The sequence below is a fragment of the Procambarus clarkii genome, chromosome 4 (assembly GCF_040958095.1).
Source record: "Procambarus clarkii isolate CNS0578487 chromosome 4, FALCON_Pclarkii_2.0, whole genome shotgun sequence".
Classification (NCBI taxonomy): Eukaryota; Metazoa; Arthropoda; class Malacostraca; order Decapoda; family Cambaridae; genus Procambarus; species Procambarus clarkii.
Genome location: NC_091153.1, coordinates 21,046,787 through 21,190,965, shown reverse-complemented (window position 1 = coordinate 21,190,965; position 144,179 = coordinate 21,046,787). Strand labels below are relative to the sequence as shown.

The window sequence follows — 144,179 nt, the reverse complement described above, 5'->3', positions numbered from 1 at the left end:
CAGATATGTAGAGCAGGAGACCTGGTGACTGATGACAGGTGTGTGGGGCAGAAGACATGGTGACTGATTTTAAGTGTGTGTGGAGCAGGAGACCTGGTGACTGATGACAGGTGTGTGGGGCAGAAGACATGGTGACTGATTTTAAGTGTGTGTGGAGCTGGAGACATGGTGGCTGATGACAGGTGTGTGGCGCAGGAGACATGGTGACTGATTTTAAGTGTGTGTGGAGCTGGAGACGTGGTGGCTGATGGTTGGTGTGTGGAGCGGGAGACATGGTGACTGATGACAGGTGTGTGGCGCAGGAGACATGGTGACTGATGACAGGTGTGTGGGGCAGGAGACATGGTGACTGATGACAGGTGTGTGAAGGAGAAAAGACAACTCACGTCCATCAACTCAAGTCCATCACCTCTCCTCCATCTCCTCACGTCCATCACCTCAATTCGATCACCTCTCCTCCCTCACCTCTCCTCCGTCACCTCACATCTATGACTTCACATCCATCACTTCTCCTCCCTCATCTCACGTCCATAATTTCTCCTCCCTCACCTCACGTCCATCACTTCTCCTCTCTCACCTCACGTCCATCAGTTTTCCTCCCTCACCTCACGTCCATTACTTCTCCTCCCTCACCTCACGTCCATCACTTCTTCTCCCTCACCTCACGTCCCTTACTTCTCCACCCTCACGTCACGTCCATCAGCTCTCCTCTCTCACATTACGTCCACCACCTCTCCTCCATCATTTTTCCTCCATAGTTTCACGTCCATCACCTCTTCTGTTTCACCTCACGTCCATCACCTCACGTCCATCACCTCACATCGAACACCTCACATCGAACACCTCACATCCATCACCTCACTTCCGTGGAGTTGAAGGTCTCGACCCCAAGCTTACCTGAGGTTGTCGTGCCATCTGCTGCTGCGCGTCTTACTCTGTGCTCATCACCCTCCATGTGTCCTGCTGGGTCCCCTTCCTGCCCATAGTAGTATCTAGGGATGGACACTTATACGTCCATCACTTGCCTTGCTCACTCACAAATACAAAGTATGTCTTCAGTTTGTCAATCAGTGACCGTTGTGTGGGACATAATTCGTACACGTCTTGAGGAGAAGCCATACCGTGTTCCTCTTTGAGTGCAGAGTTGTGAATTCCTTTGGAGTTCCAACGTGACGCGGAAAAAAGTAATTGTTTCAGGTTCACAAAGTCTAAATTAAGAACAGGTTACAGAATGGACTTTTCTACACATGGGGTTTAAATCTAATGAAACACATAACCGCCGATATCTAAAAGCCACGAAAGAGGTATTTGTTGAATTCGCCTTGCCAGCGAATTCAATGGGTTCGAACTCTAGAGAGGGAGGTTCAACAGAGCACCGAACTTCAACTGCTTGTCCAGTAGTAATAGTAACAAGGTGTCTGGTTTTCAGCTGTTCGCAGCTTGTGTTTTGACGAAAAGTAATACAGCAAAGTTAATTATGTAAACAGAAAATTCTAAGCCTGCTCGAGGTAACGGGGGGGGGGGGTCTAAACCCTCTGGTTATGGGTTAGGATAAGGAAAATTGGGTAAATGGTAATTAAATAGTTTGTGAGTTATATCCCTTTCTAACTAAGGTTAGGTTAAGGATGGTTAAGTTGAACTGATGTAGAGAAAATTCCCGTTATTATCATATTTTCCATTAACCTCCCTCCCCAGGAAATAGAGGTTAGGTTGAAGATGGTTGTATTGATGTGAAAAAAATGCTACGAATATGATGCAATATTGAACCAAGATCCGTGTATCAGAGGTTAGGTCCAGGGTGGTTGGGTTGATGTATAAACAACACTTTCTTCCCATAAATACAATAAATTTGAAGTTAGATAAAGGGAGGTTAGGTCCAGGGCGGTTGGGTTGATGGACAACCAACACGTTCCTCCCATATTTACGATAAATTTGAAGTTAGATAAAGGGAGGTTAGATCCAGGACGGTTGGGTTGATGTGTAAAAACATAAAACACCTACCCAACAATATAGCTGCAATATTGAACACAATTCCAAGTTTTAAAGGAGAGGGGACTGTTAGGACTGTGTCCAAAACAACATTTTTCTATGAATATGGTTACAATGTTCAACAAAGAACCTAGTAGGTTAGGCACAGTGTGGATAGGTTCATATCCAAAACTTCAGTTTTCGAAGAAAATAGATAAAATATTCAAAGCTCCAAGACTCATGCAGGTTAGGCACGGGCATTTAGGTTCATATCGAAAAAACATCACTTCTCTGAGTATATGTCGTATCAGAGGTTAGGTCCAGGTTTAGATGGAATTAGATTAGATGGAATGTGGGTAAAATGGGCTTTGACTGTGCTATGTTACACATCATTTAGGCATATTTGGTGGAAATTGTCTCCAATTTGGTGGCGATAGCTTAAATTTCCCCAACTTTAATCAAATCTGCTAGGTCAGGGTTAGGTAAGGGTAGGTTGGAATATGTGAAAGCCTATGTAGGGTAGGTTGGAATATGTGAAAACTTGGCTAAAATGGTCTTTGGCTGTGTTATGTAACAAAACATTTTTGGTAGAAATTGTCTAAAATTAGGTTGAATTTAGGCGACTAAGCATAAATTTCATGAACTTTAATCAAATCTAGCTTGAGATATGCTAGGACAGGTTAGGTAAGGTTGTTTAGGGTAAGATGGAATCGGTGAAAACTTGGGCGAAATGAACTTTGGTTATGTTAAGATACAGAACATTTGGGTATATTCGGTGGAAATTGGCTTAAATTAGGTTGAATTTAGGTGGGAAAGGCATAAATTTTGCCAACTTTAATCAAATCTAACTTTGGATATGACAGGTGAGGCTAGGTAGGGTTCTCTAGGGCAGGTTGGAATAGGTGAAAACTCGGCTAAAATGAGCTTTGGCTGTGCTATGTTACAAAACATTTTTGGGTATATATGGTGGAAATTGTCTTAAATTAGGTCAAATTTATGTGGAATAACTTAAATTTCGCCGACTTTAACCAAATCTAGGTTTGGATATGCTAGGATAGGTTAGGTAAGGTTGCGTAGGGTAGGATGGAATAGGAAAAATGTAGGTAAAAATGGGCTTTGGCGATGCTATGATACACAACATTTGGATATATTTGGTGGGAATTGTCTTAAATTAGGTCGAATTTATGTGGGATAGCTTACATTTCGCTGACGTTCACAAAATCAAGGTTTGGATATACTAGGTTAGGTTAGGTGAGGTTGTGTAGGGTAGTATGGAACACAAGAAAATGTGGGTAAAAATGGGCTTTGGCAGTGCTATGCTACAAAACATTTGGGTATATTTGGTGGAAATTGCCTTAAATTAGCTCGAATTTAAGTGGCATAGCTCAAATTTCACCAACTTGAACTAAATCTAGATTTGGATATGCTAGGTCAGGTTAGGTGAGGTCGTGTAGGGAAAGACATATATAATATCTTAGGGGTAATGAACTAGCATGTTTATGAAAGTGTAAATTGTCCTATTTGGGAGGTTTGAGCTATATGACCAACTCGCGTAATGTTTGGACAGAGGTGACATAGGCTTGTATGTGAGGATATGGGATGCTCATATTAGTCAGTTTAGGTTTTGCTAGGTTGAATTTAGTCAAATTTGAGTAGTATAAGATATTTTTTGATAGATTTAGATGAATTTAGGTTTTAATGGGATGCATTTTGATAAGATATAGCAAATTTTCTTAAAATTATCATAGAAAATACTGACTTCACCTAACCCCACCTGCCCTAACATAACTAAGGCTAGAACAAATAAGTCTGTTAGATGGTTTGCATAAATAAATATGGGTGGCCTGATTGTAGAGGATGTAACAAGGAAGGTATTAATAAGACATTAAAAACAATGGACATATGTTAAATGAATAGTTTAGCACTAATAATGTTGAAATATTAATGGAAAATGAATGTGTTTTATATTGAGCTCATCGGAAGTTATATGCACCATTTTTATATGTGAAATTCTAACTTTTGGGGAGTTGGTTAAACTCGGCATATTATAATTAATGTCCTAAATATATCTAGAAAAATATCATGCAAATTGTATATTGTTTGACCTAGTTGGTTGTGTTTGTATTTGTACATATATAGCACAATTAATATACTTGTGTATTAAACTGTTTTTAAAGAGCGCTGTTTGTCGACAGAATTGTATTTGTGCTGCTTTTTCAGCTATGTTTTCATTCCATGTTTTCATTTTATTCTTTATGCTCAATTAGTATTAAGCTTTAGTCATTTAAGTGTTTCATGCCCGAAACGATTTGCGTAATAGTGGCTTTAGGCATTGTATGTACTAGCCCTAACTATAAATCTATCACTCTTTGTAAAATCTCTTATGTATGTACCTTACCTAAATATACATTTTGATTTTGATTTTTTGAATTTTAATTGTGCAGATTATGTATTTTGCATAAGTTGTATGATTATGTGTTGATTATATTTCTATAAGTTGTGTAATGTGTTGTGCAAGTTGTATGTATTAATTGTATGTTTTTGTATGTGTTTGTGGAAATTGTGTAGTTGAGTATTAATGAATATGTGCAAGTTATGTATTGTTCATATTTTGGTAAGTTGTGTATTGATTATATTTTTGAGCAAGTTGTGTAAATGTCGCAATTGTATTTGTGTAAATCGTGTATCTATGCTAGTTGTGTATTTCATATTTGGGGTTATCTTGAGGTTATCTTGAGATGATTTCGGGGCTTTAGTGTCCCCGCGGCCCAGTCCTCGACCAGGCCTCCACCCCCAGGAAGCAGCCCGTGACAGCTGACTAACTCCTAGGTACCTATTTACTGCTAGGTAACAGGGGCATTCAGGGTGAAAGAAACTTTGCCCATTTGTTTCTGCCTCGTGCGGGAATCGAATCCGCGCCACAGAATTACGAGTCCTGCGCGCTATCCACCAGGCTACGAGGGGTAGTTATGTATTGTGCGTATTTGTGCTAGATATATATTTGTTCAAGTTGTGTAATAATTATGAAACGTGTGTAATATTTGTGAAAGTTGTGTATTAATTGCGCATGTTGTGTAATTGCATATGGACGAATGATTTATTTATACCTTTGTGTATTTATTGTCATTGCGCAAGTTGAATAATTATATAGCAAGTTTTCTTGTATTAATTGAGCAAAGATGTATAATAATTACACAAATTGTGTAATAATTGCCCATGTTTTATAATAACTTTTGTGCTAATAGTGAATTTATGCAAGTTGTGTTTTTAATTTGTTGAAGTGGAACTGGTGAAACTGTATTTTTGTGTGCAAATTGAGTATTTTGTGTAAGCTCTGTAATCTGAAAAATAGATCCTAGTGGTGTAAATGTATTTTGGTTTATGAGACAATGTGTGGGTATTTTGTGAAAATTGTGTATGTGAAATTGTGTAATTAGTGAAAGCGCATTTTTGATTGTCTAAATGCATAAGCATTTTGATATATTTGTGTAAATACCATACTTTGTGTAAATGTCATACTCTGAGTGTACATGCAATATTGTGTAAATGGTATATTTTTGTGTGCAACTGACATATTTTGTATATAAATGTTATATTTTTGTGTGATGGTATATTTTGAGTGTAATATATTTTGTGCATAAATGTTATATTTGTTGTGTAAATGTTGTATTTTCTGTGTATGGCATAAATTACATCTTATTAATGGGGAAATGGTGGCAAAAAACTAGGCTATTCTCTGTGAATGTATAGGTTGTGTAGTATGTGTATGTATGTACGTATGTATTTGCGAGGGTGGGTTTAGAAACAAGTTACCTGATTTGCGTAGCAAGACTAGGATATTTTTGAGGTGTGGAAATGATTAGCCTATGAATATAGTAGCTAGCATCTAGCTGAGATGCTAGATGGATGAATTGAGGTGCGACATTTGGATAGCTATTTGATGGATGTGAGGACAGTTGATTATCCAATGAACACAGCTACTAGTCCGCTGTGCTGCCAGATGTGTGGTAACTACTTGTGGATTATAGTACGATATCTAGTTATAGATTTTCATAATTGCCGTTGTGGATAAAACTAGAATGAGAGCTATTTATTAAAATTATTATTGTAAACCATTACTTTAAGTGCGATCCCTAGGTTGTTTTATGCATAGGGTGGACATGAATATGAATGAGATTGGGTGGAGATATATAGGAGCTGCCTCGTATGGGCCAATAGGACTTCTGTAGTTACCTTCATTCTTATGTTCAGCTCACATACAATGCTGCCAGATGTGCGATTTTGCAAAAAAATTGTGGTATGACATTTGGGCTGCTGTTATACTTTTGAACTTATCACTGAATAATGATTACAGTTGTGGTTGACTAAAATGCATATTCTTAAACCTCTGATTAGGTGGGGATGGTTAGTCTAGCCATTTTTAATAATAACATCAAATACAATAAATATGCAAGTAGGGCGCTAAAGGTCGCATTGGTCATCTGGTGATGTCACACATAGTTGACCAGTCAGGTGCTGTGATACCTTAACACTTATATGCTAATGGCCAACAATACCTTATCCCTATACCTGAGGTTGCTTTTCATGTCACTAAACATCAACAACTGATCTGTAGAATTTGTATTTGTATTTGTATTTGTTTGTTATATAATAAATTAGGTTTGGATGGTTTGATAGGATTTATGAAATGAATAACAGAAAATATAAGCAATGCGCGAAAATACGAGCTATTGTAGCTGAATATCGACCCTGGTGAAGCACAAAGTACAGTTGAGGTATTAAGCCTGATTAAGAGTTCACACTTATGTGTGAACCTCCTGGGATCCGCATTTAGCACGTTGGCGCCTCGCACCGCATTAGGGATGATGACGTCAGAAAAGAAGGTAACTGCAGAAGGCCTTATTTCAAAACATGAGAGGCTTGCTTTTACTGAATGAGTTTTTGATTTGTTATATGCTACAGTAAGGTGTGGGAGGTATTGTTTGAGAGAATGTGAGATGTGTATACGGTTAGGGACAATATTGGATTACTACTGAACTCGCATTGAGATTGCCAATGCAAAGGGCCCTGTTTTTTTCATATAAATGACTGATAGCGGTTTTCATTTTTATTTGCCCTATGAGAAATAAACGATCCTTCAAGGAAGATTGTCAAAGCTTAAATTACATTCTCTAGAAAGACGAAGAACAAGAAATAGGGGTGACATGATAGAGGTGTGACTGAATGGTCATAGTAAAGGGGGATAATAATAACCTATTAAACGTATCAACATGAAACAGAACAGGAATAATTTGGATAAGTTTTACATTTAGGAAAAAAGACCTGGGTAAATACTGGTTCAGTTACAGGGATGAACGCTGAGATACATGGTAGTTCATGCTCTGTGTTGCTCCCCCTTTTGCAATGGACGATAGTTGGAAGTAAATAGGACATTTAAAATTGACTAGGGTTGATGGTATTTAACATAGGTTTCAGGACCACTGTTGTAACGCAAAACACACGACTCACAGGCCGGCTTTTTAATCCCCTTGAACGTGCCTCTGCAGGAACGCTGCGCGGCTAGCTGGTGACGTCATTGACCATTGGCGATGCCTGTGCAAGGTCGCCGGGGTAACGGAATTTGGATCCGCGAGGGGCCGGCATTTTAATCCTCCCCCAGGCAAATTGAAGACTGGCTACCCGATGACGTCATTGACCATTGGCTATGCCTGTGCATGGGACCAGCCATGAAAGAAAATTCGAGAAAACCCTGGGGCCAATGACCGGCTTTTTGATCCCCTTTAACATACCTGTGCAGAGTCACTAAGCCAACGAAATTTTGGGATGACTGGAGGCGGCCGTTTAATCCCCTTGAGCGAAAATGGCAGGGGCCAAAGACCGGCATGGGGAAAAGTTTGTAAATCCCATGTGCCAATGACCATCTTGGAGAAAAAATTCGAGAAAACCCCTGCGCCAATGACCGGGTTGGAGAAAAAATCGAGAAAACCCATGTGCCAATGACCGGCTTGGAGAAAAAATTCGAGAAAACCCCTGCGCCAATGACCGGCTTGGAGAAAAAGGTTCGTAAAACCCCTGTGCCAATGACCGGTTTGGGGAAAAAGCAAAATGGCCGGTCATTGGGGCCTTTCCCACTACTACCTTGGCGCCTGCTCCACACAAACCTGTCATCAGTCACCAGGTTTCCTGCCCCACACACCTTTTATCAGTCACCTTGTCTCCTGCCCCCACACACCTGTCATCAGTCACCATGTCTCCTGTTCCTCATACCTGTCATCAGTCACCATGTCTCCGGCCCCCACACACCTGTCATCAATCACCATGTCGCCTGCCCCACACACCTGTCATCAGTCAACATGTCTCCTGCTCCCAACACCTGTCATCAGCTATCATGTATCATGCTCCACACACCTGTCATCAATCACCATGTCGCCTGCCCCACACACCTGTCATCAGTCACCATGTCTCCAGCTCCATACACCTGTCATCAGTCACCATGTCTCCAGCTCCCCACGCCTGTCATCAGTCACCTTGGCGCCTGCCCCACACACCTTTCGTCAGTCACCTTGTCTCCTGCCCCCACACACCTGTTATCAGTCACCATGTCTCCTACTCCACACACCTGTCACCAGTCGCCATGTATCATGCTCCACATACCTGTCATCAGTCACCATGTCTCCTGCCCCCACACACCTGTCATCAATCACCATGTCTCCTGCCCCACACACCTGTCATCAGTCACAATGTCTCCTGCTTCACACACCTGTCATCAGTCACTATGTCTCCTGCTCCCCACACCTGTTATCTGTTACCATGTCTCCAGCTCCGCACACCTGTCATCAGTTATCTTGTCTCTAGCTGCCCACACCTGTCATCAGCTATCATGTATCATGCTCCACACACCTGTCATCAGTCATCTTGTATCCAGCTCCATACCTGTCATCAGTCACCATGTCTCCTGCTCAACACACCTGTCATCAGTTATCTTTTCTCCAGCTCCCCACACCTGTCATAAGCTACCATATCTCCTGCTCCACACACCTGTCATCAGTCCTCTTGTCTCCAGCTCCACACACCTGTCATCAGTCACCATGTCTACTGCTCCACACACCTGTTATCAGTCACCATGTTTCTTGCTCCACACACCTGTCATTAGTTGTCTCCAGCTCCCCCACACCTGCCATCAGCTATCATGACTCCTGCTCCACATACCTGTCCTCAGTAACCATGTTTCCTGCTCAACAAACCTGTCATCAGTCACCATGTCTCCTCCTCCACACACCTGTCGTCAGTCACCATGTCTCCAGCCCCACACACCTGTCATCAGTCACCATGTCTCCAGCCCCACACACCTGTCATGAGTCACCATGTCCCCTGCTCCAAACACCTGTCATCAGTCACCATGTTTCCTGCTCAACACACCTTTCACCAGTCGCCATGTATCATGCTCCACACACCTGTCATCAGTCACTATGTCTCCTGCTCCCCACACCTGTTATCTGTTACCATGTCTCTAGCTCCACATACCTGTCATCAGCCTCCTTGTCTTCCATGATTAAGTTGAGGTGCAGCAGTGTGGTGATGGGCGGCGGGAGACTGTGTGGAGAGTGTCCAACACGGGTGCCGGTGCGGGTGTGGTTATAAACATGTTTGTTGTTTGATATAACAATATCTGTAATGTGGCCGTGACTCAAGATAAGAGGTGACAGAAGGTAGGTGATGGAGAGTAGGTCAGAGGGAGGAGAAGTGAGTAAGCATAGGTGATGGAGGAGAGGTGATGGAGGAGAGGTGATGGAGGAGAGGTGATGTAGGAGAGGTGATGGAGGAGAGGTGATGGAGGAGAGGTGATGGAGGAGAGGTGATGGAAGAGAGGTGATGGAGGAGAGGTGAGGGAGGAGAGGTGAGGGAGGAGAGGTGAGGAAGGAGAGGTGAGGGAGGAGAGGTGAGGGAGGAGAGGTGAGGGAGGAGAGGTGAGGGAGGAGATGTGAGGGGGGAGATGTGAGCGAGGAGATGTGAGGGAGGAGAGGTGAGGGAGGAGAGGCGAGTAGGGAGAGGTGAGGGAGGAGAGGCGAGTGGGGAGAGGTGAGTGATCTAAGGTTATGGAGGAGAGGTGAGGAAGGAGAGCTGAGTGATCAGAGGTGATGGAGGAGAGGTGAGGAAGGAGAGCTGAGTGATCAGAGGTGATGGAGGAGAGGTGAGGAAGGAGAGCTGAGTGATCAGAGGTGAGGAAGGAGAGCTGAGGGATCAAAGATGATGGAGGAGAGGTGATGGAGGAGACGTTAGGGAGCATCGGTACTCATTTAATTGTACTCACCTAGTTGTGTTTGCGGATTTGGCTTCGGTCAAATCCGCAATCCTTCGGTCATTGGTCTTGCCTCCTAACAGGTTCTCGAACCTATTAGGCTCTATCACATCTACATATGAAACTGTATAGAGTCTGCCCTCACCAATTCACTTCCTAACACATTCCATCTGTTAACAACCCTGACACTGAAAGAGTTCTTTCTAATGTCACTGGGTCTGATTTGGGAATTAGCTTTCCATCTGTGTCCTCTTATTCACATACTACCCTGTGCTAAATAGTTTGTCTTTAGCTTCCAAGTCAATTCCTCTGGTGATCGAGGAGACGTGATCGAAGTGAGACCACTCACTGAGACTCGCCCAGGTGTGTCATCTCACCTGAGTTTGTCATATAAATAAAATTACCATATTTTTTCAATGCCTAAGTGCCATATTATGTTAATACATAATAATATAATAATAATAGAGTGTGGCAGCTTTGTATTTTATATTCCATTGCACGAGAGAGGAAAGTGGTATTGGCATCACTCGAGGGACACACGTATAATACCTGTTGAGTGTGGGGGGGGACTGGAAATTTCCAACATTTAATTATTACTCTCTAGTACAATAGGATGTATTTCCTGTACTAGGCGTCAGAATCTACTAGTGCTTAATTACTAACATTTAGTACTTTGATAGATAATCCTTGTACTAACCATTATATTTTCTTAACACTACTAATCAGTGGAGTAATAATATCAATTCATTTCCTACTGCGTAATAACCACGCCAAAAGTTTCTTACTATTCCATGACGACGTTATATCCGCCAACCCGACCAAGGGAAAATACTTCTACACTTCAGAGAATTGTATTAAATTCTCCTCTCCTTTCAGCATTCTTCCATAAGAATTATTCGCTGATAATATATTTATCATTGACAGAGTGATATAGCATTATTTGCTGAGATCACTATATATAGTTGAAAACTTATCAACGAGATTCACGGAGAAAGGAATTTCTCCTCTAACTTTTTCATCTATATGAACTTCGTTTCATATTCCATGTTATATGATGAGAATTTATTTAATATTATCTCTCTTATTATAAACTTGTCCTTATCATCTCGCATAGTTGAGTAGATTATATGAGTTAAATTTTCTGTCCCAACACTCCGTGTTATGGGCATGCGCGAGCGAGATGAGAGGAGAAGCAGCCATTATTCTCACAGAGAAAGCAGTGTCTGGAAGCGTGCAAAATTTACCAACTGTAATTACGTCATCCTAGCAGCAGCGGATGTCAGAGTGCTGGAGCAGCTTCGTTATTACTCATACACAAGGCTCGGTAAACGATAAGTTCCTAATTACTGTTATTTTTTGTGATCACAATATTTAGCAGGTAGGATGTTTGTCGTCAAGCTGCATGACCACTAAAAATCAACAAGTGAGTTTTGTTTAAGCCAGGTTCCACATTTTCACCTAGAAATATGTGTAAGATAATATCGATTTAGGCAAATTTTACAATCTTCTCGTATTTCAGCTTGAGGCCTAGTGACAAGGAAGGAGATTATAGCGTCTGCCTCAATCCCGTGTTCTGGATTTTCTGACCCAACAAGTTTTCGTGGCGATACTACCCGGAAGCATACTACTATTTCTAAACACAGCTAAGCTGTTGTCTAGTTTCGTAATTTAGTAGAATACTAATTATTATTTATTTGATGATCTTCAATATAAGGTCATATGTTTCACATATATTCTATAAATTATCATTTATTAATGATCGTCAATATAAGATCGTTTATTTCACATATATTCTATAATTTATGATTTATATTCATGTTGTAGTAATTTGTAGTTGAATTATCTACAACTAATTGTAGAGACCCAGCTGTCAGGGGTGCCTGACAGCTGGATGGGCAGCACTTCGGATTCGTAGTCCTGAGGTTCCGGATTTGATTCCTGGTGGAGGAGGAGACAAATGGGCAAAATGTTTCTTTCACCCTGATGCCCCTGTTACCTAGCAGTAAATAGGTACCTAGGAGTTAGACAACTGCTATGGGCTGCTTCCTGGGGGTGTTTAACAAAAAGGCATGGTCGAGGACCAGGTCGCGGGGACGCTAAGCCCCGAAATCATCTCAAGATAATCTCAAGATAACTATTATGTTCATTAACTCTCCAAATTGTGTGGTGTGAGTCGGCTCAATATTTAATTTCAATCTACAGTTCACTTAATGCTTTAATATTTGCTATTGACAAAGTATCTAAATTGTATTACCTTTACAGCCTTCTCAAAGGGGAAGCCAAGAATGTAATAACCAATTTATCTCTCACTGAGATAATTATGATGTAGCTATTCAATTGTTGGAGGTCAATTACTGCAACAAAGAATTAAGTGTAGCTAACATATATTATCAATTATTAGATATGAATTCACCCTGTAACAGACCAGACTCCCTTCAGAACTTCAGGTTGGAAGTAGAGTCTATTGTGAAGGCCTTAGGTACTAAAGTTATTGTATCAGCTTCCGAATGGTTGCTTAAGATACTTATACAAAGGAAACTTCCTCATAATATTTTAGCAGAAATCTGCTCTCGTTAAAAAACCGAGATTCTCTCTCTCTAGATCAAATATTTTAGGGACTAAGAATCACGGTTAATAGGCTAAAGACTCATGATAGTTAAACAGTTAAACCAGAGTCCAAGCATCCTAATACTGAGAATGAATATACTATATATATATATATATATATATATATATGTCGTACCTAGTAGCCAGAACGCACTTCTAAGCCTACTATGCAAGGCCCAATTTGCCTAATAAGCCAAGTTTTCATGAATTAATTGTTTTTCGACTACCTAACCTACCTAACCTAACCTAACCTAACATTTTCGGCTACCTAACCTAACATAACCTATGAAGATAGGTTAGGTTAGGTTAGGTAGGGTTGGTTAGGTTCGGTCATATATCTACGTTAATTTTAACTCCAATAAAAAAAAGTGACCTCATACATAATGAAATGCGTAGCTTTATCATTTCATAAGAAAAAAATTAGAGAAAATATATTAATTCAGGAAAACTTGGCTTATTAGGCAAATCGGGTCTTGAATAGTAGGCCGAGAAGTGCATTCTGGCTACTAGGTACGACATATATATATATATATATATATATATATATATATATATATATATATATATATATATATATATATATATATATATATATATATATATATATATTAGTATATTTTGGTAGCAGTCTTTCCTGTAGACATATATTATTAAATATGACCGAAAAAGTAAGATTAATAATTCTAACACGAATTTTCTCAATCTTTCGTACATTTCTTTTCACTGTTGGAGGTAAATCAAAAATCAATTCTCCAAAATTCCTTTTTATTTCTAGTCTGACGCGACACGAGCGCGTTTCGTAAAACTTATTACATTTTCAAAGACTTTAGTTTACAAATACACAACTGAATAGAACTTACGCATCTCCGATTTTATATCTACATTTGAGTGAGGTGGAAGGGTGATAGGGTGATGTGGCATTAATCAACACAAGACAGAACAAGAGGTGGCATTAATAGGGTATTAATTTCATCAACACAAGACAGAACAAGGGGTAGCATTAATAGGGTATTAATTTCATCAACACAAGACAGAACACGAAACAATGGGTATTGAATAGAAGTGTTTGTAGAAAGCCTATTGGTCCATATTTCTTGATGCTTCTATATTGGAGCGGAGTCTTGAGGTGGGTAGAATATAGTTGTGCAATAATTGGCTGTTGATTGCTGGTGTTGACTTCTTGATGTGTAGTGCCTCGCAAACGTCAAGCCGCCTGCTATCGCTGTATCTATCGATGATTTCTGTGTTGTTTACTAGGATTTCTCTGGCGATGGTTTGGTTGTGGGATGAGATTATATGTTCCTTAATGGAGCCCTGTTGCTTATGCATCGTTAAACGCCTAGAAAGAGATGTTGTTGTCTTGCCTATATACTGGGTTTTTTGGAGCCAAGAGGGCATTTGAAGGCATAGACGACGTTAGTCTCTTTTAAAGCGTTCTGTTTTGTGTCTGGAGAGTTTCTCATGAGTAGGCTGGCCGTTTTTCTGGTTTTATAGTAAATCGTCAGTTGTATCCTCTGATTTTTGTCTGTAGGGATAACGTTTCTATTAACAATATCTTTCAGGACCCTTTCCTCCGTTTTATGAGCTGTGGAAAAGAAGTTTCTGTAAAATAGTCTAATAGGGGGTATAGGTGTTGTGTTAGTTGTCTCTTCAGAGGTTGCATGGCGTTTCACCATGCAACGCCATTCTATTCCCCAGGTGGACACGTTTACTCGTCCCCCTCGTGGTAGTCGCCGTCAACCCCTCCGGGTTGTGATGATTACCTTTGATGGTAGGACCCTTCCACCCTCTGTCATTCTTGCTGGTGCCAGGTGCTCTGTCCAGGAGTACATTCCTTCTCGGCTCTGCAACAAGTGCTGGAGGTTTGGGCATGGTGCCCTCCGCTGCTCCGGGACTGTCTCTCTCTGTCCTTTGCGTGGTGGCGAAGGTCACTCTAAGTCGGAGTGCACTTCTCCCCAGGCTCGTTGCCTCAACTGCGGTGAGGCCCATCCTACCTTCTCCCGTGCGTGTGTCCATTACAAGCTTGAGGCAGCCGTCCTCAACTTGAAGCACCAGGAGCGTTTATCTTTTCCTGAGGCGAGACGCCAGGTTCGCCGGCTCCCGCCTTATGCTAATATCTCTTATGCTCGCGTGTTGCGCTCTTCCTCTCCTCGTCCTTCCCGCCTTCCTCAGACTCACAACCGTTTCCGGGCCTTGGACCCTGATACGCCCACTGCCCCCTCCTCTGTTCCTTTGGGTTCTCTCCCGACGGATCCACCTCCTGGTCCTCTGTCTGGGGTTCCCCTTCTTTCTACCCGGTCTGTCGTGTCTCCTGTGTCTTCTTCCTCGTCTCCCTCCGTTCCTCCTTCCCATCCTTCTCCTCCGTCTCTTGACTCTCCCCGCCGCCTGTCGGTGCGGGCTGATGTCCATCGCTCTCCAAACGGCCGTCATGTGTGCTCTCGTTCAGCTTCTCCTGTTGAGACGCTAGAATCCGTTGCCCAGTACGTGGTTGCTGGGACACCTGTCTCTTTAAGTCAGAAGCGTAAACCTGCCTCCTCTCCTTCCTCCTCCCCGGCGGGTAAGAAGGTTTCGCTTTCTTCCTCGGTCCCTACTTCTGCCTCTCTCGCTCCTTCCCCTCCCATTTCGGTGGTTGCGCCCCCTGTTCCTGCTATGGAGGTTTCTTTAGCCCCCGCTTCCCTCTCGGTTGCGGCCCTTGCTGAGGTACGCTCCCCTCTTTCTACCCCTCTTCTTCCTGCTGCTGTCCTTGACTGCTCCTCTCTGTTGTCTCCTCCTCTTCCTCCTCCTCCTCGTCCTCCGGACCCCGCCCGCCCACCTCTGATCTGTTCTCCCGTTTCCTTCCCTCCGTCTTTGCTCAGTTTACCTATGCCCCCTAACCCTGACTTTGCTGACCCTGATCCCGACCCTGATATTCTTTAACGTGCTCTATTGCCCTTTCGCCTTTGTTTCTTCCTTGTTCTCTGTTTTTGTCCTTTCTCATCTTGTCGTTGTCCATTCTTCAATGGAACGTTCGAGGTTATTACGCCAATTTCCTCTAACTCCAACTTCTGATTTCGCGGTTTTCGTCCCTTTGTGTCTGTCTCCAGGAGCCGATGCTTGGTGCTCGTCCTGGTCGTTTTCGTGGCTATTCCTTTCTCTCCCCCCCCCCCCCAGCCGTTGCTGGGGCTTCTAATTCTTCTGCTCTTTTGATTCGTGCTGATGTTCCCTTTGTTCCTGTACTTTTTCCTTCGCCTCTCCATTATTCTGCTGCTCGTATCTTTGTGGGGAAATGGTACACAGTTTGTTCCATTTATCTCCCCCCGAGTGTCCCGCTTTCTCTTCCTGATTTGAAACACCTCCTAGACTCCTTGCCGGAGCCTGTGCTCCTGCTGGGTGACTTCAATTGTCGTCATTCTCTTTGGGGTGACGTTCTGACGAATACCCGGGGTCGCCTTCTTGAGCCGTTTCTCCTCTCTTCTTCCCTGTCTCTTCTGATTTCTGGTGAGCCCATTCATTTGGACTCTCGGACTCGCACCCTTTCTTGTCTTGATCTTTCTCTCTGCTCTTCTTCTCTTTACTTAGATTTCACGTGGCAGGTTCTTGATGACCTCCATGGAAGTGATCATTTCCCCATCCTTGTTTCCTTTTTCTCTTTTCGCCCTTCCCTCTCTTTCCCTAGGTGGCAGTTTGCTAAGGCGGACTGGACCCTATTTACCCTCAGTGCTACTCTCTCTGACCTCTCCCTTCTGCCTCTCTCAGCGCTCTCCTCCTTTTTCATGACACTGTTTTCAACGCTGCCCTCCGCTCTATCCCTCACTCTTCCTCTCGGGGTCCACGGAAGTGCGTTCCCTGGTGGAATGCGGACTGTGCTCGGGCTGTCCGCTGTAAGCGTGCAGTCTGGAAGAGGCACCGCCGTAGGCAGACGACCGATTCTTTTTTTTTCTTTCGGAAAGCGAGTGCGGTGGCCCGTAGGGCCATCCGTACAGCTAAACGTGAATGTTGGTCATCTTATATCTCATCAATTACGTCCGAAACTCCTCCGGCCCAGATCTGGAAGCGTATCCGCAAGATAGCGGGTAAATTCGTTCCCGATGTTTCACCGGTCCTTCACCTCCATGATACTCTTGTGGCGGACCCTTTGCAGGTCGCTTCCGTACTGGGTTCCCACTTTTCTTCTGTTAGCTCTGGTCTTCATCTTCCCCAATCTTTTCTTCTTCGTAGACCTGTCCTTGAGTCTCGTCCTTAAGATTACTGCACTCGTCTTCAACTTCCCTATAATGATCCCTTCTCTCTCTCTGAACTTCGTTCTGCCCTGGCCCTCTGCGGTTCTACGGCGGCGGGCTCCGATGGTATTCATTATGAGATGCTTCGCCATCTCCCTCCGTGCACGTCTCAGTATTTATTGAGTCTGTATAATCGGATCTGGGAGTCGTCGTCAGTCCCTGAGGACTGGCTCGGTGCCGTTGTCCTCCCTGTTCGCAAACCGGGGTCTCTGGGTACTTCCCCTAAGGACTTTCGCCCTATTGCTCTCACAAGTTGTGTCTGCAAACTCTTTGAACGTATGGTTAACGTTCGTCTGATGTGGTTCCTGGAACACCATCACCTCCTCTCCCCTTCTCAATTTGGTTTCCGCAAGTGCCGCAGCACGACAGATGTCCTGGTGAACTTGGAGGTCTATATTCGTACTGCTTTTGCTGCGAAGACCTCCGTTGTTGCCGTCCTTTTTGACCTGGAAAAGGCTTACGACACCACTTGGCGATATCATATTCTATCTCAACTTCATTCTTTTGGCCTTCGTGGTCATCTCCCTCTCTTTCTCCACAGCTTCCTCTCCCGTCGTTCCTTTCGGGTGCGCCTTGGTACCGCGCTCTCTGCCTCTTTTCAGCAACACGAAGGTGTGCCCCAGGGTAGTGTTCTGAGAACTATTCTTTTTCTGGTTGCCCTCAATGGTCTTCTTTCCTCTCTTCCTTCTGGTGTCTTCTCCGCTCTCTATGTCGATGATCTTACCCTTGCTGTCAGGGTGATGATTCGCCTCTCCTTCAGCGCCGGCTTCAACTCTCAATTGATGCTGTGTCGTCTTGGGCCACCGATCATGGCTTCAAGTTCTCTACTTCTAAGACTTGTGCCATGACTTTTACGCGGAAACGGGTTGTTCTTCGTCCCTCTTTGTCACTTTATGGTCATCCCCTTGAATACAAAGATTCCGCGAAGCTTTTGGGGTTATTCCTTGACACTTGTTTGTCTTGGTCTCCCCATATCTCTTACCTTCGTGTTGAGTGCTCTAAGGCCCTTACCCTCCTTCGGGTCTTGTCCCATACTTCTTGGGGGGCAGATAGGCGCACTCTCCTTGCTTTACATTCCTCTCTCGTCCTGTCTAAGCTCGATTATGGTTGCCCTGCTTACTCGTCTGCTTCTCCTTCTACTCTTCGCCGTCTTGATGCTTTGCACCATACTGGGTTGCGCCTCAGTTCTGGTGCCTTTCGTTCGACTCCCATCGTTAGCTTGTATGTTGACACTGGCTTCCTGTCTCTCCAGGACCGCCGTGATCGCTACTGTCTTTGCTATCTTGCGCGGTCCTTGCAACATCCGTCCTCTCGCCTCTGTCGTGCTTTAACTTTTACCCCTTCTGCGGTTCCTGTTCCTCTTCACCACCTCCCTCTTTCTGTCCGGTTATCTCGCCTACAGGATTCTCTTTCCGTTCGTATTTCTGATGTTTCTCCTCGTGTTGTTCCTTCTTTGCCCCCGTGGAGAGTCCCTCTTCCGCGGTTTTGTGCATCCTTGACCCGTATCACTAAAGCTTTTACCCCTCCTACGGTTCTAAAACGCCTTTTCCTCGAGCACTTTTCTTCTCACTCCCGCTCCGTTTCTGTCTTCACCGATGGGTCTAAGTCAGCGGACGGTGTTGGCTACTCTGTTGTTTTTCCTGATCGCACTTATATGTGTCGCTTACCTCCGGAGACTAGCATCTTTACAGCAGAGCTTTATGCTATTCTCTATGCTCTTCGTCTCCTGCTTTCTCGTTGTCAGTCTTCCTTTGTAGTTGTTGTTGACTCTCGTAGTGCCTTCATGGCTCTCGGGTCCTTTAATCCGGTTCATCCAGTAGTTGTCGAGATCCAGCATTGGCTGTTTCTTGTTCACTGTAAATTTAAGTCGGTTGAGTTTTGTTGGGTTCCCAGCTATATTGGTGTGTCTTTAAATGAGCGTGCGGATGCTGCCGCCAAGGAAGCTGTCCGCTCTTGTCCCATCTCTCGTAAAGGCATTCCGTATTCCGACTTTTACCCGGTTATCCATTCCTCAGTCCTTACCCGTTGGCAGGCTTCTTGGTTGTCTGTTACTGGTAACAAGGTACGTACTCTTAAATGTTGTGTTTCCTCGTGGCCGTCCTCCTTCCACCGTAACTGGCGGTGGGAAACAGCTCTGGCGAGGTTGCGTATTGGCCATACTCGCTTAACCCATGGTCACTTGATGGAGCGCCGCCCTGCTCCTTATTGTCCTAGTTGCATTGTCCCTCTTACGGTCGTGCATGTCCTTCTTGAATGTCCTGACTTCCAGGACGAGCGTGTGTCTTGCTTTCCAACCGCCCCTCGCGGTCCCCTGTCCCTCAATAGAATTCTTGGTGACTCGGATACTTTTGATATCGTTCGCCTTATGCGTTTTTGTTCTCGTATTGGCATCCTTGGTGATATTTAGCGCCCTCTGATTATTTTGCGCATTTGATGGTGCTACATAGCCTTCCCAGTTTGGTGCCTTCTTTTGATAATTACTTACTTCCACCTGGTAGCAATATAGCAGCTATTCCGGAAAATGCAAGAGCTAGGCTATGCCATTTTGGGACCGAATTGCTGCCATAATCAATGTAATTAGGTTTGTTTCACCAGTTCCTCCTGGCGCATCTAAGAAGAGTTCTCCAAGCCCAATATTGACAGTTTTAATTATTTGATCGTAAATGGCTTTTTGCTAACCCTTTAGCTTAGGAATATTTGATTGCACATACGACAACAGATCACCCGTGTTATAATTTTGTCCACGGCGCAATTCTGCATTCGAACTAAGCAGTAGCAGATCGATTCGATGATGGCATTCCCAATTGAGAACTTTGTTTGCGATTTCTAAGCACAAATCTTCAATCATTATCAACGCTTCATTGTAGATTTCTGCTGTGAAATCCATGTTCATATTTGAATTTTCCTTGCGTATTCGACAAACAATATCTTCAGCCATGTGCGATTAATATTTCTCCCATAACTGTTGGAGATCAAGGAGAGCAGGCGGTCAATATGATTGCAAACAATGCACGAATTTGATTTGGATGTGACGTGTTAGACACGTCAATAATGCATACATCCCAGTGTCGGTCGTTCTAAAATAAATTCAGAGCATGACATGCACTACGGAAAGTGGCATGTGTAACGCCGTTGACAAATCTCAGTTGCTGGAAAGCCGTTGGACCGGGCACATTTACTAACAACATGTGAAGAAAGAAGCATTTACCTTGATTGGGATGCACGGTCTACAGTTTGCCTATCGTAGTTTGTTTGAATATGTCAAGTTGCCCGTCGACTCACTCTCCTCGTTTGCGTCGATCAAATTATTTTCTACTGGCATTGCATGTGTAATATGTAGACACTTCTGAATACAGCAGTGTTTTTTCAAATGCGTCATTATGAAATAACGTGAAAAACGCAGTTAACGCTGTAGCCAGTGGATTCATGGCTATTTGTGTCACATATGCAGCTATGAAATAAATGCGTTGTACATTTTCTTGTTTTCAAAACAAAAAATACTAATGAAATAATTCATTTCAAACGCAGATCAATCAACACAGCTCAATTTCACTGCCAAATGCACTGAAAAATAAGAACAATTAAAAAACGAAATGAAAAAATAAAAAATAAACTATGCTCATGAAATGAACGGAATAGTAAAGAACATAGCTCAATTCCAACGTAATGTCAGGCAAAATAATTTAATTAAAATGAAAATCAATCAAAATTTATGAAAATTCAGAGATGGCGTAAGCTGTATCTTATGGCCATTATTGACCAGCCAGTTGATAGTGCAGTTGCTCCTGAGCTACCGTGCAGTGAGGACGTGTCGCCTGCTGCTCCAGTGATTTGAGTCGGTTCTCACTACGTGAAGAGAGCCATGGGGAAGGCTCAGCGCAAGAGGGAATGGAAGCAGCTTTCGGACGAGGAGGGACGGTGGACCGATGTGCAGCAGGCACCAAAGAAAACTGCTATCGAGGCTTTACCACTTGCTTCTACCAGCAAGTCAGCGGTCGTAATGGACCTAGAGAGGACAGCGTCAGTCACACACCAGCCTGTGTCAGTCAATGCTTCTCTGTCCGCAACGCTGCCGCGGGACGGCAGTATGAGTCAGGAGAGGACACCACCGGTTTCACGCCAGCCAGTGTCAGCCATTGTTCCTCTCTCCACAGCCCAGCCGCAGGACAGCAGTATGGGACAGGGGAGGACACCACCAGTCTCACACCAGACATCGCCAGCCTCTGCACATCTTCCAAAATTCAAGATCATGCAGACAGACCACTTTCCTACAGCATATGGAGTAGTAACGGCGTTGGAAAAAGAACAACCAGAGCTCAAACTTTCCATTACGGTCAACCTGAAGGGGGAAATAATAATGACACCTCAAGACCAACAGACTGCACATTACTTAGAGAAGGTAAGAGTCCTGCAGGGGAAACCTGTGTGCTTGGTAAAGCTGGACCCTTCAGAAAGACGCACACGAGTCGTGCTTTTGGGATACCCACTCGACTTTCCCCTGGATCCGGTTCTAGAACACAAGCAAATCCTGAATGCGGAACGTTGCCGCACAAAAGTAGACAAGGCGGCGACGCGTCAGGTTCTGGTGACCGTCTTGGGACATGTGCCAGAAACTTTCGGTCTTGGAAATTGGGGGACATACCGACAGAGGCCATACGTCCCGGAACCCCTACGCTGCTTCAGGTGTCAGAAATACGGCCACCATCAGTCACGCTGCACAGGACAGGAGAGATGCGGAGTGTGCAGCCTGAGACATCCAACCAAAGACTGTATTGCCAAGCACAAGGCAAACCAGACCACAACAGCCAAATGTCCAAATTGTGGAGGCAAACATCATGCCTGGAGCACAACCTGCTCTGCACAGAAACAGAAAGTGCAGACAGCTCAGGCCAGGATCAACACACTGACCAGCAGTACATCCACCAACACCAACGTCTGGAACACTCGTGCACAGCCACAACAGCCACCCACTCTCACAGAGCAAAATTTCCCGAATCTGTTAATTCCGAATCAGACATTACACGAAAGTGTTGCAGAAGTACAGCAAGTGCAAAAGAGCAGCAAACACTTACTTTCGGAATCTCCTCACCAGCTATACAGTTTTACCGAGGTCCAGCTGAAAACCATCGTGAAGATCATGGCAGAGTCCATTATCAATTGCCTACAGATGACGCAGAACGCCTCACAGCAACAGACTCAAGACATCACTTGTGTGATAATGGACAAGATCGTGCAGCAGACCACAGTTACACGAGAAATAGACAGTCTCCGACGGGATGGAGCACGAGTGGATAACCAACGCAACTTGGACATACTGACTACCGACACCAGTCGGATAGTCAAGACACCGGAACATCAACATTCACAAACGCAACTGCAAGAAGCTGTGACCACCCACGATCGTCAGACTCTTCCGACACGGGAGACAGACAACACCAGCCAATGCAGTCTGATATGCAGCAATGCCAACAAAGACGTATTGGCCAGCAGAGATGCACAGGTTCCACCAACACAAGAAACTGCCACGAGCATTCAATGCAGTCCGACTTGCAGCAATACCACCAACAAAGTGATGGACCACAGTTATGCACAGATTCCAACAATGCCGGGGATGACCACGGACAATCCATGCGGTCCGACCTGCAGCACTTCCAACAACATAGCGATGGACCACAGTTATGCACAGATTCCAACAACGTCGGGGTTGACCACGAACTGTCAATGCAGTCCGATTTGCAGCGATACGACTTGCGAGGCGGAGAATATAGAGGTCGATTCCGAGGAGGAGTTCTAGTAGAACAAGCAACACCAACCGAACCCGTCGTCTGGCCATTACGAATTCTGCAGTGGAACATACAGGGTCTTGGAAATAAAAGACACACACTTCAGGAGGCTGCAATCAGCACGAAAGCAGATTTAATCGTTTTGGAGGAAACTCTTTTCCCTGCCACGAAATCCTTCAAATTGGCTGGATATCGGCACTATGTTCTACCGTATGAGCAGGGGAGACAAAGAGGATTAATGACCCTAGTCAGAAACACTATACCCAGCAAGAAAATAGACTCAGTTTCATGTGGGGATGGAGTAGAGGTATTAGCAGTTACAGTGAATATGGCTAATTTTGAGCTCCTCATATACAACGTCTACAAGCCCCCTAGACGTAAACTAGAAGCAGAGGCAGTGCTTGCCTTGGCCACGCAGGAAAATGTAATTATTGCTGGAGATTTTAATGCTCATCATCCAGAGTTAGGTGCAACTGGGCCAGCCAATGCAGATGGGCGCCATTTAGCTGCAGCTCTGCGTGAAGTATCTGAAATTACGCTTCTCAACACTGGGGAACCCACTCACATTCTAGGAGGTTCCCTTGATCTTACATTCGTCTCCACAGCACTCCAGCAACAGGCGAAGTGGGAAGTAGACCCGGTGATCACCAGTGACCACTATGCTACTGTCACGACACTAAACCTGGCACGACCTCATCCACCACCTGCGCAGCCTCGGTGGAATTTAGGAAAGGCCAATTGGAATGTATACCAAGCAGTACTTGACAAATGGTATGCAACGTACACGCCACCTGAGGATTTGAACATACACGAGACCGATCTGCAGGAGGCCGTTGCAGCTGCTGCAAACAAAGCAATTCCAATCATTATCACGGGTAACACAAAACGAAAGAACTATTGGTTCTATAGTAATGAAGTTAAAGAACAGAACCACAGAGTCAACATCTTCCGAAAACATCTAAAGAGAAACCCCACACCAGAAGGAAGAACTCTGCTACGAGCGGTGATATCTGAAGCAAGACGAGTTTCTAGAGAAGTAAAGGAGGCAAGATGGTTTGAGTGGTGTCAAACTCTAAATGAGCATAGTAGTCTTGGCAAGATATGGGGTCAGATTAAAACTATATCAGGTCGTCCAGCCCGGCCACAGGCATGTATTCAACCATTGCAGGAGGCTGAGAGACTTGCTCTCCATTTTGCAGAAAGAACAGCTTCATATCAGCTTCCTGCAATGGTCCGAAGGCAGCAAGTACACTTAAAACAAGAGAGGATGACAGTCATTCGTGAGGGCATAGCTATGCATGACGAGTGTGACTGTCCCTTCACCGAACAGGAACTAAGCAGAGCCAAAAAAGGTGGTAAGGACACTGCACCAGGTGCTGATAACATTACATACTCAATGATCGCACATGCAGGTCCTGCTGGAGAACGAGGAATCTTGGACGTCATCAATGCTTCTTGGCAGCAAGGCAAACTACCAACCTCTTGGAAGAAAACAGACATCATACCGATTCCTAAGCCGAAAGAACCTGGCAATTACAGACCCATTTCATTAACATCATGCATTAGTAAAACTGCAGAACGGATGGTCTTAAATAGGCTCCTGTGGAAGACTGGAGACCTTCATAAACACATATTTGGCTTCACTAGAGGTGTAGGTACTGCCAACTGCATAGCAACATTACTAGGAACAGTTAACTCGGGTCCAGCTATAGTGGTCTTCCTTGATCTGGAAAAAGCATTTGAACTTGCAAGCCCGCAAGCAATACTACACACCTTAGTTAAAAAAGGTGTGAAGGGGAAGATGCTAGCATGGATTCAAGATTACCTGAGTCACAGGTATGCCAGAGTAAAGTTGCAAGGACAAGTGTCGGACTACCACTTGCACGAGAATGGGACTCCACAAGGAGGAGTCCTCAGTCCTAGTCTTTTTAACATCCTTATGGAAAACCTTGTTACCATGACCTTTACAGAAGGGGTTAAATTGCTAAGCTATGCTGATGATATAGCATTAGTCATTACAGGTCCTTCACTTCTAAATAAAGCTCAAGGTGCTTTAGATAAAGTGACATCTGAATGCAGTGTTTTAGGGCTAAAAATATCTGCACAGAAGTCTAAGGCGATGAGACTAGGTGGCAACACTCCAGACAGGCACCTACGCATTCAAGACATTAACCTTCAGTGGGTTACACAATATCGATATCTCGGAGTGTGGATTGATTTTAAAATGACATTCAATAAGCAAATTCAATATCTAAAGGAGAGAGCAAAGTCACGAATGAATATAATGAGAGCAATCACAGGACCCCGTCTAGGAGCGGGACACAGAGTGTTGAGAATGTTTTACATACACGCCGTTCGTTCCCTGGTTGATTATGCAGCACCTGCCTTACTCAATCTTTCTCCTGGTCAGTGGGCAAACGTTGAGGTTCTTCAAAATGATGCATTGCGAATCATAACAGGTGCTCCTAGATGGACTAAAATACTGAACCTAAGACTCGAAACAAAGCTAACGTCGCTTGAAATAAGGGTAAAGGGGATTGCTGCGTGCATGCTGACCGAGATATTGACTGGACCTAGAATCAGTTCACTTAAAGATATAATTACTGGAGCACTAACTCTGGACAGCAGAGACTCCAATGGCAACAGGTGGACCCATTGTGCGATAAACGCCATCGATACATTCGATATGGCAAACACAGTCACTGAGAGGGGTGTCGACGACATACATGCAGACTTTGTTATACAAGCCCCTTGGGAATCTCTGCCAGCAGACTTTACGATTATGGCTCTTGAAGGAAAGAAGAACCAGACACATCCTCATCTGCTACATAACATTGCACAGATGCATATAGAAGCAACCATGGCATCCGACAGCTTCACTTACTTCACAGATGGATCAGTAGACCAGCAGGGACAGGAAACCGGAGCTGCAGTTAAAGCGGGAAACTCTGTATATAGTTGGAGGCTCTCAAATGGGTGTTCGACTTTACAGACTGAGATGCTAGCTATTCAAAAGGCTTTGGAACATGCTCTTGCTGAACACCGACAACATGTTATCATCCATACAGATTCGAAAACCGCCATTGAAACCTTGCAACAAGAACACATATGTGATAACATCCATCTGATCACAAATGTCTTGTCATTCATGCACACACTCAAACGACAAGGCCGACGGGTGCTTATCAACTGGGTGCCAAGTCATGTGGGACTATTAGGTAATGACATTGCAGACGAAGCTGCAAAACTTGCTACTAAGAGGAGGAATGTAGACATTTACATACCACAGAGTCTCTCCCAGATGAAGAAAGTGATTCGAAACAGAGCAATGCGAAAGATGTACAGTGACCACAACACAGCAGTTGCAACATCAGGATCTGCGGGTTGGTACAAGAATTCAACCAACTACGAACCACTTAGTTTGATGAACGGGGGCAGTAGGACAACAGAAGTGCACTTACATCGCATCAGGCTTGGATACCCATGTGCATGGGAAATAGGCTTACAGGTTCCGAAAGGTGAGAGGAAATGTCAACACTGTGGAGAAATGCCCGACAGACCACTGGAACATTATCTAACACAGTGCACAGTTACAAACCCGTTAAGATTTCACCTTCGATTCAACAGAGCAGAGGAAGTTGTTAAACACATATGGCAAAATCTTACTGAAGCGACCATACGAGTCATACATACTCATCCTCTGCCCAGGTAAAACAGAAACAAGCATCACTTAGTGGGCCAGCCAGAGGCTTAGGGCCCGCGCAGGATTATCCCTGCTAAAAAGAAAAAAAAAAAAAAAAAGTCACCTATTTAGTATAACGTGCATGTTGCCATCATGTGCAACAGATGGCGCTGTTTTTCAAACACGCATGTTTTTACCTGTCACAGGGGTGGCATCTATATAGTAGGTATATAAAAAGATGCGCCTATTCAAATGCAACATTGTCAAATGTTGTTGTCAAATGCAAATGTTGTCAAAATTTCAAAGCAATTAGTGAAGATCTTTCGGAGATTACAGAGTGTGTTGCCCTTATGCCCATCAGATGGTGCTGTTTTTAAAAAAAAACATGTTTTTTCCTGTCACAGGTGAGGCGTGTATATAGTAGATATAGAAAAAGACGCGCCTATTCGAATGCCTATTCAATCCCACTCATATACTTGTCCAACCCGCGCTTGAAACAATCGAGAGACCCCACCTCCACAATGTTACGCGGCAATTGGTTCCACAAATCAACAACCCTGTTACTGAACCAGTATTTACCCAAGTCTTTCCTAAATCTAAACTTATCCAATTTATACCCATTGTTTCGTGTTCTGTCCTGTGTTGATACTTTTAATACCCTATTAATATCCCCCCGGTATTGTCCATTCATCCACTTGTAAACCTCTATCATGTCACCCCTAACTCTTCGCCTTTCCAGTGAATGCAACTTAAGCTTTGTTAATCTTTCTTCATATGAAAGATTTCTAATTTGGGGAATTAACTTAGTCATCCTACGCTGGACACGTTCAAGTGAATTTATATCCATTCTATAATATGGCGACCAAAACTAAACTGCATAATCTAAATGGGGCCTAACTAGAGCAAGATATAGCTTGAGAACCACACCAGGTGTCTTGTTACTAACGCTGCGATTAATAAATCCAAGTGTCCGATTTGCCTTATTACGAACATTTATGCATTGATCCTTTTGTTTTAAATTCTTACTAATCATAACTCCCAGATCCCTTTCGCAATCCGACTTCGCAATCACAACACCATCTAGCTCGTATCTTGTAACTCTATCATCATTACCTAACCTCAGAACTTTACATTTACCAGCATTAAACTGCATCTGCCAATCCTTTGACCATTTCAAAACCCTATCTAGATCAACTTGAAGTGATAGTGAGTCCTCCTCCGAATTAATTTCCCTACCGATTTTCGTATCATCGGCAAATTTGCAAATGTTGCTACTCAAACCTGAATCTAAATCATTTATATATATTATAAACAACAGAGGTCCCAGGACAGAGCCTTGAGGCACTCCACTTACAACATTTTCCCACTCTGACTTGATTCCATTTATACTAACTCTCTGTTTCCTTTGGTATAGCCATGCCCTAATCCAGCTTAATATAGCACCCCCAATACCATGAGACTCTATCTTTTTAATCAGTCTTTCATGTGGCACTGTATCAAAAGCTTTGCTAAAGTCAAGGTATACAACATCGCAATCCTTACCACTATCAACTGCCTCAACAATGCTAGAATAAAAAGATAACAAATTTGTTAAACATGAACGGCCATTTATAAAACCATGTTGCGACTCAATTATTAATTTATGTTTTTCAAGATGAAGACGAATTTTATTTGCTATTATAGATTCGAGTAACTTTCCCACAATAGACGTTAGGCTAATTGGTCGATAGTTAGACGCAAGTGATCTATCTCCTTTCTTAAAAACTGGTATCACATTAGCAACTTTCCAAAACTCTGGCACTCTGCCTGACTCTATTGATTTATTAAATATGGTTGACAGTGGGTCACAAAGCTCCTCTTTGCATTCTTTAAGCACCCTGGCAAACACTTCATCCGGCCCTGGGGATTTGTTTGGTTTGAGTTTTACTATTTGTTTAAGAACCTTATCTGGGAATCTCCCACAACTAAGGTTTGCTTAGGTACTGCCTTTACTCTCTGAGGGGCCTGCGCTTCCTTGCTCTTCGTTGCTTTCCCTAGTGCGCGATCCGCAGTCTCACCACAGCACTCGTCCTCCAAAACGTCAAATGAATTAGAAGTTGCTATGGAGTTTGAAGGCGGCTTTATCAAAGTCTTAACCGTATCCTCGAAGAATTAGGGGTGACATAATAGAGGTTTACAAGTGGATGAATGGACATAACAAAGGTGATATTAATAGGGTATTAAAAGTATCAACACAAGACAGAACACGAAACAATGGGTATAAATTGGATAAGTTTAGATTTAGGAAAGACTTGGGTAAATACTGGTTCAGTAACAGGGTTGTTGATTTGTGGATCCAATTGCCGCGTAACATTGTGGAGGTGGGGTCCCTCAATTGTTTCAAGCATGGGTTGGACAAGTATATGAGTGGGATTGGGTGGTTATAAATAGGAGCTGCCTCGTATGGGCCAATAGGCCTTCTGCAGTTGCCTTTGTTCTTATGTTCCTCCGTTTTATGTGCTGTGGAAAAGAAGTTCCTGTAAAATAGTCTAATAAGGGGTATATGTGTTGTGTTAGTTGTCTCTTCAGAGGTTGCATGGCGTTTCACTTTCCTTCTTATGATGTCTTCCACGAAACCATTGGAGAAGCCGCTGTTGACTAGGACCTGCTTGTACTAAAGAGGCACCCTTCTTGAGCCCTGATGGACACATGTATAAGCGAGTAGATGGGGTCGCCATGGGTTCTCCCCTAGGTGTCGTGTTTGCAAACTTCTACATGGGTACCATCGAGCAAAAAGTCTTAGTCGACATGAACTTGAAACCGGCCATATACTGCAGGTATGTTAACAACATTTTTACACAGGTACCTGATGTCAGACATCTGCAGGAGCTGAAGGAGGCATTTGAGCAGAATTCTGTGTTGCGTTTCACTTACGAGATGGAGAAGGATGGGAAGCAGCCCTTTCTAGATGTAACAGTCAAGGAAAGGAGCGGAGTTTTCCACACTGCAATCTACACTAAGGAAACAATCATAGGAATGTGCCTCCATGCTAACAGTGACTGCGCAGACAGATACAAGAAGAGTGTTGTTAACGCTTATGTCGACCGTGCTCTCAGCCACAGCTGAGAATGGAAGCAAGTCGACGAAGAACTTTGTAGGGTAAGGCAGGTCCTAGTCAACAACGGCTTCTCCAATGGTTTCGTGGAAGACATCATAAGAAGGAAAGTGAAACGCCATGCAACCTCTGAAGAGACAACTAACACAACACATATACCCCTCCCTTATTAGACTATTTTACAGGAACTTCTTTTCCACAGCACATAAAACGGAGGAAAGGGTCCTGAAAGATATTGTTAGTAGAAACGTTATCCCTACAGACAAAAATCAGAAGATACAACTGACAATTTACTATAAAACCAAAAAAACGGCCAGCCTACTCATGAGACACTCTCCAGACACAAAACAGAACGCTTTAAAAGAGACTAACGTCGTCTATGCCTACAAATGCCCTCTTGGGGACTGTAAGCTCCAAAAAACCCAGTATGTAGGCAAGACAACAACATCTCTTTCTAGGCGTTTAACGATGCATAAGCAACAGGGCTCCATTAAGGAACATATAATCTCTTCCCACAACCAAACCATCGCCAGAGAAATCCTAGTAAACAACACAGAAATCATCGATAGATACAGTGATAGCAGGCGGCTTGACGTTTGCGAGGCACTACACATCAAGAAGTCAACACCAGCAATCAACAGCCAATTATTGCACAACTATATTCTACCCACCTCAAGACTCCGCTCCAATATAGAAGCATCAAGAAATATGGACCAATAGGCTTTCTACAAACACTTCTATTCAATATCCATTGTTTCGTGTTCTGTCTTGTGTTGATGAAATTAATACCCTATTAATACTCTTGTTCTGTCTTGTGTTGATGAAATTAATACCCTATTAATGCCACATCTTGTTCTGTCTTGTGTTAATGCCACATCACCCCTTCCACCTCACTCAAATGTAGATATAAAATCGGAGATGCGTAAGTTCTATTCAGTTGTGTATTTGTGAACTAAAGTCTTTGAAAATGTAATAAGTTTTAGGAAACGCGCTCATATATATATATATATATATATATATATATATATATATATATATATATATATATATATATATATATATATATATATATATACATATATATATATATATATATATATATATATATATATATATATATATATATATATATATATATATATATACATATATATATATATATATATATATATATATATATATATATATGTTTTTTCCCCCATGTTTTCACCTTCATTGTATTATCACCTGACCTAATGCGGGTATAAAATCAACTAGTATTGTAAGATCTGTTCACTTGAGAATGAACCATGGAGGTTCGAAACGTCGTGCAAATTATACAAATAAGTGTAATACACTCTATAGTAAATCACTTCTTTTCTTCACCTTAAAAGTACGAAAATGAGTTTTGGAGAACTCCTATTTCAATTAAGCCCTGATGCTAAGAAAATAGTTAGAGGGATAGAAGCCCTAAACCAGAAAATAATAAATACAGAATATGCGGTCATATTCAATGAAACATGTTTGAAAGAAAACCTGCTGCCAGTATACACCAATATATATATATATATATATATATATATATATATATATATATATATATATATATATATATATATATATATATATATATATATATATATATATATATATATATATATATATATATATATATATATATATATATATATATATTTATATATATATATATATATATATATATATATATATATATATATATATATATATATATATATATATATATATATATTAGTATATTTTGGTAGCAGTCTTTCCTGTAGACATATATTATTAAATATGACCGAAAAAGTAAGATTAATAATTCTAACACGAATTTTCTCAATCTTTCGTACATTACGCTTCACTGTTGGAGGTAAATCAAAAATCAATTCTCCAAAATTAATTTTTATTTCTAGTCTGAAGCGACACGGGCGCGTTCCGTAAAACTTATTACATTTTCAAAGACTTTAGTTCACAAATACACAACTGAATAGAACTTACGTATCTCCGATTTTATATCTACATTTGAGTGAGGTGGAAGGGGTGATGTGGCATTAACACAAGACAGAACAAAATGTGGTATTAATAGGGTATTAATTTCATCAACACAAGACAGAACAAGAGTATTAATAGGGTATTAATTTCATCAACACAAGACAGAACACGAAACAATGGATATTGAATAGAAGTGTTTGTAGAAAGCCTATTGGTCCATATTTCTTGATGCTTCTATATTGGAGCGGAGTCTTGAGGTGGGTAGAATATAGTTGTGCAATAATTGGCTGTTGATTGCTGGTGTTGACTTCTTGATGTGTAGTGCCTCGCAAACGTCAAGCCGCCTGCTATCGCTGTATCTATCGATGATTTCTGTGTTGTTTACTAGGATTTCTCTGACGATGGTTTGGTTGTGGGAAGAGATTATATGTTCCTTAATGGAGCCCTGTTGCTTATGCATCGTTAAACGCCTAGAAAGAGATGTTGTTGTCTTGCCTATATACTGGGTTTTTTGGAGCTTACAGTCCCCAAGTGGGCATTTGAAGGCATAGACGACGTTAGTCTCTTTTAAAGCGTTCTGTTTTGTGTCTGGAGAGTTTCTCATGAGTAGGCTGGCCGTTTTTCTGGTTTTATAGTAAATCGTCAGTTGTATCCTCTGATTTTTGTCTGTAGGGATAACGTTTCTATTAACAATATCTTTCAGGACCCTTTCCTCCGTTTTATGAGCTGTGGAAAAGAAGTTCCTGTAAAATAGTCTAATAGGGGGTATAGGTGTTGTGTTAGTTGTCTCTTCAAAGGTTGCATGGCTTTTCACTTTCCTTCTTATGATGTCTTCGACGAAACCATTGGAGAAGCCGTTATTGACTAGGACCTGCCTTACCCTACAGAGTTCTTCGTCGACTTGCTTCCATTCTGAGCTGTGGCTGAGAGCACGGTCGACATATGCGTTAACAACACTCCTCTTGTACCTGTCTGGGCAGTCGCTGTTGGCATTTAGGCACATTCCTATGTTTGTTTCCTTAGTGTAGACTGCAGTGTGGAAACCTCCGCCCTTTTCCATGACTGTTACATATAGAAAGGGCAGCTTCCCATCCTTTTCCATCTCGTAAGTGAAACGCAGCACGGAACTCTGCTCAAATGCCTCCTTCAGCTCCTGCAGATGTCTGACATCAGGTACCTGTGTAAAAATGTCGTCAACATACCTGCAGTATATGGCCGGTTTCAAGTTCATGTCGACTAAGACTTTTTGCTCGATGGTACCCATGTAGAAGTTTGCAAACAGGACACCTAGGGGAGAACCCATGGCGACCCCATCTACTTGCTTATACATGTGCCCATCCGGGCTCAAGAAGGGTGCCTCTTTAGTACAAGCTTGGAGTAGTTTCCTCAGAATATTTTCTGGTATGTCAAGAGGAGTACAGGCTGGATCACGATACACTCTGTCGGCTATCATTCCGATTGTCTCGTCCACAGGTACGTTGGTAAACAGCGATTCTACGTCCAACGAGGCTCTTATCCCTGTGGCCCGTGTGCCCCGCAGTAAGTCAACAAATTCCTTTGGAGACTTCAGGCTGAAGGCGCAAGGAACATAAGGAGTCAGCAGGCCGTTGAGTCGCTTCGCCAGTCTGTACGTGGGTGTGGGTATCTGGCTAATGATTGGCCGAAGTGGGTTTCCAGGCTTGTGCGTCTTGACATTTCCATACGCATATCCAGGTTTATATTCCCCAATGATCTTTGGCAGGTGGAGTCCGGATTTCTTGGCGTTCACAGTTTCGATCAGTTTGTTGACCTTTGCTTTTAATTCGGCTGTAGTGTCCTTCGTTACCCTTTGGAACTTAGTTTGGTCAGAGAGTATGATGTTCATTTTCGCCAGATATTCGTCTTTTTTAAGAATGACATATATTGGCGACTTGTCACCTCTCCTGACAACTATCTCCTTGTTCTCACGAAGGCTTTTAGCTGCCGCTTTAAGCTCGGGGGACAGTATGGTGCTTCTGTAGTTGCCTCGATTCTTTCCTCCTTCTGCAATAAGTTCTGCTTGTAAGGTATCTTTGGTAGTGACCTTCTTTTGTGTCTCGAGGTCGAATATGTCGTCCAACAGAATTTCCAACTCTACTTTCCGGGCCATCTCACTCGGTCTGGACATAACATGACAGTTTATGCCCAGATTTAGGAGAGTGACTTGGTCCTCAGTGAGGTTAATTCCTGCAAGGTTCAGGAAGCCATCTCTTGGTCGTGGAATTGCCATAGGTCCTCCATATAATGTTGTTAGTTTCTTGATAATCCTTGTTTCAGTGCTGAGGTGATGTTGGTCTGTGAGGATGTCGAGGTGTTGTTCAATGCGGGTACGGATACTATCGTCGATGTTGCTATTTCTCCACTCGTTTGTAGTATGAAGTAGTTGCGTTTTGTTGTCTTTGATTTCATTCTCTGCCTTGTATATCTGATCACGAATCAGATCCTGGCGATATTTTATCGTGAAGGCTTGATTCCTTGCTGCTGGGTCGTGCGCTTTAATATTAGTATATTTTGGTAGCAGTCTTTCCTGTAGACATATATTATTAAATATGACCGAAAAAGTAAGATTAATAATTCTAACACGAATTTTCTCAATCTTTCGTACATTACGCTTCACTGTTGGAGGTAAATCAAAAATCAATTCTCCAAAATTAATTTTTATTTCTAGTCTGACGCGACACGGGCGCGTTTCGTAAAACTTATTACATTTTCAAAGACTTTAGTTCACAAATACACAACTTAATAGAACTTACGTATCTCCGATTTTATATCTACATTTGAGTGAGGTGGAAGGGGTGATGTGGCATTAACACAAGACAGAACAAAATGTGGTATTAATAGGGTATTAATTTCATCAACACAAGACAGAACAAGAGTATTAATAGGGTATTAATTTCATCAACACAAGACAGAACACGAAACAATGGATATTGAATAGAAGTGTTTGTAGAAAGCCTATTGGTCCATATTTCTTGATGCTTCTATATTGGAGCGGAGTCTTGAGGTGGGTAGAATATAGTTGTGCAATAATTGGCTGTTGATTGCTGGTGTTGACTTCTTGATGTGTAGTGCCTCGCAAACGTCAAGCCGCCTGCTATCGCTGTATCTATCGATGATTTCTGTGTTGTTTACTAGGATTTCTCTGACGATGGTTTGGTTGTGGGAAGAGATTATATGTTCCTTAATGGAGCCCTGTTGCTTATGCATCGTTAAACGCCTAGAAAGAGATGTTGTTGTCTTGCCTATATACTGGGTTTTTTGGAGCTTACAGTCCCCAAGTGGGCATTTGAAGGCATAGACGATGTTAGTCTCTTTTAAAGCGTTCTGTTTTGTGTCTGGAGAGTTTCTCATGAGTAGGCTGGCCGTTTTTCTGGTTTTATAGTAAATCGTCAGTTGTATCCTCTGATTTTTGTCTGTAGGGATAACGTTTCTATTAACAATATCTTTCAGGACCCTTTCCTCCGTTTTATGAGCTGTGGAAAAGAAGTTCCTGTAAAATAGTCTAATAGGGGGTATAGGTGTTGTGTTAGTTGTCTCTTCAGAGGTTGCATGGCTTTTCACTTTCCTTCTTATGATGTCTTCGACGAAACCATTGGAGAAGCCGTTATTGACTAGGACCTGCCTTACCCTACAGAGTTCTTCGTCGACTTGCTTCCATTCTGAGCTGTGGCTGAGAGCACGGTCGACATATGCGTTAACAACACTCCTCTTGTACCTGTCTGGGCAGTCGCTGTTGGCATTTAGGCACATTCCTATGTTTGTTTCCTTAGTGTAGACTGCAGACTATATTCTACCCACCTCAAGACTCCGCTCCAATATAGAAGCACCAAGAAATATGGACCAATTGGCTTTCTACAAACACTTCTATTCAATATCCATTGTTTCGTGTTCTGTCTTGTGTTGATGAAATTAATACCCTATTAATACTCTTGTTCTGTCTTGTGTTGATGAAATTAATACCCTATTAATACCACATTTTGTTCTGTCTTGTGTTAATGCCACATCACCCCTTCCACCTCACTCAAATGTAGATATAAAATCGGAGATACGCAAGTTCTATTCAGTTGTGTATTTGTGAACTAAAGTCTTTGAAAATGTAATAAGTTCAACGAAACGCGCCCGTGTCGCGTCAGACTAGAAATAAAAATGAATTTTGGAGAATTGATTTTTGATTTACCTCCAACAGTGAAGCGTAATGTACGAAAGATTGAGAAAATTCGTGTTAGAATTATTAATCTTACTTTTTCGGTCATATTTAATAATATATATATATATATATATATATATATATATTATTTATTTAATATATATATATATATATATATATATATATATATATATATATATATATATATATATACACACATATATATATATATATATATATATATATATATATATATATATATATATATATATATATATATATATATGTATATATATATATATATATATATATATATATATATATATATATTATATATATAATATATATATATATATATATATATATATATATATATATATATATATATATATATATATATACAGTGTTTTGTGTTTTTCTTTTTTGAAAGTTTTGCGGAACAAGTTACGTTGTCAGCGATAATTGGCGCAACATATCTATCATATTGTGAGTACATCACACGTGCAGTGAGTCAGATTACAAGTGTGTGATTCATTCATTATTGTGCAGTGATATACGGGGAAATTATACCAGTGTTAGTGTCGCCCTGACCCCCGCCCCCACCCAGCGCCCAGGCCGGGAAGTACCTGCTCTTCCCCCTCCTACCCACCCCACCACGTCGCCTCCCCACCCACGAGGCCACCTTGCCACCCGCCCATAGAAGCCGGGAGGCTCCCATGTGTGTCTACGCTACCCACCCACCCAATGTATACCCACATATTGTGTAGTGGGTGTATACCCACATATTGTGTAGTGGGTGTATACCCCACACTTTGTATAGAGGTGGTATATGTATTACCACTCACCTGAGTAGTAAGTGCCACGGCCAGCTGATCACCCCCCCAGCCTCCAACCGTCGCCCACCCTCCAGTCTCCACCCGCCGTCCACCTTCCCGCCCAGCGCCCGCCCAGCGCCAGCCCAGCGCCCGCCCATGTCGCAGCTCCCAACAGATAGCCAGGCTTCTCCAAGCCAAGATGAGCCATCAAACAGGGGTAGACAAGGTAGATGTCAGACGTGTGACCGGGTATGCTATATCCGGTTGAGTGACGATAATGTGCGCATTCATTACCACAACGGAGCCAGGTGTTTGGGTTCTGGGCGCCCTCCCAGGGAGAACACCAATCAACAGCCCACACCGCCCGTAAGGCAAAACACCTCCCAGACCTTCATTCCCACAGAAAATTTATTAGAAGCTATCAAAGCAACATCGGCCAGAACCTTGCAACACATCCCTAAAGCAGCCCGCCCCCATGCAGCAGCCAAATTATCTGCCCTCCTGAGAAAGGTCAACGACTCTCCTGGAACGACCCAAGCATGGCACAACCTCCTAATGTTTGGCAACATATGTCTAGCCACCCCTGCAAGGAGAGACAAAACCTTAGCTGCCTCAGTCATCAAAGCTATAAATGATTTTCCCAGGGAGGACAACCAGGTGCGCCTTCCCACTCGCGCGAGAAACACCCACGGCAGGAAGAGCAACAGTGGCATATCCGAGACATCAAAAATCAGAACATCCGTCACCAAGAAAATAGAAGAAGGAAACACTATTGGCGCAATACGAGTCATCACCAGTGAGGACTCAATTGCCGACAGAGATGCCGCAACAGCTCAAGCCCTAAGGGAGAAACACCCACCCAGGGCTCTGCGTGAGGACGACATTGTACAAGTGGGGGCTACCGGAGCAGAACCTCTCTGGGTGGCTGAATCTGTGGTCCATAAAGCAGCCATGTCCTTCCCTACAGGATCAGCAGGTGGGTTCACAGGACTAAAACCCAACCACCTCAAGCAAATGCTCAACCCTGCACTGGGTGACATTGCAAAGAACCTCTTGGTGGAACTAACCAGATTCACCAACACATGTCTAGCTGGCAACATACCAGCGTCCATAAGACCTATCTTTTTTGGAGCATCTCTCTGTGCTCTAAAGAAAAAGGATGGAGGGATCAGGCCAATAGCTGTGGGCAATTCTCTCCGGCGTCTCGTCGCAAAGGCAGCTGCAAGAACAGTTAGTGATGCAGCGGCCAACATGCTGAAGCCAAAACAGCTCGGGTTTGGCATTCCACAAGGGTGTGAGGCGGCAGCCCATGCAGCTCGAGCCTTCATCGCCAACATCACAGACGAAAAAGCCCTTATCAAGCTAGATTTCAAAAATGCCTTCAATTTGGTGCGGAGGGATGCTGTACTCCGTGCGGTTCATAGTCATTTCCCTTCCCTCTACCCTTTTGTACATTCATGCTACAGTATGGATCTTAAGCTACTTTTTGGCGAACATGAAATTGACTCGCGAGAAGGCGTCCAACAGGGTGACCCCCTCGCTCCTCTCCTTTTCTGCTTAGTCATCAAACAAGTCACAGAGGTCCTGTCCAGCGAGCTTAACATCTGGTTCTTGGATGATGGTACCCTAGCTGGTTCCCAAGACTCCCTCCTGGAGGACATCAGAAAAATCCAGGAGCAAGGTGCAGTTTTAAGCCTCACCCTGAACCCTTCTAAATGTGAAATAATATGTTCCAACCAGGGCATCGTAGAGAGAATAGAGGGTCTTCTGCCAAATATCCATAAAACTAAACCTGAAGACAGCACACTCCTAGGAGCTCCCCTGGGGTTGAAAGCCATCGATGAGGTCCTTGATAAGAAAATCGCCGACCTTAAGAGGATGGATGGGAGGATTGAGGATATTGATGCTCATGATGCACTCTACCTCATCACCAGATGTCTGTCCCTCCCCAGGTTAACCTACTTTCTGAGGTGTTCACCATCTTACAGTAGCCAAAAACTAAGTGAGTATGACCAGTTACTGAAATCAATGCTAGAAAAAGCCCTTAACCTCTCTCTCGATGACCTACAGTGGAAACAAGCCTCTCTTCCCGTAAGACTTGGGGGCCTCGGAGTTCGTACAGCAACGCAAATCGCTGTTCCAGCCTTCCTGTCCTCCTTATCAGCATCCGACGACCTTGTGAAGGAAATTCTACCTGCCCACTTACATCAGCTGGCAGGTGTACATGATCCCAATTTTACACGCTGTGCCACAGAGTGGGCCTCTCGTGCAGGCCAATCACCTCAACCACCATCCCCAAAATCCCACAAGCAATGCAGCTGGGATGGTCCCATTGTAGACCAAGTTGCTGCAGAGTGCCTGGGTGCTGCAACAACACAACACGACATTGCTCGCCTCACAGCAGTAGCAGCACCACATGCAGGGGATTTCCTGTTAGCAACCCCAATGTCGGCAACTGGCACGCGTCTCACACCACACGCTCTCCGAATTGCTGTGGCCCTCCGCCTTGCTGCCCCAATCCACACCAGATATAGGTGTATTTGCGGCGAGGTGGTGGCTGACAGGTACGGCCACCATGGCCTACTCTGCCAAAGCACAGGGGGATGGCACTCGAGGCACAGTGAAGTTAACGACATCATCAAGAGGAGCCTCACCACAGCTGGATGCCCAGCTGAAAGAGAGCCCCGTTACCTAACGCCCCGTAACTCTGATGCTCTTATTGGTCGCCCGGATGGTATCACAGTGAACCCCTGGAAGAATGGCAAGCAGTTGGTATGGGACTACACGTGCGTATCAACCCTGGCTAACACCTACATTAACCTCAGTGTTGCACAACCAGGTGGCGCTGCCACCCACAGGGAAGCAGCCAAATCCCGTAAATATAGAGAACTGGATCACCACTACAATTTTGTCCCCATTGCTTCTGAGACGCTCGGCGCCTGGGGTAAAAGTGCTACCAGTTTTTTGAAGGAACTGGGTTCTAGGCTCATTGAAACAACAAGGGACCCGAGAGCTACAAGCTTTCTTTTCCAGCGCCTCAGTGTGGCGATACAGAGGGGAAATGCGCACTGCATCCAGGGTTCCTGCCCGCCATCTGAGGAGCTGGAGGAACTCGACAACCTATGACAACCATCTTTGTAACCCATATGTAACTCCCTTTTTTGTAACAAAGTTCAAATAAAGTAAATATATATGTGTACATACAAAAGAATGGGGGTGGTAGGAGAAGATAATATTAGTGTTCAGTGAGAAACCACAAGGTCTCCTCTGAATACTTTTTATTTTCTTCTCCGAGGCTATGGGTCCCCACATTGGCACCAGAGGTGGTACCCTCACAAACTTTTATAAAAAAAAAAAAAAAAAAATATATATATATATATATATATATATATATATATATATATATATATATATATATATATATATATATATATATATATATATATATATATATATATATATGCAATTGACGATCACAAAACACTGATCATTTTATGCGGAAAATCCACATCTTTCTCTTTATTCACTAAAGTTCCTGTTGATGATCTGTTAGAATTTCTACGTGAGGAACTGCCTAAATATAATTTGAGCTTGCAGACCAATAAAGTATTGGAACTTATTAAATTGTGTATAAAAGACAATTATTTTAGTTTTAATGGAAAATTTTTCAAACAAACATTTGGTATGGCGATGGGCAATCCCCTGTCCCCAGTTTTAAGCAATTTGTATATGGAATTCTTTGAAACAAAAATCTTATCCAGGATTATCCCGGCTAATGTGGTTTGGTATAGGTATGTTGATGATATTTTGTGCTTATGGCCGTGCAACAAAGACCAGGTAGTTTTTCGTAATGAACTCAATTCTTTGGTACCTTCAATAAAATTCACTTGTGAGACTGAGGAGAATGGTACTCTTCCGTTTTTGGACATTATGATTCATAGAGTCACTAGAAAGTTCAAATTTAATGTGTATAGGAAACCTACCAACGTGGGGTCGTATGTTCATTTTTATTCGAATCATCATAGTAAAGTTAAACAGGCAGTATTTTCAGGAATGTTTCTACGAGCTTTGAGGGTTTGCAGCCCTGAGTTTTTTGATGAAGAGATTGCTAAAATATATGAAATTGGGAAGAGTTTACAATATCCTAAGAGGTTTTTGGATTTCTCATTTGTACAAGCCAAGCGTACGTTTTATAATCACGTCCCTAAGGCGAAACCAAAAATTATTAACTCATTGGTGGTACCTTATGCGAGTGGACTTGAAAAATTGTCTCTGATTTTTAAGAAACTTAATATAAATTTGGTGTTCACTAATAGTACGATCAAATCCAATTTAATAAAAAACTCCCCTGATACAGCAGGTTGTGTGTATTCGATTCCCTGCAATGATTGTGATTCTGTGTACCTTGGACAAACAGGAAAGTCCTTACAATTGCGGTTGTCACAACATGCTTATAGTATTAGAACTGCCCAAACGTCTAATGCATTGTATCTACATACGAGTTTATGCGATCACAATATTAACTGGAATGGGGCAAAAAGCATTACCAATTGTGGGGATTTCGTGGAACGTAATTTGATTGAGTCTGCTCTAATCAGTCAGTGTCCAAATCTTCTTAATGTTAGTACTGGAATGTACAAACTTGATCCATTTTTAAGTTATAATATTGCATAACAGTTTAAGAAACAACTCTGATAGAGAGGCTTACAATGTCTCATTATAATTGTATATTCATATATTGTGTGTTCATGAGGCTTTTCTTTGATCTTTCATCCTTATTCTCTGACCGCTTAATCCTCTTTGACCATTCTAAGCTAAGCTATACCTGTTTTTGGTTAATTACACCTGACCAACCCTAGGGATGGGTTGGTCAGGTGTCGGCCTATATATCCTCCCCTTCTCCCTTCTCCTTAGTCAGTCTGGTGTTGACAAAGGCTTTAACAGAGCCGAAACGTTCACCTCATTTTATATTTCTCTGTGGATTTTCCGTATATATATATATATATATATATATATATATATATATATATATATATATATATATATATATATATATATATATATATATATATATATATATATATATATATTTGTTGTTGAATATGACCGAAAGGGCAAGATTAACGATTGTAACACGAATCTTCTCAATATTTCTTATCTTTTTCTTCACTGTCAGAGGAAGTTGAAAAATTAACTCTCCAAAGTTCTTTTTCACACGTTTATTTATGGTTTGACGCCAAGAAGCGTTTTGCAAGAACACATCTTACATTTTCAAAGACAATTTTATATACTCAGATCGTGCTTATATTATTTTGTGGGTGATTGTATGCTCCTTGATGGAGCCCTGTTGTTTGTGCATTGTTAATCGCCTAGAAAGAGACGTTGATGTTTTGCCTATATACTGAGGTCTTTGGAGTTGACAGTCCCCAAGTGAGCATGTGAAGGCAACTTGCTTTCACATGCCCAATTTATATACTACAGTAATAAATACTACAGTAGTGTAAAATACAGTAAAATAAGCTACAGTAATATTAACGACAGTAATTTAAACTACAGTCACATATACAGTAGTACATACAACAGTAATGTTAATGACAGTTTCATAAACTACAATTATATAAACTGCAGTAACATTAACTACAGTCAAATAAAATGGTTATATAAACAACAGTAATATTAACTATGAAAATATAAACTACTGTAAAATAGACTACAGTAAGATAAACTACAGCAATATAAAATAGAGTAAAATAAAATGTTTTATAAACTACAGCAATATAAAATAGAGTAAAATAAAATGTTTTATAAACTACACCAATACAAAATAAAGTAAAATAAAATGAATTTGTATAAACTACAGCACTATAAAATAGAGTAAAATAAAAGGAAGTTATATAAACTACAGAAACATAAACTACAGTAATATTAACTACGGTAGTGTAAACCACTTAAAAATGTGCAACCCAAACAAGCAACACTGGAGTCAATGTAGGTGTTAGCCAGGGTTGATACACACGTGTAGTCCCACACCAATTGCTTGCCATTCTTCCAGGGGTTCACTATGATACAATCTGGGTGACCATTAGGAGCATCAGAGTTACGGGGCATTAGGTAACGGGGCTCTCTCTCAGCTGGGCATCCAGCTGTGGTGAGGCTCCTCTTGATGATGTCGTTATCCTCACTGTGCCTTGAGTGCCACCCCCCCCTGTGCTATGGCCAAGCAGGTATACATCCATATATATGTATATATGTCTTCCACTCAAGCGAGTTCTAGGCTCCGATGGTGCAAGTGAGGTAAAGAGAACTATCAGGAGAAAGCGTCAAGCTATCGCGACTATATCGCACTTGTAAGGGGCCAGGATAAGGATTTGGAATGAGACGGGGGGAAGGAATGGTGCCCAACCACGTGGACGGTCGGGAATTGAACGCACACTTGTCTGAAGCAGGGCAGTCGCTCTACCGTCCAACTCAAGTGGCTGGCCATGGTTCAAGTGAATGAAATGTTATTATCCTTGGTTTTATGTAAACAAAAACTTCAGGTTTCAATTACAGTTTTTTTTGACAAAGAGGCACAGCATCAGTGTAGGTACAGTGAACATCATGCAAGTAGTACTTGTCAGGATGCCAGAGGATGCCACAGTTCCCGGCACGACCATTACCTGGCTCTGGCTTGTACCTGCAACACAAGCATTATGTTAAGACACTAGTGACACCACACACCGTCCATTACTCTTACAAACACATTTTTCCGTATGTTTGGTGCGTAATTATCAAGTTCTAAAAAACTAGACTATACAAAGTTAATATAACGTTATATACTTCAGAAACATGAACTACTATAATATAAACTATACTAAAATTAACTACAGCAATGTTAAATGCAGCAATAAAAACAACGGAAATATAACCTACAGTAATATAGACTACAATAATATAAAATATCATTAAAGATAATAACGTAATATAAAATACGGTTATAGATAATACAGTAATATAAACTACAGTAATATAAACATATAAAGTAACATATACTACAGTAATAAATACTACAGTAGTAATGTACTACAGTAATGTTAACGACAGTTACATAAACTACAATTATATAAACAACTGTAACATAAATTACAGTAAAGTAAAATGGTTATATAAACTATAGTAATATAAACTACGAAAATATAAACTGAGGTAAAACAAACCAAGGTAAGATAAAACACAGCAATATAAACTTGGATAAATATAAAATGAAGTTATTAACTATAATAACAATATAGATTACAGTAATATGAACTACCGTAATTCAAACCACTTGACAATAAACTACGTAACATAACAAAAGATGGGAAGTGTTATAAAGAAGTTATATCACGTGTAGACAAACAGAGCATGAACAATTAAGAACAAGAAGCATCATCATAATATAAAAAGAGAACACAAATTCAGTTATAAATAACAATGTTTTCCCCCATGTATGAATAATGTATACCATATGGAACACTGTGTTTAGAGATGGTAAACACCAGACATGTACTCACCTAGTATGGGTGAGTACACCCACACTAGGTGAGTACACCCATACTAGGTGAGTACACCCATACTCACCCATACTAGGTGAGTACACCCATACTATGTGAGTACACCCATACTAGGTGAGTACATACATACTCACCCATAGTAGGTGAGTACACACATGCTCACCCATATTAGGTGAGTACACCCATACTAGGTGAGTACACACATACTCACACATATTAGGTGAGTACACACATGCTCACCCATACTAGGTGAGTACACCCATACTAGGTGAGTACACCCATACTCAACCCGTACTAGGTGAGTACACCCATACTCACCCATTCTAGGTGAGTACACCCATACTAGGTGAGTACACCCATACTAGGTAAGCACACCCATACTAGGTGAGTACACCCATACAAGATGAGTACACCCATACTAGGTGAGTACACCCATACTAAGTGGGTACACCCATACTAGTTGGGTACACCCATACTAGGTGAGTACACACATACTAGGTGAGTACACCCATACTAGGTGAGCACACCCATACTAGGCGAGTACACCCATACTAGGTGAGTACACCCAAACTAGGTGAGTACACCCATACTAGGTGAGTACACCCATACTAGGTGGGTACACTCATACTAGGTGAGTACACCCATACTAGGTGAGTACACCTATACTAGGTGAGTACACCCATACTAGGTGAGGACAACCATGCTAGGTGAGAACACCCATACTAGGTGAGTACACCCATACTAGGTGAGTACACACATACTAGGTGAACACACCCATACTAGGTGAGTACACCCAAACTAGGTGAGTACACCCAAACTAGGTGAGTACACCTAAGCTAGATGAGTACACCCAAACTAGGTGAGTACACCCATACTAGGTGAGTACACCCATACTAGGTGAGTACACCCATACTAGGCGAGTACACCCATACTAGGTGAGTACACCCATAATCACCTATACCAGGTGATGTTACGGGGAGTGGCTGGGGCTCCGCTAGCAAGGGGGGTTGCTATGGGCTCAGAAGACAGAGTACTCAATCTCTTCGATTCACGTGACTCACCAGAGTCATATTGTCCCACAGGAGAGGACCAGTAATACCCACCACCGCAGGTCTTCGGTCCCGTCCTTGGGGGTGCCGCTGATTCACCCAGGGAGCCCTTCAGTCAACCACGGGGAAATTGCATGTATCAATTGCGGCCTAGACCCACGGAGAAGTGAAGGAAGACTCAGGCTTTCCTTTTTAACTACACGTACCCTGAGTCTTGCCTGCCTGACAAAAAGGTGCAGGAATTCCTTTCCCACCTGCATTTCTCTGTCTTAACAAGGTCGCCAGCTGGGTTGATATTTCTGCACCCCAGCAGTACAGTTCAATGGGTTTATATTTTATTGCCTGTTGCCAAAGTGTTGCTACTCCCACAGCGTTAATACTGGACGGATAGCCTAGGGTAACTTTTATATATGTCTGTGCTGCGTTACCATTCTCCAGCCACTAAGAACTTCTATAGAAAACGTGATGTTCACTAGGTGGGACTATGATATTCATCGTGAATGCTCATATAGATCATTATGGAGGCGCACTTAAATGCAATGATAAAATATGTGATATTTACTAACATAAGCTGCATGATCACATATACAAGTAATAATATAAATGGATATATAAAATAAATAATCTTGAGATCGTCGGTAACTTTCCTCTCACGACCTCATGCAACTCCTTCAGCTGGGCAGATTTAAAATGGAACCTCACACCTTCTCACAGCACAGCACCGCTCCTGTTCCAAGTAAGTCCACTACGGGCTCAACATAGCCCGTGCTACTTGCCCCGCTCCTGTGCCAGGTAAGTTACGGGCTCACCATAGCCCGTGCTACTTGGAACTTGTTCCAAGTAGCTGAATCTGTAACAACAAACAACAACCTCTCACAGGGTCCGCTTCGTCAACGTCGGCCATCTCCTCTCCACCTGCTTCGTCGTCCTTCGTTGTCCACTGTCCTCTTCAACAGTCCTAGATACAAGCTGCCCTGCAGCCTATCCTTCTACTAATGTATCAATGTTATACTGAAACATACATAGATAAAATCGTGGCCTATCAAGCCTACTCAACAAAGGGGTAATGGGAGGGAAATTGATCTATCTTTACATTCCTAGCTCACGACGCCTGTCCCTCGATAGTGTGAGGTTCCCACGCTTCCCGAGTCGGTCCTTGACGATCCAGGAACGTTCCACAAGTCCCCAGGAGTCGTGAAGCCTTCGTGTCGTCGCCGAACCACACCCAGAGTTTCAGATATTCCAATCCTGGCTCATCCAGTGGGCACTGAGCTATTCACTGTATACATACACTCGTTCCTTCCACAAGGTGTTGTTCCTTGTTCTAGGATCGGTGTCGTCCCTCCAACGCTCTCAGTGGGTGTGACCCGGTCACAGCAGGCCTGCTCGCCACACCACCCAGACCCTCAAGCATCATGCGGCGTCCACCAGCGTCGTCGCCGACCGATTCTTCAAATTTTGGCACTTCTCTGCTCAATAAACTTGGTTTCTTCTTCCTTCCCGGAAGCACAGGGTCTCCAATAACAATGGTGGGCTGCGATGGCTAGCTTTAATCCACTGAGTAAGGCTCCCAGAGTCTCCAATTCACGAGAGCTTACCGAGAAACGTCCTTCCACTCTCACAGTCAGATCAACGCTGACGTTACCACCGCAGGCGCCGCCAGGGGCACTCGGTGGCGTCACGGCGGGCTCTGGTTGGTCGCCCGTGACCTAAGTAAGCCAATCCACACTCGGCTGGCGCCGTCCACAAAATGGTGGATCTGCATGTAGGGGGTACCATTTTGTTTGGATCAAGGGAGCCACTTCCCCCTTTACCTACAACTTATAAATGTTAATTTCTCCCTTATCAGGCGGCCAATCTGGTCGCCCCATATATCAACAGACTCCCTGCATCTCAGAAAATCAGTAGGTCTAGTAGATATTACTCTTAATAATAGATCTGGGGAGAAATTAGAGGGGGGGCTCCGTAACAGTGAGTACACACATACTAGGTGAGTACACCCATACTAGGTGAGTACACCCATACTAGGTGAGTACACCCATACTAGGTGAGTACATCCATACTCACCCATACTAAGTAAGTACACCCTTACTTTCCCATACTAGGTGAGTACACCCATACTAGTTGAGTACACCCATATTAGCTCAACATGTGTTTAAACCAAATGAAAGATTAATTGTAACATGCACTGATGAGCTGATAACCTTTCTGTGTTAACACTGATGAGTTGGTAACCTTTCTGTGTTAACATTGATGAGTTGGCAACCTTTCTGTGATAACACTGATGAGTTGGCAACCTTTCTGTGTTTACACTGATGAGTTGGCAACCTCTGATTTAACACTGATGAGTTGGCAACCTCTGTGTTAACACTGATGAGTTGGCAACCTTTCTGTGTTAACATTGATGAGTTGGTAACCTTTCTGTGATAACACTGATGAGTTGGCAACCTTTCTGTGTTTACACTGATGAGTTGGCAACCTCTGATTTAACACTGATGAGTTGGCAACCTCTGTGTTAACACTGATGAGTTGGCAACCTCTATGTTAACAGTGATGAGTTGGCAGCCTCTGTGTTAACACTGATGAGTTGGCAACCTCTGTTTTAACACTGATGAGTTGGCAACCTTTCTGTGTTAACACAGATGAGTTGGCAACCTTTCTGTCTTAACACTGATGAGTTGGCTGTGAACTATACACAAGGAGGAAGATAAGACATGAGTCTGCAGGCACGAACTATACACAAGGAGGAAGATAAGACATGAGTCTGCTGGCACGAACTATACACAAGGAGGAAGATAAGACAATGATGGGAAACTTTATATAAAAATTAAGTCTACTGTTATATAAAGAACATATATTTAAAACTGTTAATGAAAGTGAATAATCTTACCCATCAGTTGACCCCCAGAAGGGTGGCCCTCTGGGCATAGGTTCTCCGGTGACCCAGGTCCACACGCCCTCCACAGCCTCGTCCGTCCCTCCCACCCACACGCCAACTGCTGCATTTTCTTTATCTGTAAAATGTAACGCTGTAGCTGTGTATTTTGTAACATTTCACATTAGTTATGTGAAGCTTCGAAGCCCTTTGCTCTTTGTACCTTGCTTCCTCTGAGTACTGTCTGTGTGAAGGCAATGACTGACTGCATAATGTATTTACCCGTCAGAACCTACAGTTTGCGGCCGTTGAAGCAAAACCACAAACAGTGGGCATGCCAACGGTCCAGCAACTTTTTCTGATGCTACAATACTTCAGGCAGTATTTTATATTATGGATTTGATGAATTTATTTGCTGAATACACTTTCCTACATATAATTCCTTGCTATATAGCTTTCTTAATTTCTTCATATAGCATTGTTGTATGACACTGAATGTCGCTGGTAATTATGGTTTTAGCCTCGGTTATAATTTTGTTTAACGAGTTAGGATTGGTGTCTGCATCATAATAGAGTATCGAGTTGTAACTGTGGGGAGGATTTTTTGGATAGATTGCTTGTGCAGACGATGAGTCACAATAATGGGTCTGTGAATATAATGGCCAACCACACAAAAGAAAGTTTTTTTTTTTTTTTGATTTGTGGAACCAATTGCCGCATAACGTGGTGGAGTTTTTTTTTTTTATTTATTTTTATAAAAGAAATATACAAAGTAAGCACAATATATACATGACATGAACCTAAGAACAGAACATAACAACAAAAACATAATCATAAACAGGCATAGAAGAGAACATTGCATAATAAGACCCCAGAAACTCCAGGGACACAAGTCCGAATACACATAAACATAGAAACGGACACACAACAAACGGACGCATACGGACATGGAAAGACACAACTAACATATAAAGAATAAACCAGACACACATATAAATACACAATGCACACAAGTACAGAAATAACACAAAACATAAGCACATCGCACACAAATCATATAAGTAACATAAAAACAAACCATGGCCAAGGCCCAGGCACTACTATATGACAACCCCAAGAAAGAATCGGGGCGAACAATGAAACACAGAGATACATGTACCCTAAACAATCACACTTCCAGGAAGAACAACAATCAAACCAACAAAATGAGTAACAAAACAGCCGCATGCAACTCACTCAAGGTACAAGCAACGGCCCACGCAGGAGCCAACATAGAAGCAAACCCACACACACACTCAACCCCACACACCAAACCGAACACACAACCACAGGAGCAACCACACACACACCCAGCACAACTCCCCCGAGGAGGCCCACCGGAGGGCCGGGGATCTAGGATGAAAACAGAAGACCACTCACCCAAAAGCAACCCCACGCACATACCCACCCGTGAACCAACCACGGAACTCGCTCGGAAACGCACGCTGCACCCACCACCACGTGAACCGTAAACGACCCCTCAAAAACCCCAAAAGCCTAGCAACCCCATAACCCTCCCTCCGACCCACCCACACACAATACACAAAGTCAGCAACAAGAAGACAAAGCGTATTACGAACACGGCGCGACCTCCGCGGAAAGGACAAAAACAAAAATCTCAAAAGGTCACCCCGACACCCAGGTCCACAAACTCCAACTAACACGTCCCGAAACCAATCAAGCAAACCCCGCAACCGCCCGCAAAAATAAAAGACATGCAACTGCGTCTCAGGGAGCCCACAGTGCACACACGCATCAGAGGCACCCAAACCCAGCATGCACAACCGTGCATTAGTCGCCAACGACAAATGCAAGAGCCGAAACAACAATTCCCGCTGTTGCGGAGCCAGAAACTGAGCCCCCAGTGCCGCCCACACATCCCCCCAATCCCAACACGGGAACAAACCCTCCACCCGCGGTGGAACACGACGAAACAAAACCCGATACACCGCCTTGACCGACAAGGACAGGAACCCCGGACAACGGCATACCTCCCGAAGAATTGCCACCGCCCAAGAGTAAACCGGGGGGGTACAGACCGCCGCCTCCCGACAAACACCAAAATCCACCAAATAGCTAAACCTAACAGAGCAATAATAAACACACAAACCATTGAGCCCCCCACCCAACTCAAACCCCTGACACAACGAGACCCAAAAGAGCGCCCGAGCCCTCGTGAACACATCAGGAATGCCCACCCCACCCTCCCGCACAGCCAACACCAACGTCGACCGGCGAATTGGGTGGTAACGACCACACCACACATAACGATAAACCTGGCGCTCCAACCCGAAAGCCAGCTTACGATCCAGGGGGAAAACCCGAGCCACGAACCAGACCCAGGACAAAACTTTGCAATTCACAAGCAACGCCCGCTGATAAAGCGTCAACGGGCGCACAGCCAGCAACCCAATCGCAACACCGACACTCCGGGAAACCATATCCCAATTGCAAGCCAAGGACCTCTCATAGGAAGCGAACCAGGTAAGCCCCAAAACCCGCATAGAAGTGACAACCGGAAACCATGACCCCACCCACACAAGGCGAGAGGACCACCCACCAAGACCCATAAGACCGGACTTCGCACGATTCACCTGCGCCCCAGTGGCCAACTCGAACCTCTCAACCACAACCTGGACCGCCCCAACCGACCCCTCCGAGGCCAGGAACAGGACGGTATCATCTGCATAACCGCAGATAGGCAACCGAAGACCCGACGGCAAATGGGGGGGGACGATCAACGGGCATCCCTTGATCGCCCGAAAAAACGGCTCCTGAAAGACGATATACAGGAGCATCGAAAGCGGACAACCCTGCCGCACCGAGCGACGCACAGGGAAAGAATCACTCAAAAACCCATTTACACAGACACGACTACAACATTGAGCGTACAACATACGCACCCAACGAACAAACAAGGGCAGAAATCCCAGCCTCCCCAACACGCGAAACACAAAATCGAGCGACACACGGTCGAAAGCCTTCGACCAATCCAGACAAAGCATCGCTGCCGACAAGCGAGCGTCGGACACGTACAAGAGCACATCTCGAAACAATGCATTGCAATGCAACAAGGAACGACCTGGAACACCACAAAACTGCTCCACAGAGACAACAGACGCAACAACACTGCGACACCGACCAGCCAAGACCTTAGACAGGATCTTGTAGTCGACATTCAACAAAGTAATGGGCCGCCAGTTTGAGAATAACCGTAGATCGCCTGACTTCGGGAGAAGCCGCACAATCCCAATGCACTGAGACATAGGCAGAACACACTCCCGAAGACAAGACTGGACCACCTCCAGCAGAACATCCCCCAACACATCCCAAAAGGCGACATAGAACTCAATAGGAAGACCATCCGAACCCGGCACCTTCCCGGAACGAAACGACCGCACCACCACAAGCAGCTCCGCCAAGGAGACCTCTTTCACCAGACCAGCACACTCCGCAACCGACAACCCAGGAAGGCACCGACCCAAGAAATCCTCCGCAAGTGCGGCGTCCCCAGCCACCTCTGCATACAGCGCAGCCAACTCCTGCCGAACATAGTGCAACACCCCACCAGTGTCCGAAACAACCGTCCCATCTGGCCGTTGCAAGGCCGTAAAAAGAACAGAGTCCCGCGCGGCCCATACCTTACTTAAAAGAAATGGAGAAATCCGTTCCCCGTCGACCCTCTCACTTACACGAGCCCTCACACGCACACCCTCCGCCCACTCACTCCGCAACCCGCATATACGCGCCTTGCAGTCCACAATCTTATCAAAACAATCAACACCAGCATCGTACCGTACATACAACCTCGACAGCTGCGCCTGCAACAACCGCAGCAACCCAAAGCGCCCAGCAGCCTTGCGCTTAGCAACCACGCGAAAAAACAAACGACACTGCTCTTTACACCACTCCCACCACTCCAAGACAGAGAGAAACTCACAACGCCGGGCTCGAATCCCGACCCACCAACACCGAAACTGACGACAAACACGCGGAGAACGCAACAACCCACAGTTTAGCTTCCACCACCCCGCACCTGACTGGGTACCCCAACCCGGACCACCACCAAACTGTGGTCGGAGAATGCAACCGGGACAGTGCGAAAATCATACACCGTACATTCCCCACCATTGACATACACCCTATCGATGCGCGAACGCACCCCACGTGCAGCAAAAGTAAACGACAACCCTCCACCATAGAGCACGGCAGCGTCCCGGAAACCACATGAACGCACCACCTCCAGCAGCGCACCCGAGACATTCTGCGGACGGGCGCTACAACAATCCCGCGCATTCGTCACACAATTGAAGTCCCCTCCAAAAATCATGCCCCGCGTATCATGGCGCAAGAAAGGAAGAAGCCCAACCCGAAAAAACTCCTCCCTCTCCCGACGACGCGCTGCACCCGAGGGGGCGTACACCGTCAAAAACGGAATCACGACCCCCAAAAACTCCACCCGCACAAACAACACCCGCCCATCCTCGTTCAACTCCGTGTGAAGCACGGAGAAGGAGGCCTTACGAGAGAATAACATAAGGGTCCCCCCGAAAGGCGTCCTCGGCGAGTTGAGCACCACATGATAATGCACGCTTAGACACTGCAACACAGACACATCATGCACATTATGCTCCTGTATGAGAGCCACATCCACACGTTGCTCCTGCAAAACATCCAACAGGCCCAACTGGACCCCAAGAGCATTCAAACCCCGAACATTCAAGGACGCACAAACTACAGAGGGCGCCATCGGAACAACCTAAGGACACCCCCAACCCGTCGCGACACACAGGATGCACTTCAGCCTGGACCCCAGGGCGATCACAATGAACACCGCCAGTCGCCGTACCCAGCCCCACGGACGAGCCCTCTGCCGGATCCGCAGAGCCCCCACCAACCGGAACAAGGGCCGAAGACCCCCGACAGGTACTCTTAGACAACACGACCACCAGGTCCCGGTCACCGCGATGAGCCACCCACCCAGAGGTGCCACCATCAGGAGGCGCAGCTGCCGTCACTGGAGGCACCACAGAAGAAACCTCCTCGATGTCCTCGCCCGCAACCTCCATCGCAACACCGCCCTCCGCCCACAACCGACGAGGCGATGTACCCTGAGCCGAACGACGGCGCTTCACATGAGGCTGCTGATCGTCGGTACAACGACCCCCAGCAAGGGGTGCTCCAGAAGAACCCGACGCGGGCGGGCCCAAAGCCGAAGCAGCACGGGCACACACAGCAGCAACCTCCACAGCATGGGGCCACAGCTTACCACCACGCCTGGAGACCGGAGCAGAAGGAGCAGGTCCAGAAAGCGGGAGAGCACACTCCAGCTCACAGGGGGCATCCACCACGGACGCCGAGGCAATCGCAGCTGACGAACCACTGGATAAGGCGACCTTCGTAGACGACGAGGGAGTCGACGCAGAGTCAGAGGGCAGGGAGGAGGACACACACCCCACCACCCCAGCATCCCCGGGCAGCAGACAATCTTCAGCAGGGGAAGCAGGCACCACACCAACAGCAGCAGCCGAGGACCGCACAGAAGCCTCCGGCCGTGGATGCACCTCCGCCACCACCGAACGAGGAACCCCCGAGGTAGGAGCTCCCGTTCCCACAGAGCACACTGGGGAAGCAGACGTACTATGTCCCGACCAAACAGGGACCGAGGGAGCACTTGCTGAACCCGCCGCAGGAACCACCCCAGGCACCTCGCCAGGGCGAGAAAGCGATGAGGAAGCCCCCCGCGTCTCCAAAGGGGGGAAGTCACCCTCCAAGAAAACGGAGGGAGCCTCAGCCCGAGGAGCATCACAGCTCGCTGCCACATGGCCCTCAGCACCACACCGGAAACAAGTGCGAGTCTGTCCCTGATAGAATACTCTGAGCGAGAGCCCACGATACAGAAGACGAGATGGTACCGGTGACGTAATCTTCATCCCTAGCGTACGAATGCCCGTACGCAGCCCGCTCAGCCGACCTGTACGCAGATGGTTGAAACGATGAAACTGCACCTCTCCATATTTTCCAAACACAACCCGCAGCCCATCCTCAGAGAACGTCACCGGTACACCATGCACACTCACGTACTGCACGGCCCCCCAGGGATCCGAAACAGCCACAGACACAGCCGTGTCGGTGACTGGAACCGAGTGGCCGGCCCAACGCGCCACAAACTCCTTGTACTGCAGAAGGTCATCGAGCTCCTGCGAGCTCCTGCAGAAGGTCATCGCCACTCGCGTAGGGGAAAGCTTTTCCAGCCCTATCAAATCCTGGACATCCGCTTGAAGCACATCGACAACAGCAACTTCCACAATCGTCCAGTCCACATCCCCTGAGAAGTCAAGGCATGCCGTGTCCACCCGCCGTACGCGGGACACACCACCAACCACCATACCACCAGCCGGGCCCTCCGGCCAGCGGGCGCACCACACCACAATCCACACCCGCCTCCACTCAGCACCAGGCGACAACTGGCAGGTCAAACGAGCACGTCCTGGCCCTCTGGCGGCCAGTGAGCGAATCCACACAAAAGAAAGTGGTTGGGCACTTGATAATGCAGGGCCTCCCAGTCTTGACCTAGCTGTCTGTGTGTCCAGACCGGTGGGTGCAGCCCTCCGGCCGTCAGGTGGCGTCATTTGTCAGCCACTTTTCCCTGTCCAGCTCTTGGAGACTATTGGATTGGAATTCTCTGGACGGGCGTCGTACCCGTCAGTGGAGGTAGTGGTACTGGATATGCTGCGAGTTAAGATAGCAGACGTCTGTGGAGTTAAGCTCTTAACGACTCACCGGGCGCTAGTTAAGCTCAGCTCTCTGGCCGTTTATAAGGATTTAGTGACCTATTACGATGGTCGGGCGTTCCCGCTCCTTTTGTTGGAAATTATCCAACCATTATACATCTCTTGTATTTTTATGCAACCTTTGTATTAACCACAAGTAGTTACTAAAATCACAAACTTGTAGATTTAATCATCCTCATGATTTATATTAAATATATTGCCAGATTATTTCTAGTCAGTGACGACGCGAGGAACGACAGGCAGAAACATGAATTCTTTCCACATTTAGTTGGGTTTATAACAGAGTCCAGTTCATCATTCCTTTTACTAAAAATAGTTACTTACTAATAAATTTAATTTGCGTAGCATAATACTGATTACTGGAACTCCCTTATTTAGCTGATATTAAACATTCTAGTGGAAATTATTTTAATGTAAATGATTTCACTTTAATTTCCTCATTTAGCTGCATAACTTTAATGAACCAATTTATGTTGCTCGAAGTTATATTTTAAAATGAAAGAATTAAACGTGACATCAATACTCGTCACAATCTCTTCTTTCCTTAGTTAATTCCGATATATATATATATCCATTTACGCTCAAGATGTCTATCTAGAGCCGTGCATGCACAATCAGGAGGAGGAAGAAGACGCGAGAACGTGCCAGCCACCATGTGACTCGGACGCCATTAGCAGCGTGCAACAGAGAGCTACGTTTCGATCTTGCTTATTTCGCTCCCACGACCAGTAGAGCGGTGCCACTTCATTTGGTACATCACAGCCGTGTCCCAGAACTAGTATAACTGCAATACCACAGTCAACGCCCTTCAAGCAGCAGCTGGAGGACGAGGGATTGCCCAGTTCTGTCCATCAACGGACACGCAGCTCGGCAACCATTATTCCTTTCTGTTATCATGTGGCCACAGTTAACATTTAGGCTAGTTGTCGTTAGGCCGTATATAAAATAACAATATCCAGAACGTGTTCTCTCTAACAGTTTTATAATCTATATAGGCGATTATATTCATTATTTCTGTAGAAGAATTTTACAGTGCTTGAACATATATATATCAATTATTTTCATATAGGAAGAATTCCTAAATTTTGGATGTACTTGTAGTTCATTATGTAGAAGATTTCTACAATGTAAATGCTTTCCAGTTCCGGGTCCACGTCAACCGAGGTGATAGGCTTCCCCACCTACATGTGCAACAATTTGCTCGATGCAACACGTCGTCGATGGAGTGTGGCAACCAATTACACCTCTCTAGTTTTACAGCTAAGCTGGTCATATTCATCCGTAGTAACAACTCTGTAGTTATATTAGTGATCTCCCGAGGAGATCAATTATACTAACCCTTTGATTTACCATATACTGTACTATTGAATATTACAGTAGTATATTGAGGTGCATTTACCTCTAATTATTATTATATAATCAACTTTATTTTCTTTCATATTGTATTTACTCTGGCTAAGAACCAGCACCAGAATAATGCTAGGGATGCACTAAATTTTAAGCATGTAACCCTCAATTTGAGTGAGTGAATTTGACTCATAATACAGTCCCTTTAATATTCAATTTAATATTAATTTAAACATCCATAGGACACTAGTTCATGGAGTAAAATATTTTAACCACTTGCTCTACCCTTGTTTTCCACTTTTTCTCAAAAAGTGGAAAAAGTGATCCTTCGTAGCTATTAAAATATTATCAATTTATGATTTACATGAGTCAAGTTTGCTCACACAAATTTTGGTCCTTCGAACCGGATTTACCAATAATTATCTAGGGTCCAGTATATTCACCCAAATTACTGGCCCCATTTAAGTACTTATTTAGTAACACCAACTAGTGTGTTAACATTATTAGGCTATACACATATATTTCATTTACAGCTGTCAGCAGACTGTCCATATCATAGCCTAAACCACATTAAACCTATGAGTACTGATTCACCTAAGTCAGTAAATTTATTAACATTTCAGGGTCCTGTTTACTAACCCAAGTTACTGATCCCATAAATTAATTAATCATTACTAACCCTGATAACATTATATTCCTTAATTAGGAAGTTCTGTCAGGTGTTAAACATTATTTACAGCAGTAGAATACTTGCCAAACACAATTAATAATCTTGAGTTCATTAAATTTCTCATACATGTATTTCTTACAAGTGTATATTATATAACATCACAAAAATTTCCAAAAACACAGCACTATTTTACACATTATTGCACCACATTTATTGTAGTTATGGCAGCCCAACAGAGGTAGGATATATTTAGACTAATTGTACTAATGTTTGTACAAATGCAGCCTAAACTATTTAGTCATTCCTAAGTAGGAATTATTTAGCGAGTACTGTACTAGACAGTGCTGGTGTACATACATATTATTCAGATTTGTGCTGACCCTAATTTAGAGTGGGATCCACAAAACATTTATTGTGTATTTATCATATTATTTCGTGTATTTTTTTAGTGTTACTGGATGTTCACTGTTGGATTTCACTGTTGGATCGAATGGTGATAATTGAGGAGCTCACCGGTCGAAATTCCAACAGTGACATTCTAGTACTACTCAAATATTAGTTACTTATTATTAGGTAGGTAGCTAACCTCCAAACGAGGTAAATTACAATCAGCCTAACCAAGAAAATATTAGGCTGTTAATAACCATACCTGCTCTACACCTAAGAGCATGAATCATAGCTGTCTAAGTAGCTATATAAGCTCCATAAAGTTTCAACCCATAGTCAATATGACTACACTAGATAAAACTAAAATACAATTGAAAGGCCTACAATGTCACTTGACAGAGTTAATCAACCAATGTGACAACTGGGTGGAAACAGACCCAGTTGATCTCATATCGCTGGAAATCTCAGCAAAGATAGCTAACCAGCAATTTAGTAATATTGATCTAGATGACATTGATCTAATCATGTCTGACCTAGCCGACTTTGAAGACAAAATTCCGGCCAGGTTGATTTACTATAAAAAAATGCTTGCAACACAAAATGTTCCTGCTGGATCAGGACATATTTATGGTACACCTATACCCAAGCAAGCACTCAGAACAGATGAAGTACATGAGCTACCTCAAAATGAGGAGATTCCGCTAATCATATCTGACCCTTTCACAGGATCAACAACTGAAGTTCAACCTTCATTTTCTACTGTTTCATCTAACACAACTCACATAATAATACCTTAACAGAATCAGAGCCACTTTCAGAGAGCTCATCTCTATATTCCCTGAATTCTATAAGTGCAATACATGAGGCTACTGAATTAATAAGCCTCCCACATGAACCCAGAAAGCCAAATGGAAGCTGAGATGAACAGACTGTTGGGTCAATGTCTGAAGAGATAACAACCTCTGAAGGCCTTGGCATGCTGTGGAAAGGGAGTGGGAGTCCCTGTGCTATGAATGATATACTTGAGTACTGTAAGATCTCTTATTGATTATGCTGCACATGTCATTTCTTGTTTTGGTAAAGGTAGGATGGGCAATATAGAGAAGGTACAAAATGAAGCCATGAGAATTATCTTAGGATGCCCAAGAAATGCTATGATTGAGATAATGAGGATGGAGTTGAATCTGCAGAGTATTGGAGATAGAATTGTAGAGATAAATGTAGCCTCTGCCATTAGATTAATGAGAGGTGGGGGAGCTAATGAATTAATCCTCTCAGTTCAAAAGGTGGGAAGTAGTGAACAGTGTATGAAGAAGAAGAGAGTATATATGAATAACTTATGTTCTAATGTTATAAAGTATGATGTTATTACAGAGTGTATTGCTGTGCCCAAGAGAAAAGTCACACCACCATGGGAGGATTGTAATGTAGATGTAGTAATTACTCCCTTGCAAAAGAAAAAAGTATGTATGAAATAGGAGAGCTGAGGGCAACATATGATTGTATAATTAGAAAACTGCCTACAGAAAACACTCTACACGTATATTGTGATGGGTTAGTAGTTAGGGATGGGAAGGCAGGATGTGGAGTTTTGATCAAGGAGTACACTGACATCGGCACTGTAGATATTGTTATTGGACGCCCCTTAACTGTCAATGTCTCTTCAACGCAGCCTGAACTCCAAGGTGTATTAGCAGGATTACAGGAAGTAGTCAAATGTGGTAAAAATGCTTGCTTCTTTATTGACAGCAGAGGAGCGTTAGAGTCTTTAAATAGCAGACTCCCAGTATATCAGAATATTGTAATAGAGTGTAGAGAGAATGTTAAGAAATTAGAAAAAACTAGGTATAAAGTAAGATTCATGTGGATCCCTTCACATGTGGGAATACTGTTGAATGAGGTAGTTGATGACATAGCAAGGAGAGCCACTGAAAAAACTCTTCTTGATGTTGTATGTCAGTTAACCTTGAAACAAATAAAAACAAGAATCAAGATGATCCAAGAGGGAGAAGAAATGATAAAGAGAATGGCAATGGTGAACAGTAGTAGCACACTTAAGAATTATTCAATAATAAATACAAATTCGTCCTTCACCTATGGTAAAGGAAAATCTACATGGAAGGATTCAATTTACATGAGATTAAGATTAGGATACAAATATATCTGGCAATACGGTGTTGATGTCAGTGAAAAAGATAAGGAGTGTAAATTATGTAGTATGCCACACGCCCACACCTTAGAACATTATGTTACTAGAGTGTCAACTTATTGATAACTATAGAAATAAGGAAATAAATAGTGTACCACATCAAATTGTTTGGATGTGTGATAATGGTATGATAGACAGTATACTTAGGAGCTACAGGAATTTTGCCCCAAGAGTGTAACAATTATATGCTGTGCTTACTATATTAACCTGCTATGTTAAATGGGATTCTTGTAATGTTATTTGTCTATTTGTACTCACTGAATTTGTGCGCCCCTTGAGGAACTTGAAGTAGAGGGGGGTAGAAATAGCCTAAGCTACTCTATCCCTTTGAGATGTATTTCTTTCTTATCTCAATAAACATACTTGAACTTGGAGGGAGGGATCAGCCACTTTAACCATGGACAGTTCAGACTTGTGCTGTCATCTCCATGATTTGTACCAAACAAGTTATTATCGAAGAATTTCACAACACAAATCAACACCGTCGTTACCAGTGTAGGCATTACGTCCGTGCAGTATACTAAATGATTCGTAGAGCTCATTGTGTAATTTACTGCTATGATTATGCCGTATACAAAAAACGAACACCAGGGTGAGCAATATTCTCATTTCAGTCATTAAAGATCATTATTAATATACATGCAAACAATAATGTCGCAAAATTTAAAGTGTGATTTGTCGGAATGTAATTGGGAAGTGAAGTTTCTACTGTGGCGTCAAGAGGACGTTACTGACCACCCCATCCTGTCCATTACCACACCATCAGCACCAGACCTGAATGTGACTAGCTGCTTACGTGTTCTACACCTATTAATGTTGAAGCCATCTAGTCAGATAAGGCTTCCCCAGTATTAACTAATCCATTGTAGTTGTAATTGTACACTTAGTAATAGTGTAGTGAATGTCTACTAATCAATAATTTTGATTGATTGTATATATATATATATATATATATATATATATATATATATATATATATATATATATATATATATATATATATATATATATATGTTGTACCTAGTAGCCAGAACGTCGTACTCGGCCTGCTATGCAAGGCCCGATTTGCCTAATAAGCCAAGTTTTCCTGAATTAATATATTTTCTCTATTTTTTTTCTTATGAAATGATAAAGCTACCCATTTCATTATGTATGAGGTCAATTTTTTTTATTGGAGTTAAAATTAACGTAGATATATGACCGAACCTAACCAACCCTAGGTTAGGTTAGGTAGCCGAAAAAGTTAGGTTAGGTTAGGTAGTCGAAAAACAATTATTTCATGAAAACCTGGCTTATTAGGCAAATTGGGCCTTGCATAGTAGGCTGAGAAGTGCGTTCTGGCTACTAGGTACGACATTATATATATATATATATATATATATATATATATATATATATATATATATATATATATATATATATATATATATATATATATATATATGTAATAAAAAACCGAGAATGTGTAGGAAACCATTTGTGGGAATAAACTCATACAGTCTTCTTTAAACCTCACACAGTCTGCTATCAGTCAAACATCACACAGTCTGAAATAAATAAATTAACGTAAGAAATAAATCACTAAATAAATGAATATAAACATAAATTGCAATAAAAATAACTCCCACAAGTCAGTTTTCCCCACTTAAGTAGAGTTTAGGCATACACGTGCCTCTTCAGATGCTGGTCACCCTCTCTAGATCGCCGTTAGCTCAGGAATGTTAAAATGAGTCTAGAGAGCTTCTCTTTATCTTTGTAAGGAAGTGTATAGGTTGAGTGTTCAGTCTTCATGCTTCAAAACGATGTGTTCATCATCAAGATTATGTTCAGTCTTAATAACGTCATTTGGTTAGGATAGTGATGGCCGGGATCGTTAGGTTAGGCTTATATTGAAATCATTCGGTTTGCTAGTGCAGTGGTGAACGTCCTCGGCTCACAACCTTGTTACCCAGTAACAAGGGTAACACAGAGAAAATTGGGCACGGTACATTTAAGGTACTACCTGTGTTCACCTAGCAGGGTATAAGGTCCCGGGAGTTAAACTAGTGTTGTGGGGTACATCCTGGGGCAGCCAAGAGGACCTCGTTAGCCATAAGTTCAGGCTTCTTTCCCAGACAACGGCAACTATTAGGTTAGATTAAATTAATAGAATAACTTCGTTTAAGTGTTATAGTAGTATACAATAATATATACTGTTTATAATACACTATAATTATACGTATAGAATCACTGATATGAGGGTGTGAAAGTGAGGCCGCAAAAGCGAGGCCTGGCTGGCCTATAGCGCCTCAGGGTTTTGACCCACAGTGTGGTTGTCAAGTCAGGTCAGGTCAAGACAGGCCAGGTCAGACCAAGTCATGTCAGGTTAGACCAGGTCAGGTCAGGTCACTCCTCACTGAACACCACAACGCTCCAAGGGTCCCCCTCTGGTGCTACAGGTCACTACCAGCCACTATCCTTCACTGATTACCTTACCTTGAGGTTACCTTGAGGTGCTTCCGGGGCTTAGCGTCCCCGCGGCCCGGTCGTCGACCAGGCCTCCTGGTTGCCGGACTGATCAACCAGGCTGTTGGACGCGGCTGCTCGCAGCCTGACGTATGAGTCACAGCCTGGTTGATAAGGTATCCTTTGGAGGTGCTTATCCAGTTCTCTCTTGAACACTGTAAGGGGTCGGCCAGTTATGCCCCTTATGTGTAGTGGAAGCGTGTTGAGCAGTCTCGGACCTCTGATGTTGATAGAGTTCTCTCTCAGAGTACCAGTTGCACCTCTGTTTTTCAATGGGGGTATTCTGCACATCCTGCCATGTCTAATGGTCTCATGTGATGTTATTTCTGTGTGCAGGTTTGGGACCAGTCCCTCTAATATTTTCCACGTGTAAATTATTATGTACCTCTCCCGCCTGCGCTCAAGGGAGTACAGTTTTAGGCTCTTTAGTCGGTGCCAATAGTTTAGATGTTTTACTGAGTGGATTCTAGCAGTAAAGGATCTCTGCACGCTCTCCAGGTCAGCAATTTCTCCAGCTTTGAAAGGTGCTGTCATTGTGCAGCAGTACTCCACTCTAGAGAGCACAAGCGTTTTGAAAAGTATCATCATCGGTATAGCATCTCTAGTGTGAAAAGTTCTTGTTATCCAACCTGTCATTTTTCTTGCAGTTGTGACGGCTACTTTATTGTGTTCTTTAAAGGTAAGGTCTTCCGACATGAGTACACCCAGATCTTTTACATTGCCTTTTCGTTCTATGTTATGATTTGCCTGAGTTTTGTACGTGGTTTCCGTTTTTATATTTTCATTTTTTCCATAGCGCATGAGCTGGAACTTATCTTCGTTAAACACCATATTATTTTCTGTAGCCCATAGAAAGACCTGATCTACATCTGACTGGAGGTTCGCCGTGTCCTCTATGTTGCCTACTCTCATGAAGATCCTAGTGTCATCTGCAAAGGATGATACAGTGCTATAGGTTGTGTTCTTGTCTATGTCCAATATGAGGATGAGAAAAAGTACTGGAGCAAGCACAGTACCCTGGGGGACTGAGCTCTTCACGGTTGATGGGCTGGATTTTATTTTGTTGACTATTACACATTGGGTTCTGTTGGTCAGGAAATTGTAGATCCATCTGCCTATTTTTCCGGTAATTCCTTTTGAACGCATTTTATGTGCAATAACACCATGGTCACATTTATCAAAAGCTTTTGCGAAATCTGTGTAAATTACATCAGCGTTTTGTTTGTCTTCCATAGCATCTAATGCCATATCATAGTGGTCCAGCAACTGCGACAGGCAAGAGCGCCCTGTTCTGAAACCATGTTGTCCGGGGTTATGGAGATGCTGTGATTCCATGTATTTTGTGATCTTACTTCTTAGTACTCTCTCAAAAATGTTTATGATGTGCGATGTTAGTGCTATTGGTCTGTAATTTTTTGCCTCTGCCTTATTTCCTCCTTTATGAAGTGGTGCTATCTCTGCTGTTTTTAGTATATCAGGAATAACGCCAGTATCTAGGCTTTGTCTCCACAGAATGTGGAGGGCCTGCGATAGTGGTTTTTTACAGTTCTTTATGAATATGGAGTTCCAAGAATCCGGGCCTGGTGCAGAGTGCATAGGCATACTGTTTATGGCTTCTTCAAAATCCAGTGGGGATAGGGTGACGTCTGATATATGATTTGATGTTGGTATCGTATCCATGAAAAATTCATTTGGGTTATCAATCTTTAGTGTGTTTAATGGCTCGCTGAAAACAGAGTCGTACTGCGTCCTCAGTAGCTCGCTCATTTCTTTGTTGTCATCGGTGAAAGTTCCATCTCCCTTTCGCAGGGGCCCGATACTAGATGTGGTTTTTGATCTTGATTTTGCATAGGAGAAAAAATATTTCGGATTTCTTTCTATTTCACTGATGGCCTTTTGCTCTCTTTGCCTCTCCTGGGTTTTGTATGATTCTTGTAGCTTCCGTTCAATTGCTTCTATTTCTCTACCTAACCTTCTTCGCCGTTCTTGAGATAGGGTGCGACTCTCAAGTTGTTCCGCGATTCGTTTTCTTCGCCTGATAACATAACACTCAGCACTTGTCATAAGACAAGATCTTGTAAGGTTGTTCTGGACCATTGTGAGAACAAAGGCAAACTTGTGAGTGAAGTGAAGGTACAGAGTTGCAAGCAGTTGAACATAAACAAGGCCATTTAACTAACAATTTGTGACAACCGTTGGGTGTTCAATTGACATAAATCATTGCTAAACTGAATGTGATGACTGTAGAGAGAGGTGGAATCTGTGTGAAATATTAGTTAAATCAAAATTCTAGAACTGTTCAACCTATAATTTGCAAAAACGAGGAATTTGTTCAAGCAATATATTTGTAAATAGTAATGCTGTAGACATTGGCATTGAAATACACAAAACGGACTTTTGTTTAGTGACAATTTCTGATGTAAATACTTACTGACTAAGTTGATGTAGCCGAGAGCGTCAGCGTAGGCGTTGGCGTCGCGGAACACAACAAGATCAGCCCCTCTGGCAGCACAGAACTGTCGAGCAGCGGCCCAAGTCAGCTTGTCAGACACAGCCAGCAGGAGGCAGGTGTCCCCAACTCTGGAGAATGGTGCTGTACACTGATCGCCTGCAAGTTGTCCACTGTTTTATTACACGTAGCCTCTTCTACTGGTACAATTACAACACAAAGTTTAATGTAGTTATAAAATTATAGCATGTAGTCTGCTGAATTTTTTTATTTTTTTTTTATTTTTACATGCAAGCATGCAATTTAAATACAATAAAAACAAGAAAAGTACATAGAAAACATAACAAAACAAAACAAAACAATAAACCACCGGCCAGAAGGGCTGACAGCACATGGCAACAAATTACAAACACGAGAAATGCAAGAGCATACATCAAAAGAGAAAACAATGTCAAACATGCAAGCACAGTAACATTATAAAACAAAACAGTATAAAACAAAGCAAACATCAAGAGGTATAACATGAAACATAACAAGAAAATCACAATAAACAACAAACAAAACAAAAATTACAAGTATAACGTGTAATGCAATAATAAAACACCAGTACAAGGTAGATCACAGAAACAAGACATGAATAAAAACACTCACACCAAACCAACCGCCTCACAACAAACAAAGGGAGAGGCTAAAAGATACACTAATAATAAACAAGCAATCAATGCAATCAAGAAAATAAAACATAGCAACATACACAACAACAAACAAGCACTGGCCTGAAGGACCGAGAACAAAACACAACATAGAGGACATCATGAAATAGAACAAGAAAATCGCACAGCACACAACAAGCCAAAAATAAAAACAAACAATAATGATAAAAACAAAAATAAAAATAAAAACAAAAAACAACACAGTCTAACAATGCATAAGTAGAACACACATGGCAAAGTAACAACACAAGAGCAAATACAGAAATAAAATCGCCCTCACCAAAACACCGGCCTCGCAACAAATAAGGGAGTGGCACGGGCACAGAATACAATGGGGCAAACAAAAGGCCATAGGGGCACACAACACTACAGTAACATGAAATCAGCTGACATATTTGCCCGGGAACACGACCCGGGGGAACCGCACATTGAATGCCTCCCAATGCAGCCACCTCCCCCAAGAGGCTTGACCCTCAACCGGGGACACCATGTCATCCAGAACGCCGGCAACAAACACCCGCAAACAGGGAACCCAGACAGTGTCACACCAGAGGCGAGTAACTGCCACCCTACGCCATACACCGGGAACCTCCCCATCATGAAAGTCCTCCGGCCTTTCAGACAGCAGGAACTCAGCAACCACGGCCTCCAGTTCCCCAAGTCGCAACCCCACAGGAGAGAGCCGGACAGAGGGCACCACCACAGGCGCACCTGCGGCCACGGGCACACCACCAGACGACTGCAGGGAACCAGGGCGGCGGCATCCTTTCATAAAGTCACTACCAGGCCACGCCCAGCACCAGCATCTGCATTATCCCTGGCAGCGGAAGCCACCACACCCCACTGTGGAGAGCCCCCTGGCGGGGAAGAAACAGAAGACACACCCGAGACACGAGCACCAGTACCAGCAGGCACATATACCTCCACCACCACCAACCGTGGAGACAACGACACATCCGGATCCACACCGTCAACACCCGAAGACCCACAGTCACTGAAGTCCCCAACATCGGCCCAGGCAGTAGACGAACGCCTGGAACGTTTGGGCTCCGGCCGGATATCGTCAGAGCCGGAAGCAGACCCAGAAACACGGGCACCACTAGCCGGACGAACCGACGCCCGACACAGAACGGCAGCAGCCTCTACCACAGGGGGAACCGGACCACACACAGCAAGAGGCTCCACAGCCACCCCAGCACCCAGCACAGTAGGGACCCGAGGCGAGGATGCAGGGCCAGGCTCAGCAGCCGAAGACGAGGGAGCAGACGGCGATGCCTCACAGGGAGCACCAGGAAGGCCCACTGGAGCAACAGGGCCAATGACAGGAGCAGGAGTATCATTCGACGGCACTACAACATCCGGAGGAGGATCTGCGACAATCGGGGGGACGTCGGGTGACGTTGGGGGGAGCCTCATCAGCTAGCGGGACGTTCACCTCCTCACCCCCGGAGTCCTCCTCCAGAGGGAGCGACGGGAAATCCTCTTCTCAGAACAAGTTGATGGGAGCAACCGGAGTCGCAACGCACCCAGCAGCCTGATGCTCCATCAAGCCACACCGGAAACAGGTACGGGGTTGCCGGGCATAGTACACCCGGACGTAGTACCCCATAAGCCGGACCGAAGATGGAATATCCAACCGCAGGCGCATCCCCAAGGTGCGAATGTTCGTCCGCCTACCCGCATACCGCCCTGAGGAGAGCCTGTTCACCCTCACACTGACGACCACCCCATACCTCTGAAAGTAACGTCGGAGGAGGTCCTTGGGAAACTCCAGGGGCGCCCCATGCACACTGACATAAGTCAGGGCACCACTACGGTTCGAGATGGACACAGAGCCGGCACCACCCGACAATGGCAACGAACGCCCCTCGTAACGACGGAGGAAGTCACGGTACTCCTCCTCCATCACAAACTTGATAACAACCCTGTGGGCAGTTACCAGCTCAACACCGTAGACTGCCATCACAGGAACACGGAGCATGTCGCACATCACCATTTCAATGTCCACATACCCAGCACGACCAGTGAACTCCAGACCCACGGAGTTTACCCATACAATTGGAGGAAGATGGCCTCCTATGGCAAGCTCGCCACGTCAACATGCAGCCAGTCAGCAACAGCAGGGGAGGGGCAGAGACGCCCACACCTCCTGGCGACGAAAACGGCAAACACCCCAAACCACCAGAGGCCAGGCGACACGTCTGTACCTCATGGCAGCTCCAGGTGGACTCTTAGTCTGCTGAAATGAAAGAATTATAACACATAGTCTTCTATAGTGGTACAGTTATGACAAACACGTAGCCAGCTGTAGTGGTACAATTAAAACACATAGCCTGGTGTAGTGGTACAATTATAATGCATAGCCTGCTGTAGTGGTTCAATAAAAACACATAGCCCTCTGTTGTGGTAGAATTATAAAACATAGCCTGCTATAGTGGTACAAATAAAACACAAAGACAAACTCTACTGTGCTTAGCACCTGGCTATATCCTCTTATGGTGAGGTGGTTAGGTGACGTGGATAAATGACATTACATGGGGGATATTAATTAGGTATTAAATGTATCAATATAGAGTGTGACATGTTGACAGCTTATGTTCTTCTTGCTGCTTCCATACCTGTTGCAGAATCATTCGGTCCAACTTGTGTGTTGGCCCGTGGTCTTGAATTGGGTGAGTGTAATTGTGTATTTTGCTGGTTATTAATTGCTGGTCTAGATTTCTTGATATACAGCGCTTCACTGATGTCTATTGTATTGTCATTATATCTATCAATTATTTAAGTGTTGCTCGTCAAAATATCCCAGATGATCGTGTCGTTGTGTGTGGTGATAATATGTTCTTGTTGTCTGCTAGCCTATCAGGTCATGGTAATGGGGGGTCTCTGGCAAACAAATGCTGGATCAGGTTCTCCCTCTCTTGCGGGAATTGATACAAAGCTAGATAAATTGACAGGCATGAACACAAAACTAGACAAAGTTGTCTCAGGGATCTCAGGGGTTCATGCCAAACTGGATGAGGTATGTGAGGGTTTGAGGCGTCTCACAAACGCTATCATATTGCCTCGTGGCCAATGCACCCCATCACCTAGGCGGAGTAATAATTGTTACCTATGTGGGGACGAGGGTCATTTTGCTCGCAATTGCCAAAGATCCCAGAACGGCTGGGATGAAGGCCGCAAACAGGGGGAACATGCCGACAATATGTTTCATGTTTCATTCAACGAGGAGAATTCGTCTTTAAACATGGACGGGTCGGCTCAACAGGTCTAAATCCGACCCAGCCACCACCAAGTCCACAACGTCTACCTAGGGTACGTCCGCGGAATGTTGTAAGTAGTCTAATGTTAAAAGTCAATGATATTCACTTTTCTTCTTTGAATATCCCTGCAGAGGGTCAGCAGGTTTCATCTATGCAGGCTGAAAGCTCACCACCTGAAGTTCCCTCAATGCTAGAGTGCAGGACCAGGGGAGTGAGCATACTACAGAACCACACACTAGTAGAACAACCTGATCAAGGGCAGGAGACTGCCCAGACAAATATCCAACCTTCAGAGGAGGGGGTTAGAAACAAGTACTCGTTCAGACATTAGTATTGTTTCGGACTCAGGGGCAGAAGCAGCAGATAAGGACAAGGATGATCAGCAGAGTTTGGCTGCACTAGGTGGGAACACATCGGGTAAAGCTCCTTCAGTGTTCCAGTGCAGGACAGAAGTGGCACTTCAGAACCTTGCCTTTACTGCACAAACAAGCCAGGATCAGGAAGTGATTCTGTTGAACATCTAACCTTCAGGAAGATTAATTAAGAATGTAGAACAAAGACATGATGGTGTCTCCTCATCTCATTTTAAGGGAGAAGTTAGATTACAGGAGCTGCTCAATGGGAAATGTAATTATAGCAGGAGGAACCACAGGAAGGCGCCAATTCCTTACAAGAAGTGGGGCTTTTTACAACACAAATCGAAAAGGCGTCCTCAGAAGAAAATAAAAGAAAAACTAGCAGTAGGTCAGTTTCTGGAAGGTATAGATCTAATTGCTTTCCCTTGGGATCCTGGGGATGAGATGTGTGGAAAGTGTTGCTCTGTCAAGGAAGGAACCATAACCAAGGAGCAGCGCTTAGGTGTGAGGACCATTACTAGGGTGAATCCCTAGGAGTGAATCTTAAAAGAAAGAAAGAAAAAAAAAGGCTGCAGTGTAGTGTGTAGTGTAAATAAATCATGATCAGTTCAGTGCACAAAAATAGTATTACTTCGTTCAATCACAAGAATTAGATCAACCAACACCATGTCAATACAATAATCATGAACAATTTCACTAAGAAGTACTTACTGTATTTAAATTGTTAGATATTTTCTTTTAGTCAAACCAGAGACTTTCTCTTCTATTACTATTTATACTGTTCCATCCCTCAATGTGAAGCCGGTGGAGGGTCCTTTCCAAAAAGACATACTAAGTTTAATATAAGTTTCTAATACACCCCTTATTTTATAGGGACAGGGGGAGTGTGGAGGGAACCACATTCAAAGTGCCCGCCAGAGGGAATATCTCTTATGCTAGGTGCTCCTGATTGGTGGACGGCGGCCCTGTGCAGTGACTGTGCGCATCTCCCCCCGAGCACGCCTGAGGGCAGAGAAGAACCGCACCGCACCGAAGACACACCTGTTAGTGACGCCTCCTGGACATTGGTCATCAGCACCTTGTATTGGCCAGCTATCATTGGACCTCGCCCCTGAGAAGCCGTCATATTGCTTCCGCCCTCCCATAGAAAACTCCAGCTCAAGATGAGCAACTGTTTTCCCTGTTTTCTTTCCATTTCTGTGTATGTTGATTACCACGTGGTTGGTCGGCCATAACCCCTAGGCCACCGCCTCCACACAGCTCACCATTGTTATTGGAGACCCTGTGCTTCCGGGAAGCAAGAAAAAACAAGTTCACTGAGCAGAGAAGTGTCAAACTTGTAGAATCGGTCGGCGGCGCTGGAGAGGCGCCGCCTGGTGCTTGAGGGTCTGGAGGGTGTGGCGGGCAGGCCTAGCTGTGACCGGGTCACGTTCACTGAGGATTTTGGAGGGACGACACCGTTCCTGGGGCAAGGAGCAACGCCTTGTGGAAGGGACGAGTGTGTGCATACAGTGATTAGCTCAGTGTACACTGGTGAACCAGGATTGGAATATCTGGAAGTCTGGGAGTAGTTCAGCGACGACGTGAAGACTTCATGACACCTGAGGACTGGTGGAACATTCCTGGATCGTCAAGGACCGATTCAGGAAGCGTGGGAACCTCACACCATCGAGGAACAGGAGTTGTAAGCCAGGAATGTAAAGGTAGATCAATTTCCCTCCCTTTACCCTTTGTTTGAGTAGGCTAGATAGGCCACGATATTTACCTATGTATGTTACAGTATAACATTTATACATTAGTAGTAGGATAGGCTGCATGGCAGCTTGTGTCCAGGACTGTTGAAGAGGACAGTGTGTATGGACGATAGGGCAGTTGAAGAGGTTGTAGCCGACGTCGACGAAGAGGCCCCTCTGTGAGAGAATGTGTGGCTCCTTTTTAATCTGCCCAGTTGAAGGAGTTGTTGGAGGTCGTGAAAGAAGAGATGCTGATGATCTCCATATTGTTTATTCTCATTTTCCATTCCTGTATTGATTTTAATTGTATATGTGATCATGTAGCTTATGTCAGTAAGTTCACATACTTTATGATTGTGTTTAAGTGTGCCTCCATAATAATCTCTATGAGCATACACGAGGGTTATCATAGTTCCACCTAGCCAACACCAAGTTTTCTACATAACTTCTTATTGGCTGGAATGTGGTGAAGCAGCACAGACTTATATAAAAGTGTACCCACGGCCATCCGACCAGTATCAGAGCCGGAATGGTGGCAACACTTTGGCTACAAGCAATGTAGTGGCTGGAGAGAGGTAAAGCCACATAGACTTTTATGGAAGTGTACCTTGGGCTGACAGACTAGTATCAACTCTGCAGGAGCAGCAACACTTTGGCAACAAGCAGTATAGAGTACACCCACTGAACTGCACTGCTGGGCTGCAGGTATATTGACCCAGCTGGCGACCTTGTTAAAAGAAGATAGAGAAGGCAGGCGGGAAAGGAATTCCTGCAACTTTTGTCTGGCAGGCAAGACTCAGGGGAAGTTATTGTTAAAAGGTAAGCATGGGTTTTCCTTCACTTCTCCCCGGATCTAGGCCGGAATTGCTAACAGCAGTTTCCCTATGGTTGACTGAAGGGCTCCAAGGGTGAATCAGTGGCACCTCCAGTGATGGGAGCAAAGACCTGCGGTGGTGGGTATTACTGGTCCTCTCCTGTGGGACCAAGCGACTCTGGTGTGTCCCGAGAGTCGGGGGGGTTGAGTACTTTGCCTTCTGAGCCCCTTGCAGCCGATTGCTAGCGGAGTCACAGCCCACCCCCCCGTGACAAGAACTGGCGACCTTGCCAGAATACATTTGTCGAGGTACAGTGTTGCCAGGGTACTAATACAGTGTTGCCAGTGAATTCAGTGATAGTGTTACCCAACCAGCTAAGGGACTGAAACGGTGAAATTAGCCCCAACTAACTTGTCTGTGCTGTTGTGTATGCTCGATAACATAGAGATGGAGGAGGATAAAGTAAAGAGATTTATTGAGACAAGGGATGAGAAAATTTTGAAGGAGTGTACCAAAGCTCAGCTCAAACAAGTTGCAAACCACTTTGGGATCAGATTGAGGACAGCTTAGGTAGCGGAGCGTAGGATAGAGATCATAGCACAGCTCACAGCTCGAGAGGAAATGACGGGCGAGGAGCCGTCCCAAGAAGGGCCGTCTCAAGGCGAGCCGTCCCAAGTAGAGCCGTCCCAAGCCCCTACTAGTGTGGCCAGAACTTGCAATGAACGTGGAAGCAGCGGAGGATCCATTAGTAGCAGGAAGAGCGTGCAGCTGGAGTTAATGCGAATGCAATTCGAGGCCCAACTGTGTCGAGAGGAGAGAGAAGCACAGCTGCAACAAGAAGAAAAAGAGGCACAGCTGCAACGAGAAGAAAGAGAGGCACAGCTGAGACGAGAAGAAAGAGAAGCGCAGCGTGAAGAGCGAGAAAGAGAGGCACAGCTGAAACGAGAAGAAAGGGAGGCGCAGTTGAAACGAGAAGAAAGAGAGGCACGGCTGAAACGAGAAGACAAAGAAGCCCAGCTACAAATGCGGCGAGCCGAGAAAGAGTCGAACAGGGAGGTCGACTTGAGGTGTGTTGAACGTGGGCTAGTCTCGATACCTGCACGTCAGGATGATCTCAAGGCCCGAGAGCGCAATCTACCCACCTTTGATCCTCTGGAGACCAAGGCTTTCTTCGGCCATTTTGAGAGGATAGCAACATTGAAGGAATGGCCGGAGGAGGATTGGGCTGCGTTAGTGCAGAGTAGATTGACTCATGAGGCCAGATCGAGGCTTATAACATGTTGGACATTGAGGAGTGCGCCATATACGACACAATCAAGAAAGCGGTGCTCATCTCGTATAGACTAACCCCGGAGGTCTACAGGGAACGCTTCCGTTATTGCACAAGGGCATCAGGAAGATCATATGCTGAGACTGCTCGGGACATGGAGCGCAGGTTTCTACGATGGCTGAAGGCTGAAGAGGTAGAGACGACAAAGGAGCTGAAACAGAGGATTGTTATGGAAAAGTTCATGTCGATGCTCCACCCGGAACTCAAGGTCAGAGTAAAAGAGGCAGGAATAAAGGACCTTAAAGCTGCAGCAGACCGAGCCGACATGCTGGAGGAGGCATTGCATCTCAGAAGGGGGGGACTGCCCAGACACTCGCCTTACCCAAGGTTTGGAGAGAACTTCAAGAGTTCAGGAGGAGTGAGGACGGGCAGGGACTCTCCCAAGAATAGTACGCCTAGATCGGCATACATAAATCGGTTCAAGAGCTTGAGAGACGCGGGGAGAAGCCCCAAGCTGTGAGCAGTGGACCGAGCTCGGGAGCCGGAGGTGTTGCCCGGGAACCGACGACAGGAAGTCCGAGGAGGGCCCAGGGAACCCCTACTGTTGGTGCTACCAGGGTGACTGGTAGAGGGTCGCCTAGGAGAGGTGACCGGTGTTACAACTGTGGGGGGTGACGGCATTTTGCAAGGGAATGTGGTAGCCCCAGGCATGGGGCGAACGTGGCTTTTCGCAAGACTAGAAAGCGAAGGAGACAATGATACCTTAGATGATATGCCAGTGATGAGGTAGAAGAGGATTCACCCCTTTGTGTGTGAGGGGATGGTGAAGATAAAAGGAGCTGATCCTGTACCAGCAAGGATGCTGAGGGATACGGGATCCAACTTCACCCTTGTTAGTGAATGCCTCTTCCTCGAGGATTACAGAAGTTCCAGTACAGGGGAAGCCCTGATAAGAACGTTCGGGGGACAAGTGAGGATACCCCTTCATAAAGTGACTCTTTATTCAGACTATGGTTGTCAGACTCTCGTGGTAGGGGTCTGTGCTACACTGCCCAGGATGGAAGCTCAGGTGATACTAGGGAACGACTCCTGTGGGGGATGTGTTCTCCCGAATTTGATTAAGGGTGAAGAGTGTACAGAGCCCTATTGACAGAGCAGCACGATGTGTGGGAACCGACCTGTGAGATTTATATTTACGTTAATTTATATACTTCGATAGCAATTTATATAATGTTAAGTGGACTGTATTTCTGCAATAATCTCATAATCTCACAAATCGATCCTCTACACATTAGGGGGGGTTTATTAGTTTATATATATATGCAGCCAATCAAACTACAGTATTAACTACATACATTATTAAACATTGAAGAGGTTCCTTATCTTATAGTACAGCAGGCTAGTCCACCAGGTATAACTAGGGTGTAGACACCAAATTATCCTCTTTGAGGTAGCTTCCATATCACCCAGTAACTGGTGCACAAATCTTGCATCCTCGTCTTGACCTGTCAAAAGTGCGCTAGCTGTGAAGCCAGAATCCTATATATGACAAGCTATATCAGAGAAAACACTATACAGTACATGGAACATTAAAGACCTGGCTTAATTACCTTTAGTTTGAGGCGATTTCGCGATCTAACCGGGTCACCCTATATCCTGACATTAATGGCCATAAATGAATGATAAACGGGTTTCGGATAGACTTAACTTGAATTGTAGACATCGTGTTGGAGATGGTACCTTTGGTTTCCATAACACTACGTCCAAGTAAAATTAACAGGAGCCGAATTTGCTCCTGTGTGAGCCTCTGGTCTCAATATACAATGGCTGTTTAACACTCCATACTATTGACGTTACTGGCCGACATTGTCCAGAATGATAGGAGCCGAATTTGCTCCACACGTCTCGGAGGTGACACAACAATGGCTGTCCCCCTTCCCCACTCACTGACGCCTGGCCTACTTGTCCAGATGTCAGAAAGTGATAGAAGGGTCACATTTACTCTACTTTAATATTGATAATTAAGTTAATTTATATAAGATGTTTTTATGATGGTAAAGTCCAAAGACTAATGTATTTAAGAATAATTCCCAGCAGAATAGCTGGTCAATTTATAATGGTATGTGGTGATGATATCCCGTTTTCTTTAGACGGTAATTCCACTACAAGTTACGTTTTCTATGGGTAACTTGTTGGTAATACAGCTATTATCTGTATGATATTAAATGGTGTCGGATTTTCCGACATAATTCCCCAGGGGGCTGCTCACGGGTCGAAGTCCTGATTAGAACAGACGAACACCGATACTCCTCCATCGAATTATTACATTAATTTGATGTTAGTAGTTAGTAATCACACATTTGTGTGTCTGTTCGTACAGGACGGATGTCCCGTACTAGAGTTGCAGGGGTTAGAAGTCTAATGCGATTTCATTTCCCTGTCAACTCTTGAAAGGCTAATATTCAAGCCTTATTACATATTATTTAACCCAGAAGACTGGATGTGATCAAGTACTACAGTCAAGTATGATTCAGGGACTGCAGTGAGATCAGTGACATTAGATATAACTTGAAGTTTCTTCAGGTAACTGGTCACTGATATATAAACACTGAGGCCCATGGAATACATCTTGATTAAATAATAAATGTATCAAATCAGTCATCAGATTTATTAGGGTTTAATTTAGTTAATTGATTCAGATGATTGAATAGCTCATCATTAAAGTAAAGTATGGTTCTGAGACTGCAGTGGGTTCAGTGACATTGGTCGCAGTGACTTGTAGCTGTTTTAGGCTACTGTTCACTGATTTGCCACTGAGGCCTCATGAACTCATCTCCAGCTTTAAATGATGATACTAACATCAACTTCTGTTGGTATAGTCAGCTGTAATCTCCTTAGTATAATGCTACTGGAGAAATATAATCAGCTGACAAATTTAGATTTCTACTGGTATTGTTTATCTGCAGGCATAGGTCTCCTCAGGCTTGATACTGGGCCTGAGAGTAATTTACCTCCTGCAGAGTTTAACATGGTTATACCCTGATATTTAGTAGGGCTACCGATGAATCGATGGCAATAGTCTGTCCCTACAAGGAGATCGAAGTCGGTGAGGTGATCAGACTTAATATTATCTGCCAATTTTATTCCTCTATTTCTCAGGAATTTGGCTGTTGCTCTCAGACCTTGAACTTGTAGGTCTACTGGTATTTTGTCCACCACAATGGCTTGTACTCGACAGATGTACCTGCCTAAACGTACTGATGGTTGTACCACCTGGTAGACTTGAGGTCCTGCATCTGTTACAAACCCTGAGATGTTGAATGACATCTGGGCTACAGGCCTTAATTGTAATTCATCTGCCAACTTTTTAGTGATATATGTTCTCTGGGATCCTTGGTCAAACAACCCACGGGTATGGACCTTGGCCCTCTTATTCAGGATGGTAATTTGGGCAGTAGGCAAAGTCGTATTACCTTTAGACTTTGCCGATTGGACACTGTTTGTTTGTTGCACCCTGCAGTACTGTACTGTGGTGGGAATGCTATCTTCCACCTTGGGGTTTGGAGACGTTGTTTTGGTGTCTCTGCACAATGCTGCATGGTGCTGACCTTTGTTACACCTATTACAGGTATGTAATTGGGTATCACAGTCGTTGATGTTATGTTTCCTGAGGCACCTCGTGCAATGTTGCAAATCTTTGAGTCGCTCAACACGGGCGTCACTATCAGGAAAATTAGAGCAGTGGTACATTGAATGTTTCTCATTGCAGAACAAACATGTTCCATAGCTTCCAGTACCCTTTGGTGTCACGTTCTTGGGTGACACAGTAACTATAGGCTTGGAAGGTCCCACTGCATATACGCCCACACTGCCACTGTTCCACTTTGGTGTTGAATTATATTGTCTAGATTGATTTGGAGCACCTTTGGTACTCTGTGGTTTACTATTATTGGTTTCTGAGGGTTTACTTGGTGGTTTTAATTTGTCATGTGTTCGTAATTGATGAACTACTGACTTTAAACCTTCAGATATTTCATTCATGGATAAGATGCTTTTATTGTAATGAGCACTTATTTGTCTCAATATGTCCCTAGGTATTTTCTCCTGGACAATTATTTTCAAGACCCACTCAGCCCCGTTTGCATCTGCTGTCAGGCTGAGGGCATTGATCAATGATTCTACCTCCAGCTTGAAGACTTGGAGTGAATCAGCTGAAGCCTCCGGTGGGGGTAAATGCAACAGCTCATGAACTAAATGTGATGTTCTTACTTCTGGATCAGCATAATTATCCTTGAGGAGTTTTACTGCCAGATCATAGCCATCATTAGTTAATCTCAGATGGGATACTACTGTTTTAGCCTCACCTGATAATTGACCTTGCAAATAAGAGAATTTACTACTCTTTGGTAAAGATTGTTTTGAGTCTACAAGGTCAACGAATTTGTTCCAAAATTCGTCCCAATCTTCCTCATCTTTTCCTGAGAAAGTGGGTAAATTAATTGGAGGGAGTCGAGCTTCTGCTTGACTCGTATTAGATGCAACTGTTGTTGTTGTTGCTGTTGCCTTGTTCTGGGCAATTAATTTGACATAAGGCTGTAACGTGGCCTGAGTGTGATCTTCATAATTCGCAAGATCAACCATAATGTCGTCTATTTCTGTTTCTGATAAATTAGTGTTGGCAAGTTCAGCCACATATGTTGCTATTTGACATTTGATTTGCTCAAATTTACCTGCAGCTGCTTGATAATAGCTTTCCAGGTCAGCATAATCAACTTGAGATTGTTGTGACAAATCTTCACATTTCTTGATCTGTCTTGTTAAGTGGCCTTTAAGACCTGCAAGGGTTCTTTTCATTCTCCCTGCATTATTCATACTGGCTAGTTGGAGAAGCCTTGTGGGACTTGTACTTGGGCTGCTCATAATACTGAACAAGCTCTAATGGTAGCCTAGGGTTAATTCTGCACTCACTAGGCAATAATCCTACCTCTACTAGAGGTTAGCACTTAAAATTAATACACATTATATATATACAATCATACACACTAATGATTTGAGTGATAAACCAGTGTCACTGGAAGTACCTTTAGGTTAGCTCTTCTATATCACCCTAGGATGGAATTGACACTAATTAATCACTCAAAGGTGTAATGATCATAAGTAAATTATTATATATACAACTCAACTCGAGTTGATAAAAATTACACCCAAAATAGGGTCTGGACCATTCATTAATGGTGTTAGGTTGTTGAATATAGTACAACTGACTATGGTAATAATGGGACTAGGATGAACGATAATAGTTCAACTAGTCAATGGTTAATATCCTACCCTGTTGTGGGTTGGCAATTAGTAAATATTATACTGTGATCACTAGTGCAATATATATTAAATAATTCTCTATTTTGGAGAAATAATATACACAATTATTGATAATAGCCTCTTAATTAGCCTCTATGAAACTTCTAATATTATCAAGAAGTATTAAATATTATTAGTGACCTCGCGAAATAAACTCCACAAAATTCGTGGATAATCTCTCGCGAAATGTAACACCACGAAATCCGTGAACAATCTCGCGACACAGTCACTAATTTGGCTGGTTTCTATATTAGCGCTGTCATTTCACGAAATAACACGCCACCAAATATCTGTGGGTGTGCATGAAACCGCTGACGAAGCTGAACTGGGCTGAGGGAGGCTACTGAGCTCCCTCGAGGCTTCGCCGCTGTCTTTGACTGGCTTTGTTTAAATAACACTGCACTAGTATATTTAATGAATCCACTGGTTAACTGGTTCATCCGGTACTAAGATGACCAAATGTGGGTTCATAGGACCAAATATTCCGGTTCCGAAGGTCCAAATAATGTGGGAACCGACCTGTGAGATTTATATTTATTTAATTTATATGAATTTATATTTACGTTAATTTATATACTTCGATAGCAATTTGTATAATGTTAAGTGGACTGTATTTCTGCAATAATCTCATAATCTCACAAATCGATCCTCTACACATTAGGGGGGGTTTATTAGTTTATATATATATGCAGCCAATCAAACTACAGTATTAACTACATACATTATTAAACATTGAAGAGGTTCCTTATCTTATAGTACAGCAGGCTAGTCCACCAGGTATAACTAGGGTGTAGACACCAAATTATCCTCTTTGAGGTAGCTTCCATATCACCCAGTAACTGGTGCACAAATCTTGCATCCTCGTCTTGACCTGTCAAAAGTGCGCTAGCTGTGAAGCCAGAATCCTATATATGACAAGCTATATCAGAGAAAACACTATACAGTACATGGAACATTAAAGACCTGGCTTAATTACCTTTAGTTTGAGGCGATTTCGCGATCTAACCGGGTCACCCTATATCCTGACATTAATGGCCATAAATGAATGATAAACGGGTTTCGGATAGACTTAACTTGAATTGTAGACATCGTGTTGGAGATGGTACCTTTGGTTTCCATAACACTACGTCCAAGTAAAATTAACAGGAGCCGAATTTGCTCCTGTGTGAGCCTCTGGTCTCAATATACAATGGCTGTTTAACACTCCATACTATTGACGTTACTGGCCGACATTGTCCAGAATGATAGGAGCCGAATTTGCTCCACACGTCTCGGAGGTGACACAACAATGGCTGTCCCCCTTCCCCACTCACTGACGCCTGGCCTACTTGTCCAGATGTCAGAAAGTGATAGAAGGGTCACATTTACTCTACTTTAATATTGATAATTAAGTTAATTTATATAAGATGTTTTTATGATGGTAAAGTCCAAAGACTAATGTATTTAAGAATAATTCCCAGCAGAATAGCTGGTCAATTTATAATGGTATGTGGTGATGATATCCCGTTTTCTTTAGACGGTAATTCCACTACAAGTTACGTTTTCTATGGGTAACTTGTTGGTAATACAGCTATTATCTGTATGATATTAAATGGTGTCGGATTTTCCGACACGATGGACGCTAGCAGTGACGCGACAGAAATTGCGAGAGTGGCATTTCCGGTATACGCGGTGACGTCGAGACAGGGCGTCAGGGAAGATAATGTGAGCGGATCTGGTCACGCCGAGGAGAACAGGCTGGGTGACCTGGGGCTCGATCATTTGTTCCGAGAGGAGGCCAGAGGACACGTGACAAGCGAGGCAGAGTTGGATTGGTGTATCAAAGTTGCTCTCACCAGTCCTCTAGGTATTGACAGCGCCCATCTAGGTGAGCTGCAAAAGGAAGAGTTTCTGGAGTTGATAAGGGAGGCGGAAGAAGGTCTCGCCGGACCCAAGTCACCGACTCACTTCTTCGTGGAGAAGGGAGTGCTAATGAGGCAGTGGAGACCGGTAAGGGAAGAAGTGGTTGATGGTATGCTGAGAGTGAGGCGTCAGGTGGTGTGGCCGGCGTGGTACAGAAACGCGGTACTGAAGCTTGCACAAGCTTGCAGCTGGGAAGAACGTCCCTGCCATCCCGAAAGCACCTTTGGTTCCAGTTCTGCGCTTGGCCAGGCGTTTGAACGCCTAATACTCGACGTTGTGGGACCATTACCTAGGACAAGAAGCGAAAATAATTGCTTATTGACCATCATGTGTATTTCGACGAGATTTCCAGAGGCGATCCCAGTGTGCAAGGTGACATCGAGATGCATTATGGGACACCTTCAGCGATTCTTTGCTTTAGTAAGAGTGCCCAAGGAGAACCAGTCCGACTGTGGAAGTGTTTTCCAATCGAGGTGGTTTAGACAAGCTATTGCGAGCTGGGGAATAGCTCAACTACGATCGTCACCTTATAGACCTCCATCGCAGGGAGCGATTGAGAGGTTCCACTCCACTCTGAAGACTGTCTTAAGAGTGTATTGTGCGGAACAGGGAGCGGAATGGGATGAAGCTGTCTATCCAGCCCTGTTTGCAATCAGAGATGCTATAGTTGAGTTTCCGGAATTCTCTCCATTCCACCTAGTGTTTGGGCACGAAGTAAGAAGCCCGTTATTGATGCTGAAGGAGTAGTTGACGGCAGAAAAGACGTTAGTAACAGTAAGGAGTATGTGCAGAAATTCCATGAATGACTGAAAACGGCGAATGACTTCGCTGCTGAGCACCTGAAGACAGCTCAAGGGAAGATGTCGATCTGGTACGACAAGAAGGCTGTTCCAAGGGAGTTCGAGGCAGAAGCCAGAGTGATGATGTTGCTGCCTGGGAGAGGTAGAGTGACGGAATCACGCTTTGGTAGTCTACACTCGGTTGTTCGGTGTGTGGGTCCTGTATGTTATGAGATCAGCAAGCTGAATCGCCCCCGCAAGACACAGGTATGTCATATCATCCGTTTAAAGCCATACTTCCCAGAGGAGCAAGAGAGTGTAAGAGTGAAGGGAGCAAAATAGTCGCAAGAAGGGAAATTGGATCTGTGTGTGGAGATGAGCCAAATGTTGCCAGCAGAGGAAGGAAAGTGGGCCCATGTCGATGGTTCGTGCCTGTCAAATACAGAAAGTTTGATACATCTAGAAGAGAGGCTGCGTCATCTGGATAAAGAGCAAAGGAGAGCTCTAGTGACCCTGATAAGAAAGAACAAGTCACTCTTCACAGATGTGCCCCAACGGCACAAGAGTGTGGTGCACGAGGTGAACGTGCATGGAGGAAAGCCAATCAAGCAGAGCATTTATCGAGTGAGCCTTAAGAAGAGGAAGATCATGCGACAGGAGGTGGGGCATCTGCTAGCAAATGATCTCGCTGAGCCCAGCAACAGTGAGTGGAGCTCGCCCTGTGTGCTGGTCAAGAAGAGTGACGGATCATATCGTTTTTGCACTTACTATCGCAAAGTGAATTCCATAACCATGTCGGATTCCCACCTAATGCCCCGAATAAGTGATTGCATCGACCAAGTGGGAAACGCAACGTTTGTCACCAAAGTCGACCTGCTGAAAGAGTATTATCAAATTCCGTTGTCTCTGAGTGCAAGAAAGATCTCAGCGTTTGCTACTCCAGACGAATTGTACCAGTACAAAGTGCTTCCGTTTGGTATGAAGAACAGCAGAAGCTGTTTTCAGAGGATGATGAACGAAGTACTAAGAAGGATGGAAGGCTGCGCCGTGTACATAGACGATACTGTGGTGCACGCCGATAGCTGGAAACAACACATGAGTCGACTGAGGGGAGTTGTTCCAACAGTTGGAAGAAGTGAACCTGACAGTTAATCTGGCCAAGACCGAGTTCGGGAAGGCTCGATTAGAATAATTAGGTTTCGTCGTGGGCCAAGGAGAAGTGACTCCAGTAGAACAGAAAGTGATGGCAATCAAAGAATATCCGAATCCTAAGACGAGGAAAGAGTTGTTACGATATCTGGGGATGATTGGATACTATAGAGGATTTTGCAAGAACTTCTCGACAGTGGCACACCCTCTGACTGAATTGCTATCTAAGAACGTTAGATGGAAGTGGGGAGAAGCATGCCAGGAATCCTTCGACAAGACTAAGAAGTTGTTAACCGAAGCGCCAGTGCTGGTTTCGCCTGACTTTGAGTCAGACTTTATCTTGCATGTCGACGCTAGCGATGTGGGGATTGTAACCATGTTAGCTCAAGAGGGGGATGGAGTTCACTGTCCAGTGGCATTCTACACATAGAAATTCGAAAATTACCAGAGGGCATATAATACAGTGGTAAATGAAGCCTTAGCCCTGATCCTGGCACTGAAGCATTTTGACGTCTATGTGGGTGGAGGTACTAGACCGGTGCGAGTGTTCACCGATCATAACCCCTTGACGTTCGCTCACAGAATGGAGAACTCGAACCAAAGGCTGACAAGATGGGCCCTACTGTTACAAGAGTTCTGGTTGGAAATCAGTTACATTAAAGGAAGGGAGAATGTGGTAGCCTATGCCCTCTCCCGGATTTACTAACCGATATGACTCTTGTTTTAAGGGGAGGAGTATGTTACGGAGCCCTCTCCAATTTCTCCCGTATGCCTGCTTTCAGAGTCATATCAGCTTTCTCTACTGATTCTCTGAGATGCAGGGAGTCTGATGATATCTGGTCGGCTCATCAGGCGACCAGGTAGGCCGCCTGATGAGGGAGAAATTTACATTACAAATTTGTAGCTAAGGGGAAAGTGGCGCCCTGATACAAACGAAATGGTTCCCCTTACCTGCAGATCCACCATTTTGTGGAGGGCGCCAGCCGAGTGCAGATTGGCTGACTTAGGTCACAGGCGACCAATCAGAGACCACCGTGACGTCACCGAGTTCCCCTGGCGGCGCCAACGTCAGAGTTGAACTGACTGTGGAGGCAGGAGAATGCGCCTCGATCAGCTCTCGTGGAGTCGAAGTTTCGGGAGCCTTATTCAGTGACTTAAAGCTAGCCATCGCAGCCCACCATTGTTATTGGAGACCCTGTGCTTCCGGGAAGCAAGAAGAAACCAAGTTCACTGAGCATAGAAGCGCCAAAACTTGAAGAATCGGTCGGCGACGACGCTGGAAGGGACGCCGCCTGACGTTTGAGGGTCTGGAAGGTGTGGCGGCCAGGCCTAACTGTGACTGGGTCACGTTCACTGAGGATTTTGGAGAGACACCATTCTTAGGGCAAGGAGCAACGCCTTGTAGAAGGGACGAGTGTGTGCATACAGTGATTAGCTCAGTGCCCACTGGTGAACCAGGATTGGGATATTTGAAACTCTGGGAGTAGTTCAGCGACGACGCTAAAGCTTCATGACCGCTGAGGACTTTTGGAACGTTCCTGGAGGCATCCAAGCACGTTTCTATATAAAACTATATAGATATCACATTTGTGATGGGAAAAAACATGTTTTTTTGAAAAGCTGTGTTTTTCGGCTGTTTTTCATGTGAGGGGAAATCTTTGAAACCTCTTTACTGATTGCTTTGAAATTTTGACACAACATTGCATTCGAATCGGCGAGTGTTTTTACATACCTACTATATACATGCCTCACCTGTGTCAGGAAAAACATTCTTTTTTGGAAAATCAGCGCCATCTGTAAGACGTAAGAGCAATACATGCTGTAATCTCTGAAAGTTCTTCACCGATTGCTTTGAAATTTTGACACAACGTTCCATTCGAATTTGTGCGTGTTTTTATATATCGAATATTTAGATGCCACACCTGTCACAGGTAAAAACATGCGTTTTTTGAAAAACAGCGCCATCTGTTGCACTAAAGAGCAACACACGATATAAAAAATATGTTGCGATTGCATTTCAACTTCTTCGATTCCATTGATAAATTGAATTTTCTGAGATTTTGATTTATTTTCATTTTGATTTAATTATTTTGTGTGACGTTTCATTGTTATTGAGCTGTGTTGCTTACCATACCATTCATTTCATGGGTATAGCTCATTTGTTTTTGTTTTTTTCATTGTTTTTCATTTCGTTTTTATAACTGTCTTCTTATTTTTCAGTGCAATTGGTGGTGAAATGATCTGCTGTGTCGAATGATCTGTGTTTGAATTGAAATATTTCGTTATTATTTTTTGTTTTTGTTTTGAAAACAAGAAAATGGGCAACACGTTTATTTCACAGCTGCAAATGTACAACAGCTATGAATCCACCAGCTACAACGTTTACTGCTTTCTTCACGTTATGTCAAAATGACGCGTTTGCGAAAACACTGCTGTATTCGGAAAGGGAATACGTATTTCACATGGAATGCCAACAGAAAATCATTTGAACTACGCAAACGAGAAGAGCGAGTCGACGGACAACCTGGCATATTCAAATAAACTACGATAGGCAGACTGTACATCGTGCATCCCAATCAAGATGAATGCTTCTTTCTTCGCATGTTGTTGGTAAATGTGCCCGGATCAACGTCTTTCCAGCCACTGAGATTTGTCAACGGCATAACACATGCCACTTTCCGTAGTGCATGTCAAGCTCGGAATTTATTGGAGAACGACCGACACTGGGATGTATGCATTAATGACACGTCCAACACGTCACATCCAAATCAAATTTATGCATTGTTTGTAATCATATTGACCTGTTCTCCTTTATCTCCAACAGAGTTATGGGAGAAATATAAATCGCACATGGCTGAAGATATTATCCGTCGAATATGAAGGAAAATTCAAATATGAACATGGATTTCATAGCAGAAATCTACAACGAGCGTTGATAACGATTGGAGATTTGTGCTTAGAATTCGCGAACAAAGTTCTAAATCGGTTGGAAATGCCATCACAGAATCGATCTGCTGCTGTTTCGTTCGATGTAGAATTGCATCGTGAACAAAATTACAACATGAATGATCTATTGTCGTATGTGCAATCAAATATTCCTAAGCTAACGCTTGAGCGAAAAGGCATTTACAATCAAATCATTCAAACTGTTAATAACGGGTTTGGAGAAGTCTTCTTAGATGCGCCAGGAGGAACTGTAAATCCTTCCTAATTAGATTGATTCTGGCAGCATTTCGATCCTAAAATGGCATAACCTTAGCTCTTGCATCGTCCGGAATAGCTGCGACATTGTGACCAGGTGGAAGAATTGCTACTTACGCTTTGAAATTGCCATTGAACATGCAAATCATTGAAACTCCCATGTGCAAAATTTCCATAGCATCCGGCATGGGAAAAGTATTGCAGAAATGTAAGCTAATCGTTTGGGATGAGTGCACAATGGGCCACAAAATATCGCTCGAGGCTCTTGATCGATCATTGCAAGATTTGCGTAGAAACATCAGACCATTTGGGAACGCATTAATATTGCTTACAGGAGATTTCAGGCAAACATTACCTGTAATTCCTCGATACAAGTCCGTCGACACTGTTGAGAAAACAGATGAAGCGGTTAGATATCCAACAGAACTTTTTAATTCACTCGATCTGCCAGGGATACCATCACACGTACGGCAATTGAATGTCTGCGTGCCAATTTTTTTTTTTTTTTTTTTTTTTTTTTTTGAGATATATACAAGAGTTGTTACATTCTTGTACAGCCACTAGTACGCGTAGCGTATCGGGCAGGTCCCTGGAATACGATCCCATGCCGCGAATAATCGTTTTTTCATCCAAGTACACATTTTACTGTTGCGTTAAACAGAGGCTACAGTTAAGGAATTGCGCCCAGTAAATCCTCCCCGGCCAGGATACGAACCCATGACATAGCACTCGCGGAACGCCAGGTGAGTGTCTTACCACTACACCACGGAGACTGTTGTCATGTTGGAACGGAACGGAAACAATTATCATGTTGTGAAATATCACTCAGCTAAAGCTTTGCAACGCCATGCGCCTTGCAATAAAAAAATTAATCAGCAACATCATAGAAGCAACAATCTTGACAGGACCTTTCAAAGGTGAAGATGTCCTCATTCCTCAACCCGTTCTCGCACTTTCTTACAGTCAATATTGACTTATTATATACGTGCATATGTGACATACTAATTTGTTGTGAATATTTTAGTTAATCCTTGAAAAGTTTCATAGAAAACACCGACCTTACCTAACCTTCTTAACATACCAGCTTATCTTAACATACTAAGAAGGTTAGGTAAGGTTGGTGTTTTCTATGAAGCTTTTCACGGTAAACTAAAATATTCACAATAAATTAGTATGTCACATATGCACGTATTTAATAAGTCAATATTGAGTATACGAAAGTGGGAGAACAGGTTGCATTCCTCGCACTCCTACGACTCCAACAGATATGCCCTTTCAATTTAAGACATTGTAATTTCCTACTCGATTGGCGTTTGCAATCACCATCGACAAAGCTCAGGACCAATCTTTACAATTGTGCAGTTTATATTTATACACAGAATGCTTCTCATAGGGACAATTATATGTTGCGTATTCTAGAGTCGGCAAACCAGACAATCTCTATATCTCCACAGACAAAGGAACAAAAAAACATATTGTATACCTACAAGCATTGTGAAATTAAACATATTAGAAATGTGCACTTTCTCTTTTCTTTCTTTTCCATTTAACCAGACTCGGCCATAGCAACATGTGGATGGTACAGCTAGTACCATCCACATTCAGGCTTCAGCTAGTAGAAGCCTGAATGGTCCCCAGGACTATATGCAACTAAAAACTCACACCCCAGAAGTGACTCGAACCCATACTGCCAGGAATACAATGCAACTGGTGTGTACAGGACACTTTATCCACTCGACCATCACGACCGGTCAAAAGGCATTGTATACTGCCAGTACTCCTGGCAGTATGGGTTCGAGTCATTTCTTGAGTGTGAGTTTTCAGCTATATATATATATATATATATATATATATATTATTAAATATGACCGAAAAAGTAAGATTAATAATTCTAACACGAATTTTCTCAATCCTTCGTACATTATGCTTCACTGTTGGAGGTAAATCAAAAATCACTTCTCCAAAATTCATTTTTATTTCTAGTCTGACGCGACACGGGCGCGTTTCGTAAAACTTATTACATTTTCAAAGACTTCACAAATACACAACTGATTAGAACTTGCGTTTCCCTGATTTTATATCTACATTTGAGTGAGGTGGGAAGGGTGATGTGGCATTACATTTGAGTGAGGTGGGAAGGATGATGTGGCATTAACACAAGACAGAACACTAGAGGATATTAATAGGGTATTAAAAGTATCAACACAAGACAGAACACGAAAAAATGGGTATTGAATAGAAGTGTTTGTAGAAAGCCTATTGGTCCATATTTCTTGATGCTTCTATATTGGAGCGGAGTCTTGAGGTGGGTAGAATATAGTGGTGCAATAATTGGCTGTTGATTGCTGGTGTTGACTTCTTGATGTGTAGTGCCTCGCAAACGTCAAGCCGCCTGCTGTCGCTGTATCTATCGATGATTTCTGTGTTGTTTACTAGGATTTCTCTGGCGATGGTTTGGTTATGGGAAGAGATTATATGTTCCTTAATGGAGCCCTGTTGTTTATGCATCGTTAAACGCCTAGAAAGAGATGTTGTTGTCTTGCCTATATACTGGGTTTTTTGGAGCTTACAGTCCCCAAGTGGGCATTTGAAGGCATAGACGACGTTAGTCTCTTTTAAAGCGTTCTGTTTCGTGTCTGGAGAGTTTCTCATGAGTAGGCTGGCCGTTTTTCTGGTTTTATAGTAAATCGTCAGTTGTATCCTCTGATTTTTGTCTGTAGGGATAACGTTTCTATTAACAATATCTTTCAGGACCCTTTCCTCTGTTTTATGAGCTGTGGAAAAGAAGTTCCTGTAAAATAGTCTAATAGGGGGTATAGGTGTTGTGTTAGTTGTCTCTTCGGAGGTTGCATGGCTTTTCACTTTCCTTCTTATGATGTCTTCGATGAAACCATTGGAGAAGCCGTTATTGACTAGAACCTGCCTTACCCTACAGAGTTCTTCGTCGACTTGCTTCCATTCTGAGCTGTGGCTGAGAGCACGGTCGACGTATGCGTTAACAACACTCCTCTTGTACCTGTCAGGGCAGTCGCTGTTGGCATTTAGGCACATTCCTATGTTTGTTTCCTTTGTGTAGACTGCAGTGTGGAAACCTCCGCCTTTTTCCATGACTGTTACATCTAGAAAAGGCAGCTTCCCATCCTTTTCCGTCTCGTAAGTGAAACGCAGCACGGAACTCTGCTCAAATGCCTCCTTCAGCTCCTGCAGATGTCTGACATCAGGTACCTGTGTAAAAATGTCGTCAACATACCTGCAGTATATGGCCGGTTTCAAGTTCATGTCGACTAAGACTTTTTGCTCGATGGTACCCATGTAGAAGTTTGCAAACAGGACACCTAGGGGAGAACCCATGGCGACCCCATCTACTTGCTTATACATGTGCCCATCCGGGCTCAAGAAGGGTGCCTCTTTAGTACAAGCTTGGAGTAGTTTCCTCAGAATACTTTCTGGCATGTCAAGTAAGGCAGGTTCTAGTCAATAACGGCTTCTCCAATGGTTTCATCGAAGACATCATAAGAAGGAAAGTGAAAAGCCATGCAACCTCCGAAGAGACAACTAACACAACACCTATACCCCCTATTAGACTATTTTACAGGAACTTCTTTTCCACAGCTCATAAAACAGAGGAAAGGGTCCTGAAAGATATTGTTAATAGAAACGTTATCCCTACAGACAAAAATCAGAGGATACAACTGACGATTTACTATAAAACCAGAAAAACGGCCAGCCTACTCATGAGAAACTCTCCAGACACGAAACAGAACGCTTTAAAAGAGACTAACGTCGTCTATGCCTTCAAATGCCCACTTGGGGACTGTAAGCTCCAAAAAACCCAGTATATAGGCAAGACAACAACATCTCTTTCTAGGCGTTTAACGATGCATAAACAACAGGGCTCCATTAAGGAACATATAATCTCTTCCCATAACCAAACCATCGCCAGAGAAATCCTAGTAAACAACACAGAAATCATCGATAGATACAGCGACAGCAGGCGGCTTGACGTTTGCGAGGCACTACACATCAAGAAGTCAACACCAGCAATCAACAGCCAATTATTGCACCACTATATTCTACCCACCTCAAGACTCCGCTCCAATATAGAAGCATCAAGAAATATGGACCAATAGGCTTTCTACAAACACTTCTATTCAATACCCATTTTTTCGTGTTCTGTCTTGTGTTGATACTTTTAATACCCTATTAATATCCTCTAGTGTTCTGTCTTGTGTTAATGCCACATCATCCTTCCCACCTCACTCAAATGTAATGCCACATCACCCTTCCCACCTCACTCAAATGTAGATATAAAATCAGGGAAACGCAAGTTCTAATCAGTTGTGTATTTGTGAAGTCTTTGAAAATGTAATAAGTTTTACGAAACGCGCCCGTGTCGCGTCAGACTAGAAATAAAAATGAATTTTGGAAAAGTGATTTTTGATTTACCTCCAACAGTGAAGCATAATGTACGAAGGATTGAGAAAATTCGTGTTAGAATTATTAATTACTCCTCTTGACATGCCAGAAAGTATTCTGAGGAAACTACTCCAAGCTTGTACTAAAGAGGCACCCTTCTTGAGCCCGGATGGGCACATGTATAAGCAAGTAGATGGGTTCGCCATGGGTTCTCCCCTAGGTGTCCTGTTTGCAAACTTCTACATGGGTACCATCGAGCAAAAAGTCTTAGTCGACATGAACTTGAAACCGGCCATATACTGCAGGTATGTTGACGACATTTTTACACAGGTACCTGATGTCAGACATCTGCAGGAGCTGAAGGAGGCATTTGAGCAGAGTTCCGTGCTGCGTTTCACTTACGAGACGGAAAAGGATGGGAAGCTGCCTTTTCTAGATGTAACAGTCATGGAAAAAGGCGGAGGTTTCCACACTGCAGTCTACACAAAGGAAACAAACATAGGAATGTGCCTAAATGCCAACAGCGACTGCCCTGACAGGTACAAGAGGAGTGTTGTTAACGCATACGTCGACCGTGCTCTCAGCCACAGCTCAGAATGGAAGCAAGTCGACGAAGAACTCTGTAGGGTAAGGCAGGTTCTAGTCAATAACGGCTTCTCCAATGGTTTCATCGAAGACATCATAAGAAGGAAAGTGAAAAGCCATGCAACCTCCGAAGAGACAACTAACACAACACCTATACCCCCTATTAGACTATTTTACAGGAACTTCTTTTCCACAGCTCATAAAACAGAGGAAAGGGTCCTGAAAGATATTGTTAATAGAAACGTTATCCCTACAGACAAAAATCAGAGGATACAACTGACGATTTACTATAAAACCAGAAAAACGGCCAGCCTACTCATGAGAAACTCTCCAGACACGAAACAGAACGCTTTAAAAGAGACTAACGTCGTCTATGCCTTCAAATGCCCACTTGGGGACTGTAAGCTCCAAAAAACCCAGTATATAGGCAAGACAACAACATCTCTTTCTAGGCGTTTAACGATGCATAAACAACAGGGCTCCATTAAGGAACATATAATCTCTTCCCATAACCAAACCATCGCCAGAGAAATCCTAGTAAACAACACAGAAATCATCGATAGATACAGCGACAGCAGGCGGCTTGACGTTTGCGAGGCACTACACATCAAGAAGTCAACACCAGCAATCAACAGCCAATTAATGCACAACTATTTTCTACCCACCTCAAGACTCCGCTCCAATATAGAAGCATCAAGAAATATGGACCAATAGGCTTTCTACAATCACTTCTATTCAATACCCATTGTTTCGTGTTCTGTCTTGTGTTGATGAAATTAATACCCTATTAATGCCACCTCTTGTTCTGTCTTGTGTTGATGAAATTAATACCCTATTAATGCCACCTCACCCCATCCACCTCTCTCAAATGTAGATATAAAATCGGAGATGCGTAAGTTCTATTCAGTTGTGTATTTGTAAACTAAAGTCTTTGAAAATGTAACAAGTTTTACGAAACGCGCTCGTGTCGCGTCAGACTAGAAATAAAAATGAATTTTGGAGAATTGATTTTTGATTTACCTCCAACAGTGAAAAGAAATGTACGAAAGATTGAGAAAATTCGTGTTAGAATTATTAATCTTACTTTTTCGGTCATATTTAATAATATATGTCTACAGGAAAGACTGCTACCAAAATATACTAATATATATATATATATATAAATATATATATATATATATATATATATATATATATATATATATATATATATATATATATATATATATATATATATATATATATATATATATATATTGGTGTATACTGGCAGCAGGTTTTCTTTCAAACATGTTTCATTGAATATGACCGCATATTCTGTATTTATTATTTTCTGGTTTAGGGCTTCTATCCCTCTAACTATTTTCTTAGCATCAGGGCTTAATTGAAATAGGAGTTCTCCAAAACTCATTTTCGTACTTTTAAGGTGAAGAAAAGAAGTGATTTACTATAGAGTGTATTACACTTATTTGTATAATTTGCACAACGTTTCGAACCTCCATGGTTCATTCTCAAGTGAACAGATCTTACAATACTTAGTTGATTTTATACCCGCATTAGGTCAGGTGATAATACAAATGTATTATCACCTGACCTAATGCGGGTATAAAATCAACTAAGTATTATAAGATCTGTTCACTTGAGAATGAACCATGGAGGTTCGAAACGTCGTGCAAATTATACAAATAAGTGTAATACACTCTATAGTAAATCACTTCTTTTCTTCACCTTAAAAGTACGAAAATGAGTTTTGGAGAACTCCTATTTCAATTAAGCCCTGATGCTAAGAAAATAGTTAGAGGGATAGAAGCCCTAAACCAGAAAATAATAAATACAGAATATGCGGTCATATATATATATATATATATATATATATATATATATATATATATATATATATATATATATATATATATATATATATGTCGTACCTAGTAGCCAAAACGCACTTCTCAGCCTACTATGCAGGGGCCGATTTGCCTAATAAGCCAAGTTTTGATGAATTAATTGTTTTTCGACTACCTAACCTACCTAACCTAACCTAACCTAACTTTTTCGGCTACCTAACCTACAAAGATAGGTTAGGTTAGGTTAGGTAGGGTTGGTTAGGTTCGGTCATATATCTACGTTAATTTTAACTCCAATAAAAATAAATTGACCTCATACATAATGAAATGGTAGCTTTATCATTTCATAAGAAAAAAATTAGAGAAAATATATTAATTCAGGAAAACTTGGCTTATTAGGCAAATCGGGCCTTGCATAGTAGGCTGAGAAGTGCGTTCTGGCTACTAGGTACGACATATTATATATATATATATATATATATATATATATATATATATATATATATATATATATATATATATATATATATATATATATATATATATATATATATATATATATATATATAGTATATATACATCAGGGTGTAACAGGCTGTAACTAGTTTCATAATGTTGATCATATATGTCCGTGTACGTGTAGGAGTGCAATAACAGCATTTGATAAGGTAATTAAATAAAAAGATTCTTATGATAGCTGATAGCGAACCATGTGTTCACCCGGTACATTTAACATTATCTGCAAGAAAACCCAGTTGGTTGCATTATTTGAAGGATGTCACCTTGAGCAGGTCCGACAAGTTTGGTGGCAAGATCGTCCCTCAGTTGAGTGAGGAGGAGAGCCATGGCTGCGAGCGTGGCCCCGGACGACCTCTCCGCCTCCACCAACTGGTCCAGTCGGATTTCCTGTCGCAGCAACAACAGCTCCACCAGGCTCTACCACAGTGTCAACGTATCTTATTTTTCTATGCACATTTTGTAATAGAAATTAAGACAAATGTTCTTAATTCACGCAGAACGTCAGAAATAAATAGCTTTAAACACCACAATATTCCAATGCTCAAAACTCTTTAGTGAACTATATATAATATATTAACTTGTAATTCCAGGGTCACAGAACATCACATAGTCGTACAGGACGGAAAAGAAAATGTTACAATAATAATAAATTATTGTCAACAAAATATAATTTACAATTGATACTGGCGTAGGAAGAGTGTCGTGGAGTGAGGCGCCTGAGTGCATGTACTTGAACTTAACTCCAGGCTACAACAACACTCGGCACACCAGCGCTGCAACACTGCTGACCAACAGTGCAACACTGCTGACCAACAGTGCAACACTGCTGGCCAACAATGCAACACTGCTGACCAACAATGCAACACTGCTGACCAACATTGCAACACTGCTGATCAACAATGCAACACTGCTAGCCAACAATGCAACACTGCTGACCAACATTGCAACACTGCTGATCAACAATGCAACACTGCTGACCAACAATGCAACACTGCTGACCAACATTGCAACACTGCTGATCAACAATGCAACACTGCTGACCAACAATGCAACACTGCTGACCAACAATGCAACACTGCTGACCAACATTGCAACACTGCTGATCAACAATGCAACACTGCTGATCAACAATGCAACACTGCTGACCAACAATGCAACACTGCTGACCAACAATGTAACACTGCTGACCAACAATGCAACACTGCTGACCAACAATGCAACACTGCTGACCAACAATGCAACACTGCTGACCAACAATGCAACACTGCTGACCAACAATGCAACAAGCTGAATTTCTATAAAATGAATGTCGTTTTTTTCGCTTCTTACTTGTGTACAATTTTCGGGTATTGGTGTGAACAGCTGGTGAGTTTTGACTTCCGGTTGAACATTGAAGCCCACCACTATCGACCCGTTCACCATCACCACCACCGCCGCCCCGAGCACCATCAGTCTATGCATCTGTAGAGGGGACAAAAATATATATGACAGGGAAAGAAATCTATAACAATTAAATTTTTGTTTAAATATGTTTACCACAAACACAGTTATATTCCAGGGGACAATATTAAGGGTTCTTCTTGCGCAGCGTGGCCGGGATGAGGCAGAATGGTGAGTGTCTTGGCTGTGAGGCAGAATGGTGAGTGCTTGGGCTGTGAGGCAGAATGGTGAGTGCTTGGGCTGTGAGGCAGAATGGTGAGTGTCTTGGCTGTGAGGCAGAAAGGTGAGTGCTTGGGCTGTGAAGCAGAATGGTGAGTGCTTGGGCTGTGAGGCAGAATGGTGAGAGCTTGGGCTGTGAGGCAGAATGGTGAGTGCCTGGGGCTGGGAGGGAGAATGGTGAGTGTCTGGGCTGTGAGGCAGAATGGTGAGTGACTGGGTTGTGAGGCGGAATAGTGAGTGCCTGAGCTGTGAGGCTGTAATCCCTCGTTGCCCAGAGGGCCAGATAGCTGTTACCAGTAACCCCATGTGGTAACTCCACTGGCAACATGTCGATTTCTTTCTTTATATTTCTAAAATTTATTTAATAGCATCCCCCCTTCCCTGTTCAGCTCGTTGTTGCCGTGAGGGGACTTGGTGGGCAGCTGCCGGAGTGTGATGTTCCTTGGGACAGTCCCCTGTCCTTTTGGAGCCTTGTGCTCCTGCTGCTGTTCTCTCTAATTGTGCTGAACGACTTTTCCCTTTTCCTTCTGTTTCGTTTTTCTCCCCCCTCTTCTATCTGCTTGTCGTTTCCTGCCGACCTTTTGCTCGTTCTGGTTATTCTTTTGGACTTCTTCTATTTTGACACTTTGGTGCTTGAGGAGGCAAACTCTTGCACCCGTAAAACTGTAGTACTCAACGTCGAGAGCGAGGGGATCCTTTTATTGTCAATCCTCCTTTCGTCACTGAATCCGATCTCGACGGACTGAAGGTTCTTAAGGTGGCGTTTGTGGGGCGTATACTCACGACGCACCCCTAAGGGACCCCAGCATGATCGGTGATAGCTTCTTGTTGAGTGTCCTGCCTCTAATTGTGGCTCCATGGTGGGTGTGGGGGCACATTCGTGAATGAATGTTTCGTTTTCCGTACTTATGTCGATTTCTGTTCTTCCTTTACTTTCTCAGGCTCGTGGGGTGGGTGACCAAGCCCCCGAGTCGGTCCGTGTTGGAAGACCGGGCTCTGTACCCTCTACTGCATTGGGCCCCGACCTTGCTCCTCCTTTGGCCTTTCTGACAACTTCCCTCGCCTCCTCTCCCTCCTCTGTGGTTGGGTCGAGCCCCAGGCCCCTAGTGGTGATTACCTCGTCTCCTGGCACGGCTCAGTCTCTAGTTGTGACTACTGCGCCTTTTAACCCCTCTCTCTCTCTCTCTCTCTCTGGGGGTTCTCAACGCCGTCCTCGACACGGCTGCCTCTCGCTCGATTCCTTCCCGTTCTGATGCCTATCAAGCCTTGTTTGGTCCCGCTTCGTGGGCCAAATACTTTGATCTCCTCCCTCTTGATTCTGTGCCTCCTGACGATTTCTCCCTTCATAGGCACCTTGTTGATTCTGTAGATGCCTCTGTCACCTTCAACCCCACCTGTCTCGGTACACGTGTCATTGCTGCTCCTTCTTCGTCTTCTTGAGAGTAGGTGCAGTTTGCATGAAGGGTTTGTCCTCCCAATGACTGCACCAGCACAGATGTTGGTAGAGGCGTTTATGTTGAGGATGATAAGAGTTTCAAAAGTGCTTGTTGCTTTGTGCTGTAGACAGAGGAGCGGCCTCTGACAGAGGCGAGGTGTTGTGTTTATGGCGTCAGCTGATCCTTGGTACTGCGACGAGGCAATTGTTTTCTGTGTTTAGCTGTTGGTGGCGCCAGGGCTAAATATAGCACGGGTCAGATGTGACCCAGCTTGTTGGTCGACTGTAGATATTTAGCCAGTGCTTTGACTGTTTGGTATTTTTCTTGTAACGAGTGGTCACCGCCTCTTAATATATGCTCGATGGTAAAGGGTATTTTAAGTGAGATAAGTACTTGTTTGAAATTTACTTTGGCACTATAATGTCCGAAGCAGTGCAGGAGATAATGTTCGATTGTTTCAGGCACCTGACAGTGGATGCAGAGTTCGTTGATGTCTGTTCTGTACTTAGAGCTGTGTGCTGATAGTTTGGTGTGTCCCAGCCTTAATCTGGTCATCGCTATATCAATTTCTCTGCTTTTATATCTGACATGTTTCCAAGTTTCCCATTTTTTTTTAACGGACCCATAGTACAAAGGTGAGCATAACGTTTTCCATTTCGTCTCAAAATCTTGGGTGATGGTATTTTTGAAGGCTCCTTTATGTGCAACATGGGGAATTGGATGACGGGTAATGTGAGGTGTGTTGTGCATTGTTTTGGCTAGTTGATCTACTAGTTCATCATGGAGAATACCACAATGCGCTGGGACCCATTGGCTAGAGGTACCATAGCCGTTCATTCGATGTTCATGAAGTAGTTGAAGACATGGGTAAACAAACTCTTTGCACGTTGTTGAAGAGTACGTAATTGCCTGAATCGCACTCTTGGAGTCACTGCAGATTGTATATGTCCCAACTGGTAATGTTGTGATTATTTGGAGAGCTTGATATAAGGCATATAATTCAGCTGTGAAAACAGATAGTTGGTTTGGCAACCACCATCCTTGCTTGAGATGGTATTCCGGTATCCATACAGCGCTAGTGACCGAGGGTACGTTGTTCATGATGATGCGAGATCCATCTGTATAAATCGCTGAGGTATTTGGGTAGCAATTTTTCATTGTTGAGAGAAAGACTGAGGCTATGGCTGAGTTTGGTGCAGACTTTGGAATATTGTCTTCGAGTTGTATTGCTGTATTAGGAGTTGTATAAAGCCAGGGTGGAATAGGGGGCAACAGTAAGTTGCTGCTCCTTCTCAGGATGCGGCCTCCCGCTTGGCTGCTTTATCCTGCGTTGGCGAGACCCCCCTGTTCGGGTCTGCAAGAACGCACGGTTGAATGCCAGTGTTGGCACTATTCTCCTTCTACCCCATGTTGCAACCGGTGTTCGGAATCTGCAGGACTGCCACGATGATATTCAGCATATCCTTGAGGCCCAGGGCAATTCTGTCCTGCAGGTAGACATGTTTACTCGTCCCCCTCGTGGTTGTCGCCGTCAGCCCCTTCGGGTTGTGAAGATTACTTTTGATGGTAGGACCCTTCCGCCCTCTGTCATTCTTGCTGGTGTCAGGTGCTCTGTCCAGAAGTACATTCCCTCTCCTTGGATCTGTAATAAGTGTTGGAGGTTTGGGCATGGTGCCCTCCGCTGCTCTGGAACTGTCTCTCTCTGTCCTATGTGTGGGGGCGATGGTCACTCTAAGTCGGAATGCACTTCTTCCCAGGCTCGCTGCCTCAATTGCAGTGAGGTCCACCCTACCTTCTCCCGTGCGTGTATACATTACAAGCTTGAGGCAGCCGTCCTCAACTTGAAGCACCGGGAGCGTTTATCTTTTCCTGAGGTGAGGCGCCAGGTTTGCCGGCTCCCGCCTTATGCTAACCTCTCTTATGCTTGCGTGTTGCGCTCTTTCTCTCCTCGTCCTTCCCACCTTCCTCAGACTCACAACCGTTTCTAGGCCTTGGACCCTGATACGCCTGGTACCCCTTCCTCTGTTCCTTTGAGTTCTGTCCCGAAGGGTCCCTCTCCTGGTCCTCTGTCTGGGGTGTTCCTTCGTTCTGCCCGGTCTGGCGTGTCTCCTGTGTCTTCTTCCTGGTCTCCCTCCGATCCTCCTTCTCAACCTTCTCCTCTGTCTATCGGCTCTTCCCGCCGCCTGTCAGTGCGGGCTGAAGTTCATCGCTCTCCCAACGGCCGTCGTGTGTGCTCTCGTTCAGCTTCTCCTGTTGAGACCCTGGAATCCGTTGCCCAGTACGTAGTTGCTGGGACACCTGCCTCTCTAAGTCAGAAGCGTAAGCCTTGCTCCTCTCCTTCCTCCTCCCCGGCGGGTAAGAAGGCTTCGCTTTCTTCCTCGGCCCCTACTTCTGACTCTCTCGCTCCTTCCCCTCCCATTTTGGTTGTTGTGCCCCCTGTTTAATTATGGAGGTTTCTTTATCCCCCTTTCCCACTCGGTTGCTGCCCTTACTGAGGTGCGCTCCCTTCTTTCTACTCCTTCTCTTCCTGCTGCTGTCCTTAACTGCTCCTCTCAGTTGTCTCCTCCTCTTCCTCCTCCTCCTCCTCCGGACCCTGCCCGTCCACCTCTGGTCTGTTCTCCCGCTTCCTTCACTCCGTCTTTGCTCAGTTTACCCATGCCCCCCTAACCCTGACTTTGCTGACCCTGATCTTCTTTAACGTGCTATGTTCCTCTTTCGCCTTTGTTTTTTCCTTGTTCTCTGTTGTTGTCCTTTCTCTTCTCGTCGATGTCTATTCTTCAATGGAACGTTCAGGGTACTTACGCCAATTTCCTTTTACTCCAACTTCTGATTTCGTGGTTTTTGCCCTTTGTGTCTGTCTCCAGGAGCCGATGCTTGGTGCTCGTCCTGGTCACTTTCGTGGCTATTCCCACTTTTCTTCTGTTAGCTCTGGTGTTCATCTTCCCCAATCTTTCCTTCTTCATAAACCTGTCCTTGAATCTCGTCCTTAAGATTTCTGCACTCGTCTTCGACTTCTCTATAATGATCCCTTCTCTCTCTCTGAACTTCGTTCTGCCCTGGCCCTCTGCGGTTCTACGGCGGCGGGCTCCGATGGCATTCATTATGAGATGCTTCGCCATCTCCCTCTGTGCACGTCTCAGTATTTACTGAGTCTGTATAATCAGATCTGGGAGTCGTCGTCAGTCCCTGAGGACTGGCTCGATGCCGTTGTCCTCCATGTTTGCATACCAGGGTCTCTGGGAACATCCCCTAAGGACTTTCGCCCTATTGCCCTCACAAGTTGTGTATGCAAACTCTTTGAATGTATGGTTAACGTTTGTCTAATGTGGTTCCTGGAACACCATCACACCATCCCCTTCTCAATTTGGTTTCCGCTAGTGCCGCAGCACATCAAATGTCCTGGTGAACTTGGAGGTTTATATTCGTACTGCTTTTGCTGCAAAGACCTCCGTTGTTGCAGTTCTTTTTGACCTGGAAAAGGCTTACGGCAGCACTTGGCGGTATCATATTCTATCCCAGCTTCATTCTTTTGGCCTTTGTGGTCATCTCCGTCTCTTTCTCCACAGCTTCCCCTCTCGTCGTTCCTTTCGTGTGAGGCTTGGTACCGCTCTCTCTGCCTCTTTTCAGCAATACGAAGGTGTGCTCCAGGATAGTGTTCTGAGTGCTACTCTTTTTCTAGTTACCCTAATGGTCTTCTTTCCTCTCTTCCTTCAGGCGTCTTCTCCACTCTCTATGTCGATGATCTTACTCTTTGCTGTTAGGGTGATGATTCGCCTCTCCTTCAACGCCGGCTTCAACTTGCGATTGATGTCATGTCGTCTTGGCCCACCGATCATGGCTTCAAGTCCTCTACTACTAAGACTTGTGCCATGACTTTTACTCAGAAACGGGTCGTTCTTCGTCCCTCTTTGTCACTTTATGGTCATCCCCTTGAGTACAAAGATTCCGTGAAGCCTTTGGGGTTATTCTTTGACACTTGTTTGTCTTGGTCTCCCCATATCTCTTACCTCCGTGTTGAGTGCTCTAAGGCCCATACCCTCCTTCCGGTCTTGTCCCATACTTCTTGGGGGGCAGATAGGCGCACTCTCCTCACTTTACATTCCTCTCTCGTCCTGTCTATGCTCGATTATGATTGCCCTGCTTACTCGTCTGCATTCCTTGTACTCTTCGCCGTCTTGATGCTTTGTACCATACTTGGTTGCGCCTCAGTTCTGGTGCCTTTCTTTCGACTCCCATCCTCAGCTTGTATGTTGAAACTGGCTTCTTATCTCTCCAGGACCGCCATGATCGCTACTGTCTTCGCTATCTTGTGCGGTCCTTGCAACATCCTTCCTCTCGCCTCTGTCGTGCTTTAACATTTACCCCTCCTGCTGTTCCTGTTCCTCTTTACCCCCTCCCTTTTTCTGTCTGGTTATCTCGCTTACAGGATTCTCTTTCCGTTCGTATTTCTAATATTTCTCCTCGTGTTGTTCCTTCTTTGCCCCTGTGGAGATTCCCCCTTCCGTGGTTTTGTACATCCTTGACCCATATCACTAAAGTTTTTACCCCTCCTACGGTTCGAAAACGCCTTTTCCTTGAGCATTTTTCTTTTCACTCCCGCTCTGTTTCCGTCTTCACTGATGGGTCTAAGTCTGCGAAAGGTGTTGGCTACTCTGTTGTTTTTCCTGATTGTACTTATATGTGTCGCTTACCTCCAGAGATTAGTATCTTCACAGCGAAGCTTTATGCTATTTTCTATGCTCTTCGTCTACTGCTTTCTCGCTGTCAATCTTCCTTTGTAGTTGTTGTTGACTCTCGTAGTGCCCTCATGGCTCTCGGGTCCTTTAATCCATTCCACTTCATCCAGTGATTGTCGAGATCCAGCATTGGCTGTTTCTTGTTCACAGTAAATTTAAGTCGGTTGAGTTTTGTTGGGTTCCCAGCCATATTGGTGTGTCTTTAAATGAGCATGCAGATGCTGCCGCCAGGGAAGCTGTTCGCTCTTGTCCCATCTCTCGTAAAGGTATTCCTTATTCCGACTTTTACCCGGTTATCCATTCCTCCATCCTTACCCGTTGGCAGGCTTGTTGGTCGTCTGTTACTGGTAACAAACTACGTACTCTTAAAAGTTGTGTGTCCTCATGGCCGTCCTCCTAACACTGTAACCGGCGATGGAAAACGACTCTGGCGAGGTTGCGTATTGGCCATACTCGCTTAACTCAAGGTCATTTGATGAAGCGCCGCCCTGCTCCTTATTGTCCTAATTGCATTGTCCCTCTTACGGTCGTGCATATCCTTGTTGAATGTCCTCACTTCCGGGACGAGCGTGTGTCTTTTTTCCGACTGTTCCCCGCGGTCGCTTGTCTCTTGATCGTATTTTTGGTGACTCGGATACTTTTGGTACCGTTCGCCTTATGTGTTTCTGTTCGCGTATTGGCATCCTTGATGATATTTAGCGCCCTCTGATTATCCCGTACATTTGATGGTTCTATATAGCCTTCCCGGTTTGGTGCCTTCTTTTGATAATTATTTACTTACTTTATTAAATAGCATGAATTCTAAAGAGCCATAGACCTGTGTGTTCTCTAACTGTATTAACGGCTCCACGATGTTTTATGTGTACACTGCCAGTCTTACCTCTCTTAATAGTATGTTATACACTGCCTGCCTTACCTCTCACTATAGTATGATGTACACTGCCAGCCTTACCTCTCACTGCATTATGTTGTACACTGCCAGCCTTACCTCTCACTGCAGTATGTTGTACACTGCCAGTCTTACCTCTCTTAATAGTATGTTATACACTGCCTGCCTTACCTCTCACTATAGTATGATGTACACTGCCAGCCTTACCTCTCACTGCACTATGATGTACACTGCCAGCCTTACCTCTCACTGCAGTATGTTGTACACTGCCAGTCTTACCTCATAAAAGTATGTTATACACTGCCTGCCTTACCTCTCACTATAGTATGATGTACACTGCCAGCCTTACCTCTCACTATAGTATGATGTACACTGCCAGCCTTACCTCTCACTATAGTATGATGTACACTGCCAGCCTTACCTCTCACTATAGTATGATGTACACTGCCAGCCTTACCTCTCACTATAGTATGATGTACACTGCATGCCTTACCTCTCACTATAGTATGATGTACACTGCCAGCCTTACCTCTCACTATAGTATGATGTACACTGCCAGCCTTACCTCTCACTATAGTATGATGTACACTGCCAGCCTTACCTCTCACTGCGGTATGTTGTACACTGTCAGCCTTACCTCTCACTGTAGAATGTTGTACACTGCCAGCCTTACCTCTCACTGTAGAATGTTGTACACTGCTAGCCTTACCTCTCACTGTAGAATGTTGTACACTGCCAGCCTTATCTCTCACTGTAGAATGTTGTACGCTGCCAGCCTTACCTCTCACTGCACTATGGTGTACACTGCCAGCCTTACCTCTCACTGTAGAATGTTGTACACTGCCAGCCTTACCTCTCACTGTAGAATGTTGTACACTGCCAGCCTTACCTCTCACTGTAGAATGTTGTACACTGCCAGCCTTACCTCTCACTGTAGAATGTTGTACACTGCCAGCCTTACCTCTCACTGCACTATGGTGTACACTGCCAGCCTTACCTCTCACTGCACTATGTTGTACACTGCCAGCCTTACCTCTCACTGTAGAATGTTGTACACTGCCAGCCTTACCTCTCACTGCATTATGTTGTACACTGCCAGCCTTACCTCTCACTGCACTATGTTGTAATTTCAATATTCTCCAAGTGAATATTATGAGGTATCTCTCGTTACAAGGAGTACAGTTTATGCCTCTAAGATAGTCGTAATAATGTACGTAAATCTGTGCTTCAGTGTGCGCATTAAAAGTTCTCTCTCAGGTTCTCTATCTATTTGTTAGATCATGTATCTCGCCTGAGTTGAAAGGAGATGTGAGGAGCGAACAGTGTTTCTTAAAATATAGTGATAGTGCTCTGAACAGTGTCATTATATTCTTGATCATTTTCATGGCAGTTGCTTTACTCACTAAAGTATTTACTCATTAAAATACCTGTTCTCTAAATATTAAGGCATCCAACAGAATTATTACAAGGTCTTTATCATTCCTTTATATAAAGGTCTACTTGAAACTTTTTGCCTGTTGAAGGCCTATGGTAGATCTTGCCTTCCGGAGTGATGGTAGGTCTGTGTTATTATGGTGATTATAGACTTATGGTTATAGAGTGAAGGTAACTCTATGATCTTAAGGTCAAGGAATTAATAGTAACTCTTTGCTCGTTGGGTGATGGTAGACCTATGTTTCTAGAAAGATGGCAGACTATAGATCTATTTGAATAGATCTATGGATATGATAGATCCTTGACACAGTGAATAATGAGATAAAAATAATCCATCTTTGACTAACTGATAACAAATTCAACCTTAATATTGACAAATATTGATTGGTAATAAAGTCATTAATCAAATTACCCTAAGAATAAACAATATACAAATTAGTAACAAATAAGATAGTAATTGCTAGGTGTATTCATTGAAAGCAAACTGCTTTTTGCTGTGTTCAGTGAACATAGCAAATCAAAATTCTAAAGCATTTGGCATTCTTTTTAAAATAAAAAATTACGTACCTCGCTCGGCTCTGGTAACACTTTATTACTGATTCATCTATCCTTATCTCACACATGGTATCTCTGTATCTGTTCTACTTCTCAACATTAACTACGACCTCTAATTACTCAATTCTAATCAGCAATTAAAACAGGAACAAACTCAAGCCCCAGACAACACTCGGCCTCTTACTTTAATCTTGAAATATTTTAGATATATTTTAGATTAGTCATTGTGTATCCTCTCAAGTGTACTGTATATACACCCTCTCAAGTGTACTGTATATACACCCTCTCAAGTGTACTGTATATACACCCTCTCAAGTGTACTGTATATACATCCTCTCAAGTGTACTGTATATACACCCTCTCAAGTGTACTGTATATACATCCTCTCAAGTGTACTGTATATACACCCTCTCAAGTGTACTGTATATACACCCTCTCAAGTGTACTGTATATACACCCTCTCAAGTGTACTGTATATACACCCTCTCAAGTGTACTGTATATACACCCTCTCAAGTGTACTGTATATACATCCTCTCAAGTGTACTGTATATACACCCTCTCAAGTGTACTGTATACACATAAAACTATGAAATACATTGCTAATACCGAACTTAAAAACATCCTAGAAAGTTATAACAGAACCAAAGGCCACCTCACTATAAGCAAGGGCCACCTCACTATAAGCAACGGCCACCTCACTATAAACAAATGCCACCTCACAATAAACAAAGGCCACCTCCCTATAAACAAATGCCACCTCACAATAAACAAAGGCCACTTCACTATAAACAACGGCCATTTCACTATAAACAAAGGCCACCTCACTATAAACAACGGCCACCTCACTATAAACAACGGCCACCTCACTATAAACAACGGCGCCTCACTATAAACAACAGCCACCTCACTATAAACAACAGCCACCTCACTATAAACAAAGGCCACCACACTATAAACAACGGCCACCTCACTATAAACAACGGCCACCTCACTATAAACAACTGCGCCTCACTATAAACAACAGCCACCTCACTATAAACAAATGCCACCTCACAATAAACAAAGGCCACTTCACTATAAACAACGGCCACCTCACTATAAACAAAGGCCACCTCACTATAAACAGAGGCCACCTCAGTATAAACAAAGGCCACCTCACTATAAACAACAGTTACCTCACTATAAACAAAGGCCACCTCACAATAAACAATGACCGCCTCATTATAACCAACGGCCACCTCACTATAAACAAAGGCCACCTCACTATAAACAAAGGCCACCTCACTACAAACAAAGGCCACCTCACTATAAATAAAGGCCACCTCACTATAAACAACGACCACCTCACTATAAACAAAGACCGCCTCATTATAAACAACGGCCACCTCACTATAAACAAAGGCCACCTCACTATATTCAACGGCCACCTCAATATAAGCAACGGCCACCTCACTATAAACAAAAGCCCCCTCACTATAAACAAAGGCCACCTCACTATAAACAAAGGCCACCTCACTATAAACAAAGGCCATCTAACTATAAACAAAGGCCACCTCACTATAAACAACGGCCACCTCACTATAAACAACGGCCACCTCACTATAAACAAAGGCAACCTCACTATAAACAACGGCCACCTCACTATAAACAAAGGCCACCTCACTATAAACAAAGGCCACCTCACTATAAACAACGGCCAACTCACTATAAACAAAGGCAACCTCACTATAAACAAAGGCCACCTCACTATAAACAAAGGCCACCTCACTATAAACAACGGCCACCTCACTATAAACAAACGCCATATAACTATAAACAAAGGCCACCTCACTATAAACAACAGTTACCTCCCTATAAACAAAGACCACCTCACTATAAACAAAGACCGCCACATTATTAACAACGGCCACCTCACTATAAACAAAGGCCACCTCACTATAAACAAAAGCCATCTCACTATAAACAAAGGCCACCTCACTACAAACAAAGACCACCTCACTACAAACAAAGACCACCTCACTATAAACCACGGCCACCTCACTATAAACAAAGGCCACCTTACTATATACAACGGCCACCTCACTATAAACAACGGCCACCTCACTATGAACAAAAGCCCCCCTCACTATAAACAACGGCCACCTCACTATAAACAAAGGCCACCTCACTATAAACAATGACCGCCTCATTATAACCAATGGCCACCTCACTATAAACAAAGGCCACCTCGCTATAAACAAAGGCCACCTCACTATAAACAAAGGCCACCTCACTACAAACAAAGGCCACCTCACTATAAATAAAGGCCACCTCACTATAAACAACGGCCACCTCACTATAAACAAAGACCGCCTCATTAAATACAACGGCCACCTCACTATAAACAAAGGCCACCTCACTATAAACAAAGGCCAACTCACTATAAACAATGACTGCATCATTATAACCAACGGCCACCTCACTATAAACAAAGGACACCTCACTATAAACAAAGGCCGCCTCACTATAAACAATGGCCACCTCACTATAAACAAAGGCCACCTCATTTTAAACAACGGCCACCTCACAATAAACAAAGGCCACCTCACTATAAACAAAGGCCACCTCACTTTAAACAAAGGCTACCTCCATATAAACAAAGGCCACCTCACTATCAACAACGGCCACCTCACTATAAACAACGGCCACCTCACTACAAACAAAGGCCACCTCACTATAAATAAAGGCCACCTCACTATAAACAACGGCCACCTCACTATAAACAAAGATCGCCTCATTATAAACAAGGGCCACCTCACTATACACAAAGGCCACCTCACTATATTCAATGGCCACCTCACTATAAACAACGGCCACCTCACTATAAATAAAAGCCCCCTCACTATAAACAAAGGCCACCTCACTATAAACAAAGGCCAACTCACTATAAACAATGACTGTATCATTATAACCAACGGCCACCTCACTATAAACAAAGGCCACCCAACTATAAACAAAAGCCACCTCACTATAAACAAAGACCACATCACTATAAACAAAGGCCACCTCACTATAAACAACGGCCACCTAACTATAAACAAAGGCCACCTCACTATAAACAAAGGCAACCTCACTATAAACAAAGGCCACCTCACTAAAAACAACGGCCACCTCACTATAAACAAAGGCCACCTCATTTTAAACAGCGGCCACCTCACAATAAACAAAGGCCACCTCACTGTAAACAAAGGCCACCTCACTGTAAACAAAGGCCACCTCACTAAAAACAAAGGCTACCTCCATATAAACAAAGGCCACCTCACTGTAAACAACGGCCACGTCACTATAAACAAAGGCCACCTCACTATAAACAAAGGCCACCTCACTATAAACAAATGCCACCTCACTATAAACAAAGGCCACCTCACTATAAACAAAGGCCACCTCACTATAAACAAAGGACCCCTCACTATAAACAAAGGCCACATCACTATTAACAAAGGCCACCTCACAATAAAAAAGACCACCTCACTATAAACAAAGGCCACCTCACTATAAACAAAGACCGCCTCATTAAAAACAACGGCCACCTCACTATAAACAAAGGCAACCTCACTATAAACAAAGGCCACCTCACTATAAACAAAGGCCACATCACTATAAACAACAGTTACCTCACTATAAACAAAGGCCACCTCACTATAAACAAAGAATGCCACACTATTAACAACAGCCACCTCACTATAAATAAAGGCCACCTCACTATAAACAAAGGCCACCTCACTACAATCAAAGGCCACCTCACTAAAAATAAAGGCCACCTCACTATAAACAACGGCCACCTCACTATAAACAAAGACTGCCTCATTATAAACAAAGGCCACCTCACTATAAACAATTGCTACCTCACTATATACAAAAGACCCCTCACTATAAACAAAGGCCACCTCAAAATAAAAAAGGTCACCTCACTATTAACAAAGGCCACCTCACAATAAAAAAACCACCTCACTATAAACAAAGGCCACCTCACTATAAACAACGGCCACCTCACGATAAACAACGGCCACCTCACTATAAGCAACGGCAACCACACTATAAACAAAGGCCACCTTACAATAAAAAAGACCACCTCACTATAAACAACGGCCACCTCAATATGAACAAAGGCCACCTCACTCTAAAAAACGGCCACCTCACTATAAACAAAGGCCACCTCACTATAAACAATGAACGCCTTATTATAACCAACGGCCACCTCACTATGAACAAAGGCCATCTCACTACAAACAAAGGCCACCTCACTATAAATAAAGGCCACCTCGCTATAAACAACGGCCACCTCACTATAAACAAAGACCGCCTCATTATAAACAACGGCCATCTCTCTATAAACAACGGCGCCTCACTATAAACAACAGCCACCTCACTATAAACAAATGCCACCTCACAATAAACAAAGGCCACCTCCCTATAAACAAATGCCACCTCACAACAAACAAAGGCCACTTCACTATAAACAACGGCCACCTCACTATAAACAAAGGCCACCTCAGTATAAACAAAGGCCACCTCAGTATAAACAAAGGCCACCTCACTATAAACAACAGTTACCTCACAATAAACAAAGGCAATTCTCTATAAACAACGGCCACCTCACTATAAACAAAGGCCACCTCACTATAAACAAAGGCCACCTCAGTATAAACAAAGGCCACCTCACTATAAACAACAGTTACCTCACTATAAACAAAGGCCACCTCACTACAAACAAAGGCCACCTCACTATAAATAAAGGCCACCTCACTATAAACAACGGCCACCTCACTATAAACAAAGACCGCCTCATTATAAACAACGGCCACCTCACTATAAACAAAGGCCACCTCACTATATTCAACGGCCACCTCAATGTAAGCAACGGCCACCTCACTATAAAAAAGCCCCCTCACTATAAACAAAGGCCACCTCACTATAAACAAAGGCCACCTCACTATAAACAAAGGCCATCTAACTATATACAAAGGCCACCTCACTATAAACAACAGCCACCTCACTATAAACAAAGACCACCACATTATTAACAACGGCCACCTCACTATAAACAAAGGCCACCTCACTATAAACAACGGCCACCTCACTATAAACAAAGGCAACCTCACTATAAACAACGGCCACCTCACTATAAACAAAGGCCACCTCACTATAAACAAAGGCCACCTCACTTTAATCAACGGCCACCTCACTATAAACAAAGGCAACCTCACTATAAACAAAGGCAACCTCACTATAAACAAAGGCCACCTCACTATATACAAAGGCCACCTCACTATAAACAACGGCCACGTCACTATAAACAAACGCCATCAAACTATAAACAAAGGCCACCTCACTATAAACAACAGTTACCTCCCTATAAACAATGGCCACCTCACTATAAACAAAGACCGCCACATTATTAACAACGGCCACCTCACTATAAACAAAGACCGCCTCATTATAACCAACGGCCACCTCACTATAAACAAAGGCCACCTTACTATAAACAAAGGCCACCTCACTATAAACAAAGGCCACATCACTACAAACAAAGGCCACCTCACTATAAATAAAGGCCACCTCACTATAAACAACGGCCACCTCACTATAAACAAAGACCGCCTCATTATAAACAACGGCCACCTAACTATAAACAAAGGCCACCTCACTATAAACAAAGGCCAACTCACTATAAACAATGACTGCATCATTATAACCAACGGCCACCTCACTATAAACAAAGGACACCTCACTATAAACAAAGGCCACCTCACTATAAACAATGGCCACCTCACTATAAACAAAGGCCACCTCATTTTAAACAGCGGCCACCTCACAATAAACAAAGGCCACCTCACTATAAACAAAGGCCACCTCACTTTAAAAAAGGCTACCTCCATATAAACAAAGGCCACCTCACTATCAACAACGTCCACCTCACTATAAACAACGGCCACCTCACTACAAACAAAGGCCACCTCACTATAAATAAAGGCCACCTCACTATAAACAACGGCCACCTCACTATAAACAAAGATCGCCTCATTATAAACAACGGCCACCTCACTATAATCAAAGGCCACCTCACTATATTCAATGGCCACCTCACTATAAACAACGGCCACCTCACTATAAATAAAAGCCCCCTCACTATAAACAAAGGCCACCTCACTATAAACAAAGGCCAACTCACTATAAACAATGACTGCATCATTATAACCAACGGCCACCTCACTATAAACAAAGGCCACCCAACTATAAACAAAAGCCACCTCACTATAAACAAAGACCACCTCACTATAAACAAAGGCCACCTCACTATAAACAAAGGCAACCTCACTATAAACAAAGGCCACCTCACTATAAACAACGGCCACCTCACTATAAACAAAGGCAACCTCACTATAAACAAAGGCCACCTCACTATAAACAACGGCCACCTCACTATAAACAAAGGTCACCTCATTTTAAACAGCGGCCACCTCACAATAAACAAAGGCCACCTCACTGTAAACAAAGGCCACCTCACTATAAACAAAGGCTACCTCCATATAAACAAAGGCAACCTCACTGTAAACAACGGCCACCTCACTATAAACAAAGGCCACCTCACTATAAACAAAGGCCACCTCACTATAAACAAATGCCACCTCACTATAAACAAAGGCCACCTCACTATAATCAATGGCCACCTCACTATAAACAAAGGATCCCTCACTATAAACAAAGGCCACGTCACTATTAACAAAGGCCACCTCACAATAATAAAGGCCACCTCACTATAAACAAAGGCCACCTCACTATAAACAAAGACCGCCTCATTAAAAACAACGGCCACCTCACTATAAACAAGGGCAACCTCACTATAAACAAAGGCCACCTCACTATAAACAAAGTCCACATCACAATAAACAACTGTTACCTCACTATAAACAAAGGCCACCTCACTATAAACAAAGTCCACATCACTATAAACAACAGTTACCTCACTATAAACAAAGGCCACCTCACTATAAACAAAGAACGCCACACTATTAACAACGGCCACCTCACTATAAACAAAGGCCACCTCACTATAAACAAAGGCCATCTCACTATAAACAAAGGCCACCTCACTATAAACAAAGGCCACCTCACTACAATCAAAGGCCACCTCACTAAAAATAAAGGCCTCCTCACTACAAACAACGGCCACCTCACTATAAACAAAGACTGCCTCATTATAAACACAGGCCACCTCACTATAAACAATTGCTACCTCACTATAAACAAAGGACCCCTCACTATAAACAAAGGCCACCTCAAAATAAAAAAGGTCACCTCACTATTTACAAAGGCCACCTTACAATAAAAAAACACCTCACTATAAACAAAGGCCCCCTTACAATAAAAAAGACCACCAAACTATAAACAAAGGCCACCTTACTATAAACAAAAGCCACCTCACTATAAACAACGTTCACCTCACTATAAACAAAGGCCGTCTCACTATAAACAACGGCCACCTCATTATAAACAAAGGCCACCTCACTATAAACAAAGGACACCTCACTATGAACAAAGGCCACCTCACTATAAACAAAGGACACCTCACTATAAACAAAGGCTACCTCACAATAAACAACGGCCACCTCACTATACACAACGGCCACCTCACTATGAACATCTGCGCCTCAGTATAAACAACGGTCACCTCGATATAAAAAATGCCACCTCATTATAAATAATGGTTATCTCATTATAAACAAAGGCCACCTCACTATAAACAAAGCCCACCTCACAATAAACAATGACCGCCTCCTTATAAACAACGCCCACCTCACTATAAACAAAGGCCACCTAACTATATTCAACGGCCACCTCACTATAAACAATGGCAACCTCACTATAAACAAAAGCCCCCTCACTATAAACAAAGGCCACCTCACTATAAAAAAGGCCACCTAACTATAAACAAAGGCCACCTCACTATAAACAAAGGCCATCTAACTATAAACAAAGGCCACCTCACTATAAACAAAGGCCACCTCACTATAAATAAAAGCCCCCTCAGTATAAACAAAGGCCACATCACTATAAACAAAGGCCAACTCACTATAAACAATGACTGCATCATTATAACCAACGGCCACCTCACTATAACCAACGGCCACCTAACTATAAACAAAGGTCACCTCTCCATAAAATAAGGCCATCTAACTATAAACAAAGGCCACCTCACTATAAACAACGGCCACCTAACTATAAACAACGGCCACCTCACTATAAACAAAGGCCACCTCACTATAAACAAAGGCCACCTCACTATAAACAAAGGCCACCTCACTATATACAACGGCCACCTCACTATAAACAACGGCCCCCTCACTATAAACAAAGGCCACCTCACTATAAACAAAGGTCACCTCACTATAAACAAAGGTCACCTCATTTTAAACAGCGGCCACCTCACAATAAACAAAGGCCACCTCACTATAAACAAAGGCCACCTCACTATAAACAAATGCTACCTCCATATAAACAAAGGCCACCTCACTATAAACAACGGCCACCTCACTATAAACAAAGGCCACCTCACTATAAACAAAGGACCCCTCACTATAAACAAAGGCCACGTCACTATTAACAAAGGCCACCTCACAATAAAAAAGACCACGTCACTATAAGCAAAGGCCACCTCACTATAAACAAAGGCCACCTCACTATAAACAAAGGCAACCTCACTATAAATAAAGCCCGCCTCACTATAAACAAAGGCAACCTCACTATAAACAAAGGCAACCTCACTATATACAACGGCCACATCACTATAAACAACAGTTACCTCACTATAAACAAAGGCCACCTCACTATAAACAAAGAACGCCACACTATTAACAACGGCCACGTCACTATAAACAAAGGCCACCTCACTATAAACAAAGGCCATCTCACTATAAACAAAGGCCACCTCACTTTAAACAAAAGGCCATCTCACTATAAACAAAGGCCACCTCACTATAAACAAAGGCCACCTCACTATATACAACGGCCACATCACTATAAACAACAGTTACCTCACTATAAACAAAGGCCACCTCACTATAAACAAAGAACGCCACACTATTAACAACGGCCACATCACTATAAACAAAGGCCACCTCACTATAAACAAAGGCCATCTCACTATAAACAAAGGCCACCTCACTATAAACAAAAGGCCATCTCACTATAAACAAAGGCCACCTCACTATAAACAAAGGCCACCTCACTAAAAATAAAGGCCACCTCACTATAAACAACGGCCACATCACTATAAACAAAGACTGCCTCATTATAAACAAAAGCCACCTCACTATAAACAAAGACCACCTCACTATAAACAAAGGCGACCTCACTATAAACAAAGGCCACCTCACTATAAACAACGGCCACCTCACGATAAACAACGGCCACCTCACTAAATGCAACGGCAACCACACTATAAACAAAGGCCACCTCCCTATAAACAAAGGCCACCTTACAATAAAAAAGACCACCTAACTATAAACAAAGGCCACCTTACTATAAACAAAAGCCACCTCACTATAAACAACGTCCACCTCACTATAAACAAAGGCCATCTCAGTATAAACAACGGCAACCTCACTATAAACAAAGGCCACCTCACTATAAACAACGGCCACCTCACTATAAACAAAGGCCGTCTCACTATAAACAACGGCCACCTCACTATAAACAAAGGACCCCTCACTATAAACAAAGGCTACCTCACAATAAACAACGGCCACCTCACTATACACAACGGCCACCTCACTATGAACAACAGCCACCTCACGATAAACATCTGTGCCTCACTATAAACAACGGTCACCTCACTATAAAAAATGCCACCTCATTATAAACAATGGTTATCTCATTATAAACAAAGGCCAACTCACTGTAAACAACGGCCCCCTCACTATAAACAAAGGCCAACTTACTGTAAACAACGGCCCCCTCACTATAAACAAAGGCCAACTCACTGTAAACAACGGCCCCCTCACTATAAACAAAGGCCAACTCACTACAAACAATGGCCACCTCACTATAAACAAATGCCACCTCACTATAAACAAAGGCAACCTCAAATAAACAACAGCCACCTCACTCTAAACAACGGCTACCTCACTATAAACAGAGGTCACCACACTATTAACAAAGACCTCCTCACTATAAACAAAGGCCACCTCACTATAAACAACAGCCACCTCACTATAAACAACGGCCACCTCACTATAAACAACGGCGCCTCACTATAAACAACGGCCACCTCACTATACACAACGGCCACCTCACTATAAACAACGGCCACCTCACTATAAACAAAGGCCTCCTCACTATAAAAGAGGCCACCTCACTATAAAAAACGGTGCCTCACTATAAACAACGGCCACCTCTCTATAAACAAAGGCCTCCTCACTATAAACAAATTTATATATGATATTCCAAGAATGCGACTTAATCAAAGGAGAAATGATCTGTATATCAAGGTTCTCAACATTTCAAATGTCCTCTTGCCATCGTCCAGAGTACCTACACTTACTGTAGTCTTTTGTCCTTTTTCCATAGTCCCAACACTGACTGTAGACTCTTTTTTCCGTCCTTCAAAGTACCTGTTACTATCAGTCACTCATCTGTTATTATCAGCCTCTTATCTATATATGTATAATTTATTTATCTTTATCAATGTCGTCAATCCCTTTGAGTGACCGTATATCTGTATCAGTCACTCATCTATGTCAATCACTCATTAATCTATGAGTTACTAATTGAAACATTTTGGTCAATCATCTATCCAAGTTAGTCACTTATCTATCCATATCAGTCAGACATCAATTCCTATTACTCATCTTTTGCTTTCAGTCACTCATCATTCCTTTTAGTTACTAATCAATACATATTTGTCATACTTTTCTTAAACATGTGAGTATAGAAGCAGACGACTGCTGACTCTTGTTAGCAGGGTGAGAGCTTTCCTGTTCTAAAGCTAATGGTAAGCCTTACCCACTAGTAATCCTTGAATACAACCCGCCAATCGTTTAACAACCAGGTACCCAATCTCCGCTAAGTGAACAGAGGCGTGCAGTTAAGGAATGGCACCTAGTCAATTCTCCCTGCCCAGAATATATATCTAGTCCTAATCGCTCCTATCCATATCAGTCAAATATCAATCCATATTGATTGCTCAACTACATAATCTAGACACTCATCTATCCCAATCAGTCACTCATCTGAGAATTCTAGAAGTGTCCAAAATGAGTGTTAAGGTAAGGTGTACCAATGCTGATGAAGTTACAAACAAAGCAGAGGAATTAAAAGAATATGTTAGTGAAAAAGAACCTGATATAATTCCAATCATGAAAACAAAAATAAAACTACATGAACTCGGATGCAATGTTCCCAGACGATACCAAGTAATAAGGAAGAAAAACAAAAAAAGACAGAGAGGTTAGTTGTACACTATGTGCTAGTTGTTCACATAGTAAAATTAAAGTTGAAAATTGAGGAAGTAGAAGATCGAAATATATATGGATACAAAGGCTCCATCACTGGGACACTGTTAACATAGCATGTATAGAATGACATAAGAGAAATGGGAGGAGATACAGCAAGTCTACTGGACCTGATCTTAACGTAGCATGTACAGGATGACACAAGAGAAAGGGGCGGAGATACACTCAGAATGAAGAAAACATCGAGAATTTGGTTAATTAAACACCACTAGAAGACATTCTTACTCCTTTATTATTTGCCGACGATACTACCCCTGATCTACTTAGACCCAACCCACACACTTTAAATAATGTTGAAACAATGAACTAAAAAAAAGTTCACTTATGGATGTCAATCAACAAACTCACACAAAACATAGAAAAGACCTATTACATCTTATTTGGAAGCAAATCAACAAATACAATTCAGCTTCAGATAGGCAATGTTAACTTCAGCAATAAAAATGATAGAAAGTTCCTTGGCCTATACGTAGACAAGAGACTCAACTTTGGCACCCACATACAACACATAACCAAAAAAGTCTCAAAAACTGTCGGTTTACTCGCTAAAATCAGATATTATGTTTCTTACTTTGCTCTCCTTTCATTATACTACACGCTAATCTATTCCTATCTTACATACGGTATCTGTGCATGGGGTTCTACCACTGCAAATTACCTCAAGCCCATCATCACCCATTAAAAATTTGCTATCAGAAAAATAACAAACTCTGTTTTCAGACAAACACACAGCCCCTCTGTTGAAATATCTAAACATGCTAAACATACTTACACCACTCATTCTCTTATGCTGTTTACATGTACAAAACATTGTTCCTGTGTTGAGGTTATCCTGAGATGATTTTGGGGCTTAGCATCCCTGCGGTCCGGTAATGATAATTCCTCCTTTTTGTTACACATCCCCAGGAAGCAGCCTGTACCAGGTGTCTAACTCCAAGGTACCTATTTACTGCTAGGTGAACAGGTACATCAGGGTGAAAGAAACTCTGCCTATTTGTTTCCGCATCCACCGGGGATCGAACCCGGAATCTTAGAGCGCTTTCCATTCTGCTGTCAGGCCCCCCAGTTGCCAGACCGCAGGCCCCTCAGCTGCCAGGTCTCCACTCTGGCTGTCAGGTCCTAAATGCAAACACTGTTCTGAAACTCTTCCTGGACAGATGTAATAGAACCCATAATCTCCACACCAGAAATAAATATCTCTTTGATATCCCCAGAGTCAAACTAAATTTGTGTTAACTCTATGGAAATAAAGGGAACTAGTCTATGGAACTCACTCCCTAACGAATTAAAAAGCTGTCCGACCTATGCCTTATTCAAAGTAAAACCAGCAAGTACTTAATTTCGTCCTCATAGTTTCTTACCTAGTGCTTCAAACTCACATTGTGTAACCCAATCCCCCCAATATTTTTGCCTAAGACATGCAATTTCACCATTGCAATCATTGCTATCAACCTACAGCATAGTTGTTATGTTGAACTCAAATTATGCTATAATGTACCATTTAATAATCAAATATTTCTACAATGTACCTATTAATAATTTTAATAGTCTTCAAATGTTTCAACAATGTACCTATTAATATTCTTCAAATATTCCTACAATGTACCTATCAATATTCTTCAAATTTTGCTACAAATTACCTGCTTATAACTCCCTTTTTGATTACGGACGAAACGCTATGCATGTTAGCGGTTTTGTAAGAATATAAAAACATCAATGTTATGTACTCTCACAAACATAATGTACCTCGCTGTATATATATAAATAAATAAATATATAAAGCAATGTATCACCATGCATATTAAATGAAGCAGCGAATGTCCTCAGCATACCTCTAGCACTGATATTGAATGATTCAATTGCAAAGCAAGCTGATTGAAGAAGACAAATGTAGCACCAATTTACAAGAATGAGATATGGAGGCGTCACAACTACAGACCAATATCACTCATAAGCATTTTCTGCAAAGTACTCAAAATAATAATATGAACATGACTAGTTATCCACTTAGAGAGAAGTATATATGTAAACAAACATGTTAATGTTTTAGGGAGAGGAATTCATGCTTATTGGACCTTCAGAATTTCTATGATAAAGTACGAAAATAAAGCAGGACAGAGAAAGTGAAATATTGCATATTTCTGTACTACCAAAAAGCATTTGACACAGTACCACATAAGAGATTATTACATAAAGATGAGAGGCTAGTGGAAGCAAGTGGAAGAGCACTGATATGGGGTAAACGAATACCTAACAGACAGAAGTAAAAGATTCACAGTGACGGGGGAGAAGTCGGACTGGCATAGGGCAATTCGAGGATCTCGTTTATGTTAATGACTTATCTACAGGAGATGAGTTCTCTATGTCGATGTTTGCAGACAATTGCAAATTTATGAGAAAACTAGAGGCAGATAAGGATTGAAAAGATTAAGATGACTTAAGCAAGAAGGCAGAGTTGGTATGAAAAATGACTTCTGGATTTCAACACGAACAAAGGTGATGAAAATGAGACCAAAAGGACAGTACACGATAAAGGGGGAAACTACTTCCCAATAACGACTAGAGAAGACCAGCTTGTCGGAAAATCCGACACCATTTACTAATGTCAATTCAACAGGCAGATAATATTGCTGCCATTATATAAACAAGTTAACCCATAGAAAATGTAGCTTGTAGTGGAATTTTCCGTCAATAAAAAACGGGATATCATTGCCACATACTATTATAAATTCACCATCTATTGTGTTGGGAATTATTATTAAATATATTAGTCTTTGGACTTTACCATCATAAAAATATCACATATAAATTAACTTAATTATCAGTATCAAAATAAAGTAAATGTGACCCTTCTATCAGTTACTGATATCTGGACAAAGTAGGCTAGGCATCAGTGAGGTAGGAGAGGTCAGCCATTGTTGTTAAGACCAGAGGCGCAGGGAGCAAATTCGGCTCCTATAATTTCTCTTGGACGAAGTGTGGAGGAGATCAGAGTGGTGGTCTTCCATCATCAACACACTGTCAACATAATCAAGGGAAGTGTTCTACCGAAACCCGTTTATCTAATCATTTTTGGCCATTAATGTTAGGTAGATATTGGGCAAACCGGTTAGAATGCGAACTCGCCTCATACTAAAGGTAATTAAGCCTTGGTCCTTATCATATATAATATACAGTGTTTTCTCTGATATAGCTGTCATATATTAGGATTCTGGCTTTACAGCTAGCTCCCTTTGACAGGTCAAGAAGAGGAAGCAAGCTTGGTATATCAGTTACCAGGGTGATGGAAGCTAGCATCAATCGATGATAATTTGGTGGCTACATCCTAGTGATACCTGGTGGACTAAGCCTGCTGTACAATAAGATAAGGAACCTCCTCAATGTATACTAATATATGTAGTTAATACTGTAGTTTGATTGGCTACATATATATAAATTAAATATAAACCCCCTCCCTAATGTGTATGGATCGATTTGTGAGATTATTGCGGAAATACAGTCCACTTATCATCATACAAATTGCTATCGAATTATATAAATTAACGTAAATATAAATTATATATAAATTCACATAAATTAAATAAATATAAATCTCACAGGTCGGTTCCCACACAGCTAGTGGACCTAGCAACAAGCCTAACTCCAGATGCACATATATAGGATAACATCGGTACCATACTCTACGCTACCAAAACTCACAACATCGTTCAGGAACCTTAACAAGGAGGTATTTAGACCTCTACACTGCCTACATGAGACCAGACTTAACAAGGAGGTATTTAGACCTCTACACTGCTTACATGAGACCAGACTTAACAAGGAGGTATTTAGACCTCTACACTGCCTACATGAGACCAGACTTAACAAGGAGGTATTTAGACCTCTTCACTGCCTACATGAGACCAGACTTAACAAGGAGGTATTTAGACCTCTTCACTGCCTACATGAGACCAGACTTAACAAGGAGGTATTTAGACCTCTTCACTGCCTACATGAGACCAGACTTGGAGTATGTCGCCTCAGAGTCAAGACCCTTCTCAGTTGACATATAAGAACAATGTAAAAGGTTAAATTTTTGTGCATTTCGAGACGTTTGAACAGGTTCCTTTACTTTTAATGCCTCTGTTTCGCCTCTGTGACTCAACCGACAACAGCTCCCTTTAGGCGGCTGTTGTCGGTTGAACATAAGTAGACTGGAAAACAATTGTTCAAATAACAAAGATCTGACTACCACTGGACTCAAAATGCCTGCCAGTAACCCAACTCTTTGTGACAGTAGTTCTGTGACAGGTATTTTGAGTCCTATTGAAGTCAGATCTCTATTCTATGAGATGTGTATTTGGAGTGACATTGATCCGGAACACCACTGATTCTCTTGCTGTAGCATGATAATGATGTACAAATATCTATTATTTAATGGAATGATTAATATATATTTTATAAACTTCCGTTTTCTCATCAAATAGTTGTGATATAAATTGTGCCAATATTAGCCTTACCACCCTAATGGTAAACCACACATTGTGTTGTGCCAATATCAGCCTTACCACCCTAATGGTAAACCACACATTGTGTTGTGCCAATATCAGCCTTACCACCCTAATGGTAACCCACACATTGTGTTGTGCCAATATCAGCCTTACCGCCCTAATGGTAACCCACACATTGTGTTGTGTCAATATCAGCCTTACCGCCCTAATGGTAAACCACACATTGTGTTGTGCCAATATTAGCCTTACCACCCTAATGGTAAACCACACATTGTGTTGTGTCAATATTAGCCTTACCACCCTAATGGTAAACCACACATTGTGTTGTGTCAATATCAGCCTTACCGCTCTAATGGTAAACCACACATTGTGTTGTGTCAATATCAGCCTTACCACCCTAATGGTAAACCACACATTGTGTTGTGTCAATATCAGCCTTACCGCTCTAATGGTAAACCACACATTGTGTTGTGCCAATATTAGCCTTACCGCCCTAATGGTAAACCACACATTGTGTTGTGCCAATATCAGCCTTACCGCCCTAATGGTAAACCACACATTGTGTTGTGCCAATATCAGCCTTACCGCTCTAATGGTAAACCACACATTGTGTTGTGTCAATATATTATCACACTTCAAATTGTAATCAACAATATCAATTACATCGACCCTTATTTTTTGCCATAAATGTAAGTGTGTTTTAGAGTGAGTGGTAAACACCCGTTTAGTCCAGCCAGTATTGCAATGATTTGTAATATTTGTTACACATAAAGTTTCTGATGCTGATACTGACAATGTCTACGTTGCTCTGCTGGTAGTGTGACTCTCTGATGTAATTATGTGGTGGAATTTTTATGTAAAATCCCAATTATAGGATACCCAACCACTTGGGCTGGAAGGTAGAACGACGGTCACGCTTCATGCAGGTCGGCGTTCAATCCCAGACCGTCCAAGTGGTTGGGCCCAATTCCTTCTCCCCCCCCCCGTCCCCTCCCAAATCCTTATCCTGACTACATCCTAGTGCTATATAGTCGTAATGGCTTGGCGCTTTCTTCTCATAGCTCCCTTCCCTTCCCAATTATAAATGTACACACATTTATGAATAAAACTTTTAACTGATTGATGTGTTGACTACTGTCCCCTAACACCTAAACTAAACTAAACTGTCCCCTAACCTAAAGTCGCACCATTAAGGAGTGTCTCACCTTGAGGTCTCTCCCGTAGTGAGGAGCGTAGAGGGAGGGAAGTCTTCTCCAGCCTCAGGACACCACAGGAATAAACAAACTGGGACCACCGGAGCCCTGCGCCTCCACTTTGTTTTATAAACAAACACATTCTGATGAGGTTGCCATCAGGCCCGGGTGTAGCGAGGATAGATACAGTGAGCGCCAACACTAACATGCGCACTCGTCTACACTACTGGCATTGTAATGGGTATAGTTATGCTACGTGTTGTTGTTGATCAAGTAAACAAACTACCACAGTTTCAAGGGTGTTATTCAGCGATAATGAAGTACTTGGTGGAACACGGGGAAGTCCAGGCACGGGTTTCCCTTCCACTCTCACAGACAGGCTTGCCAACACTCTCACTGGCAGGCTTGCCAACACTCCCACAGGCAGGCTTGCCAACACTCTCACTGGCAGGCTTGCCAACACTCTCACTGGCAGGCTTGCCAACACTCCCACTGGCAGGCTTGCTAACACTCTCACTGGCAGGCTTGCTAACACTCTCACTAGCAGGCTTGCTAACACTCTCACTGGCAGGCTTGCTAACACTCTCACTGGCAGGCTTGCCAACACTCCCACTGGCAGGCTTGCTAACACTCTCACTAGCAGGCTTGCTAACACTCACTAGCAGGCTTGCTAACACTCTCACTAGCAGGCTTGCTAACACTCTCACTGGCAGGCTTGCCAACACTCCCACTGGCAGGCTTGCTAACACTCTCACTGGCAGGCTTGCTAACACACTCACTGGCAGGCTTGCCAACACTCTCACTAGCAGGCTTGCTAACACTCTCACTAGCAGGCTTGCCAACACTCTCACTAGCAGGCTTGCCAACACTCTCACTAGCAGGCTTGCCAACACTCTCACTAGCAGGCTTGCTAACACACTCACTGGCAGGCTTGCTAATACTCTCACTGGCAGGCTTGCCAACACTCCCACTGGCAGGCTTGCTAACACTCTCACTAGCAGGCTTGCTAACACTCTCACTAGCAGGCTTGCTAACACTCACTAGCAGGCTTGCCAACACTCTCACTGGCAGGCTTGCCAACACTCCCACTGGCAGGCTTGCTAACACTCTCACTGGCAGGCTTGCCAACACTCTCACTGCCAGGCTTGCCAACACTCTCACTGGCAGGCAGGCTAACACTCTCACTAGCACGCTTGCCAATACTGTCACTTGCAGGCTTGCCAACATTCTCACAGCCAGACTTGCCAACACTCTTTACTCGCAGGTTTGCTAATATTCTCACTGTCATCAGCCCAATGCCAATAGACGGAAACTGTCCTTCAATGTTAGGGGAAGTGAAAACCTTAGTGTCCTGGGTGATGAACAGCCAACTCACCTCAGAGGAGGAAAATTGGACTATGCTCTTCTGATGAATGCACAGGACACGGACGCCAGTACACACATTGTGCACAGTTTATGTAGTGACCACTGGGCACTGATTACCACCGTCGACATGAGCAAGAGAGGGAAAGGGACAAATAAAAGAAAAAAGGTTATTACTCGGGGCAGATATGAGGCCGCACTTCATAAACAAGATGAGTGAATGGTTCACGGAATATCAAATCTCAGAAGACACTAATAAATTTGTTGATGACCTTAATAACTAAATTGAGAGCTGTCCTAGAACTCCGCGCCGTGCGACTGGGCGAAGTAACCCTCTAAAGAAGAAAATAAACTGGTATGAGAACGATTACATAAAGATGCTCAAAGCAAATATAAGGAGCATGAGTAGAGAGTATCGGAGACATCCCACTGAAAGTAACCAAGAGCTGTTTAAAACTGTGTGTCAAGTAGCCAGGGAAGAGAAGATTAAAGAGCGGGAAAGACAATGGCTTGAATTCACTAGCTCCATTGGAAGAGAAACATCTGCAAGACAAGTGTGGGCAAAATTTCAGATAGCTAAGGGGGGGCAGAGCCCGGCCTGCGGCTCGCAAAGACCCCCAGGGTAAGGCTGAGGAACTAATTCACAAGTGGAGTGATGCAGCATCCTCCTCCTCCCTCCCTGCAGAAATCAGCAGCGAACAGCTCCTTCGACATAATGACAGAAGAAAGAAGATAACAAGAGAACTGTCTTGTGATGACGAGTATAGGCAACCAATCACAGTCCAGGAAGTAAGGAGGTTATGAAAATGGGTAAAAGTACTGCACCTGGTGAGAATGGAGTCACCTACGACATACTCAGTGCACTGTGTGAGGTGTCTGGGAATCCCCTACTTCACTTGTTTATCAAGGCATTCCTAAGTGGAGAGTCGTCCGCGCAATGGAAACAAGCAATAATCGTTCCCATATCGAACCCCAATAACTCTGGCAATTAGAGTCCTATCAGTCTCATGCCAGGCACTTGCAAGATGCTTGAAAGGATCATCCTAAACCGACTGTTGCATACAATAGGCAGGTAAGCGGAGGGGGTTAATGGATTTGTAAAAGGACGGAGCACGGCAAAATATATCGTTAATTATCTGGCCAATGACCCGGTTAGGTACTTTGTATTTGGTAACATCAAAAGAGCTTTCGACAACGCACAAGGGATTGCGATCCTGAACGAGCTTGCATGCATGGGTGTCAAGGGGAGACTCTTGAAATGGATTGAAGACTACCTTCAAGGGAGGAAAGCCAAGGTCTACTTCAGTGGAGCAGTCTCAAGAACAATGAATACGGAACTCGGTACTCCCCAGGCCCCAAGGAGGAGTCTTAAGCCACACACTATTCAATGTACTTATGAATGCCATTGCAAATATTGATTTTCCAGAAGGGATGCAGAAAGTGGGGTATGCAGGCGATGTCCTAATACAAGCCCCAACCTTGTGAAAAATTAAACAGTCCGTTGAACTCCTTGGAAGGAAATGTATTGAGCTCGGTTTCAATCTCTCTACAAACAAGATAAAAGCATATTCTCATCACAAGCGGGGGGGGGGGGGCAATGAAGAACTACAAATTAATGGTGTAACACTTGAATGGGTTGACCACTACAGCTTCCTTGGAGTCATTGTCGGCTCTAACAAGGGGAAGAAAAGGGAGTTCAACCAACTGATAGGAACATACAAAAGTCGATTCAGGGCTCTGAAAGCTATGACCTGGAATGGACATAGAGCCTCTATTGCCGTGTTTAAAATGATGTACATAGCCTATGTGCGACTTTGCACATATTGACTATGCCGCACCAGTTTTTTGCGCCCAGTCACAGAGCGAAAGCATTCGAGCGAAAAGGCTCAAAAGCATAAAAAATGAAGCCATGGCAATCGCTCTTGGAGTTCCAAGAACTGCCAAAACGTCTAATCTATAAGATGAGTTAAAGTTACTTTAATCCTAGTGTTAAAAGCAGAATTAGGGAACTGAATGCTAAGCTTGCAATTAGGATAGCCAGAGATTCTTATTACAATGATATTGCCAAATTAAACCGAGTTCTGTGTTAGTTACAGGAGGAAACTGGAGAATGGCATCACAGATCAGTCTGCTACCTCGAAGAGCTTCACCTGCTTGAGCAAGCCCGTGAACTCATGCTTGTAGAGAGGTTACCTCCCTGAGAGGATGACTCATACAGGATTATCATCGACGAAATGGCAGCGAAAAAATCCAACATGGTAACACAAAAAATGAGGCACAAATATATCGGGTATATTTATAAAGAAGCTGCAGATGAACTTGATCAAATCTACACTGATGGGTCTTCTATTGCTGTCAATGGCAGAGCTGGTACAGCATACACTGTAATTAAGACTAATGCCTTTCAACACAGAAATGAAGAAAAAGCACATATTGAGAACTATGCCTCTTCAACGCAAGTGGAGCTAACTGCCATTGTTATTGCGTTAAGATTCCTTGAACGGAATACTAATAGAGCAGTGATCTCCACTGACTCAAAAGTAGCATTCCAAAGCCTAAGTAAAAATCGGGCAGAAAATCTTGCGATTGTCTCTGAAGTTGAGAGCCGTGAGGGTACTAATCAACCAGGGAAGAGTCGTCAAGTTTCTGTGGATCCCCTCCCATGCTGGAATATGTGGAAATGAACGAGCAAATGTGCTGGCTGCTGAAGGTGCTGAAGCTCCTTCAGCGCCTTCACACCATATTGAATACTTCATACCTAAGACTCTCCTACAAATTAGAGGTATCATCAGGTAACATCACCGCAACATGGTTGCTAAGGAAAGGAGGATAGAAGCACACATCAGAGAATCTGTACAATGGTACAACATGGTTGCAGCTGGCAATCCCAATTATTATGGACGAAGAGGCGGTGACCGCGGGAGAAAATCAGTAATACCGAGGATCCGTCTTGGATACAAATATTCATGGACATTCGGAATTGAAACAACAGTTGAGCATTGGAGTTGGAGACTGTGATGAAAGTGACGAACACCTCCTTGACTACTGCCTGAGCGAATGTGAACAACTGAGGGACATTAGATATGTATGTAGAATAATAAACCCCACATTGTTTGAGTTAGGAAAACACTATTTGTCAAATATTGATACTGTTCTTAAAAGATTCCCCCATTTTGCACCTGCAAGATAACGTAAGATTTTAAGAGTTGACAGATATTAATCTTCTTGTTTGAGTAACCATTCACTTTAGACAGTTAAGCAAGTCCCATTGTAACTGGCTACAAGTTACCGGGTGAACAACCCAGCTGGTTTTCTTCCTATTGGGAGTGTTGTTCATGCTGCCATGCAGGCTTACTGGCAGGCTTGCCAACACTCTCACAGTGTGTTCTTCTCACGGTGCTTCTTAACACCTAGTTCTGCTTTGGGATGTTGATTTGGTGTTAAGAGCCTCTCAATAAGTCAGTCAATCATACGTTGTATAGTGTTCTTGCAATATTATATTTAGTTTTGGATAGAAGGTAAAATATGGAAACGAACCTCAAGAGACAATATACGGCTCATTTGGGAACTAATTTTTTGACATCTCCATGTGACAACATTACGCCCTCCACTGATTAACCCCCTCCCCCTCCACCTTCTCTCACCCCCACCCTCTCTCACCATAAAACCTCCAACAATACACACACACACAGCCTACCACCCATCGGGCCCTCCCATATCCCTCCCTACTCCTAACCGCCCCATACACCCTCCCCATCCCACCTCAAGCACCCATCCCTCATCCCTCCTCAAGCACTGTTACCGCCACAATGGGTCACAACCGGGTTCTTTTCTGGTGGTACCAAAGTTCTGGTATCCGGCCCCAAGTTAGTAGCGACTTTCAAGGAGTGAGCTCGGTAATGCAAGTAAAACACAGAGGGGGAGGTGCATTAAATACTACACTTCATTAATTATCAATATATTCATATATAATCACTTTCCCATCACCTCATATATAATCCTAAAAGAAGTATTACTACACTTAATATGTACACAAAAGTCTCTCTCATAGGACACTAAACGCTATTCGATGATCAATCGATGCAGTCTTGTCAGCTACCGTGTTTCCTCAATACAGTACCGTCCTCAACCAATACAGGGAAACACCAACGTGTCTACCCTGGCCAGCCAAAACACAGTCTCACTAGGTGCTCTTCGTGCACGCCCACAATCACTCTCCAGCCTGGTGGTGCTGGCAGAGAACATCAGCCTCGCGCTGCTGGGCCTCTTCATGTACAAATACAAGGGTAGCGAACCCCTGGCAGGAGCTTCTTGCAACTCGGTGGTTACACTCCTCAGTAGCACCTTAACTGTCAGTCGTCTCATCCGCTAGCCAGTCCCGGGTACGCCGAATTCCGTCACTGCCACTTCACATTTCTACTTCGGCGGCGGCTCACTGCTTACGTAAAGCAGAATAGAGTAGAGAAACATTGGCTGCCCTGGGTAGACTGACTGTCCTCGAACCACAGCAGCCCTACGTCGACTCTGTGGATACAGACACGTCATCAGTACACTGGTCAGTACATGGGACACTAGGAAACATCACTTAAGTACTCTGACATAGACATACAACTCCTCCTATATCAGATGGCGCTGATTTTCTAAGCGCCACCTCACCAGAGGTCAGCACTAGTTACCTCTCGAGCTGACTAGGACAGGAATCTAGCGCCTCTTGCTGGTATAATCCTGTCACCACTAGATGGCGTCGTCCATATTGTGGAGGGGGGGGGGGAGAGGGGGGAGGGGGGGGGGGGGTTCGAGAGCGGACTCACAGATGGCATTGACGTTGCTGCTCCGTGCTCTGACGATGGAATCGGGTTCGTAACACCTCCCCACCAAAAAGGAATTTGGTTTGGGTTTCTACAAAGGAGAAAATAAACCAAATTAGTATGTTAGTACAAAACCAAACAGACGCACATAAACAATGAAATGATGTGGCGAGGATGTCCTGTCTGCAAAACTGCCTTAATAGGAGAATCTGGCACAAGGAAAACTCGAAGATCATAGGCAATGACCTGCCTCATGCGACTTCCAGCAACCTTACTGGGATGCCTGTCAGAGGCACAATTATCTCACGTGTCTTGGGTAAGGATCTACAGAGGCTCGATCTGGGGTGAATAGGCACCTCCCTGTGTCGTGGCATCGCTGGTGGCTGGTCGCAGAAAGCATTTCTAGCACCGGTCTGGCAGTCCTTCAGGGAGACGGAAATCTGGAATACCGGGGACAGATGATTCGGAGTAACAGCGATAGTCTTTATATCTGTACTTACAGCATAACTGCTTACTAGGCCCAGTAGGACTGCTTGTGTATTGAAGATTGTGTTCGCTCTTCCACCGTCAGGTCGACCAACGTTCCGTATAATGTTGAATCCAGGCTCAGCAATTACGTGTGGGGTGTCAACCTGTCGAGAACAGTCACTCATTAAAACATTTCTCCTGCTCCCTGTATCATCAATCACCTTCTGGATCCCTTCTTTGACTGCAATACTCATAGGGCGCGTCTCCAATCCCTGGTGTCTCTCCACGATGTTCATAGGTTCGTCCACTGATCTTCGTTTAGGACACACATGAGAATAATACAAAATACCGCTAAGAAACATTTGGCTAACTTAGGAATAATTTTCATGGGCCTGTAATATCCATAGCCGGCTATATCTATTATCCTGGCTTGAATCAAAGAGGGCACTAGAACCTGCGCACATCACATACCTCTGACGTCTGGGGAATCTCTGGCCGGTTCAGTGAATATAGTACCTTGCCATACCGCAAGTACTTATGTGCCGTCACTCCAGACTCTTGGGTATCCGTGGGTGCTTGTACATGAGACCTCTCCTCTTGCTCAGTTGCTTCTGTCACTTTAGCCCCATGTTTCTCGTCGGGAGAAGAGACGGCAGAATCTTTTGGAATGCTCTCAATCTGTTGGGTACAGGGAGAATTAAACAAGTTATATAATTTCACGTCTGTCTGTACCTGGGAATAAAGTTTTCTGCTGTCACCTCAGACCTTATTACTAGATCGTCCACCATCTTGAGATGTTCTTAGTTCAAACCTGTCACCAAGTCGTTGCCTAGTACTACTTCTATCCCAGCTATGGGCAGGGTATCAACTACTGCCAACGCACATGTGCCACTGAAGTAGGGCGAGTCTAGGTGTACTTGCACTAAGGGGGCAACGTACCGCGTCAAATGAAACCCAACTAGAACAACCTTTTGTCTCCCGTCAGCACTCACTCCCTCGGGTAACGAGTCTCTCACGATCAGGGACTGGGCTGCTCCACTATCTCTGAGCACTACAACTGATCTACCAGTATGATTACTCGTTACATACCCGCCTGAAGTGTGAGGGGCAAACAATCCTGGTCCTTCTCTACTCGTCATTAGACACTGGGTTCCCACTGGTGGTGTCCTACAACTCATTCGCATTACTTCTCTGCACGGGTCGTTACCTGTCCCTCCTTGCCACCTGGCAGCAACATGCCCTCTCTGCTCACAAGTCCAACACGCTTCGTTCCTCCTTGGACTACGGTGTGTTGGTCTGTTAGGATTAGTTCTTCAGGGTCTACCTGGTGGAGTCTTCAAAGCACTCTGTGGGGACGGGTCTTCCTTCTTCTGGTCGAGATTTGCCAAACAGACGTGGGTAACTCTTAGGGACATACCAGGTAGAGGAGCGATGAGTTAGGATGTACTCCTCAGCCATAGTGGCAGCCGCACTCTAGGTCCCTACCTGCTGTTCTTCTAGGTATGTCTTGAGATCTCCAGACAGACATTCTTTGAAGTCCTCCAACAGTGTGAGCTGCTCGAGTTGTTCTTTCGTCTTCACCTTTCGAGATGCACATCATTCCTGAAAAAGCCGTTCCTTGATGTTCGCAAACTCTGTGAATGTGTGCTCCGACGTCTTCTTCAGGTTCCTGAACTTTTGCCTATAAGCCTCAGGCACCAACTGATAAGCCATGAGCATTACCCTTTTCACAGCGTCGTAGTCACTGGAATCATCAAGCGACAACGTGGAGTAGGCAATTTGGGCCTTTCCAGTCAAGACGGACTGTATCGTGATGACCCAATTCTCCTTTGGCCAATCCAAAGAGGCAGCAACCTTCTCGAAGGCAGCGAAGAACTTTGAAATTTCTTTTTCATTGAATTATGGGACCATCTTTATATTTCTCGCCAGATCGAAACTACTTGTTTCCTTTGTTTTCCTCAGACCACCTAATTTTAACACTTCTAACTCGTGGAGTCTTTCCTTCTCCTTTTCTTGTCTTTCTCGTTCTTCTCTTTCCCTCTCTCTTCTGTCTTCTCTTTCTCTTTCTCGCTCTAGTTCCAACCGTTTCAGTTCCATTTCCTTCTCTTTTTCTTGTCTTTCACGTTCTTCTCTTTCTCGCTCTTCTTTCCTTTCTTGTAATTCCAAACGTTTCATTTCCATTTCCTTCTTTTTCATTTCCCGTTCTAGTTCTAACTTCTTCCACTCAATCTCACGATTTATTTCTAAGGTACGCATTTTGACAGAAAACTTATATTCAGTTCACCCGCATCACTTTCACCGTCACTGCCTTTATCATCCTGTTCCCTGGAAGCCACCTCATTTTCCTTTGTACTCTGTGCCTCACTTTCCTGCTTCTCCTCGGCCTTTAAGTGCTTATGAACCTTCGATAAGATTTCAACACGGGCATCACTCTCACGTATTTTGATCCCCAAATAGGCACTTACTAGCACAAGTTCCTGCTTTCCCAGATGTTTCACTCTAGCAAGACAGTCCTCCTTGTTCAGAAATTCCTGAACATCGTCTAGAGTCTCAATGGTTATTTGCAACAGTTAGAGCAACAGGCAGGAGTAAAGATAAGGTACTCTAGTGGATAAGAAAGTATCTAAGCAACAGGTCAAAGTTATTCACGAGTAACTGTGAAACGGGGGGGGGGGGGGATATCAGAGAGGCGAGATGTCACCAGCAGAGTCCTACAGGACTCTGGACTTGGACCCATCTGTTTCTAATATATATAAACGATCTTCCAGAGGGTATAGACTAATTCCTCTCAATGTTTGCTTATGGTGCAAAAATTATGAGACGAATCAAGACAGATAAAGATAGACAGAGACTACAGGACGACCTGGACAAACTGGAGGAATGGTCTAGAAAATGGCTACTAAAGTTCAATTCAGGAAAGTGTAAAATAATGAAATTAGGCGAAGGGAGCAGAGGTCTGAACACAAGGTACCCTCTCGGAGATGAAATCCTGCAAGAGTCAAATAGAGAGAAAGATCTGGAGATTGATATCACACCAAACCTGTCCCCAGAGGCCCAAATCAAAATGATATCATCAGTGGCATATGCTAGACTGACCAACATAAGAACTGCCTATAGAAACTTGTGTAAGGAATCATTGGGAACCTTGAATACCACTTATGTTAGACCAATCCTGGAGTATGCTGTTCCAGTCTAGAGTCCATACCTAGTTAAACACAAGACTAAGTTAGAGAAGATTCAGAAGTATGCCCAGACTAGTTTCAGAACCAACAGGTTCAAGTTACGAGGAAAGAGATGACTTAACCACCACTTAAAAGGTTCTCAGAGGAATTGATAGGGTAGACAAAGACTAACTATTTATCATGGGTGGGACTCGAAATATGGGACACAGGTGGAAACTTTTTACCCAAATGGGCCCCAGAGATATTAGAAAGATTCGTTCAGTGTCAGGATATTAAGAAAAGGAATGCATTAGGCTGTGATGTGGTGGAATCAGACGCCATTCACAGTTTCAAATATAGATATGATAGAGCCCAATAGGCTCAGGAATATGCATACCAGTTGAAAGGTTGGACCAAAGGGCCGAAGCTCAACCTATGCAAGAACAACTAGGTGAGCACAAATAGGTGAGTACGAAAAAGGGAGGAGAACATAAGCAATGGGAGAAAACTAGCAAAGGAAAAAGTACACGATTCCCCTTGGGAATGAGCGGATATAGGGGAAGTTAAGCAGGAAATCCCCTTGGGAATGAGCGATCACAGTGTATTGATCTTTGAGTACCCGGTAGAGCTAGGAATTATCTCCCCAAAAACAGAACTGGAAACAAAGGACTGGTGTACCGAAAGGGAAATTATGAGGAGATGAGAAAATTCCTAGGGGATATACCATCGGACACAGAACTTACAACTAAGTCCGTACAAGACATAATGGACTATGTCACCCAAAACTGTCAGGAGGCGGTAAACAGGTTTATCCCGGCCTAACAGGAAAAATCCGAGAAGCAAAGGAAGAATCCGTGGCTTAATAGGGCACGTATGAAAACAAAGGAACTGAACAAAAGGACGTGGAGGAACTTCCGAAATAACAGAACACCAGACAGTAGAGAGAGATACCAGAGAACCAGGAACGAGAATGTTAGTGTGAGAAGAGAAGCTGAGAAAAAGTATGAAAATGATATAGCTAATAAAGCCAAGACCGAACCAAAGCTACTACACAGTCACATCAGGAGGAAAAACAGTGAAGGAACAGGTGATGAAACTTAGAACGGGTGAGAACAGGTACACAGAGAATGACAAAGAGGTGTGTTAGGAACTGTTACGGACCCGAGCCCAGCGTCCGAGCACGGAGCAGTGACGACCGCGCTATCTGTGGGTCAGCTCCCGAAACCCCCTCCAAATGGACGACGCCATCTAGTGAGGACGAGATATACTGGCCACAAGGGCTGGTTTCCCGTCCTGATCAGCTCATAACACAGCCGCTGCTGACCTCTGGTGAGGTGACGCTGTTACGACCCTGGGTTCTCCAGTGGAAACCAGAGGTCAAAATTGAGCTATTAAACTCTGGTAGTACAGTTGAGTGCATCTCGAACGGCAATTGTTTGTATCTTCCCTGCCAGACGTAAGACTATTATTGTTTCTCAAAGAGCATTTAAAGACTGAGCTGGGGGTTGATTATTAAATAATAACATAGGCACCAACTTTGCTTACTAATACTTTCTAATCATTCATAATGTAACAATACGTTGCATAGGGGAAGATCTTTAATGTGCTTAGCTGCACGATCAATTAGGCTCCTTCCGGCACCACGACATGAGGGAGGCCAGCTGGTCGCTAGGAGCTCTCTCTTCTCTGGCTGGCGTTCGTGCGGACGAGACCTACTCTGTGGCTGCACCCCTACTCTTCTCCCTTCTCCTCTTACTTATTTCCCTTACCTGAAGTTCCTGTATCCTTAAGTTAAGTACACGGCATTATTAAGTGTACCTACTCTGGTAGTAACGATTGGTGAGACCTGGGGGTAGTATTTGCCAGGGTTTTGGGTACCCCTAAGTGTTGTGTTTTGTATTAGGGTCCCACGTGGTTTCCCTACCCTAAGCTGCATCCAGCTTCAGTGCTTATCCAGTAGTACTTTACCCTAGCTTGTTATTAGTGTAAACCTTGTATCCTGCCTACGTGGACCAAGGCTTTTAACGTAAGATAGTGTGGTAAAGTTATTATTATTATTGTTATTGGTGTGAGTGTATATGGGGGGTTGTTAAGGGGTTAATAAATAAGTACATGAATTACAGAGTATCCCTTCTTCCTATGTGGGAGCGCATTGATCAACCCTTAGACTAACATATATGGTCTAGTAGCAAGTTATTACTACTGCGGATAGTTTATTTTGGGGGCCGGGCCTTTTAGCTCTCCCATATTTGATACTCTGTCTTCTAACTACCCTTACCCCTTAATAGTACCAGTTTCCCCATAGAAGCATAGCCCACACACATATTATTTATAACAAGTGGTTGGCCAGTCCGGGAGGAACATTATAAGTGTAAAAAAATTAGATTCTTGAGTGCCAAAATTAAAATTTTTTGTTTTCCGCAGAACGGTTGTGTGCTAGCCTAGGGTCCAGCTCATCTAGCAAAGGACATTCTTGCACTGACTGGACACCCAGCTGGATCCCTTCACGATTAAGGTTAGTGTGGCCTTGTGTTAGGGGCCGTGCAAATTTTTGTTTTTTCCAATTTTTATTTTTTTTAATTTTTTCTTTTGCTGGGAGCTAAAATTATTAGTGATGTCTTCTGAAATGCAGAGACTGGCAAGCGAGCCTTCAGTGGTAGAGATAAAGAAACTTAAAAAGTCTAATTTAGTATTGTTAGGCAAGGAATTTGGCCTAGAATTAAATGACGCGGATAAAAAGTGGACTTTGGTGAATGAAATATTACAACATTGTATTGATGAAGAACTATTGGCAAGTGATACACCTTTATGCCAGCCTAGCCAAGCAGAAAGTGCAGCTCATAAGGATAGAGAATTAGCTCTAGAGTTAGCAAGAATAAAATTAGAGGAGCAAAGACTCAAAACCGAGGAGGCTAGAATTAGAGCGAATGCCACTGGACCTCCACCTGCCGGGGATTCAAACCCCAGGCATTATGAGAAAAAGCATAATTTGCCTGAATTTTCCGAGTCAGACCCTGAAAGGTTTTTCAACCATTTTCAGAGATTGGCCATGTCCATGAACTGGCCAAAGGAAGAGTGGGTGAAAATCCTACAGGGAAGACTTAGGGGTAAAGCACAAGATATTTTTATAAACATGCCTGACGACGAGTGTTTCGAATATGATAAAGTCAGGGAATGTATTTTGCGGGCATATGAAATTACTCCTGAAGCTCACCGCCAAGTTTATCGCAACCTTAGGCCTACTCACAACCAACCGCTCACTGAATTTGTTAGTGATCAAATTAGATTGTTTGATAGATGGATTCGCTCGGCGAAAGCCGAAACATACGAGGCTCTCAGGAACTTAATTTTAATGGAGCATTTTATAGATATTATGCCAGAGAATGTTTCAAATTACATTAGAGGAAGGGTAGAGGTAAATTCTAAAATAGGGGATTTGGCCAAGTTGGCAGAAAACTACCAATTGGTGGGCAAAAGGCCCAATAAAAATAATTATACCCCACAGAGTAGCAAAACTTATACCCACAGCCAGTCCAGACCAGCTCATTCTAACCCTTTACCTAATGCACCTTCTGTTTCAGACATAACTAACCCTGTTAAAGTGTCTAGCCCCACGGCACCTAAGGGTGAACCGAAGGGTAATTCTGTTAGTAATGTCTCTTCTCCCCGACGTTTTTGTAATCACTGTAATCGTTCAAACCACAATATTAGCCGTTGTTGGCAACTGTACCCGGAAAAAAGACCCAATGCTCTAGTTGTGACACAGGGCTTGAGGCCTTCGGAAGGGTTAGGGAGTAAGACCTCCAACCCACAGTGGTTGGACTTGCTTACCCCATTCTTATCGAAAGGGAGACTACTTTTGTCTGAGGGTTCTTCCTGGAAGGACGTGGTGATCTTCCGAGACACCGGTGCCATCCAGACTTTAATTTTAGAGAGTACGTTGCAAGGTGCCAACACTCTCGACACTGGAGAGGTGGTACTGGTCGAGGGTGTCACTAGTGATACTCGAGCAGTACCCCTCCATAAGGTTACCCTGGAATCTGATTTCCACAAGGGTGTTTGTACAGTCGGAGTCACTTCATACCTACCTTTCCCTAATGTTGATGTAATAGTTGGTAATGATTTAGCAGGGGATAAGGTAGGGGACTCCAGACTGCCTATTATGTTGCCTACCCCTAAGGTTTGCCTGGATCCACCCGCCGCAGAGGATAATGTTGTGTACCCTGCGTGCGCGGTGACCCGGTCTATGGGACTTAAATGTAAGGGCAGCCCTGTGCTTGCCAAGGTGGTAAATCCCGAGGTCACGAGGAGCTTTCCGAGTGGTGAAAACCAAGTGGACCTCGCGGACACATTCATGGCCCGACTCGATGACGTGGCTGAGGACATTGTGGAGAGCCTGCCACCGCCATCTACCGAGAGTAGTGGGGAGGTGGAGGAGAACACTGTTGAGCCTCGACCAATGGCATCTGACCAAGGCCTAGATGTCTCCTTGAGTGAGTTACAGAAAGCTGACCCCACTCTTGCAGATTGTCATAAGACAGCCGTCTCTATGGAGGAAATTGTAGACGCAGCAACTGGGTACTACTACAATGATCGGATTTTGATGAGAAAATGGAGACCACAGAGTGCTCCCTTGTAAAATGAGTGGGAGGTAGTCCACCAGGTTATGTTGCCGACCTGCTATAGAGAAAGAGTTTTGGCAGCTGCTCATGATGATCCTATGGGGGGACATCAAGGTATAAATATTACGTATCACAAAATTTTAAAGTATTTTTTCTGGCCCAAGCTGAAAAGCGATGTGGCAAAATTTTGTAATGCGTGTATTGTTTGTCAACTGGTTGGGAAACCAAACCAGCCTCCACCTAAAGCTCCTCTAAAGCCTATTGTCGTGCCAGAGGAACCATTTTCTCATGTGGTAATGGACTGTGTTGGACCATTACCTAGAACTAAGTCTGGTAATATTTACCTAATCACAATGATGTGTATCACTACTCGTTACCCAGAGGCTTTTGCTGTAAGGAACATCCGAGCAAAAACTGTTGTTGCTCGTATGTTGCAATTTTTTTCCACTTTTGGACTGCCTCGGGTCGTGCAAACTGACAATGGTACTAATTTTAAGTCTGATGTTTTTGAGCAATTTTGTAAGGAACATGGAATAACTCATAAGGTTTCCAGCCCATACCATCCACAGAGTCAGGGGGTAATTGAACGTTTCCATCTAACTCTGAAGCAGATGTTGAAGACATCGTGCGAGAGTTCCCACACCTTCTGGGATGAGAATTTACCGTATGTTTTGTTTGCGGCTAGAGAGGGATTACAAAGTTCACTGGGTTGTTCTCCTTTTGAGTTAGTCTTTGGCCATAAAGTTTGTGGACCCTTGCAAATGTTACAGGAGAATCTGTTAGGGAACGTAACGTTAACCGAAGGTTCGGCTTTCTTTGCGCAACACCACCAGAGACTCAAGGACTGCAAGGCGGCTGCATTAAAGTATCTTGGCAAGGCCCAAGAAAAGATGAAAGAACGTAACGATGCTAAATCTAAGTTACGGGTATTTCAGCCTGGCGACCCTGTCCTGGTATTAAAGCCTCGACTAGGGAACACTATGTCCCACAAGTACGAAGGCCCCTACATTGTGACAGAAAAGACTGGGGACCTCACGTACAAAGTGAGGCACTCTGACAAACGTAACCAGGTAATGCTCATACATGTAAATCGGATGAAGAAGTTCCAGGGCCCCAGGCCCATTGCACTAACCAATGTTTCCATTTCCAGTGAGAGAGGGGATGATTGTTCTGGTGACCCAACTAATCTCATTTTCAATAATTCTAGTTCCGTGAATGCTGTGGAGGAAGGACTGTCCCATTTGCAGATGGCCCAACGTGAAGAGGTGCAGTCGTTGGTTGATGAATTCTCCAGTCTGTTCGGGGAGGTCCCGACCCAGACTGATGCTATTTGCCATGATGTCGAGTTGACGGACTACACTCCCATTCGCCTTCAACCCTATCGGATGAGTCCAGAAAAGAAGGCCATCGTACGGAAGGAGGTCGACTTCTTGCTCCAGCACGGCCTCATCCGGCCGAGCCAGGGCTCTTGGTGCTCGCCCTGCCTTTTGGTCCCCAAACCAGATGGCTCCTGGCGATTATGCACCGACTATCGGCAGCTCAACAAGGTGACCATTGTGGATGCCTATCCGCTGCCCCTCCTCGAGGACTGCATCGACGAGTTGGGAAATGCCAAGTACGTTTCGAAATTCGACCTCTCGAGGGGGTATTATCAAATCCCACTCACTGAACGTGCTAAACAGCTAACGGCGTTTGTGACACCCGAGGGTGTTTTTGAGTATCAAGTGTTACCGTTCGGCTTGCGTAATGCTACTGCCACGTTCCAGAGACTCATGAACTCTCTACTCGCTAAGGTGCCAAATTGTCGGGCATATTTAGATGATATCATGCTGTTTGACAGTAATTGGGCTGACCACATAGCTAGGTTACGCTAGTTGTTTGCCATCTTGAAAAGGGCAAATCTTACCTTAAATGCCTAAAAGTGTCATTTTGGCCAAGGCACAGTGACGTACCTCGGTTATGAAGTGGGCCAAGGAAAAGTGTTACCTCGGCAAGATAAAATCAGTGCCATTCTGGAGTATCCAGTACTAAAGTCTAAAAAGGACGTTCAAAGATTTATCGGTATGTGTGCGTACTATCGACGTTTTTGTCAGAACTTTTCCAGTGTTGCCACTCCTCTCACAGACTTGTTGCGGAAAGCCGTTAAATTTAAGTGGTCATCAGACTGTGCAGAGGCATTTAAAAATTTGAAATTGATCTTAGCTTCCGCCCCAGTGCTTGCTAGTCCAAGGTTCGACCGACCGTTTAAAATTCATGTTGACGCGTCTGACTCGGGTGCTGGTGCAGTGTTGTTGCAAACTGGGGATGATCAGGTGGAACACCCAGTATATTATTACTCTGTGAAATTCGACAAGGCGCAACGCAATTATTCAGTGGTAGAAAAAGAGGCATTGGCGCTAGTGTTAACATGTAAAAAGTTCGAAGTTTACCTCACAGGTAATATAGTGGAAGTGTACACGGACCATAACCCACTAGTCTTCCTGACTCAGATGAAGGGTAAGAATAAACGCATCCTCAGGTGGGCGTTGTACCTACAGGACTTCAATCTTTCCATTACCCACCTACCGGGCAGACTCAACGTGATAGCCGACGCTCTGTCCCGGTTGCCTGAATAACATTCATCTGAGCCACAGAAAGCCATTTACCAACTGTCATGCTTTAGTTAATTTTTTTTAAGTTCTCCTGTGACATTAAATATTCCGTGTCCAATTTATTTACTTTCCTGTTCTTTTATTTTTTTGTGTATGTTTTTTTTTCTTTCAGAGAACTCCTTTGTATTTTTTTTGCAGAGAAATTGTTTTTGATTGATTTTTTGTTTTTGTCATATGTTTTTTCTTTTTATTCTCTGTATACTCTTACAAAAAAATATGACTACTATTCTAGTAGTCACATTTTCTTTTTCTCTGAAGGGGGGAGGAGTGTTACGACCCTGGGTTCTCCAGTGGAAACCAGAGGTCAAAATTGAGCTATTAAACTCTGGTAGTACAGTTGAGTGCATCTCGAACGGCAATTGTTTGTATCTTCCCTGCCAGACGTAAGACTATTATTGTTTCTCAAAGAGCATTTAAAGACTGAGCTGGGGGTTGATTATTAAATAATAACATAGGCACCAACTTTGCTTACTAATACTTTCTAATCATTCATAAAGTAACAATACGTTGCATAGGGGAAGATCTTTAATGTGCTTAGCTGCACGATCAATTAGGCTCCTTCCGGCACCACGACATGAGGGAGGCCAGCTGGTCGCTAGGAGCTCTCTCTTCTCTGGCTGGCGTTCGTGCGGACGAGACCTACTCTGTGGCTGCACCCCTACTCTTCTCCCTTCTCCTCTTACTTATTTCCCTTACCTGAAGTTCCTGTATCCTTAAGTTAAGTACGGGGCATTATTAAGTGTACCTACTCTGGTAGTAACGATTGGTGAGACCTGGGGGTAGTATTTGCCAGGGTTTTGGGTACCCCTAAGTGTTGTGTTTTGTATTAGGGTCCCACGTGGTTTCCCTACCCTAAGCTGCATCCAGCTTCAGTGCTTATCCAGTAGTACTTTACCCTAGCTTGTTATTAGTGTAAACCTTGTATCCTGCCTAAGTGGACCAAGGCTTTTAACGTAAGATAGTGTGGTAAAGTTATTATTATTATTGGTGTGAGTGTATATGGGGGGTTGTTAAGGGGTTAATAAATAAGTACATGAATTACAGAGTATCCCTTCTTCCTATGTGGGAGCGCATTGATCAACCCTTAGACTAACATACATGGTCTAGTAGCAAGTTATTACTACTGTGGATAGTTTATTTTGGGGGCCGGGCCTTTTAGCTCTCCCATATTTGATACTCTGTCTTCTAACTACCCTTACCCCTTAATAGTACCAGTTTCCCCATAGAAGCATAGCCCACACACATATTATTTATAACAGACGCTTAGACAGCAACGCCATCTATGGAGTGGATAGGTGGGCGTTTGTGTCTAAGCCTGTAAGTGAGGTGCCCTAGAGTGTAACCAGTACTGATGACGTGTCTGATTACAGAGTCGACCTGGGACTGCTGTAATGAACGTTGGATCAGTCTACCCAAGGCAGCCGTAGAATCTCCAAGTGTTAGCTGCAGAAGTTGTGAGTCACCCCCCTCCCTCCCCCGGATGAACACTGTTGTGTTAGCCTGCCTGTGACATGGCAGTTGAGGATTTGTCGTACCCGGGGCTGACTCGTGGAGAAGAATAGCCACTGGGGTGTTATGGTGAGGAGAGTGATCTGTGGAACCACACGAGGCTCCTGCCTAGGGCTCGCAACCCTTGTATCGGTCGTGGAGAGGCCTAACCAGCGGAACTGATTGGAACCTGCCAGCTACAGGCTGGATTTGTGGTTGACGGCCTCCACGACGGTGCACCCAGTGGGATTGTGTTTGGGCTGGCCTGTGGCCGGGGTAGACTCGCTAAGAGAATCTAAGGATTCGTCGAGAGGCCACAAGAAGAGAACCAGGGCTACTCGTCTTGAGCACCGTTAAGCAGAGCATCCTGTGTCTTCAGAAGAAGACAAGACGTGTACATAAGTGTAGTGATAGCCCCAGCGAGTGTTTATATATTTATTTATTGGTGGTGGCGAATATATATTTATTTCTGAGCAGTTTTATCCCTTCCCCTTTAATTTACTTGCGTTACGGAGCACACCCCTTGAAAGCCACTACTAGCTTGGGGCCGGATACCCAAACTCTACTAACATCAGAGAAAGAACCCAGTTGCGACCCCAGAGGGCTGTAACAGGAACTCAACAAGAGTTTCCAGGAGATCTTCACAATAGAACAGGGAGAGGTCATTGCACTAGGAAAGATGGCAGTAAACCAGGCGGCCTTTGAAGGGTTCGAAATTACAAGAGATGAGGTCATGGGGCACCTGTTGGATCTGGATGTGAGAAAGGCTGTTGACTCGGACAGAATCTCACCATGTTCACTCTGAGGAGCTACACATGTGACGAAAAGACACATCTGGCAAGATATCTCAGCTCGGACTGAGTGACCTTGAAAACAGGCTGGCTTATGTGGAGCAGAGGCCTAACTCCACGTGCCCCACCTCTTAACATTGGTTCTGCATGCATAACTGCATTAATACAAATACAAAAGTACATACAGACATGGTGAGATACAAAAAGTTGATGGATTTATAGATAGAGCTAGTACATACAATGCCTAAAGCCACTATTGCGCAAAGTGATTCGGGCAGGAAAAACACTAAGACTAGAACTTAATACTAATTGAGATTAAAGTATAAATTGTGTTGAGAAAATAAAAAAGAAAAAAAGGGGGGGAACATGGCAGAAAAAACAGCAAAAATACAATTTGGTCAACAAACAGCATTGTTTAATATAGTAGACATGGGTGGAAATTTTGAGGATGAGGTAGGTTACATGGAGTTAATTAGGTAGTACTTAGTTTTTATCTTACACTGGTTGGGAGAGGTACAGTCTTTAACATAATTGGGAAGGTCATTCCACATTCTGGGTCCCTTGATTTGTAAAGCATTTCTAGTTTGATTAAGTCGTACTCTTGAAATATCAAATAGGTATTTGTTTCTGGTGTGGTGCTCATGGGATCTGTTACATCCTTCTAGGAAACTTTTAACGTCAGGATTGACATTACAGTTCAGCGTTTTACATATATATAAAATACACATGAGAGGATGTGCAGTGACTTAATATCTAACATTTTCCGAGATTTGAGTGAGGGTACCGAGTGATGTCTGGGGCCAAAGTTAGATATTGTTCTAATAGCAGCTTTGTGTTAAATAATTAGAGGACGTAAATGATTTTGGGTAGTAGAACCCCAAGCACAAATACCATAGTTGAGATAAGGATAGATGAAAGAGTAATAGAGTGTCACCAGGGCAGAGCGAGGTACATAATATCAGATTTTAGAAAGAATGCCAACAGTTTTTTTTAACTTTTTTTGATATATTAAGAATGTGTCCCTGGAAATTCAGCTTCTGGTCAGTGAGAACGCCAAGGAATTTGCCATCTACTTTGTTACAAAGTTGGGTATTCTTTATCCTGAGATTTATTTGATTTGAGGATTTATTGCCAAACAGAATATAGAAAGTTTTGTCAATGTTGAGGGTGAGTTTGTTGGCAGTATGCCAGTGATGGACTTTATTTAGCTCAGTATTCACTGTGACATTTAGAGCAAGGGGGTCAGGACTGGAGTAAATGAAGGTCGTATCATCAGCAAATAGAATTGTTTTGAGATGTTGGGAGGAATTTGGAAGGTCATTAATGTAGATGAGAAAGAGGAGAGGGCCAAGAATGCTGCCCTGGAGAACACTAATGTTGATGGGTAGGGTGGGAGAAATGGAATTATTCACAGAAACATAAACATAGTGGGTGAATTATTACTACTGGTCCTGCATTACGATTGGAGTCGCTTTGCTGTGTGACTGATGTGTAACTCTGTGGTACGTGGTGTGTGCAACTATGAACCTGCCCAGGCGACACTCGAGGTATGGCGACTGTTGTCTTCGAGACGTGTGCTGCCTCATTGGCCTCATACCAGAGTGCTAGTACATCATGTGGTCCACACGAGAAAGATACAAGCATGGAATCTCTCACAGTGGAGTCAAATGCTGGACAGGAGCCCAATAGTGACGAGCCTTCTTGGACAACTGTTGAGACCCAGAGGAAAACACAAGGAATCAAAGAGATAATTAATCACAACCATGAGAAGAAAAGAATTAGCCTGCATTTTCCCCCGGGCACGGGAACTGCAACGAAATATGTATGGTTGGCTGAGGCAGCCAAACAACACCCTGGTGGTGGGTATGTGTTGGCGAATAGACATGCAAACAATGTCCGTGTGAACTTTACTGAAGAGAGGGTGCAATATTTCTGTACTCATGAGCTTGCTGGTATTACAATGAGAAAACCACCACCGCCTACTCATACCCACAGGACACCCGTCATCATTTTTGGGCTGGACCTCTACCAGGATCACAAACTGGTGGAGCAGCATGAACTCATCGTCAATGCGAAAAGAACAACTGGCAGAGAGACTATTCTCGCCCACTGGACCAGCGACGAGTCTCCGCTGGAAAGATTTACTGTCCCGAGTGCTTATCGGTAACTAACAACGAAGGTTTACAACCCTCCCAGGCGCAGGTGTAACCAGTGCCAACGGTGGAATCATGTTGCAAGAAACTGTTGGAATGATGAGCGGTGTGGCCACTGTGCCAGAAAGTATGCATCATCTGTGTATGATGTTAAAAAGAAAAATCGTGAAACACTGAAACTGAAGTGTGCCAACTGTCACATGGAGGGAGTTCCCGCCTGGCATGAAAACTGTGCTGCACTCCCACCGAGACGGACTGCCCAGGGTTCACCAGCGGGGGGCGCCAGTAACCACCCTGGCTCATCTGCAGAGCCACCACCGGTCACTCAGTTACTCATTCCAACCTTACCCAATCACTCCAACGCCACAGCTGGTAGCTCGAGTGACACAGTTGTAGTCCCAACCAATTCATGGTGGTCGGGGGGCCCGGATCATGCACAGAAAATTGGTGAGCTTATGAATACAGTAGAGAAACAAAGCAAAATTGTGGAAAAGCGGAACATGCAAATAACTGAACAAAATAAGGAAATCATGCACCAAAAGACGATGATAACCACTCTTCAGGAAACTGTGAGAGTATTAATTGAGAGCAGGACACACCAACCTTGAGTACCACCATGGGCTCCCAAGCGGCCAGCACCCCAGGGGAGACCCCAGCTGGGGGTGTCCCAGCCCTCACACCTGCTGGGCCCATCCACCACGGCTCCCCACACTCCAGCCTCTCCAGTTGACCTCTGTTCATAGCGCATCAACGGCATGCGCTATGAACAGAGGTCAACTATTCCCCGTGGAAACGCAGAGTGTAACGATGAGTATTACGAAGCAACTGATCATGATAATGAACTAAATGCCAGTGAGAGTGAGAATGTTATTGAAGATGAAGGCGATCATGATGTGAATACAGGGGCTGATAAAATCTGTTTGAAGGAAAATAGTAGTGGAAATGATGATGAAAGTGATTATGATAAAGATCACATTGAAACTAGTGACGCCTGCAGTGATAATAAAGAAGTGCAACTGGACGTGGATGACCGCCTCAGACCACACACGCCACATCCCAAATGGTTCCCCTGTGACAATATTAAAAAACTGGTGACAGGTGATGTGCAGACCGAAGGGGAAAAAGACGTCGTAATAATGTACTACAAACAGTATCGGGATATACTTGATCTTGTGAAACCGCAGACTGATAAACTAAAAACAAAAAACAATGGCTGCTCCTCAATCTCATAAAAACAAGTACAGTGTCATCAAGATACTCAGTTGGAATATTGCTTCTCTTAGAAAACGGTATTCTGACCTCCATCATAAGATTATGACTGAAGACATAGATATTGTCTGCCTCCAAGAAACCCTAACTCCCGCAGGTAAAACCCCACAGAATCTTCCTAGTTAGCATGGTTATAATCCCAGATCCAAAAATACGTGTCTCATGTATGTTAAAAAATCACTGCCAAATGAGCCACTTTCCGTTCAACAACGAGAGGGGTTTCAGTATCTTGGTATCCGGGGACACGTTGGTAACTCTACACTTAATGTTTTGAGTGCCTATGCACCTACTGGCCTCCTTCAGTATATCGACGTATCTAATTTAGCACATACTGACCCTACAATCTTAATTGGGGATTTAAATGCTAGACACAAACAATTAGGGGGATCAACTCAAAAACACCAATGGGAGAAGATTGTTGGCACTTCTCGATGCATGTGATGATGTTCAAATTATCAGTAAGAATCAACCAACGCAAATATATGGAGGAGTTCTAGATAGGTGCATTGGCATTAACCTGTCATACGCAGCTCATGAGACTGATATTATGGATGACATAATGTCTGGCCATTAAGCCATAACAGCTAACACACGTGGCTAATGTTGACCTACCTGGCACTAAGCTGAGTAGACTCAGGCAAACAGTAAGGAAAGAGCAAGAAAATTTCTTTATAGACAGCATTGAACATTGGTATAACAATTATGAGCCTGAGAATGTACAACAGTTTTATGATGACCTCGTAAATAAAACCTAAGAGGCCATCAAAAATGGTGAGTCACACCAAACAAAAAGACGTACCGGTAAGCAGGTCAGACATAACCAGAATTATGACGATGCTCAACTAAAAGAACTTAAATCAATTGCTAGACAAACGGGTAGAGCATATAAGAGCCTTAGAACTCCTCAAATGTTAAAACTGTTTCAGGCAGCGCTTGCAGCAGCAAGGGAGAGAATGACTGAACTGAGACAAAATGAATGGGAGGGTTTTGTTAGTGGACTTAACCTGCATACTCCCCTGAGCAAAGCCTGGAAA

At 43.5% G+C, this 144,179-nt stretch overlaps 2 protein-coding genes across 2 annotated transcripts in view; both read right to left on the bottom strand.

The window, feature by feature from the left end:
• LOC138369761 (sulfotransferase 1B1-like) overlaps nt 1-9,586 on the bottom strand; it is a 254,073-nt gene extending 244,487 nt beyond the window's left edge. The window contains exon 1 of the mRNA XM_069333217.1: nt 9,493-9,586. Within this exon, the coding sequence (XP_069189318.1) occupies nt 9,493-9,518 (26 nt within the window). The 5' untranslated portion in view covers nt 9,519-9,586. The remainder of the gene's footprint in view (nt 1-9,492) is intronic.
• A 32,285-nt stretch (nt 9,587-41,871) lies between these two features.
• Nucleotides 41,872-120,543, bottom strand: LOC123751021 (uncharacterized). The gene is made up of 6 exons (XM_069333209.1): nt 120,385-120,543; nt 93,756-93,887; nt 92,690-92,843; nt 64,506-64,682; nt 48,139-48,262; nt 41,872-43,343 (listed from the first exon to the last, which is right to left on the bottom strand). The coding sequence occupies exons 2-6, from the start codon at nt 93,885-93,887 to the stop codon at nt 43,214-43,216; spliced, it is 717 nt and encodes a 238-aa protein (XP_069189310.1). The 5' UTR covers nt 120,385-120,543; the 3' UTR covers nt 41,872-43,213.
• Between the last annotated feature and the right edge of the window lie 23,636 nt (nt 120,544-144,179).

Bases quoted from the DNA above. Each gene is read 5' to 3' on its own strand.
- LOC123751021 (XM_069333209.1), bottom strand. From the start codon at position 93,887: ATGCATAGACTGATGGTGCTCGGGGCGGCGGTGGTGGTGATGGTGAAC. The intron at 92,844-93,755 runs GTAAGAAGCGAA...ACACTGTGGTAG, and splicing joins TACCCGAAAATTGTACACAA to AGCCTGGTGGAGCTGTTGTT. The intron at 48,263-64,505 runs GTAAGTATTTAC...TACATTTTACAG, and splicing joins CGGCTACATCAACTTAGTCA to ATAAAGAAAATGCAGCAGTT.